We start from the raw sequence: 121,896 nt of genomic DNA, 5'->3' as shown, positions 1-121,896 counted from the left end.
CCTTACATCACTAAGACTAATCCAGAAATGAAATGACCTAAAAGGAAGTCATGTATTTATATATTCTAAACATTATAGTGACCATGAAACTAATTCTTGATTAAAACAAACAAGCAGTCTTTTGAGCATTGAGCTTTTTACAATATAATAAGTTTGTGACAGAAAGGTAATCACTTTCGTCATGATAAGTACTCGCTTACGTTCGTACTTAATCAGGAAGAAAGGAATTAACATATACTAAAATGGTGTCAACAGAACACGTACAATATTCAGCAGCAATCATAAAAAATCAACATAAAAAGCTTTCTTTAAAGTCGGTACATATATAAGCTAAGCAGAGCTCTTTAAACCGATATAGACAATTTTCATAATTTATAAGACATAGCATGCGCAATAAAGAAAAACCTTATACATTTTACAACATATATATGTCAATAGATACATGTCATAATCAAGTCTGTTCATGCATTTCAAAGAGATATGCTATACAATTAGGCATACCCACAAAGTGTGGAATTAAATGGTCAATTTTCATGTTGGCACAGAGGCTTTCAAAAGTGTTGAAAATTATACACATACATGTATAGGAATAGATAGAGACTCTCGTGAATTAGAGGCAACTATAGGACCATTGTTGGAAATGGTCTAAGAACTGTGAGACAGACTTCTTATGCCTTTATAGGCACAGGTTTACATGGTCTAAATGGACTTGATCCAGGGGTTTAATGTAAACTATGGTCAAAATATGTGGTTCCACGGCTGCTATTTGGTCCTGAAACCGTTGATTTAAATTCTAAAGACATTTTTCATCTGGAAATGTTTTGCAATAACTTTTTAAAGCAAATTCAGAACTTTCCTACTAGAGCATCAAATGCTGGAACATATCATCTTCTTGGTCAGTTGCCAATTACAGCTCTTTTACATGACAAAATGTTCTTGGATACGTACATTTTACAATATCACAGTACAAAATTTTCAAATGGACAAAATACTTCAGATTGTCCACTAAGTGGAAAAGGAATCGAGAATTTAGAACATTTTCTTGTAGTGTGCACCGCTATCTCAAGTTTAAGAGACTTTTTTTGTATAGCAAACTTTATGGAATTGTGGTACGAAGAATTAGCACGGTTGCCTTGTCTTATATATATGTTTAGCTTTAAAATGTAGCAATTTATTTCGGACTGCAATCACTTTGAATGGTATTCATGGTAACAGGAAGCAGAAATTTGTTCAGTATACTCTATAACCAGAAGCTTGTGTTATTCTCTACAAGAGAAGCTAAACACTCTGCTAGATACATCCTAGGCTTTAATGGTTACCAAACTCATGGTTTAAAACTACTTCGGAAAAAAAAACTGTAAATTTGTTAATTTTAACTAACTAATTTTAACTAATTGAACGAAATTTAATAGTGGTTTTGAGGTGAAGAAAAGAAACAGACTTGTTATAGTGTACTATAGTGTACGTAACATAGATTTATACAACTGGGAAAATTCCAGGCATGCATGCGCAGTGAGGAAACTGTCTCACGAAATATTTGACAATAAAAAAATAAAGAGAGAAAATGTACAATGTGTATAATCTTGGTATAGAGTGAAAATAATCCCAAACATTTGACTTCTCTACCTTTACGTTCGTATTCCTCATTATAACATTAAACCTAGTAAACCCAACTTTGTATCATAAAAATGACCTAGTTACAGAGTTAGATGCAAAAGTATCTTAATTGTCTGACATCGGACTCGGACTTCTCTTAAACTGAGTTTTACTGTGCGTACTGTTGTACGTTTGTTTTTTCTACATTGGCTAGAGGTATAGGGGGAGGGTTGAGATCTCAATAAACATGTTTAACCCCGCCGCATTTTTGCGCCTGTCCCAAGTCAGGAGCCTCTGGCCTTTGTTAGTCTTGTATCATTTTTAATTTTACTTTCTTGTGTATAATTTGGAGTTTAGTATGACGTCCATTTTCACTGAACTAGTATACATATTTGTTTAGGGGCCAGCTGAAGGACGCCTCCGGGTGCGGGAGTTTCTCGCTGCATTGGAGACACATTGGTGGCCTTCGGCTGTTGTCTGCTCTATGGTCAGATTGTTGTCTCTTTGACACATTCCCCATTTCCATTCTCAATTTTATTCCATCGAACTTTTCGCTGATAAATAATTTAAAAATAAAATCTAGGTGAATACAATCGTTTATCCAAGGATTTATATAATCATACTATACAAATTCTTGGTTTATCCTGGGACGTAATATAGTATAATAGCAGGGGCGGATCCAGCCATTTTTAAAAGGGGGTTCCCAACCCAGGATAAAAAAGGGAGGGGGGGGGTTCCAACTATATGTCCCCATTCAAATGCATTGATCGTAAAAAAGGGGGGTTCCAACTCCCTGGAATCCCTGGATCCGCCACTGAATAGTCCCAGGTTTATCATTCTTAAAAAATATTCCTTAGTTGTTATGGCCCGAGTAATCGAGGCGTAATTTTGACGTGTGTTTGTTTTTGAATTTATTAATGATTATTCAGTTTTGGATTTTAAGTGAAAAATATTTGACGTTGACCATTATGATAGTCAGAATTTATCTGAGATTTGTTAGTTCACTCTGGGACATGATATTACAAAATAGGGTTCCAGGTTCACTGCACTAAACATCAGATGACATTAAATGTCGGGGGCGAGTTGTCGTCTTTTCTAATCTGGTTTCTGATGGTCGGTATACAGGCTGATTATTACCTAGATGGCGGGAAAGGTTGACAAGCAGATCGTTTTATAACTTATTGTAAAAACTTGAACAACTGCTGATCGCTAGAATTTTAACAAGTTTTAAACGCACACAAATACACACAATACATCAAAAGTTTTTCTTGGAGACATAGCTCAGGATATGATTTGATTTTAGGCTGAGATTTAGCGTGGTAAGCTTGTTATGTAACCCCCTGCCCCTGGATATCTATACACGTTACACCCGCCGGGGCGCCCTGTTGGCCACATCAGAATATCGCTCTGGATTCAATTAGTCTCAAATTGATATTTCTGGTCGGGCCTAGAGTAGTCAATATTATTCACACAAACCAGTACCCAGCAAACAATATTACGGTGCAGTCCGGTGTATCCGCGCACCTAAGACTTGTCTTATGACTTCACTTCATTCAACTGATAAAATCAATAATTGAATAATAGTGTGTGATCACATTCATAACATACTTTTATTTCAAAAAATCTTCTGTTTGTATGGTTTCACCCTCAATATTTTGTGTAATGTGTGTCCAAAATTATTATTTTGGACACACATTACACAAAATTTAGGGAAACCCCTGTTCTAAGGGTTCCTCCGATGTCCGGTGATTTCACGCATGCTTTCCAAAAATAGCTTATTTTGAATACAGGAAAGATTTGACACTACGAAATATAGCTGAATTCGAACCAAACACAATGCCAGAGCTCCAGATAAGCTGCGTATTTGCGTGATCACGCAATACAAATGATTAAAAACCCAATGCAATTGCCCATTGCAGGGTCCAATAACCCAATTAATTCAAAGGAAAACCCAATTATATGCCAAAACCATGAGTTCTTAACGCTTTTATTCGCTATCGTTTGCGTTATTTACCCTTATCTAATTACAATCGTCGCGTAAATCTATTTTTATAATATTTATAATTGGAAATTTCCTTTCGTTCTAAAAATAGAGCCCTGCATCAAGTAGCTGAAATAGGTTCCTGTTGGAATTTTCCGTTGCTCAAAAGGTACACGTGTTTATGAAAACAATTCGATCTTCTCGGTGTTTATCCAATTAGCGTTTGTCATGTTTTCTTATTTTTTTCGAATTGCTCGGGACTTATCGTAACATACAGTGAATTAAAACGAAAATAAATGTCCGGTAAAAATATTGAATAGAAGCATGTTTTCAGCTTCTTTTTGATAGCTGAGGACAAGTTATGATGATAACAAGACTCAGATAGTGTTTTATGAAGCGTCCGTCGAACGCACGGGCGTGTTTGCGTACCTTAACGAGAACATTGCTAGAACGATAAACACGGGGTTTCTTCAAGAACGAAATCAGTTGGAAAAAGTGAAAGGCCAAATTAATTATGACATGTTATGTAGTCGGAAAGCATCGGAAACCAAAAGTTCTAATAAGGGACAACTTAACCCAGATTTATGTTAATTAAATTAAACAAAAACATTCAGGTATAATTTTAGTTTATATATTATTTTTTCATTTTCAGTTGATGAGTGAATACACATATCCGTTTTTTTACGTCAATGCAGCTTGACACTTTGTTTATTTTGGTCTAATTGTTCTGTATGCTTAAGATAGCTGTCTTATTGGCAAGTGTTATTTATTTATTTGATGTTGCAGAATTATTTGTAAATTGAAGTTGAATGTGGTGTCCGTAATTAAACCACCCTTTAAACCTGGTCAAGGTTTTGGGGTATATCTTAAATCTGGGAACTACTTATTATTTTTATTAAAAAGTAGATCTGGCAAATAGGTGAAAGGACTGGCAAAACTTTCTTACAGCACCTAAATTTCACATATATTACATAAAAATCTTAACACTAAGCCACACCTACCCCAAATAAACTGTAGGATATCATATGGGATCTAGAAAGGTAATTAGTTACTGTCCAACTAGTGATACCAGCTGCAGTTTATATAAGTTGCGAGAAAATACAAAACTGGCATGACTGGCAGAACGTTTAAAACGGGACACAAATCAAACGTACAATTGCTCGTCAGTGAATAAACCAAACAAAACAGCTAGCACATATACAAAGAAAGAAACATATTAAAGATGGAAAAACATCTTGGGTTGATATAATCTGATTATAACATGCCTAAATATTCAATATTGTGTTGATGAAAAAACCCAATACATTAAGGAGCTTGGTGGTGAAAAACCCAATTTGATATTTGCTTGAGGGGTGAATCGGAATTGATAATGCAATTAAAAACTCTATCACCCAATTACATAAAAAAATGATGGGTAAAAACCCCAATTTGTGAATTCTTATCTGGAGCTCTGCAATGCCAAGGATGCACAGCAAAAATAATTTCCGTCTGATATAAATACTTCTGAAATAAAACAAATTTTATCTGATGATGAAATTTTTTAATGGAAATTGGCCATATATTGTAAATCACGGGATTGCAGTTATTAATTAACTCTTGAACTTATCAGTTTTATTCTTTTTTATCCCTTTCGGAAGGTTGAAACAATAACTAGAACGATTTTATTTGTGTTACTGTGTTGATATTAGGAAATCACCTAATGCGCAATATCACCTGCCGCGCGAACACCGGGGACTCCACTGTACGTCATAATTACGTCGTGACAATGTCATAATTATGTCGTGACAATGTAATTTTTTCGTCGCATTGACGTCAGGTTATTACGCTGTATTTACGTAAAAGTGTATGGTTTTCTTGACCTTGTCACAACGTCATACATCAACGTTGTGGTGACGTAAAATTACGTTTCTATAACGTTATTCCTGACATTACAACAACATTAATATCACTTTATATCGACGTAATATACTTGCACTTTTTTAGAAAATGACGCAGACCAGACTTCCAACCCGCATTCCGAACTCGGTTCCGTATTTTACATACTTAAACAGGTTAAAGTGAATGTTAGTATGCTCATACATTGGTAAAAGAAAGACAACTCCAGCGTTGCAAATGTACATTTTAAAATAACAGATGGTGTTGTCTCCCTTCAATTTGTCTTGTTGTGTTCAAAATGGCGGTCATTAACATTCGTGCCCGTCGAACAATTTTCAATCATATTGTTGGAAATACAACTGGAACAGAATTAAATTTGTAATTTTCATTCTTTAATTTCTTAACCTGTCATACCTGCCAACTTGCACGATTCAGGCGTGAAATACTCGATTTTGACCACTTGTCACGATTGCACGATTGTGATCATGTAATAACCTCTAAACCACGATTTTGTTAAATTCTACTGTTCCCAATTTCGAACTTTCCTCAAACTTTTCCCAAGGGAGACAACTGTGATCAGCCAATCAAAATCGTTGTTTCTCCTGATCTTTGGTTATTGTAAACTGCAAATGTGCTAAATTTTGAATTTGTTAGGAACTTAGAATATTGTAGAAATGGTGATCATGGCAGACCAATTTTCAATTACAAGAAGGTTCTTACACAGCTTAAGAAGTAAATCATGACTGATTGACAAAGTTCAAAGATACAGTTCAACCATAAACATAATAAACAGTAGCTAATGGACAAATTTTACACTTGTGGTAACAGATTTTACATGTTGTCATTCTTGAAATTAAATTACCAAATCAATTAAAATACAATGTTCTATATTTTAATTTTCACAAGGAATCAGATATATTTCCTTCTTTGTGCAAATTTTTATATTTGAAAAGTCAACAATCACTTTAATATTCCTGTGACCAATAATCTGATAATCCACCTTTAAGGTTCTTCTAATATACACCAACAACAATGGCTGTGTTTACACCATGAAATTTTCTCTGAATGCAGACAAAACTGTGTAATTCTAATAGTTTTAAATCCTGGCAGCACCTGGCCACAACTCCTCTTTATCCTGTGGTACCTGAAAACAATAAACCGGTTTGGTACATTGTTGAGGCCTGAAAGTGACTTATAACTGCCAACAGCCACATTATTTGGACTCTGGTAGATAGTACATCAGACTGTTATCTCATTGGCAATCACACCCCATTTCCTTATTTTATTACGGGTCAATTATTTGAAATAAATGACTAAGGTACTAAACATTAAATCATTTGAAAAAAAATAATTTTGCAATAATTTATGTTGTCATTTTAAGATTTCAGTGTAAGCTTGCTTACTACAGGCTCTTCACAATGAAATTAAGTTGTATAAATGGTGTCACTTTGTTTGTAATTGTGAAACTAGTATAACAATACTATTGTCTAAACCTACAGAAATTGATCATGTTTAGGTAACTGAAATAACAATGTGATTATGTCACTAGGTCACCTGTAACTTATCTCTTGAATAAGGACTATGTTGGGTATAAGATCTGGAGCTTTCTTACTACAGGCTCTTCATAATCATTTTGTTGAATAATTCTACAAATAAGGGAAACAGATTCACATATTACTTTGAATATTGTAGATTGTTCAGGTAGTCTTGAGCTATTTCTTTGTACAGCAGAACAACTACTGAACTAGTAGTTATTTTCACTTCACACACATATAAATATATCTTGACAAACAAATAAAAACGCTATAGATTGTGGAAACAATTCATATCTATTCTATCAGTCACCCTACCTACCATAAACTGAAAAGTCGCCTAAGATTCAGTAGGTAAATTAAGTAAAAATCAAGACTTGCATAAAAAATATCCCAATATGAGAGACAATGGCGTCATTTTGACTTAGAGCTTTCAGCTCTTTGATTATATTATAATATATAATTGGCCCAAAAATGATCATCTATATACATACATAGTATCAACTGTGTTTGTGACCATGAGGTGACCTCTGCAGGATGATACATGTTGGTGTCAATAAATGTATTTACACTTTTGGTATTTAGCTATATTTTGCCTCCGAATGACCTTAGATCTACTCCGAATCACCTTTTGACGTCAGGCAACAATCACTTTTTAATTGTGACGTCAAATGTTTTGAATTATGATGTCAAAGTTTACGGGAACCTGTGTGATTTTATGTAATGGCGGACAAATTTGCATACAAGTGTAAATACGTCTATTCTCAAAAGGAATTTGTATATCCGGCATTATCATCTGTTTTTGTCGAGCCTTCAACTTTAGTCGAAAAAGCGAGACATAGCGATCCTACATTCAGTCATCGTTGTCGTCGGAGGCGTCCACAAATATTCACTCTGTGGTTAAAGTTTTTGAAATTTTAATAACTTTCTTAAACTATCCTGAATTTCTACCAAACTTGGACAGAAGCTTGTTTATGATCTTAAGATAGTATCCAGAAGTAAATTTTGTAAAAATAAAATTCCATTTTTTCCGTATTTTACTTATAAATGGACTTAGTTTTTCTGTCAGGAAACAACACATTCACTCTGTGGTTAAAGTTTTTAAAATTTTAATAACTTTCTTAAACTATCCTGGGTTTCTACCAAACTTGGACAGAAGCTTGTTTATGATCATAAGATAGTATCCAGAAGTAAACTTTGTAAAAAAAAAATCCATTTTTTCCTTATTTTACTTTTAAATGGACTTAGATTTTCTGTCAGGAAACAACACATTCACTCTGTGGTTAAAGTTTTTAAAATTTTAATAACTTTCTTATACTATTTTGGATTTGTACCAATCTTGGACAGAAGCTTGTTTATGATCAAAAGCTAGTATCTAGAAGGAAATTTTGTAAAAAAATAAATCCATTTTTTCCGTATTTTACTTTTAAATGGACTTAGATTTTCTGCCAGGAAACAACACATTCACTCTGTGGTTAAAGTTTTTAAAATTTTAATAACTTTCTTATACTATTTTGGATTTGTACCAAACTTGGACAGAAGCTTGTTTATAATCAAATGCTAGTATCTAGAAGGAAATTTTGTTTTCTTCCAGTTAACATTACATTCAGTCTGCAGTTAAAGATTTTAAACATTTATTAGATTCATAAACTATCCTGGATTTTTACCAAACTTGGACAGAAGCTTCTTACAATCAAAAGATAGTATCAAAAGGAATATTTTTATTGATTTACTTCCTCATTTTTGTTGAGCCTGCGATTAACAGAAAAAGTAGGCGAGACACTGGGTTCTGCGGAACCCTTACGAATTTTTATTATATTATAAGCAAAACAATTTTTTTGTGTAGCTTTAATGGGATTACTGTTTCAGTAATTTGGATATTACAGAAAGGAATTGTATTGTGTTTTGGGGCCATCCATAGCTGACTGTCTGTTTTTATGCAGTTCTTGGTAGTTCCTGCTTGTAAAAATTATATGCATTTGTCATATATGTTACTCTATAAATAGGATGTTCCCCCTGTCCCCCTAAACCCGCCTTTGATAAGTAACAATTTCTCATTTAGCATGTTCATGTTCTGAATATGTATCTGACTAGCTAAACACCCACCCATGAAAGTTTTATAAAAAAATAAAAATAGAAAATAAAAGATGCATGTACAAGTATATCAAAAAGTGAAGAATTGATTGTTAACTTTGTTTATTCTAAACTACTGAACGTTGCTTCTGGGTCCCTGGCATGTCCGGCACTGCTTCTTGTACCCTCTTAGCAATTGGTTCCTGCAATGACAATAAAACACTTATTTGTACAAAAACTGAAATTGTAATTATTCTATAGGTCTAGTAACATTATTGCAAATAAATACTAGATGTAGCTGTGTGTAGGATTGGCTTCCCAAATCTCTTTGAAGAACACATAAACCACATAATTATATATTCAGTTTAATGTTACCCTTTATTGTTTAAAAAGAGCATCTTGATCTTCACAATACTAGTTACAAATACATATTTATAATAACAATTTCGTACTGAATTCAAAAATAACCAACTGTAATTTTCAACATAGAATACAAACAATAATAATTTTGTTTAATAATCCCAAATTGAAGGTCGCACTATATGGGGTAAATGAGGGCATTCTTACCTTATAGCGTGTTCCGCCTGGTTTCCCCAATCAATTCCTGGACATCTGATGCTCTTGCTGACGGGTAGTTCTTCATGTAAGCCTCTACAAAAATTGACATTGATAAAATTTGCATAATGATATTTAACATAATTTAAAAAAAAAACAACCTTATCAATTATAATAACAAAATATATTTATTTATTGGTAGTATAAGTAAATACTTTTAATAAAATAAACAGCAGCTATTCTTATATACATTTAGGACCGTCAATCTGGTACTGTTATACCAATAGTCCCAGGGTCAATGTGATATATCAGATATACTATAAAATATATAAACTTTACAAAAAACTGGCAAAATAACAAATTCACAATATTGCCGGCGCCGGAGAAATAGCAATTGCTATTGAATTATGCTATTTATAGCTCACTTTTAATAAAAAAAAATATTATAATCAAATCATAATTAATGCTTCGCCGGCAAAATAGCCACTGCCAAAATATAAAAATTTAAATATAATTGAAAATTAAGATCAATAAATGTACGTTTTACATTTACAAATTTGCCATATGATAATAAGAGGAGCAGCGGTAATAATTTTTTGTAAATTATATTGTCCCTTCAAAATATAATGTTGATTTTAGTAAAAAAAAAAGTCAGGTTGCTATTATCAGTCAAGGGTCTAACTTAAATAAATTATTAGAGAAAAATAACATACATGTGTTATTACAGATACTTTCATGAGTTGTCTGCTCTTTATTTCTTAATCTGTAGTAACATATGTTTGTTATAAGTTAATATATCAAAATATATTTTTATTTTTAGTGGGCTCTTGGGATTTCTTGAAACTTTGCGCAGAAACTTAATGCATAACTTTGATAATTAATTTTCCAATTCATTTAATACATTTTTGATCAACCATGGTAAATCAATGAGACAAGGCTTTTAAGGGATACACTAAGCTGTAATAACAAGGTTTAGTTTTTACAGGCATGTAACTTATAAAATGAGACACTTGGGAATTACTGGGAAGCTTGCTCAGAACCTCATTACATGCTCTGATCATTATTTCTTAAAATGAATTAAAATACAATGTGATATATGTCTGAGAAATGGCTTTGAAGAGATGTAGAAAAGCTGTGATAACACCCGTTAGATATTACAGGCATATATTATCTGTAATAACATAGGTGTACTATACATGATTGGCAAATTATAAACTGTTATATCTGTCCGTCCGTCTGTCTATCTGTCGGACATTAACTCAAAAATGCTTTAACCAATATGCATGAAACTTTGGTGAATTGTTTATATCTATTGATGTAAGCTCCCTTTAGAATTTTATAAATTTTAGATTTTACATTTCCAAGTTATGGGGTTTTATTCATTAAAATAGGGGGGATTTTCCAGTTTTTGAACAATAACTCAAAAACAATTTCACCAATTTGCAAGAAACTTTGGTGAATTGTTTATTTCTATCGACATGAGCTCCCTTTTGATTTTTTTAAATTTTAGACTATACGTTTCCAATTTATGGGGTTTTATTCATTACAATAAGGGGGATTTTCCAGTTTTCGGACAATAACTAAAAAATTTTTTATGAAACTTTGGTAAATTGTTTATATCTATTGTTGTAAGCTCCCTTTTGATTTTTATAAATTTAAGATTTTACGTTTCCGAGTTATAAGATTTATTCATAAAAAAAGGGTTGATTTTCAAGTTTTTGGACAATATCCTTAAAGTGCTTAGAGCAGTTTTCATTTAACTTTGATGACTGATTTATACCTATTAAGATAACCTTCCTTTAGTTTTTTTTATAAATTTCTGATATAACTGAGTGATTGAGAAGTTATTGTTTGTTTATAGTCTGACAACAGATTTACTAAGTATTGCACAACAGCACAGTGTATTGCACAACAGCAAGAAATCTTTAATTGAATATAAATTCAATTCATGTAACCAATTTCAAGTTCTTTGACTACATTTATTCAGAAACCTATAATATGTCAAATATTTAATTACAATCCAAATTCAGACCTGTATCAAGCTTGAATATTATGTCCATTTTTGCCCCAACTGTTCAGGGTTGGACCTCAGCGGGCATATCCAGCTGCGCTAGGCGAAGCAGTTTATTTGATATTTTAGTCCACAATACACTGCAATAACGACATGTATGTTATTTTTCTCTAATAACTTATTTAAGTTAGACCCTTGACTGATTATCAGTTTCATAAAGTCTCTGAAGGGAACATTTATGTTTTGTATTCCTTCATTCTAAATTGTTATCAGTTCTTTAAGAGTTCAATATGCATAAGACAAACTATCTTGTAAATACACTGTGTCTGTTTATACATGTTATAAAGGATCTGGCAAATAAATAACACTGTGATAGCTTGCTATCCTGACCTCAATTAGAATCAAATTAGCTGCACGTGTGTAAGGTTTCTGCAGACGAAATTTACAAAAGTTAATGAATACATGTTGAGTGTTACACTAATAAAATTATAATATAAAGCAAGATATATATATGTAAAACACAATTAAATTCCTATTTTCTAAAACGGTTTTAGATATTACATCATGCACGTGTAAAACCAGAACAGTGGTGCGATATATATATATATATATATATATGTAGGTCAGATACATTTAAGATTGGTTCAGTTTTGAATTGTTTATTGTTCATTTATATACGATAGTAGATAAATGTTTATCGTGTAGTATATATATTATTCTGTTCCTATATAATAGAAACTTTCTAAAAAGTGAGAAAAAAAACAACAGTGAAACAATACAAAGATAAATTTAATTACATTGAATCTGAGTGCAGTTCGAAAGAGACGTGGCTTGCTGAATGGCGCTAAAATTTCATACACAATCGCGACACAGTCCGACCCATTATCTGGGTCAAAATTCAAAACAGATGCACTTATATATATATATATATAGATTTAAAACTAATCAATATTGTTCAATAGTTCAATAAAAGAACACAAAAAAAGTGAAATTTAAATTGAGTACAACAAAAGAAAAAAAAAACAGAAGAAATTTTGCTATTGTAAATTTTAGGAATGTGGATAATTACGTTGCAACAACGTTTTAATTACATAATTTATTTGATCAGATACAGTACATATTGCAGTTATTTATTTCTTATTTTTTTATTATTGCAATGTAATATTGACGACAAAAACATAGTTCCTCTTTTATAACAGCGTAAAAATCAACTTAATATTTTATCGACCAAAAATATGACGACGTTGCTATAACGTTACAGATACGTGACAGATGCGTCGCAATATGACATTGCAACAACGTAAGATGGACATTATTAAAAACAATAACAACGTTCTCTTCTACGTCGCATTTGACGTGACATAAAATTACATTATCACAACGTTGCAACAACGTCGTACTAATGTAATGTCAGTCATGACCTTCCAGCGACCAATACATAACGTCGCAAGGACGTCGTGTGTTTCCTGGGTATTGTAGAATAGATCCCTGATCATATATCATATATCAGGTACCTTCGATGTAACGATACAGATATACATATACGGTGCATTCTGGTGTATCCACGCACCCACATGACCCAAGAATTTTGGCTTCACTTTGGTAATCTCATAAAACCAATAATCGGATAATATTGTTTGAACAAATTCATGACATACTTTTATTTCATGAAATCTTCTTTATGTATGGTTTCACCCTTAAGATTTCATGTGATGTGTGTCAAAATAAGGGAAACTCCTACAGGCACTTGTCTCAGAAAAAAATTTCCTATATACCTCAGTGATATTGTTTCAATGTTTGCCTCAGATTACAGCCGAAATTCGGCTTGTTCCCCTAGAGAAAATTCCCAATTACTAAAAAAATAGCTTAAAATTCCTCCCAAAAAGTTTTACATGTTCCCCAAACAGTGATGGCATTGGTAGTAATGTTTGTAAATATCTAAACCGAATAATTCAGTCGCTATATTCCACTGCTCTACGATGGCTACATTAACGAGTGGGAGAGTCGATCACGGGGAGGGACTGAATTATTCGGGTTAGTAAATATCGTATTCATGTTATTATTTTGATATTAGAAAGCACTTTTGAGATCCGGTTTTCTGATCAGAATCATTATGGTGTTTGTAACACATGTGGTTTTCAATGCATTAAGTACCATCATTGCTTCTGTTTCTTTCCCCTCTTTGAAAAGTACCTTTCAGGTTGAAAATGTCTGACAACCAAAATATACATGAAAACAACAGTGCAAAAAAGACAGCAAAGGTCAGCAAAAAATCGGAGATGTGTTTAGAATAAAATATACAAATTTCCCAATTTCAATAAAAAAATATGCATTTTTCCCAATAAAAAACGGTAGAAGTAGTTTTGTACCTTAATATAACACAAGGTACTTAACTCGCATTTTTTCACCCGGTCACAAAATTCCATTATTTGCCGATTTCTCGGTTGTCAACCCCACTAAAACTTGTTATGCCGTAAATCTAAATTGATTTATCTACACAATGGTGTAGAACACGCCTACCTTTGTTGTAGGAATCATCCGTAGCAGGCTTACCCAAGTATGTCAACCGTAATTATTTCGTCTACCTACACTCGATTGGTCCTCCATATTAATAAATTTGGAATGCATGAAATATGGTATGAGATTTGTTTAAACTAGATATTTTGAACTCTGTCATTTTTGATATGACAATTAATGATTTTCTCTTTCAATTGCTATTTATAACGTTATTCACCATAGCAACATTGTGACGTTTTAATTTTTTCAACCCAATTTTGTACATCAGCATGATTTTATGTATTGTTTTCTATCCTGATGATGGTGGCCTAGCCACCGAAACATGTCGATCTCAATAAATTACTGGAGCATTCCTTAAAGTGTTGTTGTTATAGGACCTTCTACATTTTATGTTTTTATCGTAACAACCCTGCATACCTGAGGTATCCAATTTATGGAATCTACTGACAGAAGATTTACCAGGCATTGGTTCACTTGTGTTTAATTTTTTTAATTTTTATTGTGAACCCCTGCATCCTTCGAGGAACCACCGTTGCAATCTGCGCTAATCATGTTAGCCATCCGCACGCAGTAAAACAAACAATTATATCATTGAGGCACCAACAGGGACCGGCCTTCCTTAAATGCTATCAGGCATTCAACAGGTGCAAAGAAAGTAAATTATGATGAACCATCTCAAACATAAACGAGTCCAAAGGAGGAAAAGAACTGTGATAAGATTATTTTTCTCTTACAGAATTTATTTGCAATTATAAGCACCAGACTTCTTATTATGAAATTCACTTTGAAGTTCCAGAAACTATGTTAATCAAACATACTACCAACTTTACCAGATTACCAGCCACTTCGGATAGTTTAATGAAGGAACATAGCATTTACCTTCAGCATAGACTAGTGATATTTTATTTAATTTTCCCTATACCTGCGGCGGACAAACACTTTACAGCATTCCCGACACGATTGTAAGCAGTACCTCTGGCCAAGGGAAGCCAGTCGAAATGGTACGGAATTGCTAGTAAAATGTCGTCTATATTTGGAAATAAAGAAGTTAATTGAACACAAAGTTTACACAGAACACAACTGACAATAATTTATTGTATAATTCGTTCCACTGTGCAAGAGTGCTAACACATGATGGCAGAATAATTTTAACAACAAAAACATTGTATTTTTATTTTATTTTATTTTATTTTATTTTATTTTATTTTATTTTATTTTATTTTATTTTATTTTATTTTATTTTATTTTATTTTATTTTATTTTATTTTATTTTATTTTATTTTAATAGTTTACTTCCATACATTGTACATACTTACTTTCACTTTCTCTTTCAATTGCTATTTATAACGTTACTCACCATAGCAACATTGTGACGTTTTAAAATTTTTCAACATGATTTTGTACATCAACATGATTTTATGTATTGTTTTTTCTATCCTGATGACGATGGCCTAGCCACCGAAACATGTCGATCTCAATAAATTACTGGAACATTCCTTAAAGTGTTGTTGTTATAGGACCTTCTACAATTAATGATTGTGTAGTCAAGATATATATTTTTTGGTCCATCATAATAATAACACAATAAGGGATCCAAAACATTCACAAATAAAATCAATACATAAATGATTACAAAGGTCAGTCATTATAAATTATGGAATCGCTCGCGGAATGAAACAAGTCCTGAAAGCTCACTGATGATGGTCATCACACTAAATTTCCACTTGGAAGATCAACAAAGGTGTTAAATGACCGGTCACCATAAACATGTCATTTTAATTGTTATACAAACAAGTGTTACACTTATAAAAATAATTAGGGTACAGAGAAAAACATCCGATTTGAATTTCTTTGGAACTTCAAGACATCTGGGTTGATTTACATTGATTACTTAACTGAGAATTTGAATCAACCAAGTTGGACTCATCAGAGGTTAGAATGCATTGATTAAACAGGAATTTTCCCGGGACCAAGCAATTAATGAGACTCGATCTGAGTTTTTGACACAACAGAGTTCAATACTAAGAGGTTCCACTGTAAAATATAGTTCTTTGAAAACACCCACCCTGTTTTGATTGGAACCAACCATGGTTTGCGTTGTGAAGAGTCTTTATGGTATGATGACATGCGAGTTGGGGAATATTATTAGGATTCCCTTGAGATACTAAGCCTTTGGTAATTGGTTAATTTAGAAAAGTACTTCTTAAGGTCGAACACTGACTTTGAGCACAAAGGGTCCAGTTCAATTCCTGAAGGTGGTGAATGCAATGTGTAACTTTCCAATTAAAATCCTACTCGCCTATTATATATGTATAACATTGATTCTAACAGCACAGTCCCCTACAGCAGTTACATTTGTATATACATGTAAATCATATGTTAGTCAAATATGTTCAAGTATGTTGTTATGCCCCCGCAACAAAGTGTCGGGGGGCATATTAATTTACCCCTGTCCATCCGTCTTTCAGTCCGTTCGCCCGTCCGTCCGGATTAGGATACATTGTTTGTCAGGCTATCTCCTCCTACAGTTTTGGAGGTACAACTTGAATATTTTGTAGAATGTTCATACACATAATGAAGATGTGCATGGCCATAGGATTTTGATTTTTTCAAATATTCTTAAAATGACAGGTAGTTGGACTTACTCATTTTTTTTGTACTAGCTGCATAAAGAGATCATGGTTTGTCTGGCTATCTCCGCCTACAGTTACATCATCATACATAGTGTTAAATTTATAATTTCCTATGGTCAGGTGGGGGCATCATTTGTGTCGTACAGACAGCATAACAATTTCAAGTTGTATGCCAACATCACTGTTTGTCAAATCTAAAATATGTGGAAATATACTCATGCATATGGCAGAGCAGAAAAGGGGGGGCATTGTCCATATCTAGTTTATTATTTATATCAAATATTTACAAGTATGTTGTTTATTCTAGATCAAAAAGAGAGATCAAGTATGGATGTAAGTAGACATGTTTATATTCCTTTTCACAAGATTTGAAGAGTATTTATGTTGTTTTATTCTAGTCTTTGTGATTAAGCAAAACAAATTAGCATAGGGTGGACACAATCAAGGTCAGCAACCTACAAGTTTATCACACTGCCCACTACCTCTGTCATAATGGAGCAGATAAACACAACAGATAATGAGAAAGAAATGTAACTTATTTATATATACAAATTAAATGTAAACTATCTAATCTAAGATACAAAATCATCACAGTACTATTCGGTAGCTATAGGGTCACAGGGAATTAAGGACAGATTTCTTGCTAATGCTATTCTTTAAATAAAAATTGACAAGTAAAAAACAGCTGACAAATAATTTTGTTGAAATTTCATGTACAATGTATGAGGCTAGTCTAAAAAAACACAGGCAGGTATGTAATAGCAAGGTGTCATACATGTAGGTAAAAAAATGAAATGGCCTTACAAGACCATAATTATTTGGACTAGTACTATACATGGTCAGCTGGGAATCAGCAACTTTTTTCGTTTCCACGACCAATACATTTTAAAATAGAGATCTTTTACAGAAAAAAACCTCTTTGTTGGTAAATCAATATATGATTCAAAGATACTTCATTAATTGGCCTACTATCATTTACCAGAATCTCAAGTTTCAAGCTAGGAGACAAATGTCCTAGACATTTAATATATCTTACCAAATTATGGAAATTACTGTTTAGTACATACATGATATATGTGAATACCTCATCATCATGTTTCCACGATAAACTCGTAACTACAAAAATGTGTATGTGTAATGACATATCAAAAGTTTGAAAAAATTGAAAATATTGGATGAGCTTTAAGATAAGACTAGTACTGCTTTCACCAAAAGAAAACCCTAAAATGATTTTTTGTTCTTGAAAAATTGAATATGTTGGACATCACCTTTGTACATGTTGTACAAATGTAGAGGCTTTAACATGCAATCATATTTATGATATTTAAGGCTACTTTATCACTGAACTAGTATATATATTTGTTTAGGGGCCAGCTGAAGGACGCCTCCGGGTGCGGGAATTTCTCGCTGCATTGAAGACCTGTTGGTGACCTTCTGCTGTTGTCTGTTCTATGGTCGGGTTGTTGTCTCTTTGACACATTCCCCATTTCCATTCTCAATTTTACTCTTTTTTTTTCGGAAAACGACTTAGGGCTCTTTAAAACTAGACATACATGACATATATTTGACAGGAACCAGATGGGGATCTTGTGAAACAGGAAGTTATTACTACCAAAGAGATCAGAGATAAAGAATTAGAAAAAGATGGAGGAAGGAAAGAAGAAAAATTAGGACAAGAACTTAACCAGGTAAAATTTGTGAAAGTTTTATCTATTGGTGTCAGCCCAAAATAGGTGGTTAGTCTGCCCTTCAACATCAGTTTCGGAGTTGCAATATTTAAAAAAAAAAGCAGATACTGTGGATTTTTATACGCCCGTTTACGGGACGTATTATGGTATACCGTTGACCGTCTGTCCGTCCGTTGTCAACATGTCGGACATTAACTCAAAAAAGCTTTAACCAATATGCATGAAACTTTGGTGAATTGTTTATATCTATTGATGTGAGCTCCCTTTCGTTTTTTATAAATTTCAGATTTACTGTTTCTGAGTTTTGGGGTTTTATTTATTAAAAAAGGGGGGATTTTCCAGTTTTCCGACAATAACTCAAGAATGCTTTCACCAACTTGCAAGAAATTTTGGTGAATTGTTTATATCTATTGACATGAGCTCCCTTTTAATTTTTATAAATTTTAGATTTTATGTTTCTGAGTTACAGGACTTTTATTCATAAAAAAAGGGTGATTTCCCAGTTTTCGGACAATAACAAAAATGCTTTCAGCAGTTCTCATGAAACTTTGGTGAATTCTTTATATCTAATGATGTAAGGTCCCTTTAGAATTTTATAAATTTTAGATTTTACATTTCTGAGTTATGGGGATTTATTCATTAAAAAAGGGGTGATTTTCCAGTTTTGGGACAATAACTCAAAAATGCTTTCAGCAGTTCTCATGAAACTTTGATGAATTATTTATAGCTATTGATGTAATCTCCCTATTGATTTTCATAAATTTCAAATATGACATTGAGAAGAAATTGAACTTTATTTGTTTATAGTCTGACAACAGATTTACTAAGTATTTCGCAACAGCACAGTGTATTGCACAACAGCAAGAAATCTTTTAATTGAATATAAATTCAATTCATATAATCAATTTCAAGTTCTTTGACTACATTTATTCAGAAACCAATAATATGTCAAATATTTAATTACAATCCAAATTCAGACCTGTATCAAGCTTGAATATTGTGTCCATTTTTGCCCCAACTGTTCAGGGTTGGACCTCTGCGGGTGTATCCAGCTGCGCTCAGCGAAGCAGTTTATTCAAACATAGGATTTACATTAAGAAACACTGGTTTAAACATGAAAATATGGTTATTTTGTTTGTCCGAAACAAGAGAAAATTTTTCATGCAAAAGCATGGATGAACTTTGCTTATTGACAATTCCTTGTTTCTCAATCCATTCTGACATGTCTTTGACATTAATGGAACATTTTGGAAGCGTCACATTACCATTTTATCAGAGTAGTCATACTGATTCTAGAGTCTCTGTCTATTTCTGTCATGTTAATAGTTTTGCAAATGTTGTCTGTATAAAATAACACAGTCTCAGGTACTCTAGAATTGAATGTTTGTACAACAGTACATGTGTAAAAGAATAATAAAGGATACATTGTAATTAAAAAAAATTGAATCATCACATCACAGCATTTTGAAGTGGCAAATATATTACTTTGAAAATCAAAATCCATTGATGACAGCATGGGTTGGAGAGATATGCTTGAATATAATTATATAACTATTATATTTTGGCAGATTGCTTACATGTCCTTTATTCGTAGACTTAAATTATAAAAACAGGAAAATACTGTGAAGAGTTGTCTCATTGGCAATCATACAATATCTTCTTTTTTTTATTCTAAGGCAAATTAAAATTAATTGATAGATTTTCATCCCCGCCTGCCCCTCTGAAATCGTTCCTCCCAATTTTTATACGACCGCAAAAAAATTTTGTGGTCGTATATTGGTATGACGTTGGCGTCGTCGTCGTCGTCGTCGTCCGGCGTCGTCGTCCGAATACATATTGGTTTTCGCACTCTAACTTTAGTTTAAGTGAATGGATCTTTTTGAAATTTGACCATAAGGTTAAATACCACAAAAGGAAGGTTGGGATTGATTTTGGGGGTTATGGTACCAACAGTTAAGGAATTAGGGGCCAAAAAGGGGCCAAAAATGAGCATTTTCTAGTTTCCAGACAATAACTGTGGAACGGTGTATGGATCTCTCTGAAATTATACTACAAGTTTCCATACCACAAAGGGATGGTTAGGATTTGCTTTGGGGGGTTATGGCTCAAACCGTTTAGGAATTAGGGGCAAAAAAGGGGGGAAAACAAGGTTGTCCTGGTTAATGGACAAATACTTTAGTACAAAACATAATTTAAAGCAGTGTAAGGGAGATAAATCAAATACATCATTGAAATTATCTCCCTTACACTGCTTTTAAATTATGTATAAAGTAATGGTTAATGAACAATAAAGATAATCTAAAACAGTGTAAGGGAGGTAATCCAAATACAACGTTTTGGTTACTTCCCTTACACTGCTTTTAAATTATGTTTAAAGAAATGCATATTTATAAAGGAAGACCAGTAAAAATATCTGCAAATGTTTTCATCTTTTTTTTTTACAAAAAAATCCATATGAAAGATTTGACACTATATTTTTATTAATTCTATTATAAAATAGATTAAGTTAGCACTATGGTAAATTTAAATGGGTAATTATGGTTGCCAACTCCATTGGAAATTTGAATTGAGATTATGACCATATCTTGAGGGAAAGAATTTTTTTGGGGGGAAAAGGGGGGGGGGGGGGGATAAAAAGAAATTGTTGGGGGCCAATTTTTTCTCATTTCAGATTTCAGAAATTAAAAAGAATTATTCTTAAAATATTATTTTTTTTTCAAATTTCAAATATTGAAAAATTTCAAGAAGTAATCTTTAATTGCACAGTATGGCGCATTAGATTTGTAAAATCTTTGATCACATTTATTTATTTGTTATGCCGAATCTAACAGTGTATTTAGATTTTTAATTTTGGGTCCAGTTTTCAAATTGGTCTACATTAATGTCCAAAGGGTCCAAAATTAAACTTTGTTTGATTTTAGCAAAAATTGAATATATGAGGTTCTTTGATATGCTGAATCTAAACATGTATTTAGATTTTTGATTTTTGGCCCAGTTTTCAAGTTGGTCCAAATTGGGGTCCAAAATTAAACTTTGTTTGATTTCAACAAAAATTGAATATATGGGGTTCTTTGATATGCTGAATCTAACCATGTATTTAGATTTTTTATTTGTGGACCCCGTTATCTAATTGGTTCATATTGAGGTCAAAAGGGTCCAAAATTAAACTTTGTTTGATTTCATCTAAAATTGAATTATTGGGGTTCTTTGATATTCCAAATCTAACCGTGTATTTAGGTTTTTAATTTTGGGTCCTGTTTTTTAAATTGGTCTACATTGAGGTCCAAAGGATCCAAAATTAAACTTAGTTTGATTTTGACAAAAATTGAATTCTTGGGGTTCTTTGATTTGCTGAATCTAAACATGTGTTTAGATTTTTGATTATGGGCCCAGTTTTCAAGTTGGTCCAAGATAGGGTCCAGTATTTAAACTTTGTTTGATTTCAACAAAAATTGAATATATGGGGTTCTTTGATATGCTGAATCTAAACATGTATTTAGATTTTTGATTATGGGCCCAGTTTTCAAGTTGGTTCAAATTGGGGTCCAAAATTAAACTTTGTTTGATTTCAACAAAAATTGAATATATGAGGTTCTTTGATATGCTGAATCTAACCATGTATTTAGATTTTTTATTTGTAGGCCCCGCTATCAAATTGGTTCATATTGAGGTCAAAAGGGTCCAAAATTAAACTTTGTTTGATTTCATCAAAAATTGAATTATTGGGGTTCTTTGATATGCCAAATCTAACCGTGTTTTTAGATTTTTAATTTGGGTCCCGTTTTTTAAATTGGTCTTCATTGAGGTCCAAAGGGTCCAAAATTAAACTTAGTTTGATTTTAACAAAAATTGAATTCTTGGGGTTCTTTGATATGCTGAATCTAAACATGTGTTTAGATTTTTGATTATGGGCCCAGTTTTCAAGTTGGTCCAAGTTGGGGTCCAAAATTAAACTTTTTTTGATTTCAACAAAAATTGAATATATGGGGTTCTTTGATATGCTGAATCTAACCATGAATTTAGATTTTTTATTTGTGGGCCCCACTATCAAATTGGTTCATATTGAGGTCAAAAGGGTCCAAAATTAAACTTTGTTTGATTTCATCAAAAATTGAATTATTGGGGTTCTTTGATATTCCAAATCTAACCGTGTATTTAGATTTTTAATTTTAAGTCCCGTTTTTTAAATTGGTCTACATTAAGGTCCAAAGGGTCCAAAATTAAACTTAGTTTGATTTTAGCAAAAATTGAATTCTTGGGTTTTCTTTGATATGCTGAATCTAAACATGTGTTTAGATTTTTGATTATGGGCCCAGTTTTCAAGTTTGTCCAAGTTGGGGTCCAAAATTAAACTTTGTTTGATTTTAACAAAAATTGAATATATGGGGTTCTTTGATATGCTGAATCTAACCATGTATTTTGATTTTGGACATTGGACCATAATAGGTAAATTAAAAAAATTCAAGTTCTTAGACCACATTCTTTCTGTGTCAGAAACCTATGCTGTGTCAAATATTTAATAACAATCCAAATTCAGAGCTGTATCAAGCTTGAATGTTGTGTCCATACTTGCCCCAACTGTTCAGGGTTCGACCTCTGCGGTCGTATCAAGCTGCGCCCCAGCGAAGCATTTTATTTTTATTTTTGAAAATTTACGATTTCTTGATTTTGTTCATTTCCGTTACCGGTAACCCCCCATAATTTCGTTTCATTCAAAACTTCCTGTTTCAAATTTCGGTTTTAGTATTTCTTGGGAGTATTATAACCAAAATGATTAAGTCGACATATTCTGCTACTCTATGATGACAACATTATCTTCCGAGAATAGACATTGATTACGAGAAGGGCATAAAATATTCGGGTTGTGTCAGGAAATTTGGACTGTGAATGATATCAAAAGCCCAAGAATCGTGAAACACATTGGTACAAAAACATGACTGGAATAAAGTAATTGACACAAGAACGAACTTGTGTGATTTATGACCGTATATTGAGTACAAAAAGTCGACCAATGTACAAAATGTATTAAAGCAAGCCCTAGATTTACCCAAGACTGTCATTTTTATGTTGACAAACAGCAAACACCCTCTGTCACCAGCCCCTCAATAGAGTCATTAAACAACTTCTTCTTTTTTGGTCAAGTTCATGTTTTACATTGTAATTATATTTGCACCTTGCATAAGAATCTTAAAAGCATCAACCCTAGTATTTTCTACACAGTTTCAGTTTTCATTTCACTCTGTACTCATAATACTTGTGTTGCATACCAATGCATATGCTTCATTTTATGGGCGCTACAAACCATAGCTTAGAACATGTAGAAAGCAAAATAAATTTGATGTTGGTGGTCTAAAAGAGCATTTCTCCACTTTTTTTATATGTACTAAGAATAGATTTCTAAAGCTGCAATTACATGTAAAACAGTGGTTGCCAATCAGAAATATTTATTTAAGAATTTGAAAAAAAGTAGAATTCCTTATATATACATTATTTTAGCCTATGTTTATCCTTGCATATGAACAATACGTCACAAAAGGGTTTAGGAGGAAATAAAAACTAAAAAATAAAATCCTCACACCCGTCCCATTTTAAAAAAAAATCTGTATGAAAATCTAATTAATTTTAGTTGGCCTTACCATAGTTTCAAGAAAATTACATGAATAGGTCATGGTGCATGAATCTAATCAATGAACAAACTACAATTATAGACAAAGAAAGATATCTCTGATTCATAGTATTATCTTCCAATACCTAATAGAATGCAATGTTTCATTTTTAGTTCCCACTGCAATATGAGTGCTGTCTTTACCATACAGTGCTCAAAAGCACTTTGATTTTGGACAAATATTTTTTCATTGATATGGTGGAGGGAGGGGGAACTTGATCATTTACAGAAGAATATAAGTTTGATTAACTTGTGTCTTTTGCATATTGAAGCAAATAAAATATGCTTAAACTAAAAGCATTTTTATGCCCCCGTCTTAGTGGAGGGGGTATTAAGTTTTACCCTTGTCCGTCTATACGTACGTCCCAAAGTTGGTTTCTGTTCTCTAACTTTAGTTTGCCTCAACCAAATGTTATGAAATTTATACACAATGCTTATTACCACAAAACACAGATCAGGTTTGAATTTTGGTGGCGTCACTGTAACCGTTTTAGAGTTATGCCCCTTAACAAATGGAAAAATTGCTGAATTATTCGTTTCTGTTCTCTAACTTTAGTTTGCCTTAACCAAATGTTATGAAACTTGTACACAATGCTTATTACCACAAAATACAGATCAAGTTTGAATTTTGGTAGTGTCATTATAAACTTTCTAGAGTTATGCCCCTTAACAAATGGAAAAATTGCTGAATTTTTTGTTTCCGTTCTCTAACTTAAGTTTGCCTCAACCAAATGTTATGAAACTTATACACAATGCTTATTACCACAAAATACAGATCAAGTTTGAATTTTGGTGGTGTCACTTTAACCGTTCTAGAGTTATGCCTGTTTACAAAAGGAAAATTTGGTGAATTTTTCATTTGTGATCTCTAACTTAAGTTAGCCTCAACCAAATGTTATGAGACTTATACACAATACTAATTACCACAAAACATAGATCAAGTACAAATTTGGGTAGCGTCACTTTTACCATGCATTCTTCAGTTATGTCCCTTTATAATTTTTTAAAAATTTGATAACAATGTACTTGACAGGAACCAGATGGAAATCCTGCAAAACAGGAAGTTGTTATTACCAAGGAGATGGTACAAGAAGAGGAAGAATTAGAAAAAGAGGGAGAAAAGGAAGAAGAAAAATTACGTCAAGAACATGACAAGGTTGGTATGTGAAAGGTCATTTGTTGGTGTGGTATAGGTACCCCAGACTAGTAAACATTGGTTATTATAATATATTTTCATCTGTCTGTCTATGAGAGCAATTTCACTGTCTCAATACATGGTTGTAATAGTTGATTTTTATGCCCCCGCCGTAGCGGAGGGGGCATTAAGTTTTACCCTTGTCCGTCTGTACGTCCGTCCGTCCGTACGTACGTGCCAAAGTTGGTTTCTATTTTCTAACTTTAGTTTGCCTCAACCAAATGTTATGAAACTTATACACAATGCTTATTACCACTAAATACAGATCAAGTTTGTATTTTGGGGGCGTCACTTTTACCGTTCTAGAGTTATGCTCCTTTACAAATGGAAAAATCAAGCTTGAATTTTTGCCGTCACTTTTACTGTTCTAGAGTTATGCCCTTTACAAATGGAAAAATTGTTAAATTTTTCTTTTTTTTTTTCTAAATATCAAGTCATTTTTAAAATTAGAGTTATCTTCCTTTGTCCATGATTATAGTTGAATCAACTACAATCAATGCTTTATACAATGCAATGTTTAATTTTGTGGAAGACCTGGATGCTTCATACTTTGTATATGGATGCCTCATGTTACGAAGTTTCCGTCAGTCCCATGTCCAATGTCGTTGACCTCATTTTCATGGTTCAGTGACTACTTGAAAAAAAAGTTAAGATTTTTTGTAATGTTAAATTCTCTCTTATTGTAAGTAATAGGATAACTATATTTGGTATGTGTGTACCTTGCAAGGTCCTCATGCCCGTCAGACAGTTTTCACTTGACCTCGACCTCATTTCATGGATCAGTGAACAAGGTTAAGTTTTGGTGGTCAAGTCCATATCTCAGATACTATAAGCAAAAGGTCTAGTATATTCAGTGTATGGAAGGACTGTAAGGTGTACATGTCCAACTGGCAGGTGTCATCTGACCTTGACCTCATTTTCATGGTTCAGTGGTTATAGTTAAGTTTTTGTGTTTTGGTCTGTTTTTCTTATACTGTATGCAATAGGTCTACTATATTTGGTGTATGGAATGATTGTAAGGTGTACATGTCTAGCTGGCAGGTGTCATCTGACCTTGACCTCATTTTCATGGTTCAGTGGTCAAAGTTAAGTTTTTGAGTTTTGGTCTTTTTTTCTTATACTATATGCAATAGTTCAACTATATTTGGTGTATGGAAATATTTTATGATCTATATGTCAGTCACGCAGGTTTTATTTGACCTTGACCTCATTTTCAAGGTTCATTGATCAGTGTTAAGTTTTGTGTTTTGGTCTGTTTTTCGTAAACTATAAGCAATAGGTCAACTATATTTGTTGTATGGAAGAATTGTTAGCTGTACATGCCTGCCTAGCATGGTTCATCTGACCTTGACCTCATTTTCATGGTTCATTGGTCAATGTTTAGTTTACTTGGTTAATGTTAAGTTTATGTGACAGTTGTAATAAAGCTTTATATTTAGGACTATCAACATAATATCAATGATTAGTAAAGAAGGCGAGACATTTCAGCGTGTGCACTCTTGTTACCCTTTATTTCTAAAAATATTTTAAAGTCTTCTTTGAAAATTGGAGTTATCTTTCTTTGTGCATAATGGTAGTTGAATCAACTACAACCAATGCTTTATACAATGCAATATTCAATTTTACTTCCTACTGATAAATTAAAGCAATCTTTACCATTCAGTGCTTACAAGCACTTTGATTACCGTTCTAGGGTTATGCCCCTTTAAAAATGAAAAAATTGCTGAATTTTTCGATTCTGTTCTCTAACTTGACTTTGTCTCAACTAAATGTAATTTCTAAAAATACCAATGTCATTATTCAAGTAATTTAAAGTAGTTTAAATACATAACCTATTACATAAAAGTTAAAATAAATTTTATCAAATATATTTCTTAGGTGAGTGATTCAAACTCTTATTTTCAATAAATTTACTCTTACAATATTTTAAAATTAATAAGTTTTAAGAGAAAGTAAAATGAAGGAGAGGACATTTGTAATGATACTTTAATGTTTTTTACAGACTTGGCAGGACTTGAATGCTGAGGACCGAGAACAAAGATATAAAAGATTACAGTTTCTACTGAGTAAGAGTAATATGTACACACAGTATTTACTCTCAAGGATGGAAAAGCAGAGGGAAGAACAAACCAGAAAGACAGAAAGAATCAAGAAAAAACAAAATGAAGATTTACAGAAAAAACAGGTTTGAATATCTAAAGATAAATATTGGCTCAGCCTCATATTGATTTGTTGTCTTTCTTCTATGGAAAGGGGATACATTGTTTATTTTTTTTTCTGTTTGTGGATTACAAAGAATTTCCAATAGTATATTTCAGTGTGTAACGAAAATAAAAATGAGGAGATGTGTTATGATTGCCAAGGAGACAATTATCCAAAGTTCAAATGAAGTGGATGTAAGCAATTATAAGTAACAGTACGGCCTTCAACAATGGGAAAAACCCATACCGTATAGACGACTATAAAATGCCCACCCATGTTTTTTTTAATAGTGCTTAGTTTTTACTTAAATTTAGGTGTGAATCTTTTCTCTTTACCAGAATTACATTTGAATATCTGTATTTCAGAGTTAAAAATAACATATTTAATTGTTCAAGTGTGGTATACAGCACTATAGTTCATTGCTTTTAAATTTGTTCAAAGAATGTTATGAAATCATGTGATTCTCTTGTCAAAATGTAAAAACCCTGTTTTTGGGGTAAAGATTGTATGAACAATCAAAACCCTTCTGTGGCTGGCTTGATAGTTATCAATTTTCCAAACTTTTTCACTTCTTTTGAGATACACAAAATATAGTGCATTCATCATTACATTCTATACATCCTATATTGATGAACATTTCCAGAAATTTGTCAATGAAATATATGCTCAGATATTCAAGTTACAAAATGTTGTAATACTTGTCAGGGGTGTGGAAATGCTATGTCTGACTTGTACATTTGAACACCAGGGCAAGTAATTTTTTTTGTCTCGGTTGCCTGTGGACAAGTAAAAAATTAGACTTGACAAAATTCAATTTAATAAGAAATATAGAATTATTTTCGCAACTTATTAAGATTTATTAGTTTATATAAAAGAAATCAATGTTCAACACATGAAATGTATATAAGTCAAAACATCAATGTTCATGGCGAGAATTTTTAATTAAAACAGAAAATAGATTTATAGCCAGAATAAGAAAAAAAAGTATGCGAACCTTGGTCTCATAAACATTATGTTATCTTTGTCCATTAACCCGGGATCGCCAATTAGGTTCCATCCGCCATCTAATAGAAGTGTCATTTTAATTTTTCTTGAATGAGTTCTATCAAGATCGATAAATATCTGATAAAAAAACCTACACTGGGTAATCAAGACAAAAAAAAAAGAATGACAATAATTATTATGAGTCAAGATAAATCGAAAAAATGGAGGCGAAGAAAGGAAGGGAATATGAAAAAAAAAAAAACGAAAACAAGAATTCCTGAAGTCATGCCTAACAGATTTCCCCTGGCTCTCCAGTGAAGAAACTTCTGAAAATAATTTAAATTTGTGCACAATTTGTCATGTTTGTAGGAGACACCCACATCTTGATGATTAAAAGTCTTAACTTATTTGTTGGCAAATTAATATTAGAAGGGACACTTAATGATCTATTTAGTTTTCGTTTCTCTACTGGTTTCAAAACTTAGTACACATGTACCTACTGGCTAGCATTTTAAAAAACATTGCTAAATGGTTGTTTTTCTGTAGGGTTTCTGTCTCATTAACTCCATACCTCCTTTTATTCATATGCATAAACAAATATCACAAACATCATTTACATTGTGATACAAAACAGTTTTAAGAATCATACAAGCTTACAGTAAAATACTTCAATATTAATGGGAAATTCAGGGCAAGTAACTTTTTTCCAGACAAGTAAAATTTTCCTTGCCCATGGACATGTGCTCACAAAAATATTTCCACACCCCTGCTTGTCAAGAAAATTACATAATTTGTGCAAGGTGCAGGAATCTGTTCTAAAAATATCAATGATGTCATAATATTGTTAAAGTAATCTTTAAAATTTATGTTATCTTCCTTTGTCCATAACTGTAGTTGAATCAACTACAACCAATGCTTTATACAATGCAATGTTTAATTTAATTACTTCCCACTGATAGATTGAAGTTAAGCAATCTTTAACCTTCAGGGCTTACAAACACGTTGATTAAAATTTGACTCCAATCTTTCCATTCAGATTTTAATTTCACAGTTTCAAACATACTATTAAAGAAATATAGGTTTCAATAGATTGTAGTTTGTTTGTTTTTATGTTTTCCCAAAGGTGAATGGCCAGAGAAATCTGAAGAAAGTTTAAGGTGATAACATAATAAGAATACATTATTTACTATTGCTTTTTGAAAATCTCATGTAGACAGGTGCTTAAGATTGTGCTCCTCTGTTTCTGCATTTTGAATGTCTAGACACATATCCACCTCTGTGTTTGACACCAACCCACATATAATTAGCACCTTACAGATTTTAATTAATGACCATCAAGGCCATACCAACAAAATAATTGTTTTTTTTTCAGATGAAAATAGGTTGGAGGCGAGCACAATAAAATAATTGGAGGCAAGCACAATATTTTTTTTTTATCTTTTCAATGAATCTAAAAAAAAATTTTTATCTTTTCAATGAATCTGATGGAGGCAATTTTTTGTGTGTGTCTGAAATTGAAATTAAAATTTATAGCAATGGGCTACACCTTTGATTTTAAAATAGTCCTCATGCTATATAGAATACCTTCAATATTAAGATACCATCATAATCACTTCCAGTTTTTGTGGTTTGAGCCAATGATTTAAAAGGGAAGGAATCAAATTTGTGCAAAAAATCTGGCATGGAGATTATTTTCCTTCGAGGGCGTAATAAAAAAAAAAAAATTAATAGCCTTTCAAGACGTCGTAATTATTTGGAATACCTTTGAAGTACATGGCATTGTAACTTAAATGAAGGTAAAAAATCCATTGAACATGTTCAACAAAGAACAACATATTTTAATGAATAATTAAATAATTACTCCATAAGCCAAAAAACGACGCTGTTTCCCCACTTCCCGTTTGACACTGGACATTGAACCTCATTGAACTGTCAACAATGTCTCGTTTTCTCTGAATTTTTTACAAACAACACACCAATTGTATCTGTTATTTGCTTACAAATTATAGAGTTTAGTCTCAGCACTTTTAAATTTTGCCAAATAAAATCAACATTGTCAATATAACTCAATATTTTGAATCCTGTTTCTACGCAGTCATTTTCAAAATCTCAATTCTATTTGCACCAGAAATATTCTTGTGAAACTAACATCCTGAAACATGCCCGTCAAAAATATTTCAGGGTGAAAAAAAAAGTTGGAAAATTTGGAGTGGCAATTCCAACGAACAAGACATTAATGTGGTCAGGTGTGGCCTTAAGACTTGATTTACAATTAATCTTTTAAAGCAGATGCCATCATACACATCATGCACTTGGAAATTAAACATCCTAGTCAGAATTTGATTTTTTTCCCCAGGGCTCACCCTACCAGGCGACTAGGGCGAAGAAATCGCTTTCCCGTCCGTCACTTCGCTTTGCCCGACCCTCAAAAGCGAAAACAAGTCGCCCTGTGGTTTACGATACTCGCTTTCAGTCGCTTTCGTCATCGGCAATATTCAATTTTTACCAAGACGATGAAACAGCAATTTTTCATTTAAAAGTAAAGAAATTCAAGGCATAAACGATTTATTTTCTTCAGAAAAGAGGTTATAGCATTGATTTCAAAGTTGGTGGGATGTTATTTCATAAAAACAATTTTTTATCACTTCCGGTACAGGTTACTCAATTCGTACATCAAATCATTCTAACTGTATATAGATATAAGAAGATGTGGTATGAGTGCCAATGAGACAACTCTCCATCCAAGTCAAAATTTATAAAAGTAAACCATTATAGGTCACAGTACGGTCTTCAACACGGAGCCTTGGCTCACATCGAACAGTAAGCTATAAAGGGCCCTCAAAAAATTACTAGTGTAAAACCATTCAAACGGGAAAACCAACGGTCTAATCTATATAAAAAACGAGAAACAAGAAACATAGGCATTGTTTCAATTTATAAGTTAAAGTTGCTCAACTCTGGGACTATTACACTAATATAATTATATTGTGTCCAAGCTTAACTGTTAAATTTATATAACTTTTTAGTGAGAAATACTCAGTTTCATGAACATGATAACAGAGTAGTTTTTTAATTGATATAACAACTTTCTTTTCCTTTTTGATATAAAAAAAATCTTTTTTATTAGTGCCAGATATTTAATTGTTTTTTTCTGAAAAGAGGACTCATATGATTGTGCAACTAGATATGATAAAATTAAACAACTTTAAATTTGAACAGTTACTTTAATTGTATACCCAGGTACAAATTGAACGATATAAAAAAAATAAGATATATCTGGCCCTTAATGTATTATAGTAAAAACCAAACATTGTAGGGCTGTGAGCGAACAAGCACTTCTCTTTCAAATCTCACCACTTCTCCCTCTCAATTTCAAAAAGAGAAGTCACTTCTCCCTATGATTTTGAAGTAGTGTGAGCCCTGTTTGCCTACTTTTTATAAGTAAATTTTCTGTTTGTTTATTTTTGATCAACATTCGTTTGACATTAAAATTCCATACAGAGCTAAGTATTATAAACTATGAGTAATCTAGCTTTAACCTAAAGAAATAAAAAAGTTAACTGGACTGCCTTACCTTAACCTTAGTTTCATGACTAAAGGATCAGCATTAAATTCCACTTATTATTTCATCAGTTAAGAGAAATTGTTATATTTTGATGTATTCTTAACCCAATAATTTATGTCTTTTATTCATTCATTAAGATGAATATTATAGACTTTTTTTTTATATATTTAGATGGTTAAAAGTGATACTAATGGAACTAACAATAACAATTCTTCCAAGCCTGAAGATTTGTCAACCCACCTGTCGCCAGTGTCTTCATGTTCAGAAAACACAGATAAAGCTGAAATAAATGAAACTACTGATGGTTCTGTTTCATCACCAGGTCCAAGGAGAAGTACTAGAGGCAGTAAACCTAAAAACTTTGAGGATAGTCCAAGTAGTCAAGGTAACACTTGTTAAAACTTTTACCAATAAGATACTTAAGTTGTAAAAAAATATCTTACTAGGTAATTCTTGATTTTGGTTTGTCGGTTTTAGGGGAAAAGATTGTCAATGTTACCCTTTATGATTATGATGCTAACAGTGTTTCTAGCATACAGTTTTATTTAAGGTCATAAAAGAGGAAGAAAAAGGAAAGCAGATTCTACAGCAAACTCACCAAAAATATCAGAAGTTTTCAAGGTATATGATTTTAAAAACTATGTTCTGTTATCACAAGCAACAAATACATATACTATAATTTAGGTAATTTACCTGTGGGGATATTTATCAGTGGCTTTGAAATATAAATTAGAGGTCAAATAAACAATAATTTCAACATCCAAACTTTTAAGTTCTTGATTTGGGGCTGGGTTTGGGCCAGCATTTTTTTTAGGACCGTTATACTCACATTTTTTGTGAGACCGGACTTTCTTTTGATTTTTTAAGTGAGCTATTATCATCACTTGGCATCCATCGCCCCTCGTTGTCGTTCATGGTTAACTTTTAAAAAAATTTCTCTGAAACTACTTGGCCAATTAGAACAAACTAAGCCACAATCATAATTGGGGTATCTAGCATCTATTGGTAGTACCAACTTTACCCTTTGTTTTGTATTTATGATATCTGATTATCTTAAACAAATTATAAATTTCTAGTTCATTTATGCATTACGTAATTATGAGTTCAATTTCAAAATCCCAGGATGCTCTTGCTGGAATAAGTGAGCAACAAGCTCATGCCAGGCCTATTATCATGATTGTTATTAATTTTATGCATTACAATATATAAAGTTTATGTTTTTATCAATGAATTGATTTTTTTTATAGAAACAAAAAACAGAAGAGAACAAGACAGAAGCGGATGAGTCCATTACTCAGGAAGAGCAAAAAGATAAAGAAAACTGTGGGGAAAGCTCAATTCAAGTATCCAAGGATATTTGCAGTGATGATAGAATAACTCAAAAAAGTGATTTTGTAGATTCTCATATAGAGAAAGATGGATCAGTATGTATCAATGTCAAATTTGAAGCTTTTAACAGAGATCACAAATTCATACTCCAGACACCTGTTTGTCTTATATGGCAAATGTCATATTTTGTGAAGGAAACTCCAAAAATCAATTCCAAGAAAAAATGTTTCATTTAAAATTCATCTCCTGGTTTAAAAGAAGTTACAGATACAACTAAGGATCCAGTATTATTCACACAATTTTAATTGTTGAGAACCTGAAAGTTAAACTTTCAAATTCATAAAGGACATTACGACATACACAAATCTATATCAACAGTTCCCTGCCGGCACAGCCAAAGGGGACTTTAGGTTTGCACTCAGTCTGTCGGTCTGTCCGTCCATCCGTCAGTCTGGAAAATCAGTTTTCCACACTTTTTTCTTGGTGCTTGAAGATATTATTGCTATTTGGTATATAGTTTTATCATGACAAGTTACAGATCAAGTTCGAGTTTTGTTCAGTTAGGTTTATTTTTTTTGCAGAGTTATGATCCTCAGACTTTGAAAATTCAACCAAATGATCAGTTTTCCCCGTACTTTTGTTTGTTATGCATTAAGATATTGATTTGATATTTGTTATATTGTTTAACCATGTTAAGTTACAGATCAATTTTCGAATTTTGTTCGGTTTGGAAGATCTTTTTTGCAGAGTTATGGGCCTCTGACTGAAATTCATGCAAATAATCAGTTTTTCATACTTTTTTTTGTCATGGTTGAGGATATTTTTTAATTTGATATTTGTAATATAGTTTAACCATGACCAGTTTTCAGATCATGCTATTGTTCTCCACATCCAGAACCAATTGCCCCTATAGAAAATTCTCTGTTGTAATGTTTGCATATTATACCTTTTAAAACAATAGAAATCAAAATGTCTGTCGATCTGTGTATTAATCTTGTTGATACAACTCCTTGAGTGAAACTTTATTCACAAGAAAAACTTTTCATATATTTTAGTATAAACAGATTTAGTGTTCAATATTTGCAAATTCTTAAGGAATCAACCATGCTACTTTTTATTTTGAAGAAAAAAAATAAGCCAGAAGTTTCAAGTTGACTATAATTTACATGATTTAGGAATCAATTTAGAATTTACTTTAGGCGTTTATCTTCTGGCTATCAAATGGCAGAATTTTTGTTTTTTTGAGAATCATACTTGCAAATATGAATGATAATCAATTTATTCTAAATTAATTCGGCATGAAATGAATGGACAATTTAAGATATCATGATATACAGTCAGAGCTCTGACATAAACAAGTCAGAATAAAATGACTTCTTCAAGTCAGAAAGTGTTATGAAATTCTGACCTGTACGCGTCAATTTTTGTTTTGCGTAGTTTTCACTCGAGTCCGTCAAACCAGAAGTTATTTTGAATTTGCCGCCGATCTACGACACATACGATCACGTGGTTTTTTGCAAGAGATCACGTGTTTGAGAGTCGTTGTTTTGGAAGTGTCTCGAACGAGAAGTCATTGAATATTATATTGATTATTTACGATTTTTAGTGAAAATCTAGGTCATTGTGGGCATTTTTAGAAAGGTAATTCATATTACCTCCGTATTTTCATGGGCATTTTTATATTTTTTGCCTATAAAGAAGTTCCTTGCAAGTGATTTTTTTGCTGTTTCATGAAGGCGCGCGACCTGTAAATACAGACGCGTGGTCTTTTAGATGACCTGGTGTTTGACAGTTCTGACTTGTTCAGGTCAGAAAATGTTGTTATGATAATGAATTGTTATTTTCGGGAGATAAATCGTGTTGTCTTAAACAATATTAACATTATTAACCAGTCAGTGCAATTTAAAAAGTAAAATTATTGCTTCGAGCTGAACATCGTCACATGCTTTTTTCTATTTTTAAACTCGATCACGAACTGATTTTTTAACCTTTCTGATTCGTTTCTCCCTATGAGAAAAACAATCATTGTGAATATTGATATGATGATAATGAAACGAAAATGGGAAAAATTTTAATAAAAGATAAAGGAAGGGAGGGGTTTAACTGAAGAACCCAAGGGTTTTTTATTTTATTTTTAAAGTTATAACTTGAGAACAATAAGTGATGCACACACCTGGTCTTCATTTATGATCATGGGACATGATAAAACAAATCAAATGAAATGTAGGGTAAGTCTCCAGGGATCACCCCTATCCCTGTCATTTCTCTATTCCTCTTTATAATGTCAAATTGATTTGAATGAAATATACCGGGCTAGTCTCCAGGTTTACCCCCACCCCCTGCCATTTGCAAATGTTCTTATATTTTGTAAACGGTAGAGATCCCCACCCCTAAACCATATATATTCTTGTATGGGACAATTTAACAAATCAAATGATATGTTGGGGAGGTCCCTGGGGATCACCCCTACCCCTCCTGTTTGAAAACTTGTAAACGGTCGAGATCCCCACCCCTAAACCATATATTTTCTTGAATAGGACAATAAAACAAATCAAATGAAGTATAGGGGAAGTCCCTTGGGGTCACCCCCACCCCCTCATGTTTGAAAACTTGTAAACGGTCGAGATCCCCACCCCTACACCATATACATTCTTGCACAGGACAATAAAACAAATCAAATGAAATATAGGGGAAGTCCATTGGGGTCATCCCCATCCCCCTTTTTGAAATGTTCTGGATCACCACCCCTAAAGGTAAACCATATGATATTCCTGTTCGTCATTTCAAGAAGATTTGAATGACATGCAGGGTCAAACCCTAGGCGTCACTTATGCATATCACTTTACTAGACAAAACCAATTTGTAGTGGAACTTGCCCAATGTCAGGCAACCATGGGAATGACGAATTATGGGAGCTTAAATTTGTTTGGGAGACTTCGTAACAGCATCCTGTTACAATTATTTCTTGTTTATTTTAATCTGCTGAGAGACCACCTTTACATATTATATTTATCAGTGTTTGTGCAAACAGAATTGTCTATTCAGTATTATTTTCCTCTCACACGCATCACATCTTATTAATTACATGGATATAGGAAGATGTGGTATGAGTGCCAATGAGACAACTCTCCATCCAAGTTACAATTTATAAAAGTAAACCATTATAGGTCAAGGTACGGCCTTCAACACGGAGCATTGGCTCACACCGAACAGCAAGCTATAAAGGGCCTCAAAAAATTACTAGTGTAAAACCATTCAAACGGAAAAACCAACGGTCTAATCTATATGAAAAAAAATAATTTTTTGGCATATTTGTTTTCCTCTGAAATTACACATCTATAATTCTTACCCCAGATGCTTAGCCACATGAAACATTTACCTCTTATTTGAGACATAGATAGTCTTTGTTTCTACAGAAGTGAGAAGAACATTGGAAGTCAGAATGTTCTGACTTATAAAAGTCTGAATGTTCAAACTTATAAAAGTCTGAATGTTCTGACTTAATAAGGTCAGAAAGACTCAGAATGATCTGAAAATACTGACTTTTTTTAATGTTTAGAGTATTTTAGAATATGAATGCACTTGTCATGCTAGTACCATAAGAAACCCTGACAAGATTTTGTTCCCAAACAACAATTTTTAAAGATATTAAGAATAACAAGTGTACAATGGAACATAAATTACAAAGTTATAAGTGTTGTGAAAAAAGCTATTTAAAAAAAAATCAATAGATAGTTATCTTTCAACTTTTACATGTATTTAAAAAACAGTGAAAATATTATGGATTATATGTACGGCTTCTTGAAGGACAACAAAGTCACCATATTTGGTCTGAATTTGTATGTTTTTTCTCCTCAAATTTTTTTTAACATTATTAATGTCGGCTTTTTTCTTAACTAATTTTAAACATTCTTCATTATAATTAAATTTCCCCAACATTTTGCTTACAAACTCTTTAATTTCTAAAGTCAAATTGAAAGTTGTCTTTTGATGGTGTCCCTTAGAATGTGCTGACTTTGTACATGTTGTAGTGATAGTTATGGCACCCATACAACATATAGGAATCAGTCAAAAGGAGAGAAAAATTCCCGAAATTTGTCACATAGTGACATTTGTGAGTCGGAATAACAAAATATAGACTCATTAATCTCTCCATCTTTTCAAAATTTTATGCATATCCATTTAGTTTTTGACAGACTCTTTTAAGTCAGAACATGATTTGACCTGTTTGAGTCAATTTGCAGGACAAAATTTCCAATCAAAGCTATGTGTTCTTCCTCTTAGCCCCCTTCTGAATCTGCCACTGTTGAGTTTATTAATTGATTTTTCCATACATTATCATTAATATCAAATGGCAATGCCTGACTTAATAATTTCAATAAATTTAGTTTTTGACTGATTTTTTAAAGTCAGAACATGACTTGACCTGTTTAAGTCAATTTGCAGAACAAAATTTCCAATCAAAGCTAGGTGTACTTCCTTTAAGCCCTGCAATGCCCGGCTTAAATATTTCAATAAATTTATTTTAGTTTTGGACTGACTCTTTTAAGTCAGAACATGATTTGACCTGTTTAAAACAAAATACATTTAATATTGAATATACCAAATAAACTTTTTTATTGTCCTCATTATTGTGACTTATGGGGACTTTATTTTCTCTGTCTTTTATCTGGCTCACCCATACATTTTTAAATCAATATGACAATACTATACTTAAAAGTTGTAATAAGTTTAGTTTTGTTCGACTCTTTGAAGTCAGAACATGATTTGACCTGTTAAAGTCAGTTTACAGAACAAAATTTCCAATCAAAGCTAGGTGTACTTCCTTTAAGCCCTGCTTCTGAATCTGCCATTTTTCGAGTTTATTATTTGATAAGTTTTTAGAAACAATTAAGTCAAATGGTTATTTATTTTAGGGGATCTTACATATATTTCCTGTGTCTTTTATCTGACGTTCCCATACATTCATTAAATAACATATGGCAATGCCCAGCTTATATATTTCAATAAATTTATTTTAGTTTTGGACTGACTCTTTTAAGTCAGAACATGATTTGACCTGTTTAAAACAAAATACATTTAATATTGAATATACCAAGTAAACTTTTTTATAGTCCTCATTATTGTGACTTATGGCTACCTTATTTCCTCTGTCTTTTATCTGGCTCACCTATATATTTTTAAATCAATATGACAATACTAGACTTAAAAGTTGTAATAAGTTAAGTTTTGTTTGACTCTTTCAAGTCAGAACATGATTTGACCTGTTAAAGTCAGTTTACAGAACAAAATTTCCAATCAAAACTGGTCTTTTCCTCTAAGCCCCCCCCCCCCCTAATTTGAATCTGCTACTGTTGAGTTAATTAATTGATAAGTTTGTTTAGAAACAATTCAGTCAAATGGTTTTAAAATAATATTTTTTATAACCAAAAGTTCCATATGTTAACTTAACAGAAAAAAAAGTCATAAAAATGCAGAAATAGAATAAAATTTTAAGATAATTTGATGAAATTTGTAAACAAAATACATTTGAATATTAAATATACCAAATAAACTTTTTTATAGTCCTCATTATTGTGACTTTATTATTGGGTGTCTTTTATCTGATTTTCCCATACATTCTTAAATGCATATGACAATTCCAGACTTAAAAGTTGCAATAATTAGTAAAAGTATAGTTTTTGACTGACTCTTTGAAGTCAGAACATAATGTGACTTGTTCAAGTCAGTTTGCACAACAGGATTTACCTCAATGAAATATTAAGATATCAAATATATACCAAATTAACTTTTATATAGTTCTAAAAATTGTGACTTAATATTTGTGATCTTTTTTCCTACTTGTATCCATACATTCTAACAATCACATCACAATCATGACAATGCCCGACTGTTACAGTTGCAATCCATTTAGTGTTTGACAGACTCTTATAAGTCAGAACATGATTTGACCTGCTTGAGTCAGTTTACAGTACACAATTTCCAATCAAAGCTATGTGTTCTTCCTCTTAGTCCCCTTCTGAATCTGCCACTGTTGAGTTTATTAATTGATAAGTTTTAAGAAACAATTAAGTCAAATGGTTATTTATCTTAGAGGATCTTGCATGTATTTCGTGTGTATTTTATCTGACTTTTCCATACATATCATTAATATCATATGGCAATGCCTGACTTAAAAATTTCAATAAATTTAGTTTTTGACTGATATTTTTAAGTCAGAACATGATTTGACCTGTTTAAGTCAATTTGTCAGAACATAATTTGACCTGTTCAAGTCAGTTTGCAGAACAAAATTTCCAATTAAAGCTAGGTGTACTTCCTTTAAGCCCTGCTTCTGAATCTGCCATTTTTGAGTTTATTATTTGATAAATTTTTAGAAACAATTAAGTCAAATGGTTATTTATTTTAGGGGATCTTACATATATTTCCTATGTCTTTTATCTGACGTTCTCATACATTCATTAATATCATATGGAAGTGTCCAACTTTAAAATTTCAATAAACTTAGTTTTGGACTGACTGTTTTAAGTCAGAACATGATTTGACCTGTTTAAAACAAAATACATTTAATATTGAATATACCAAATAAACTTTTTTATAGTCCTCATTATTGTGACTTTAGGGGACCTTATTTCCTCTGTCTTTTATCTGGCTTTCCCATACATTTTTAAATCAATACGACAATACTAGACTTAAAAGTTGTATTAATAAGTTTAGTTTTGACTGACTCTTTGAAAGCAGAACATGATTTGACCTGTTAAAGTCAGTTTACAGAACAAAATTTCCAATCAAAGCTAGGTGTTCTTCCTCTAAGCCCCCCCCCCCCCCCCCCCCCCTTAATATGAATCTGCTACTGTTGAGTTAATTAATTGATAAGTTTTTTTAGAAACAATTCAGCCAAATGGTTATTAAAATTTTATTTTTTTTGGCAACCACAAGTTCTATGTGTAAACTTAACAGAAAAGAAAAGTCATGAAAATACAGAAATAAAATAAAATTTTAAGATAATTTGATGAAAATCTTTAAAAACAAAATGCATTTGATATTGAATATACCAAATAAACTTTTTTATAGTCCTCATTATTGTGACGTAAGGGGACCTTATTTCATCTGGCTTTTATCTGGCTTTCCCATACATTTTAAAATCAATATGAAAATCCTAGACTTAAAAGTTGAAATAAGTTTAGTTTTGTTTGACTCTTTGAAGTCAGAACATGATTTGACCTGTTAAAGTCAGTTTACAGAACAAAATTTCCAATCAAAACTAGGTCTTCTTCCTCTAAGCCCCCCCCCCCCCCCTTTTTTCCCTTTATCTAGATCTGCTACTGTTGAGTTAATTAATCATGTTAATTGATAAGTTTTTTTAGAAACAATTCAGTCAAAATGGTCTTTAAAATAATATTTTTTACAACCAAAAGTTCTATGTGTTAACTTAACAGAAAAGAAAAAGTCATGAAAATACAGAAATAGAATAAAATTTTAAGATTATTTGATGAAAATTGTAAACAAAATACATTTGAATATTACATATACCAAACAACCTTTTTTTTAGTCCTCATTATTGTGACTTTATTATTGGGTGTCTTTTATCTGTTTTTTCCCATACATTCTTAAATGTATATGACAATGCCAGACTTAGAAGTTGCAATAATTAGTTAAAGTATAGTTTTTGACTGACTCTTTGAAGTCAGAACATAATTTGACCTGTTTAAAACAAAATACATTTAAATATTGAATATACCAAATAAACTTTTTTATATAATCCTCATTATTGTGACTTTAGGGGACCTTATTTTTAAATCAATATGACAATACTAGACTTAAACATGTTAAAAGTTGTAATAAGTTTAGTTTTGACTGACTCTTTGAGGTCAGAACATGATTTGACCTGTTAAAGTCAGTTTACAGAACAAAATTTCCAATCAAAGCTAGGTGTACTTCCTTTAATCCAAGAAAGTCCTTGCTTTCAGACTGCTTCTGAGTCTGCCATTTTCGAGTTTATTATTTGATAAATTTTTAGAAACAATTAAGTCAAATGGTTATTTATTTTAGGGGATCTTAACATATATTTCCTGTGTCTTTTATCTGACGTTCCCATACATTCATTTAATATCATATGGCAATGCCCGGCTTAAATATTTCAATAAATTTATTTTAGTTTTGGACTGACTCTTTTAAGTCAGAACATGATTTGACCTGTTTAAAACAAAATACATTTAATATTGAATATACCAAATAAACTTTTTTATAGTCCTCATTATTGTGACTTATGGGGACCTAATTTCCTCAGTCTTTTATCTGGCTTACCTATACATTTTTGAATCAATATGACAATACTAGACTTAAAAGTTGTAGTACGTTTAGTAAGTCAGAACATAATGTGACTTGTTTGAGTCAGTTTGCACAACAGTATTTACCTCAATGAAATATTAAAATAATAAATGTTTTGCTCTTAATACATTTAGCTTAAAGTGGATGAGAATATATCTTTTATTAACATAGTCTTATCATGAATAAGTGTCTTGTTTTTCCTTGGAAGATTTGAAGTATTGTCATGTAATGTATCCAATATTGTATTTTGTAAATCTTTTGATATTCAGAAATTTGTATGATCCATTTTTTCTCACCTGGTTTTTCTTTGTATTTTGAAATAATTGAAAGTGATGAGATAAATATATTATGTTTAGATTCTGGAAAGGAGAAGGTATGATGTCAGATGAGCCCCACTTTTTAAAACTCTTTAATTCGAAACTAGTAATCACCATATTTTTATGGAGATTGATAACAAAGTGGTAGTAATGACTGCTTCAAATCAGAACAAAAATGACCTCTCGAAGTCAAAATGCATTAAAAAGGGGCATAAATCTTATTAGAATATGAAGATATTAAGTCACAATATTTTGTGCAAAATCTGACCTGTGGAAGTCATTTTATGATAAATTAAAGTCTGACATAAACTGACCTGTACAAGTCATATTCTGTTGAGTGCAAGAAGGGAGACAACACTTACATCAAATTATATCTGACCTATGGAAGTCATTTTATTCTGACTTGTTTATGTCAGAGCTCTGACTGATATAGGGTCTTATCTTGTGCTTGTTTAAAAGATTTTGTATTGATATCAAAGGTTTTTCAGTAGTGTCCTAGATTGAATACAATTGAGAAGAATCCTCGGTATTAAAAACTTATGTGTTGATCATTTTCAATAGTGAACATTGTTAGGTATTTTCATCAAGAACAAAATCTTCAATTGTTTCCACCTTCTAACCTTCATCAATACATTTAATTGAAATAAGAAATTTTTCAGGGATTGGAAGATGAAGATTCAGGAATACCTAAATTGTTTACAGGTGGAGAATTGCGTGATTACCAGTCACAAGGTTACAACTGGCTGAAGGTTGGTTTGTTTTAGGGTAATTTTGAAAATACATGTTTTTATAATAATCAATTCTGAAAGATGATAACTGAAATAAAATGAATAAATTGAAAGGTTAAAAAACTTTAGATGAATGAGCAGGGTTGACATTAAAGGTGGGCATTGAACTTCTTTTTTTGGTATTCATTATTCAAAGTGGAGGCGTATTGAAAAAATTCCACAAAATGTTGAAATTATGTAGTTGCATTGTTAAAAGGGCATTAGCTACGAGATATAAAAAATATTAGTTCAATCATTAATGAAAGTGAAACAGTGAAATAATAATTCGCTTTTAGCAGCCAGTTTGGTTCAATTTTGTCAATATAAACTAAGAAACATTGCTGATGAATTATTCACTTGCAAGTGAATAATTCGACCTCATTGAATCTGTATTCATGTGACCTTCAATTTAACCCTTTAGCTAGAGATGGGTTACGCATGAATTATGCGTGTTCAGTTATTAAAAGGAAAAGAATATCAACATTGAAAGTGATCCACAAAAACTCATTCTTATACAGGTAAAAGAGATGATTAACATATATTTTTAGCCTTTAATATGAAATCAAACAGACCTAGAAAAATCCAATTGCACGAGTTTGCTATCTATTTATATCTATATTTATGTTTAAATTGGGTTATATGACCATCAGCAGTCTTCGGAGGTCACCTCGATTGTTAATTAGATGGTGTCTACACTAAAATACACTCGAAATGCGGATACATATTATCGGGCTCATGCATTGTAAATTGTTTATTTTAGACTTTTTATAATTTGGATATACGTTTTAGTATGACTGTTATAAATCAAATATGAGAATTTGAGTCCAATCAGTGAACTTGAATTTGACAGCTAATGCCCCTTTAAGCCATAAAATATTGCTTGTAAGTACCAGATTGGTTAATACATCAAAAAAGAAGTTGGTGACCATATTACTATGTTATATCAATCAAACAGAATATGAAGTAACGATTTTTTTAAAAACTGCCTCAGGGGTCTTGTGAGTAGTGTGCTGGCTTTGGGTGCAAGAGGTCCTTGGTTATATTTGTCCAAATCAAAATACTTCTGCTTCAAAGATAAGCATGCAACAGTAGGTGCAATTGTAAAGCCTGTTTAACTGGGAGTCCGAATAATGTGTCCAAAAAGGGTGACATGCTTGTGGACTGTTGTCTGGTGAACTAACACCTTGAAAATCCAGCAGTACAAAGATGGATACATATTCATATCACCTTAACATGTTCTTTTCCTGAATTTGCATTTTATCTGATACTAGATGTTAAAACTTCCAACAATTTTTAAGAAAAAATCTATGGATTGTTTTTGAGATTTGATGATTTTAAAATAATTTCAAGAAAATTTTTCACATATTTTAAGTGTTTTCTATACAAATCTATATGTTCTTGAAAGAATTCATTCAGTGATATTTCAGAGAATATGAGGATTGTTTGATTTGTTTTTAATTTTTGTCAAACCTGCGACTTTTGTTGCAGAAAGCTTGACATAGGGATAGTAATCCGACGGCAGCGGTGCCGTCAACTAACTACTTAAAAGCTTTATATTTTAGAAGGTGGAAGACCTTGATGCTTCATACTTTGTATAAACATGCCATATGTTACGAAGTTTCCGTCTGTCATATGTCCATCCTTGACCTTATTTTCATGGTTCAGTAAAGACTTGAAAAAAAATTAATTTTTTTTGTAATGTAAGTTTCTCTCTTATTATGAGTAATAGGATAACTATATTTGGTATGTGCCTACCTTGCAAGATCCTGATGCCTGACAGACAGTTTTCACTTGACCTCTACCTCATTTCATGGATCAGTGAACAAGGTTAAGTTTTCTTGGTCAAGTCCATATCTTAGATACTATAAGCATTAGGTCTATTATATTTGGTGTATGGAATAATCATGATAATTGTAAGGTGTACATGTCCAATTGGCAGGTGTCATCTGACCTTGACCTCATTTTCATGGTTCAGTTGTTAAAGTAAATGTTTGTGTTTTGGTCTGTTTTTCTAATACTGTAAGGACAGTCAGGGGTATTACTTGTACAAGTAATCTTTATTTACTTGAAGAAGTAAAAAAAATATACTTATATACATGTAAGTTAATTATAATGTTTGAATAATCTCCCCTAAATTTTCTCAAAATTCACTTGTATAAGAAAACTTTTTTTACAATCCCACAAAAATTCTCAAGTTTTGAGATGTAAAAACATGCCTTGAATGACTTTTCCCAGGTTAGCTCATAATTTTTGATCAGAGTTCAATGTTTCATCTCATTAATTCAACAAAGAAACTGATTGCGCAAAGATATTAAGTATTTGGGCAAGGCCTTCAAAAATTGCTCCTTGGGGGCTTGTAAATGAGCAGTGTTCTGAAGATAACAGACAAATGAGATTTTCATTGTCCCTGAAATTACAATTAAATGATTAGTTAAGACATCTGCAAAGTACAGACAATTTAAAATTCTATTAGAGCAAAGAAGTCCTAAGAATTCAAGAAAAGAAGATAGGATGACTTTTTCACTTATATAAGTAAAAAAATCTGAATGTCGAAGGGACATAACTAAGCCAATTTTTTTTTTACCTGTACAAGTAAATAAAATACACTTGTATAAGTATCCTACAAATTTACTTATATAAGTATATATATATTACTTCTTCAAGTAAATAAAAATTACTTGTACAAGTAGTACCCCTGACTGAAGAAATAGTTAACTATATTTGGTGAATGGAAATATTTTATGATGTACATGTCAGTCTGGTAGGTTTTATTTGACCTTGACCATATTTTCATGGTTCATTGCTCAGTGGTAAGTTTTTATGTTTTGGTCTGTTTTTCTTAAACTATAAGCAATAGGTGTATGGAATGATTGTAAGGTTTATATGTCTCTCTGGCAGGTATCATCTGAACTTGGCCTCATTTTCATGGTTTATTGGTCAATGTTAAGTTTTTATGGTTAAATTTGTTTCTTAGATACTGTTATCAATATGTCAACTTTTTTTAATGCATAGATTGATTGTAAGGTGTACATGTCTGTCTCACATGATATGGTTCATCTGACCTTGACCTCATTTTCATGGTTCATTGGTCAATGTTAAGTTTTCCTGGTTAAGTTCGTTTCTAAGAAACTATAAGCAATAGGTCAACTATATTTGGTGCATGGAATGATTGTAAGGTGTACATGTATTTCCGGTTTGGTTTATCTGACCTTGACCTCATTTTCTTGGATCATGTTAAGTTTATGATACTTGTAGTAAAGCTTTATATTTAGGACTATCAACATAAAATCAATGGTCAGTAAAGCAGGTGAGACATTTCAGTCTGTGTACTCTTGTTAGTTCAAGTATATTATACCACAGTTGCATGCATAATCTTTATAAAATCTGTGACTTGACCAATGTACTGTTATTTTATGAAAGTTTTTATTTTTTTTATTTTTTACAGTGTTTGTATGAGAATGGTGTTAATGGAATTTTAGCTGATGAAATGGGTCTGGGTAAAACTGTACAGTGTATAGCAATGATGGCTCATTTAGTAAATATGGGAGTACCTGGTCCATTTTTAGTTGTAACACCTTTGTCTACACTACCAAACTGGCAGTCAGAGTTTCAAAGATTTGCTCCAAAGGTAACTTAACATGTTTCAGCTTTTTTAATCTGATGATTTAAGAAAGACTTATTTTGACCGGAAAGAAAATTTATACATTAGTGATTCCATATTAGAATTGTAGTAGAAAATCTATGCATCCATCAAATAAAGACAGCACTGTCTGTTTGAAAAGTTGCACCAAACAGACATGATTAAGAAAATGGCCAAATCACCAAGTAAAAGCATACTCCTGGAGAGGTGAAAGAATATGTTAACAAAAGATAGGCGATATTTAGTGATTAAAACAGCTGGAAGGTTAAAAAAAAAAAAAAAACAATAAAAAAATCAATATCCTGATGGCAACACAAGAATGAACAAAAAAATGAAGGTATACATTGACTGTTATTTTACCTAATTGTTTAAGCTATTAAATTAGTCCAAGTAGTCTAATGACCCTGAAAAACACTAGAAAATTAGTCTAATGATTCTAGTCAATCAATATAGCTATAGATCTTACATTGATTTGCATAATTGCCATATTGAAAGAAAAAAAACTGTGGTTTATACTGTCTTTTTGACATTCTTGACTGTTCTGCCAATTGCCAAATGCATGGAAATACATTTTTTATGCCCCCGCAACTGAAATTTGGGGGCATATTGTTTTATCCCTGTCCGTCCGTCCCATTATGGGTATATAGCTATTCCAATTAACTCTTCCTACAGTTTGAATGCTAGGAAGTTTTCACTTTGCTGGCTGTTTGTACGTATATTGAAGGTGTGCATGTGGTCAGGGTTTTGATTTTTATTAATATTTGCTCTTTTTGGAGATAGTTGAACTTTGTCATTTTTGGAGTATATACTTGCATAAGAAGTGCATAGCGTTTCCGGATAACTCCGCCTACAGTGAACCATAGACCTATGTGCTCCCATGCTCACTTTGTGTATTTTAAAGTAACACTTTGCATCTGCGTGGGCATCATTTGTGTCTCCCAGACACAATAATACCTCAGAGAAAGTCCTTCATTGACTTTGTTATAATACAGTTACTTCAGAGTGGAGTGCAGGGGCATCTGTTTGTCTAGTTTGTACTTTAATTTTCTGCCTAAATTGTTATTTTTGCTCTCCTTTATATTGCCATGCATGAATGGTTAATTTTGAAAAAGGCTAAAAATAAATTTGAGGGACTTCCGAAATAGACATCTTCGCTAGCCAAGGGTTACAATCCACTTCCCTCCTCTCCACCCTTGGCAGATTGAGATAGAATTTCGGAGACACAAGGTAATGATTTTCATTGGTTGCAGTCGAAACTCGCTAAATCCAATCAAAAAGCGCCTATAACATGATCAGATGTAAATGTAGAAAGTGTATGTAAACAATTGCCACGTGCTTATTGTGCAACAAGTCTTTACATCCCTAAACATACGACCATATTTAGTGACAATTTGAAAGTTTTTAATTAACTTATAGAAGTTCCTGTGTATGTTTCTTGCACAAATGCATGAATGTCAACGTATATTTTCGTTTTCTGCTTTACCAAGTGTGTAGAGTGTAGAATCTAGACGCTACCCCCCTGTTTTTACCTCCAAATAGAAGAGTTCAAGTGCTACCATTGGTCAAGAATAATGTATTCGGAATGGGCCTGACTTTAATCTACCGACAGATGGCTCAACATTGTTATTACAAATGTTGGCTTAATCTGCCAAGGGTGGAGAGGAGGGAAGTGGATCGTAACCCTTGGCTAGCGAAGATGCGGAATAGATGGCTCAAAACTTTTTTCTTAACTATAGTTATCAAATGCCATATGGAAATTATTATACAAAAGCTAAGCTGTCACTTTATGATCTCTAGGTAGTTTGCAGTTAATGTTTTGCTGATCAAATTAAGATGAGCAATTTAGACATCTTTTTTAAGCCTTCATTGTTTTGTGAAAGATCCATATTATCATCAAATTTGTGCAAGTTATAATATTTTCACCATTTTTAATGGTTTGTAGGTACCAACAGTACTTTACCATGGAAACCAAAATGTTCGACATGGATTAAGAAGGAAGATATCTAAACGTTATACAATCAGACAAGGTATTGAAGTTAGACCAGTTGTCCTTACTTCTTATGAAATGACAATAAGAGACAGACAGTTGCTACAGAACTATGAGTGGAAGTATCTGATAGTTGACGAAGGACATAGAATAAAGAATACTAATTGCAGGTTGATTAGGTAAGTTGGTATGAATAACATACTGAAATTCATTAATTGCTGAGTAAGCAGTTTGTGGACTTAATTCCTCCTACATGTTATATCAGATATTCATAAAAACTTGCAACATTTGAACTGTGCATCCTGGACCTTTAAAAAATCCCAGAGTTATTCCTCTTTGAACTGAGTATATTTTTTCTACTCTTCAGTATGTATTTTTGTACACAACTCCTACATTCCTCATCAAATTTTCAAAAAAGTTTGTACATTATAATAAAAGATCCTAAAACGAACATATGAAAACTAGTCCATTGTCGAAATCAAGAGTAATGCCACATTTTTGATACTACGGTAAATTCAGAAATTATTGCGATGTTTTTATTATTGCGAAAAATGCGACAGGGTTATAATCGCAATAATTTAAACTCGCATTTTGAAATTTTTTATATGAATTAAGATTTTTCTCAATATCGCAAAAATTTAAAATCGCATTTTAGTCTAAAATGACAAAATCGCAATAATAAATGCACGCAATAATTTCTGAATTTACAGTAATCAGAATTAGAAATAGATTAGAATAGAATTCAACAGTATCAGCTTTATATTGGTTGTTTCTCATCATTTATTGTAATAATCTTTGTCCTGATCTCCATTGTGCTCCATGCTCCAGTCTACAGGATTAGTATGATTAAAGGAAGGTATGGAGGTACACCAATGAGACAGCAACCACACATCATAGTCAAGCTAAATAAAACCTACAGTCTTCAATGAAATATGCAAGTTTTCTATACCATGTAAACTCTTAGGGATCATAGATTTATTCTAACGAGGAAGCTCCGAGCATGCTCGGAGGATGCTCAGAGCTTTTTCAGTAGGCTCTTCTCTGCAGTTTATGTGAAAATAATTATCATGATCCATTAAGATGTCAATCAAATCTACACCACTTCTATAATAAGGAAAGTAGAGAATTATAGAGGAAGCTCAATTAACACCTGTGTAAACATCTAATCTATTCAAATGTACTGTGTAATGCTTGGAAAGAAATCTCATGTCTCCACAAAAAGTGAAAGTCATTTAACAAAAAAAAATACAATTATTATATTTTTAAAATAATCATTTCTTTTTTTATAATAAAAAAAAATCTCAAATTTTATAATTAGATGATATGATTTAAATATAGTTTATATTATATAATATGCTACATAAAAGTTATCAAGACACAAACAACAGTCAGTGGGCGATACTGAACGAGTAATTTTTTTTAGTTACTTATATTAATAGGTATTTTTTGTTTTTTTAAATTATTTGATATAATCTCAATTGTTATTTTAAATGTCAAAAGTGGACTAAATGTAGTTTTTAAGAATTTTTATATCATTTCATTAAGTAAAATTAAGTATTTATCCAACTTGAGATGAGTATAGAGAGATTACTTTAAAAATAATGACAAAAATATTACTTTTATAAATTATTTTATACATCTTCGAAAAACTAAGCATACTTACAATTATTTAAGGAACATATGTAATTGTTTTTGATAAAGATTTCAAATTATAAATAACTTCAAGTCTTAATTAAATCACAAGGTTCCATCCATTTATATTTGTTCATCTCTAAGATTTTGAAGGAAAATGTTATTTTAATAGCCCCAAGAGACCAATCTATGACCAAGAAGTGTGGCATCAGAAAGGCAATTAGTGTTTCAGGAGGATTTAAATAGTTTTATACTGCATGGGGAAAATAACCAGAAGTGAAAATTTGTTAAAGCTTGTAAAACCTGTATGAACACCTATAGAAATAATATTAACAGAAGTTACTTATTCATGATATATAAGTAATATTTGAAACAACCTTGTTTTCAATATAACTTGTATAGGTTATTTTGAAAATTACTAGTTTAAGTAATGCCCTTAACTAAACAATGGTATTTTTTTTATAAAATAGCAAAGTTAGTTTTTTATATAAAATATTTTTGCAATTTTAGGGGACATGACTACTAAAGCTTGTAAACAGAGAAAAAAAGAGGGGGATAGAATTTGGTTGGTTAATTCTGGTGATGTCTTCTTTCTTATATGCACTGAAAAATTATGTTGTTTTATTACTATAGTACAGGACAAGAAAAAACTTTACTCATGTCAAGTATTTCTTTATTTAAAACATAGATAAATTCTGCACATATTTTTGGAAAAATACCAATTAAACAAAGACTGATAGGGGGAAACAATTTTATATTAGATTTTCATTCAAGTACAGGTCAGGATAAAACTTCACTTATATAATTATGCTAAGTATTTCTTTATTTAAAATAAAACCAAATCTGCACAATTATAAAAAAAATGACAATTAAAGTGAGACGTACTAGAGGGAAAACAATGGTGGTATTACCTCCTCAACTTTTCTTAGAGTAGCCATAATTTTTTTTATAAAAAACTAACTTTGCTATTTTATAAAAAAAAAAAATATCATTGTTTTAATAGTTAGGGGCATTACTTAAACAAGTAATTTTCAAAATTACTTATACAAGTTACATTGAAAACAAGGTTGTTTCAAATATTACTTATATATCATGAATAAGTAACTTCTGTTAATATTATTTCTATAGGTCTCCATTCATACAGGTTTTACAAGCTTTACCAAATTTTCACATCTGGTTATTTTCCCCATACAGTATAAAACTATTTAAATCCTCCTGAAACACTAATTGCCTTTCTGATGCCACACTTCTTGGTCATAGATTGGTCTCTTGGGGCTATTAAAATAACATTTTCCTTTAAAATCTTAGAGATGAACAAATATAAATGGATGGAACTTTGTGATTTAATTAAGACTTGAAGTTATTTATAATTTGAAATCTTTATCAAAAACAATTACATATGTTCCTTAAATAATTGTAAGTATGCTTAGTTTTTCGAAGATGTATAAAATAATTTATAAAAGTAATATTTTTGTCATTATTTTTAAAGTAATCTCTCTATACTCATCTCAAGTTGGATAAATACTTAATTTTACTTAATGAAATGATGACAAAATTCTTAAAAACTACATTTAGTCCACTTTTGACATTTAAAATAACTATTGAGTTTATATCAAATAATTAAAAAAAAACAAAAAATACCTATTAATATATATTAAGTAACTAAAAAAAATAACTTGTTTAGTATCGCCCCCTGACTGTTGTTTGTGTCTTGATAACTTTTATGTAGCATATTATATAATATAAACTATATTTAAATCATATCATCTAATTATAAGATTTGAGAATTTTTTTTATTATAAAAAAAGAAATGATTAATAAATATAATAATTGTATATTTTTTGTTAAATGACTTTCACTTTTTTGTGGAGACGAGAGATTTCTTTCCAAGCATTACACAGTACTGTTGAAGAATTTCTTATCTTTTCTATAATTTGTAAAATGTCATGCAAAATGTATTTGAATAGATCAGTTGTTTACACAGGTGTTAATTGAGCTTCCTCTATAATGCTCAACTTTCCTTATTATAGAAGTGGTGTAGATTTGATTGACATCTTAATGGATCATGATAATTATTTTCACATAAACTGCAGAGAAGAGCCTACTGAAAAAGCTCTGAGCATCCTCCGAGCATGCTCGGAGCTTCCTCGTAAGAATAAATCTATGATCCCTTAAAAGTCTTATTCTAGATATTTGTGAATAAATCTGCTCTTTAATAACTATACATTGGCAATATATAATTTTTCTTTCAGAGAACTTCGTTTGTACAAAAATACACACAGACTTCTTTTAACGGGAACTCCACTTCAGAACAATTTAGCAGAGTTATGGTCACTGCTTAACTTCCTGTTACCTGAAATATTTGATGACCTTGGAAGGTATGCTATTAAAGTATATTTCAGTATTTTGTACATTGAGTATGGGAGAGAGTCTAAAATACCATGGCTAAGAAAAAGTGTTGTAAACAAATTTCCAACATGTTTTTCATTTTAAATACTTATTGAAGCATTGAACCTTGATGCTATACTCTAAACACTTTGATAATTTGAAATTTAAAATTTTAGAGGTGGGGGCAAATTTACATGGAAGGGGGTCTAAATACCATTGATAAGAAAACTTCTTGGGCCGCAATTAAAAATATCTTTGTTTCCCCTTACCCTACCCACCATTTTGAAAGTGGGTAGGTAGGTAGGCTTTTTTTTTTTTTTTTTTTATAGAAAATCCCTGAAATATATCTAACACACAGGAAAACACAGAAAAACAACAAATTGAACTTTATTGATACTAAAACAACATACTGTATAACGTATTATGCATGACTAGAAGACCTTACAATTTCTAGACTAGAAAATGTTAATAAATATCAATGTCTTTGTGACTTAGAGTAGACCACATATAAATTGAGACACGGTTCTATATTTTTCTTATAGTTTTATTAATTCAATTGAAAATATAAAACCCCAAAGAGACTGCTACCTAGTAACATTCGATGCAAAAAATATGTACACTTGTTTTTCATTTAAGGAAATACTAGAAGCCACAAACCCTGATCCAAGCGAGTATGACTAAGCCTATTAAGGCTTATTCTAGAAAACTACGAATTTATTTTTAACAATAAACTTTACCATGAACCCTTGGGCGTGCCTATGTGCGGATCAGCATTCGCTGAGTTAGCAGACCTTACAATGTTTGCTAATTTTTGAACACATTTTACAACGCTTTCAACACAGAGAAACAAAATGATAATGATAGTTGAAGTTCACCTACGAATTTTCCTGTAATGAAACAATATTCTTATACACTGTCATAATTATACAAAGGAGAAAGATTCTTTAACGAAGGCATAGTATGATACAAGACATTAAAACCAATATCAAACCAACTGAAACATATCAATATCTGCACAGACACAGCTCACACCCAAAAAGTGTTTTCATTGAAAGGATTTATCAAGGGTGAAGTATTGAGGTATCTCAGAAACACAAGCAGCAAAACTGATCTTAAAAAAACGCTCAAACAAGGATATCAAATATCTGAAATCAACGATTTTTTTTATCAAACACAAAATACAGAAAGGGAAAACTTGCTAACACATCGCCCAGCGAAACGGTATGTAATGTAGTAATGTTAACAAAATTCAACCCATCTATACAGAAACTAAAAATATAATAATGAAACACTGGCATCTTATTTCACAAAACCCTGAATGTGTGACCATATTTAATCATCAGCCCATTAAAGGCATTATAGCTTATAAAAGACATAAGAACTTACAAGAACTTTTTATCAAAGCATTAGCTGGTATAGTCATCTCGACTTTTCACAACACAATATGATACTGAGCTCGAAAAAAATCAACTACTATTTTATCCAAAGACAACTGGTGTATGGTCCAATATCACATACGAAATGAAACAAAATAGCATAAATAGCGATCCAATATACAACTTATTGAGTCAACCACTGATGAAGGCGAACTCAGGGATTTACCACAAACACGGCAGAAACACCGGGCCTAACATTTAAGCTCAAGGGTGAGCTCGGATGCGCAATCGTAACTACTCGGCCATTCTCGCTACGCATTTTGTTATTGGAGGCGTAGCTAGAATGGAAGAGTAGTTACGATTGCTCGTATGCATTTATTTAAAACATTATTCCATTCCAATTTCAGTATCCTTGCCTACGTTGTTTACCCTTTGCTGCAAACACACGGGTGACAATGATTTCGTGGAATGATGAAAATACGGACCATTCAAGGAAATGAAATTAAAAAACGAACTTTTGAGCGAAAAGACAAAAAAAAAAACAACGACGTGATTTTCGAAAAAAATTATTTCAGTCGGCGGATTTTTAGAGGGTCGGTCGGGTAAGGGGAAACAAACTTAATTTTAATTTTGGCCTTGTGTTGTCTTTTCCAACATATGTTTTTATATGCTTTGAAAGAAATGTTTAAGTAAGTTGTTTAGTTTGAACAGATATCTTTTTATTATATTTTGTGAAAATGGATTAATCAAGGGATAAAAAATTGAGTTTGCCAGCAGGTAACTATATTTTATTAACACAATAGCTTCATTGTTTGCATTAATATTCCTGTGTAAATCTGAAGTGTATGCAAAATAAGTTCATAAAGAAATCATACAGCTGAAAATAAAACTGAAATAAAGATAAAACCCATTGAACAATCATTTTAAAAAAGTAATTTAGAAATGTTCACTTACACTCCAGAATCTAATAAATTAAATAAAAAAAACCCATCTATAAATGCACTCCAGCTCCCTGTCTGTCTGTATGTCCTTCTGTCTGTCCCATGAAATTTTTCTCTGGTACTACAAATCAGCATCCTGAAATTTGTTATATGGTATATGGCTTCATGTCAGCATGCATGCTATGTTGTGTGACAGATTCAGATTCATTTCTCATCAACTTCCTGTTTATCAAATACTTAATACCGTTAAATTCGTTAAATAAGCCGCAGGTTTTTTTCTCTGTCATTGTCCCTGCGTGTTATACTCAGGTGCGCTTTATGTATGTATTTTTTTTCAGTTTCAGGGCAAGCGTGAAAAAAATATATATCTGGATTTTTTTTTATGGAGACCGTCAGATTGTCAAGTGCTTGCAGTGACTTGATAAATTGTTCATGTGGCATATTTTGTTATGAATAAAAACATATATACTTTATCATTTGTTCTTTATTTCATTGTTGGCTTACGAAGTTGATAACCATGTGTTTATTACATAAACAAAGAAAGATAACCGTGTTTGAAAGAGGTACCATACAGGATATTAATTGTGTATTTACAATAAATATGTAACTGTTTGTTGTTGTAATGTGTTTTTAAATAAAATCTCCTTTAGAAATAATAAAGGAAGTGATTGTGTTTCTTTCCAATATTTCAAGTCTCTTTTAATGACGATGGTGATAACCATGTGCTGAAATGAACCCTTTAAAGTGTTTCATAAACAAAGAAAGATAAGCGTGTTTGAAAAGAGGTACCATACAGGATATACTATTGAGGAGTAACTGCTTGTTGTTTTATTGTATCAAAATGAAATATCTTTATGAAATATTGTAGCCACATATTGGTGTAAGAAATAAAAAAAATGAATATTAATTTTCATAATTCAATATGCTAAGACATTTATAAATCGCCGTCTTATTTGAATTCCCCTTTCCGTGGCCCATCTCACTTTCAGTTAAAAATAGACAATGACTTGCAGAAACTGAATGGTTTTGTTCTTAGTTTTCAACCAAGTTTAAATTGAAAAATGTTTGTTACTTATAAAACTTAAACTTATAAAACTTAAACTTTTATTTTCTATAAACAACAATAAAATTCTTTAGGTTTAATTTAATAATTTTTTTTCCTGACTTATGGGTGAACAGTTTTCACACGTGGGTACAGGTAAGTAGGTCATAATCAAGGTAAACAATGGCAGTTTTATGGCTTGGGTAACCTTTAATGAATACCTTTTCAAGATTAATTAAAATCCTTGATTCCAATTCAAACAATAAATGAGCAATCAACACCGAACTAATTTTAATCAAAACAACAAGGTTCAATGGACACCCAAGCTGTCAACACATGGCCATTGTTGACAAAAAACAACTAATGAATCTGGCATGATTAAAACAATAAGAAAATAATAATAATTTTATTAACATTTATTTATTTTAATATGAAACAAATAAATATATACAAAATGTCTTTCAACTTTCTCAACAATCTGAAAATAAAAATGAAACATGTTACGGAGTGAGTTACAAGAAGGAGTGAACATTCATTACGCTAAGGTCAGTAGAATGCATGTACGTTTTCATCAGGGTGCGCTTTATATTCAGGTGCGTTTTATGTGGGGACAAAAACACTTCTTCCCCTAAAAAACGGCCCTGCGCCTTATTTAGGGGTGCGTTTTATTTTCCGTCAAGTACGGTATATATTCTAAACATAGTAGGCATGTTTGAAGTTTTCGTCGTATTTTTCTCAAAAACTACAAATCAGAGGTTCCTGAAATTTTTTATATGACTGAATGTCAGCATGCTATACTGTTTTACATTTACAGGTGAATAATAATGCTGCTAGTTTGAATAAAACAAGTTCAGGACAATCTCTAAAATTACTCTAATGTTAACTTTGTTTACAGTTTTGAAGATTGGTTTGATGTAGGAAGAATGTGTGGAGAAGATGCTGACAAAATGATAGTTAAAGAGGAACAACAGAAGAATATTCTATCAATGCTGCATCAAGTAAGGAGCTACAAATCACATATAGCTCAATCAATATGTTTTAAGGATCAAATAATCAGGATAGTTAAAATATAAAATTCAAACTTTGAAAAGAAAAGCAATAACTATGATAAACATGCAAAGAAGATAAGAAAGCAGAGGATACTATTTTATTGGATTCTAATTAGGGATCATAGATTTATTCTTACGAGGAAGCTCCGAGCATGCTCGGAGGATGCTCAGAGCTTTTTCAGTAGGCTCTTCTCTGCAGTTTATGTGAAAATAATTATCATGATCCATTAAGATGTCAATCAAATCTACACCACTTCTATAATAAGGAAAGTAGAGCATTATAGAGGAAGCTCAATTAACACCTGTGTAAACATCTAATCTATTCAAATACATTTTGCCTGAAATTTTACAAAACTATAGAATAGATTAGAAATTCTTCAACAGTACTGTGTAATGCTTGGAAAGAAATCTCAAGTCTCCACAAAAAGTGAAAGTCATTTAACAAAAAATATACAATTATTATATTTTTAAAATAATCATTTCTTTTTTTATAATAAAAAAAATTCTCAAATTTTATAATTAGATGATATGATTTAAATAGGGTTTATATTATATAATATGCTACATAAAAGTTATCAAGACACAAACAACAGTCAGGCGTGATACTAAACGAGTTATTTTTTTTAGTTACTTATATTAATAGGTATTTTTTTTTTTTTAAAATTATTTGATATAATCTCAATTGTTATTTTAAATGTCAAAAGTGGACTAAATGTAGTTTTTAAGAATTTTTTCATCATTTCATTAAGTAAAATTAAGTATTTATCCAACTTGAGATGAGTATAGAGAGATTACTTTCAAAATAATGACAAAAATATTACTTTTATTTATTATCTTATACATCTTCGAAAAACTAAGCATACTTACAATTATTTAAGGAACATATGTAATTGTTTTTGATAAATATTTCAAATTATAAATAACTTCAAGTCTTAATTAAATCACAAGGTTCCATCCATTTATATTTGTTCATCTCTAAGATTTTGAAGGAAAATTTTATTTTAATAGCCCCAAGAGACCAATCTATGACCAAGAAGTGTGGCATCAGAAAGGCAATTAGTGTTTCAGGAGGATTTAAATAGTTTTATACTGCATGGGGAAAATAACCAGATTTGAAAATTTGTTAAAGCTTGTAAAACCTGTATGAATGGACACCTATAGAAATAATATTAACAGAAGTTACTTATTCATGATATATAAGTAATATTTGAAACAACCTTGTTTTCAATATAACTTGTATAGGTAATTTTGAAAATTACTAGTTTAAGTAATGCCCTTAACTAAACAATGGTATTTTTTTTTTTATAAAATAGCAAAGTTTTTTATATAAAATATTTTTGCAATTTTAGGGGACATGGCTACTAAAGCTTGTAAACAGAGAAAAAAAAAGGGGGATAGAATTTGGCTGGTTAATTCTGGTGATGTCTTCTTTCTTATATGCACTGAAAAATTATGTTGTTTTATTACTATAGTACAGGACAAGAAAAAACTTTACTCATGTCAAGTATTTCTTTATTTAAAACATAGATAAATTCTGCACATATTTTTTGAAAAATACCAATTAAACAAAGACTGATAGGGGGAAACAATTTTCTATTAGATTTTCATTCAAGTACAGGTCAGGATAAAACTTCACTTATATAATTATGCCAAGTATTTCTTTATTTAAATAAAACCAAATCCGCATAATTATAAAAAAAATGACAATTAAAGTGAGACGTACTAGAGGGAAAACAATGGTGGTATTACCTCCTCAACTTTTCTTAGAGTAGCCATAATTTTTTTTATAAAAAACTAACTTTGCTATTTTATAAAAAAAAAAAAATTATCATTGTTTTAATAGTTAGGGGCATTACTTAAACAAGTAATTTTCAAAATTACTTATACAAGTTATATTGAAAACAAGGTTGTTTCAAATATTACTTATATATCATGAATAAGTAACTTCTGTTAATATTATTTCTATAGGTGTCCATTCATACAGGTTTTACAAGCTTTACCAAATTTTCACATCTGGTTATTTTCCCCATGCAGTATAAAACTATTTAAATCCTCCTGAAACACTAATTGTCTTTCTGATGCCACACTTCTTGGTCATAGATTGGTCTCTTGGGGCTATTAAAATAACATTTTCCTTTAAAATCTTAGAGATGAACAAATATAAATGGATGGAACTTTGTGATTTAATTAAGACTTGAAGTTATTTATAATTTGAAATCTTTATCAAAAACAATTACATATGTTCCTTAAATAATTGTAAGTATGCTTAGTTTTTCGAAGATGTATAAAATAATTTATAAAAGTAATATTTTTTCATTATTTTTAAAGTAATCTCTCTATACTCATCTCAAGTTGGATAAATACTGAATTTTACTTAATGAAATGATGAAAAAATTCTTAAAAACTACATTTAGTCCACTTTTGACATTTAAAATAACTACTGAGTTTATATCAAATAATTTAAAAAAACAAAAAATACCTATTAGTATATATTAAGTAACTAAAAAAAATAACTTGTTTAGTATCGCCCCCTGACTGTTGTTTGTGTCTTGATAACTTTTATGTAGCATATTATATAATATAAACTATATTTAAATCATATCATCTAATTATAAGATTTGAGAATCTTTTTTATTATAAAAAAAGAAATGATTAATAAATATAATAATTGTATATTTTTTGTTAAATGACTTTCACTTTTTGTGGAGACTTGAGATTTCTTTCCAAGCATTACACAGTACTGTTGAAGAATTTCTAATCTATTCTATAGTTTTGTAAAATTTCAGGCAAAATGTATTTGAATAGATCAGTTGTTTACACAGGTGTTAATTGAGCTTCCTCTATAATGCTCAACTTTCCTTATTATAGAAGTGGTGTAGATTTGATTGACATCTTAATGGATCATGATAATTATTTTCACATAAACTGCAGAGAAGAGCCTACTGAAAAAGCTCTGAGCATCCTCCGAGCATGCTCTGAGCTTCCTCGTAAGAATGAATCTATGATCCCTTATATAAATTATGTTGGAAAAAATGTTATAACAAAATTACTGAACTGCAAGGAAAAGGAAGTTAAAAGCGATTCATGTCAGGACTCGTCATAGTTTTCAAAATTTTACATTACCACAAGTCAATAATAGGTAAAGAAACCAGATGAGATACATGCTCTTTGGAGACTACAATTTCATATTTTTTCCTTTCCTAGATTTTAACACCATTTATGTTAAGAAGACTTAAGCAGGATGTAGATTTGAAAATTCCACCAAAGAAAGAAATTTTAGTGTATGCTCCTTTGTCAGCAGTCCAGTCAGAGTTTTATGAGGCGACTGTTAATAGAACTGTCCTGAAAATGATTGAAGAAAAGAATGTATGTATTTTATTTAGACTATAATAGAAAAATAAATTGTTTCTTATCAGATTTTTGTATGCCAATTAAAAGAGTGACATTGGCTCAGATTAGCTAAAATTATCTCAGATTACCTGGTCATCCTGTATTCTGAATACTTCTAGCTGGAATATCAATAGTATATCTTGTTGTCTTGTGATATATACTTGTTATTTTTTTTTTAAAATCCTCTCCGAAACGACCTACTGTTGGTTGTGTTACAGTCTCATTATACAGATAAAAAGATATTATCACACATTTTGTACTAATATGTACGTTTTTGCATGGTCAATAATAGCCGGAAGTCAAGGTTGGTTATTTGCCCTCGGGGCCAATATCGATATCAGCCTTTGAAAACCCATATCGTGCCCCTGAATTTGACTTCTGGTAACCTGTCAATCAAAAACTATTTATAAGGTTGGCTATTTGCCATCGGGGCCAATATCGATATCAGTCCTCGAAAACCTGTATCATGCCCCCGAATTTGACTTCCGGTAACCTGTCAATCAAAAACATTTTTAAAATTTTTTTTCTTCAAATGGTTTTTTGAATTTTTGTTGAAAATATTAAACATAATTTGATATATGCTTTCTTTTTTCTACAGCTTGAAAATATGTGATAAATAGATTATTAAATGTCATAATCTATATTGGCCCTGGTATCAGCCCTCCACCCATATCAAGCCCTCTGGCTTGATATGGGAGTCTAGGGCTGATACCAGGGCCAATATGGAAAATGCCATGTAATAATCTATAAACAAACACTTTTCATAAACAAAAAGCTTCCCTTTTTAGGGCACCATTTAAGTCCATAATTTAATTTGTTTATGCAAAGGTTTTCTCTTTGACTTGACATGGCTCATGTATTAATTGTCAAAACACACAACTGCAAATTTAGTGAAACAAGGACTGTTTTAAAATTAAAAAAAATATATAAACAAAGACACACGTCTTTTCTTTGCCCTTAATGAACCAGAATCCATGCAAGGGAAGATATAAGTCATGGTTATATTGTTCATTCAAGTTGAACTTAAGAATCATGTCGTATTTATTTAGACAATACAATTCCAATGCCTTTGCAAATATCTGTCGTACACTTCTATCAAAACACATTTATCGCCCGAAAATCATATTGAAATCTTTATCGCCAGATACCCTTCACTAAATTTATTATTTCATGTTTAAATATATTCCTGTATACAGCAAGGCTGAAAAAAAATAGCTAACTTTTTAATATGACAGGTTTATTTGCCATTTTTCAGACACCTGTAGTAAAACCTGAAGTAAATGAAAATGGACGTTTGGTGAGGAAATCTAAGAAGAAAGTTCAGTATGATTTAATGATGGCTTCAGAAAAAGATTTAGATGAAACACCAAAGAAAAAGAAGAAAAATATAGAAAAAGATGAAGAGGAGTTGGAAAGTTGGGTTCAGGCTATCATTGATTCTCAGGAGTCTGTTGCAGCAAAGTAGGAATCATTATGTGAAACAATCTTAAGAAAAAGTTTTAGTATGATTTGCTGATAGGTTACTATGGGTTACCATTTTAAAACAAATAGATATTTATTTTTCTGTTTTTGCTGACTTTTTACAGTTTTACAAAGTTAATTTGTTCATATTTTAGTTTTAGATATGAAATTTATTGAGATCACAAGATGAATAAAACCTGGGATACCTTAATTTGGTCCCAAAATATGTTATGTGAAAATCCATCAAAGATATATGATCCCGAAAAATATCACATAATTTTTACGGAAATATGGCTTATGACCCAAACTTTCATAAAAACTGGTCATCACCATGTTATACTAAAAATGTAAAATTAGAAGAATTAAAAGCAATTTAGTGAATAAAATCTGAAAAATTGTGTAAATGGCTAATTGTTACCAAGTTTGGGCTGAATGATACATTTGCAGTGCCCTTTCAGAATTATGATTGAGGTTACATGTTGCCATCACACATGCTTGCCGCCATCCTTTAAAATAGAAACTTGTACAAAAAATAACCTAAAAGACAATCAGATATGGCCGCCACAGTTACAGCTCAATTTAGTCAGCTGGAAAAATTCTTATTCGCGTACAAGTGTACTGTGTTGAGGTCTGTTTCATAGTGACCTTATTGATTAGTGCTTAAAGTGTACTGAACTATATTTAGACAGTCACTGAACTATAATTGGATATTGTAATTGATTCTGTATAGATGCATGACTAACCCAGTGTCTTTGACAGTGTAGATTAAGATGAATCAGTTAATTAAAGCATGATGAACTGCTAGCCTGTGTTACCTTTCAAGACATGAATATCCAAAATTACTACACACATTTTTCACGTTAACTCTGAAATTTTATAATTTTAGTGCAACTAATTAAAAAAAGAGGCGGAAGATATAAAGCGGACAATTAAAACTCATAAGCCCAGTGAAACTGACAGACGCCATGGCGAAAAAACAATAGACAACGTAAGCAAAGCAAGTTCACAAAAAGTACATAGAAAACTAAAGATTTAGCAACGCTAACCCCAGCAAAAGATTGGGATGATCTCGGGTGCGTTGGAAGGGTAAGCAGATCGTGCTCCACCTCTTGATTATGTATTTAGATACCTATTTCTTAATGATTGTTTGATTGTTGATGTTTAACTCCACTTTCAGCACTATTGTGCTTTTTTATTTTTATTTTTATTGATGGAGGAAGCCAAAGTGCTTGGAGAGAACCACCAACCTTTGGTTATTTGCTTAATGAACACCTAACAGTTACAAACCTAGCCTTCAAGTTTCTAGAATATTGCTGTCTTGCATACCTGTGACTCTTTAAGTCAACTTGCTCATGTTGCTGCAAGTATATGATGATATGCACATTGGAACTTTTTAAAGTGATTTTGATAAGTATATGAGAAACTTTTTTTTTTGCAGAAACACAATTACAACACCCAAAACATCTCAGGTGACAGTACGTTTGCAGAACATCATGATGCAGTTGAGAAAGTGTTGCAATCATCCATACCTCCTTGAGTATCCTTTAACGGCAGATGAACAATTTAAAATTGATGAAGACCTTGTGTCTTCCTGTGGAAAAATGGTGTTATTAGATAGAATGCTTAACCACTTAAAAAAAGCCGGACATAAAGTAAGATATTCTTTTACATTACAGGCAATTATGCATATGAAATTTCTAATCCAGTTTGATTTTGTTGGCGTTATGGTCAGTATTGATGATCTAAAACTGACCTTATTTAACAGCTGGGTTGGTCCTTCTTAGGTTGAAATTTTATATTTTAGTGGTTTTGCCAAAGTCTGTGCATGCAAGCCATTAGCAAATTTATACTTCATTGAACATTTTAATTCATGGATTACTTATAATTGTGCCCATGAAATCCACGAAAGTTAGTATTCCATGTATAAAAAAGAATCCGCGGTAGGTTGATTTTTGTGATTTTGATTATGGATTATGTATGGCAGCACGATGTAACTGCATTATGTTGACAAGAGAAATTAGAAAGAGTGTATAGTCCCTTCTGGTTACAACAGAATTGCAAGAAAGCACTTATAATTTCAGAGAACAATGGACTCAAAAAAGGGCAGAAATTCCAAATATTGAAATTGTATTTGATGACTTTTCTTTATGTTCAGTATAAGGTTCCCTACCTAAAACTTTCAATAAGAATTTGTTCACTCTCTTGGTCTCCAAGATAAATGGTTACTGTATAGCTTTCAACCAAGATCAGAAGCTTATACTGTTAGGGAATCTATTTGGCCCTCAAAAAGTAAAATGTGAAATAATTCATAAGTGACATGTGACAGCAGTTAATGTCAATACCACTTTTCAAACACTCCCTGACTTAAGGATGTTTGCTCCTCTTGTTTTTGAATTTTTGTCAGATATTTGGAATCTTCTGGTTTTATCCATGAAGTGCCATTACAAATTTTTGCCCACTAACCCCTTCTTTTCTTTTCATAATTTGATACCATATAGTTTAAATACCATCTTTGAAAATCTTATGAAATTCTTGTTGTTTTTTCATACTTTTTGACAGAAAAAAGGTGCCAATGTTAAATGTATGAAAAATCTAGAGAGAATCATTTCCCGCCAAAATTTCATTGGCTTATATCTCGAAAACAAGTACACGGACCCTTCATTTTTATCTGCTTTTTTAGTTCCTTTATTTATATACTATCAATTTATAACAGTCTTTTAAAAAGGTTATTATTTTGAAACAGAGTAGCGAACATCCTAAAGGTTCCAAACAAGAGAGCTTTTATCTATGTATTTTTGATTTCAGGTACTTATATTTTCCCAGATGACTAAGATGTTAGATATCCTAACTGATTATTGTTATCTGAGGAAATACTCTTACTGTCGTTTGGATGGAGGATACTCTCTGGATGAAAGAAAAGAACAGGTATTCTATTTTAATATTAATATCATTTTCTATGCTATCAATATTTAGGACTTGAGATCAGTGTCCATCAGTCAGTCTTTCCATTATCTGTCCAAGGGCAATAACTAAAAAAAATAAAATTCTTTCATTTATTTTTTCATTTATTTTTTTTTTTATAAATATCTTGATATGATAATTGGGACCTAGAAATACTGGTCGTCTGTCTGTCTGGTCTTGTAAGCGCTCACACATGTACAATTCCTGCCAAATGGTACCAGTTTTGTGTAATCAACTCGTTAAGTTTTAAACCCAGATATCAGAAATTTTACTAAAATATTGTACTCTTGTTGAAGTTGTGCACCTGTTTTTATGAAATTGTTTAAAGAGTTTTTTTCCAGACCTGGGAACTTTCAGCAAAATTAACTTGCCGGTAAAATGGTATTCATTTTGAGTTATCAACTCCTCCTACAGTTGAATTACCAATTTTATAACTCTTGATCTTCGGATTTTCATAGAAAGTTTACTAAATAACCTATTGAGGTGCAGCACCTTCCATAATGGACTTTTCCATATTTTCCATTATTTAGGAAACATTCTTCGCAACCGGTCTATTTGAGTTTTGAGTTGAAAACATTTTGACCATTCTTAGAGTAAGGATTACCCTGATTTACCTTCATTGTCTAAATGTTTTAGATGGATGCATTTAGTTCAGACAAAGAGATGTTTATATTCCTTTTGAGTACTAGAGCAGGAGGGCTTGGAATTAATCTGACGGCAGCTGATACAGTTATCCTCTATGACAGTGATTGGGTAAGACATTATAACTAATAGATTCTAAAAGAAATTTCTGCTAATTTGTACTACATAAACATGATAATCAAATGAAATATGCTGTATTAATAAATTGATAAACAATTTTTGATTATTAAGATCAAGTGTTGTATGAGTAACAGCTAAAGAAGGGGTCACTATAGATCAGAATTTTAGGTACCATTGACTTGTACCTGGCAGCCAAACAGGAAGAAGACCTAATAGGGAAATTACAGGGGAAATGATGCTTTTCATGCGATAAGTTGCCAGCATTTTACCTTATTATTATACCCCATGTTACCAGAAGCTCAATTGAATACATTTTATCAGATTTCAACTTAACTTAAGAGATATGGTCTCATATAATGAGAGAAAAAGATCTCTATGGGTGTTGAGGTGACCGTCAAATTTTACATGTAACTGAAGATAAGTGGATTGCAACCCTAATTGGATGTTTTTTTTTCACTTAAAAAGAGAGTAAGATTAATTTTTAGGTTACTATGTCTAAGGTCAAGGTAACATTTACTAAAATTGATATGTGCAAGACAATATTACTGTCTTAAATCATAACAGAAAAGAAACATACCTTAAAGTAAACAGAAAAAAATATGGCATCATGTTACTATAAGCTTTTACCCTTTATATTGGGGATTTTTGGTAAGTGAGCATGCTCACTTAAGGTTATTTAATTATTTTTTGGAGCTTTCTTTATAACAAATGATAAGATTTTATTTCTTTTCCTCATCATGCTTGTGGTCTGAATGAATTGGATAATGGAGTTAAATAGTAATGCATTGAATTTAGCTTAATAGGTTTATATAATCAGTGTCTCAGACAATGTCGAAATTATTGCTAATCAATTATTTTTACAGGAATTATGTTCCTTGGAAATGTAAATTCTATGGAAAATTGCATTGCAAGCTCTATCATGGCTACGTTTATTGTAATAATTTTATGAAATTTCTATCGAAGTTTTATTTCAGCAAGATCTGGGATCAGATAATCCAGGCTGATCAAGTATTATTGCAGGAGTGATGACTTTAACACATTTTTTTTTTAAATGAAAAACTGCATCGAAGCAAACTCACACCTATTTTCTTGTACATGTAGGATATTTATGAATAAGTTTAAAAGAATAAAACAAATATATATTGGAGTTATTGCTCTTGGACCCATAATATATTTGCATCAACTAAGATCTGAAAATACTTGGATAGTAACTTTGAAAGATTTGTTTTGCTGTATTTAATGGCAAAAATTATGAAAATTGTTACACCAGTCTGCACCAATAGCCACTAGTCCGATTCCCCAGACTAGTAAAACTTTATTCTGACTAGTAAGTATTTGCAAAACTTTGTTTAGACACATAAGAAAAATGTCTGAATATTGGTCTTCGGACTAGTAGTTGGAAAAGATTTTGGTTCAGACTGTTACACATAGTTAGCTTTCAAACCTAACAGGAAATCACATTTTAACATTTATTCCTGAATTTTTATATGCCTGTTTACGGGACGTATTATGGTATACCTTTGTCCGTCAGTGGTCAACATGTCGGACAATAACTCAAAGTGCTTCAACCAGTTTGCATGAAACTTTGGTGAATTGTTTATATCTATTGACGTGAGCTCCCTTTCGATTTTTGTCTCACCTTGACGGAGTCAAAAAGCGAGACATAGGTATGCTGTTTCCTGCGGCATCAACAATGTTAGTTTGTGATAAGGTCTAGTTTATCGTGAACCACTAGTGGTAGGTCAATGATATTTGGTATGCAGTTGTATTAGCATTGGCACATCTCATTACCATGGAGATTATTTGGCCTCACCCTCTCAGTCATGGTTTATTGACTTTGAAACCTTGCATAGTTTACATACATGTATTAGTTTGTGATTAGGTCAGTTGATGGGGAACCACTAGTGGTAGGTCAAGGATATTTGGTATGCAGTTGTATAAGCATTGGAATATCTCATTTCCATGGAGATTATTTGGCCCTGCCCCTTCAGTCATGGTCTATTAACTTTGAAACTTTTGCTTAGTTTTCATGTATTAGTTTGTGATTAGGTCAGTTTAAGTGGAACTGTTTGTTGAAGGTTAATGATAATTTGTATGCAGTTGTAAAAGCATTGGCATATCTCATTTCCATGGAGAATATTTGGTCCTTACCCCTCAGTCATGGTCTATTGACTTTGAAACTTTTGCTTAGTTTACATGTATTAGTTTGTGATTAGGTCAGTTTAAGATGAACCACTAATGTTATTTGCTTAGTTTACATGTATTAGTTTGTGATTATGTTAGTTTAAGATGAACCACTAATGTTAAGTTTCATTTCCATGGAGATTATATAACCCAACCCCCTCATAGTGGTTCTTTGACTTTTATTGCGAACCAAATGAAAGTCTTCCACAGAGTCGTCTGCTCTTGACCAGGGTATTTAAACTTTTGTCTATTCTCTTGTCCTATTGAATAAATACAATTGCTATTGTTCTCTGTGTAGTTTTTCACTGGAACCTTTAAATTTCTTCTAGGAGAAATCTATCACTCATTGATTAATTTACCTGACCAAAAAATTATCTTCTTTTTTTGGGGAAATAGTTGTATAAACTCGCATAAACTGCATGCAATATTGTATTTAATCAATATCAATAATATATTTTCAATCTGTTCAATATAAACACTGATTTAATTATAAAAAGTTTATTTCTAACAAAATTTTTAGTATTGTTCCAATGAATTTGCATGTTTTTGTTGTTGTTCAGTTAATAGAATACATTTATCAAGACCTTAATTTAAACACAATAATTTTCAAGTTTTTATTTGTCAAACACACAAAAAGAAAGCAAATTTTAATAGGGAAAATATAAAAAAATTGTTTCAGTGTTTATATTGAAACTATTAAAAATGAATTATTGATATTGAATAAATACAACACCACAAGCATTTTTTTTTAGTCCTTATTTAGTATTTGTACATGAATATTCATTTTTGACAGTTCAATTTTTTGTTCAGGTAAATTAATCAGTGAGTGATAGATTTCTCTTGGAAGAAATTTAAAGGTCCCATCAAATAAACTACACAGAGAACAATAGCTATTGTATTTATTAGATGGGACAAAAGAACTTACAAAAGTTTAAATCGACAGGTAACTTGCAGGTGAATCTGTGGAAAAGTATCATTGGATTCGCAATAAACTTTTACATAGTTTACAAGTTTAGGTTTGTTTAAAGGGAACGACTTATGAAAAGTCAATGGTATTTGGTATGCAGTTGTATTAGCATTGGCACATCTCATTTCCATGGAGATTGTTTAGCCCTGTACCTTTAATCATGGTTCATTGACTTTGAATATTTGCTTAACTTATATGTAAAAGTATTGCTATTTTGATTTCAACATTTGCATTATCAAAATAACAAATAGGCGAGACATATCTCTGTGTTAACAGTTTATTATAAATTTTAGATTTTACGTTTCCGAGTTGTGCGGTTTTATTCATTAAAAATGGGGGATTTTCCAGTTTTCAGACAACAACTCAAAAACAATTTCACCAATTTACAAGAAACTTTGGTGAATTGTTTATATCTATTGATGTGAGCTCCCTTTATATTTTTAAAAATTTTAGATTTTACGTTTCCTAGTTATGGGGTTTTATTCATTAAAAAAGGGGGATTTTCCAGTTTTCTAACAATAACTCAAAAATGCTTCAAGCTGTTTTCATGAAACTTTGGTGAATTGTTGATATCTATTGACGTAAGCTCTATTTGGATTTTAAAATTTTTAGATTTTACGTTTCTGAGTTATGGGATTTTATTCATAAAAAAGGGGTGATTTTTCAATTTTTGGACAATAACTCAAAACTGTTTTGAGTAGTTTTCATAAAACATGAATAACCTCCCTTTAGTTTTTTATAAATTTCTGATATGACATTGAGGAGTTGTGGAACTTTATTCTTTGAAAAAGCGACGGGCTTATCATGTGCTCATGGCGCAGCTCTTTATTAAATTTGTCAGAATTATATAACAATCGCATTCATTTTTTGATGAACTTTCAATAAAATTCTAATCTTGATGTTTATTAAGATCATGCTGAAGCTGTCATATAGATTTAACACAATTTTTGTATTTCTAGAATCCACAGTGTGATCTTCAGGCCCAGGACAGATGTCACAGAATAGGACAAACTGAACCTGTTGTTGTGTATAGATTTGTTACTGCTAACACTATTGATCAGAGAATTGTGGAAAGAGCTGCGGCTAAAAGGAAGTTAGAAAAGATGGTTATTCACAAAGGTTTGTTAAAAACAAAATCAGTTGATTTCTACATGAACAACACTGATAATTGATACAATCAGAGTTTGACACTTGTAAAAGATCTGTTTCTTAAGGTTAATAGAAATAGAAACCTTAACCAACATAATTTCTGTCAGTGTTGAACCCTGGTATCTTACATGATTGTCATATTTCAGTTATTTGTCAAATATTTTGTGTGGAACTCTGTGTTTTTTTTTGGCTGAAAGAGACTGGATTTAAGGAATGAAATAATTTTGAGTAAAAAGGACCAGATTTCAATAATTTTGTCATGCCTGCACTAAATGTCATTGAATGTGAGACAAAGTTATGCTTATTAGGCAGATTATTGTAATTATTTACAGACGGTCATCCTCATCCCATCTTATTCAAGAATGTTCAGATATCTTGTAATTAGTTGAGATCCCAACCCTAAACCATATATTTTCTTGTTTTGTCATGTAATCATGATTTGAATGATATACTTTGTGAGTCCCCACCCTCTGCCATTTTAGAATGTTCATATGAATTGAATTAAATATAGGGCAAGTGCCCAGCTGTTATCCACACCCCCTGCATTTTTGAATGTGTAAATATATAGTATATAGATTGAGTCCCCAACGGCCATCCCAAACCCCTGCCATTTGATAATGCTAAAATATCTTTAAAATGGTTAAGATTGAGGGAGGGGTGTAATCATTGATGTGACAGGAAATGAAGGCAATTTCATTACCTCAGAAACATCTTTCATCCAAGATGAAGTTGATATAAAGTTCAACTGGTCTTTTTTTGACAAATTTCAGGAAAGTTCAAGACTGGTATAAAAGATTTTAGTACTGAGTTCCGACCTCTTACTCCACATGAATTACAGGATTTGCTGAAGAGTCGAGATCATCAGATGGAAATGAAAGGGAAAGATGAGAGATCTGGTATCAGTGATAATGATTTGAGGATTATGTTGGACAGATCAGATTTGATAGAAAAGTGGACTCATCAGAATGCAGACAGTATTGATAAAGGTTGGTTCAATAATGTGAGAATATTGACGATTGTTCATTTTATGTTTATTAGCTAGCTATAATCTGAAGTCCAGAGATTCATTGCAGGGGTAGACATTTTCTGACCAGCCTTCTTATTCCCACCTTTCTGTCATTAAACTTAACTCAGTTCTCTTGAGTACACAATTTGTGCTCGAAACACATAATCCAGTGTTTTAATTGGTTGAATTCTGACTATATCGAAATTTTTATGAAAGCAAGGCCTAGAGTCTGGACTAACGCTGATATATAGCTATAGCCCAATAAGTTCTATCCTAACTTCGTCTGGTATTATCCTTGTATGTCATTTTCAACATAACCAGTCCGGGGAATTACTGAAATAAGAGATTAAAAAATCACTGATTTAAGTAGCAAATTCGAAATTTTGTCACAAATTGTGATTTTGTAGTTATACCAATATTTTAAACATATGGGTTTTGATTATATCTTATTATAAGTGAAATTGGAAAAAATGAACCTTTTTCTTCTTTTAAATAGCAAGGTTTATGCCTTTGATGCAATCATTTAGCTGTAAATTCTATATTTGTTGAAAAAATGCTATAATGAAGGCTTTACATAATGAACTGATACTTTCTCAACAGATTTTGGGAGTAATTTTCCTTTAAAATTCAAGATTTTATCTTACAGATTATGTAATAAAATTTTACTGTTCTCGATCAAAATTTCACTGTTCGGGGGTGTTGAAATTAGTGGGGGTAATTAAGATAATAATACTTGAAGAGATTTTTTGGAAGAAAAGAGAGGTATGATACTTAAACAAGTGATTTCATGTCATTATCCCAGATAAAGTACAAGGTCCTCACCTGACATGACCGGTCATTCTATCAACACAGATGTTGGTTTTGATAATTTGAACAACAAGTTTAGTCCCTGGATCATTAGTATTGTATATTTAAAGCTACAATAAAATTAAATCACTTAGTCTAGTGATTTATTTGTACTACTTAAATAGGTGTTTATTAAAGAAAGGCAACTCTTATTTCCAACATTTGTGGACAAAATGTTACTTGTATCAGTGATTTAAAAATCACTCATTTAAATAAGTCCCCTGACTGATAACCATTCACATCTTATATAATTGATAAGGCTGTTATTAATAACTCTCTTCATGAAGCTTTATGAGATGATAGTTTTTTCAAGGAGTGAGAATTGGGTTTTTGTTGAGAAAGATCTCATACATAGTAGGATTGTTTTCTCCACCATGTGGAGTTGACCATATTGTTCAGCCATTCTTTATACAACCATTTTTACAGGAGTTATTGGACTTTTTACAATTTTTAGGTCACCTGGCCCAAATGGCCAAGTGAGCTATTTTCATCACTTGGCATCCATTCGCCATCGTCCGTTAGACTAGAATATACTGTAAACTTTGAAATTATTCTTGCATTTATTATTTCGATTTTTGTCGAGCCTTCGACTTTTGTCGAAAAAGCGAGACATAGCGATCCTACATTCCGTCGTCGTCGGCGGCGTCCACAAATATTCACTCTGTGGTTAAAGTTTTTGAAATTTTAATAACTTTCTTAAACTATCCTGGATTTCTACCAAACTTGGACAGAAGCTTGTTTATGATCATAAGATAATATTCAAAAGTAAATTTTGTAAAAAAAAAATTCCAATTTTTCCGTATTTTACTTATAAATGGACTTAGTTTTTCTGCCAAGAAACATAACATTCACTCTGTGGTTAAAGTTTTTGAAATTTTAATAACTTTCTTAAACTATCCTGGATTTCTACCAAACTTGGACAGAAGCTTGTTTATGATCATAAGATAATATTCAAAAGTAAATTTTGTAAAAAAAAAATTCCAATTTTTCCGTATTTTACTTATAAATGGACTTAGTTTTTCTGCCAAGAAACATAACATTCACTCTGTGGTTAAAGTTTTTGAAATTTTAATAACTTTCTTAAACTATCCTGGATTTCTACCAAACTTGGACAGAAGCTTGTTTATGATCATAAGATAATATTCAAAAGTAAATTTTGTAAAAAAAAAAATTCCATTTTTTCCGTATTTTACTTATAAATGGACTTAGTTTTTCTGCCAAGAAACATTACATTCACTCTGTGGTTAAAGTTTTTGAAATTTTAATAACTTTCTTAAACTATCCTGGATTTCTACCAAACTTGGAAAGAAGCTTGTTTATGATCAAAAGATAGTATCCAGAAGTAAATTTTGTAAAAAAAAAAATCCATTTTTTCTGTATTTTACTTATAAATGGACTTAGTTTTTATGCCATGAAACATTACATTCACTCTGTGGTTAAAGTTTTTGAAATTTTAATAACTTTCTTAAACTATCCTGGATTTCTACCAAACTTGGAAAGAACCTTGTTTATGATCAAAAGATAGTATCCAGAAGTAAATTTTGTAAAAAAGTAAAAAATAAATTCCATTTTTTCCGTATTTTACTTGTAAATGGACTTAGTTTTTCTTCCAGTTAACATTACATACAGTCTGCACTTTAAGTTTTTAAAACATTTATTAGATTGATAAACTATCCTGGATTTTTACCAAACTTGGACAGAAGCTACTTACAATCAAAAGATAGTATAGAGAGGAATATTTTTATTAATTTTTTTCCTCATTTTTGTTGAGCCTGCGATTAACAGCAAAAGTAGGCGAGACACTGGGTTCCGCGGAACCCTTACGAATTTTTGAAGAATTGACTATAATGTAAGATAAATAATTGTGATTTTAGGAAAATATGCATACAGTTTTATGTATCAGATATCAGAATGCGAGTTCTTATTATTGCGATACTAATCAAGTCGCATTATTAGCATTGAAAAAAACCTCGCAATAATTTCTGAATTTACAGTATTTCTCGGCTTAAATCTCTTTTTGGTTAGTAGGGTTCTGCCGATCATTTTAATTGATATTGTTGATTCACATGACCAAAACTGACAATTGACTGTTCATTGGAGTTATTGCTCTATAATAATGATTTGTATGAACATCTGATGTTTTTGGATATTCTCTTGAACTTGGTAGAGGGAAACATTGATCAGTAAATTTTATAATAAAAAAAATTGAGATCTACAGATTATTTCATAGGATTTGATATTGTGATAACCACCTAGTAGAGGTACATTTAATTTATGGAGGTGTAAGTAGATGTGAATGTTTTTGTGAGAGAAAGGAAATTGTGATCTTGGATAGAAATCATTATTAAAGAGCAATAACTCCAAAAAATCAATTGTCATTTTTGGTCATTTGACTTAATTATATCTGTTAAAATGATCTGCAGAACACAACCAACCAAAAAGATATTTAATCCATGAATTATATTCTAGTCTACAATATTGCTGAGTGACCAATATTGAAGATGCACAATTCAAGGTGAGAGTCACAGCCTCTTTAAGAGCCTCTAGTTTGTAACATTGTGTGCAATATATTTTATACCTGAAGATTATTTAATTTGTTTTATATTTCTTTATTGAAGGTAAGTTGCACACAAAGAAGACATCAACATCATCACAAAAAGAAGTTCAAGGACTGTTTAAAGTGATAGACAATGACATTAACCAGGAATCTGTTTCCGAAGAAGAAGTAAAAGAACTTTCAGATATTGCTGGCTTATCTTAAAAGGAGACAGAAGAGAAAAAAAAGAACACTTAGTTGATATGAAATAAGATCTTGTTTTTGAGAAAATAATGTAGCATTCCCTATGTTAGTGATTAGAAGATACATCATGTAAAGCTTAAACATCTTAAAAGGCCAATTTTACTCAAAATATTGCATCTTTGTCATCCTACCTGTTAATTCTTTAAAAACTATTGTGATAACAAGTACTTGTTTTTAAAAGTGAATATCTTTGATGCAATTACTTCAATGGTGTTTATAATATTTTTAGTGTACAGCATTAACCTAACTGTATATATTTTAATGCCTGAAAGCTGATGTGAGCTATTGCAATAAGGCCCCAAAAAATGTTTCCTGCAATAAAGAATAGTGAGTTGGTCTAGATTTCTTTTTTGTTTCAAAATTGCAGAATGTGAGACAGAAGAATTACAATCCAACATCTGCATAAACTATTTGTATAAAACTTGATATTTCAAAGGGTTTGAGACCTGGATGCTTCATACTTTATATTCAGATGCCTGATGTTACAAAGTCTGTCATATTTTCATAGTCCTTGACCTCATTTTCATGGTTTAGTGTCTGCTTTAAAAAAATCGTTTTTTTTTTATCATGTGAATTTATTATGAGTAATATGATAACTATATTTGGTATATTAGTTCCGTTCAAGGTCTACATGTTGACAGAGTTCATCTGACCTCGACCTCATTTCATGGATAAGAGATCCAGACTTGTTTACCACTACGATTTTAATGTAGTTTCTACGATTTTTGGCACTTAAATTACGCTCTATGCCTAAATAGGTAATTTCTATTGGGTCAGAGAACGTAAATTTTTCGATATTTGGACCAAAGACAGACTGTGGTTGTATCTTTGAATTTACAAGAGAATGCATTAATAAAATTTATGAAGAAAACATATATTACTAATCCTATTGTAATCCTATCAAATTTATATATTTGGTATCTTCAAAACATGACTCTCAAAGCTCTCAGAATGCAAGGTTTTGCATCAAATTTTTCAAAAATGTTCGGGGGGGGGGGGGGGGGGGGGGTCATGCCCCCAGACCCTCCTAGCAAGTATGTGCCGCATTGCGCAGCTCATCGGTGATAGTAATTTGTGGGGACTTGTAAAAGCTTATCAAACACAAGTCCCCCCCTGGCATGTAGATTTAAAAGTTTATTGTGAAGACTGAATTCATACAGCAATACCGCCTTCTATAAAACTAAACCAAAATATTGAAAACCACACTTTCTAAATGTATGAACTACATTACTAGCTTAAATGGGGTAAACAGGTCTGGTGATCAATGTTAAAATAACTTGATTGTCAACTGCATGTAGGATATGCAATGATTGTAAGTTGTACATGTCAGTACAGCAGGTTTCATCCGGCAGTGACCTCATTTTTATACGACCGCAAAAAAATTTTTGTGGTCGTATATTGGTATGACGTTGGCGTCGTCGTCGTCGTCGACGTCATCTGGTGTCGTCCGGCGTCGTCCGAAGACACATTGGTTTTTCGCACTCTAACTTTAGTTTAAGTGAATGGATCTCTATGAAATTTTACCACATGGTTCAATACCACAAAAGGAAGGTTGGGATTGATTTTGGGGGTTATGGTACCAACAGTAAAGGAATTAGGGGCCAAAAATAAGCATTTTTGTAACTTCCAGACATAACTTGTGTGTTAGTGTATGGATCTCTCTGACATTGTACCACAAGGTTCCATATCACAAAAGGAATGCTGGGATTGATTTTGGGGGTAATTGCCTCTAAATTTTAGGAATTAGGGGCCACAAAAGGGGCAAAAAACAAGCATTTTTCTAGTTTCATGGCAATAACTTGTGTGTAAGTGTATGGATCTTTCTGAAATTGTACTACAAGGTTCCATATCACAAAGGGAAAGCTGGAATTGAGTTTGGGGGTAATTGCCGAAACGTTTAGGAATTGGGGGCCAATAAGGGGCCCAAAATAAGCATTTTTCTAGTTTCCAGACAATAACTTGTGTTCAAGTGTATGGATCTCTCTGAAATTGTACTGCAAGGTACCATACCACAAAGGGAAGGCTGGGATTGATGATGGGGGTAATTGCCTCAATATTTTAGGAATTAGGGGCCAAAAAGGGGCCAAAAACAAGCATTTTTCTAGTTTCAGGACAATAACTTGTGTGTAAGTGTATGGATCTTTCTGAAATTGTACTACAAGGCTCCATATCACAAAGGGAAAGCTGGGTTTGAGTTTGGGGGTAATTGCCCTAAACGTTTAGGAATTTGGGGCCAAAAAGGGGCCAAAAAACACATTTTTCTAGTTTCCAATCAATAACTTGTGTTCAAGTGTATGGATCTCTCTGAAATTGTACTGCAAGGTACCATACCACAAAGGGAAGGCTGGGATTGCGTTTGGGGGTGATGAATCATAAGGGGGTTCAAAAAATTTGGGGGGGGGGATTTTTTTTTTTCCTTTTTTTTCTTTTTTTCCTTTTTTTTTTCTTTTAAAAATTTCCATTTTAAGTTGGTTATTTCTGATTTATATTTAAAAGCAAATAATAATGATATGGTAGGAGATACACACCAAGCAGGATGTGTAAATTATTATATAATAAGTATTGTGCAATAGCAAGAAATTTTCAATTGCACAGTATTGCACAATAGCAAGAAATCTTCAATTGCACAGTATTGCGCAATAGCAAGAAATCTTCAATTGCACAGTATTGCGCAATAGCAAGAAATACCCAATAACGACGACGTCGTCGTCTGGCGTCGTCCGAACACACATTGGTTTTCGCACTCTAACTTTAGTTTAAGTGAATGGATCTCTATGAAATTTTACCACATGGTTCAATACCACAAAAGGAAGGTTGGGATTGATTTTGGGGGTTATGGTACCAACAGTAAAGGAATTAGGGGCCAAAAATAAGCATTTTTGTAACTTCCAGACATAACTTGTGTGTTAGTGTATGGATCTCTCCGACATTGTACCACAAGGTTCCATATCACAAAAGGAATGCTGGGATTGATTTTGGGGGTAATTGCCTCCAAATTTTAGGAATTAGGGGCCACAAAAGGGGAAAAAACAAGCATTTTTCTAGTTTCATGGCAATAACTTGTGTGTAAGTGTATGGATCTTTCTGAAATTGTACTACAAGGTTCCATATCACAAAGGGAAAGCTGGAATTGAGTTTGGGGGTAATTGCCGAAACGTTTAGGAATTGGGGGCCAAAAAGGGGCCCAAAATAAGCATTTTTCTAGTTTCCAGACAATAACTTGTGTTCAAGTGTATGGATCTCTCTGAAATTGTACTGCAAGGTACCATACCACAAAGGGAAGGCTGGGATTGATGATGGGGGTAATTGCCTCAATATTTTAGGAATTAGGGGCCAAAAACAAGCATTTTTCTAGTTTCAGGACAATAACTTGTGTGTAAGTGTATGGATCTTTCTGAAATTGTACTACAAGGCTCCATATCACAAAGGGAAAGCTGGGTTTGAGGTTGGGGGTAATTGCCCTAAACGTTTAGGAATTTGGGGCCAAAAAGGGGCCAAAAAACACATTTTTCTAGTTTCCAATCAATAACTTGTGTTCAAGTGTATGGATCTCTCTGAAATTGTACTGCAAGGTACCATACCACAAAGGGAAGGCTGGGATTGAGTTTGGGGGTGATGAATCATAAGGGGGTTCAAAAAATTTGGGGGGGGGGGGATTTTTTTTTTTTCCTTTTTTTTTTCTTTTAAAATTTTCCATTTTAAGTTGGTTATTTCTGATTTATATTTAAAAGCAAATAATAATGATATGGTAGGAGATACACACCAAGTAGGATGTGTAAATTATTATATAATAAGTATTGTGCAATAGCAAGAAATTTTCAATTGCACAGTATTGCACAATAGCAAGAAATCTTCAATTGCACAGTATTGCGCAATAGCAAGAAATCTTCAATTGCACAGTATTGCGCAATAGCAAGAAATACCCAATAGCACAATATTGCGCAATAGCAAGAAATAGTCAATTGTACAATATTGCGCAATAGCAAGAAATATTTAATTGCACAGTATTGTGCAAAAGAAGATACTTCATATAAATTGCTTATTTCTTGACCAATTTCAATGGGGTTCTTTAATATGCTGAATCTAACCGTGTATTTAGTTTTTGGATTTTGGGCCCCGTTTTTAAATTTGTCCACATTGAGGTCCAAAGGGTCCAAAATTAAACTTTGTTTGATTTCATCAAAAATTGAATTATTGGGGTTCTTTGATATGCCGAATCTAACCGTGTATTTAGATTCTTGATTTTTGGTTCCGTTTTCAAATTGGTCTACATTAAGGTCCAAAGGGTCCAAAATTAAACTTTGTTTGATTTCATCAAAAATTGAATTATTGGGGTTCTTTGATATGCCGAATCTAACCGTGTATTTAGATTCTTGATTTTTGGTTCCGTTTTCAAATTGGTCTACATTAAGGTCCAAAGGTCCAAAATTAAACTTAGTTTGATTTTAACAAAAATTGAATTCTTAGGGTTCTTTGATATGCTGAATCTAAACATGTATTTAGATTTTTGATTATGGGCCCAGTTTTCAAGTTGGTCCAAATTGGGGTCCAAAATTAAACTTTGTTTGATTTCAACAAAAATTGAATATATGGGGTTCTTTGATATGCTGAATCTAACCATGTATTTAGATTTTTGATTTTTGGGCCCCATTATCAACTTTGTCCACATTGAGGTCAAAAGGGTCCAAAATTAAACTTTGTTTGATTTCATCAAAAATTGAATTCTTGGGGTTCTTTGATATGCTGAATCTAACTATGTATTTAGATTTTGGATATTGGACCATAATAGGTGAATGTCCAATTTAAAATTTTTAAGTTCTTAGACCACATTCATTCTGTGTCAGAAACCTATGCTGTGTCAAATATTTAATCACAATCCAAATGCAAAGCTGTATCAAGCTTGAATGTTGTGTCCATACTTGCCCCAACTGTTCAGGGTTCGACCTCTGCGGTCGTATCAAGCTGCGCCCTGCGGAGCATTTTATTATGGTTTATTGGGCAATGTTAAGTTTTTGTGTGTTTTCGTTTGTTTTTCAAATACTTTAATACGTAGGTCAACTTTATTTGGTGTAAGGAATGATTTTAAGGTGTAATTGTCTGTCTGACAGGTATCATCTGTCCTTTACTTCTTTTTCATGGTTCATTAGTTAATGTTTTGTTTTCCTGTTTAAGTCTGTTTCTGAGATACTATAAGCAATAGGTCAACTACATTTGGTGCACAGAATCATTGCAAAGGTGTACATTTATCATCTGACATTGACCTCATTTATATGGTTTATTGGTCAATGTTCAGTTTTCCTGGTTAATTTTAATTCTTAGATACTATAAGCAATAGGTCAACTACATTTGGTGCACATAATGATTGTAAGGTGTACATGTCTGTTTGGCATGTATCATCTGACCTTGACCTCTTTTTTATGGTTCATTGGTCAATGTTATGGTTTCATTGTGTGGTTTGTTTCTTTGAAGCAATAGGTCAACTATATTTGTTGTATGAAATTATTGTAAGGTGTACATGTCTCACTCTGTCCGACAGGTATGCTGTTTCCGGTGTCGGTGACGGCGAAAACAATGTATTAGTTTGTGATTAGGTCTAGTTCATGGTGAACCACTAGTGGTAGGTCAATGATATTTGGTAGGCAGTTGTATTAGCATTGGCACATCTCATTACCATGGAGATTATTTGGCCTTGCCCCCTCAGTCAAGGTCTATTGACTTTGAAACTTTTCATAGTTTACATTTATTAGTTTGTGATTAGGTCAATTTATGGGGAACCACTAGTGGTAGGTCAATGATATTTGGTATGCAGTTGTATAAGCATTGGCATATCTCATTTCCATGGAGATTATTTGGCTACGTCCCCTTAGTCATGGTCTAGAGACTTTGAAAATTTTGCTAAGTTAACATGTATTAGTTTGTGATTAGGTCAGTTCAAGGGGAACCATTAGTGGTAGGCCAATGTTAATTGGTGTTCAGTTGTATAAGCATTAGCACATCATCTTATTTCCATGAAGAATATTTGACCACGCCCCCTCAGTCATGGTTTATTTACTTTGAAACTTTTGCTTAGTTTACATGTATTAGTTTGTGATTAGATCAGTTTAAGATGAACTGCTAATGTTAAGTCAATGATATTTGGTATGCAAATTTATTGGCATTTGCATGCAAATATCGTTTCCATGGAGATTATATAACCCCACCCCTGATCATGGTTCATTGACTTCGAAACTTTTACATAGTTTACAAGTTAATGTTTGTGTTAAAGTTTGTATAAAGGGAACTACTTATAATAAGTCAATGGTATTTGGTATGAAATTGTATTAGCATTGGCACATCTCATTCCATGGAGATTGTTTAGCCATGTACCTTCAGTCATGGTTCATTGACTTTGAATATTTGCATAACTTACATGTTAAAGTATTGCTATTTTAATTTCAACATTTACATTATCAAAATTACAAAAAGGCGAGACATATCTCTGTGATAACTGTTTATTGTTATTGATCATTTATGATGTTAAGTTTATGTGATACTTTCAGTCAAACATATATCTTTAAGACCTTCAACGTTAAATCAATCATGGTCAGTAAAGCAGGTGAGACATTTTAGCGTGTGCACTCGTGTTAATATTTTTTATGTGTTAAAAAAATCCTGAAAAATTATGTGTTGTCCAATCCCAATTGACACAAATATCCAGAAATTTGTGCATACAAAATGGTCCAGTTGTTATTTCCAATGTTCTGTCAACATTTTACTTGTTTTTGGTCAATCTTGTTTCAAATTTGACTGAATAATCCAGCAGAAATAGGATTCCTACTCAGCTCAATTTTTAACCACACTGGACAGGAATGATGTAAAATTGTTAAAATTAGCCATGTGGAAGCTATGTGGTTAAATTCTAAGAAAAGAAGGCGAAAATGTAAACTTAAATGGATGACAGTTGCCAAGTAAGGCAGTAAAAGATATACTGCTTCCTGGTCTCAATCGAACTTAGTTTGATTATAAACCTAAAAGATTGCGTTTCCAAAAAAATGTTGGAGGAATTAGTTAAACCACATAGCCAATTTTAACCATGCTTGACAGGAATGATGTATGAAAGGCCCTCTACAAATGGTTCTATTGGTTCCAAGACAAAAATAATTAAACAAATATTAAAATAAGTGCTTGTGGTTCAATTAAATTTGTGCACAATGATTGAAAGATTATAGAGAAGAGGTGTTTTTGTATGTATATGTAAACTAGGAGGTGGGTTAATACTATTATTATAATGAGACAACTATCCATAAAGACCAAAAGGACAAAGATTTAAACAATTAAAGGTCACCATAAGGCCTTTAAAAATTAACAAAAACCTTACCCTATTTGTAATCTTTAAAAGGCCATAAAATCAATCGCATTTTTATACTACATAGGCGACATCTAATTGATTACAAATACTAGTATGTGAATTTGTCCTTTATACAAGGGAACAATGAAATTGGGAAATGTGCATTTAAAAATCACAACTTATAACAGATAAACCAGATATTAAGAACACAGGATAAAAGGATAAAAGGGTTTTCAAGTTGTATTTTAATATATGAGATACATTAAAATTCTTAGACATCAATAACACAATGTACCGTGACACAAATTTTATTGTTACGTCCGTAATTAATATGTTCCCAACCCGACCTTCAATCTCGGCTATTAATCTTAAATGTATCAATAAGTTTTCGTTGTTACGACGTTTTCAAAGTAATTTTAGCCTGTACCTATTTTCATTGATCTAATCTATGATTCAGTAACACAGTTAGCATTATTATGAGATTTTTATTGCAGTTCCTAGCTTCAAGTTTTTACTTTACATATATATTTTGTGTTGATACACATTTTTATCTTGTGATTGTTTTTCTTTTGTCTTCTGAATACATTTTTTTCAAAGTTTAATAATATTCCATTTCATTTGGATCGATGGCATCCTCACTTTTCTTCCATGAAACGTTAAACATGTGTTTCTGTTTACCACTGTTTTCTCTCTTTCCAAATCTTCCTCCTCCAATGCTGTAATCTTGATCGGAAAAACGTCTTTTCTGTCTGTTCCATTCTATATCATCTTTGTTTTCAATAAGTTTGTGATGACCATCCTTCTGTATAATGTTGCCCAGTGACAATTCCAGTAAAAGAATGGCCACAATGAAGTTAATACTCATTTTAAAATCTACAAATGTGTTGAAAAAAGATTGAAAGGCATTTCTGTGGAATGTGTTAATATCTGATATATTTGGTTTCAAAAGTAAAATTTTCACGCATTTGTTTGAAGTAATTCTTTTAGAATTAAATATTTTTTTCGTACCGAATGCTTTATATGCTACGCTATGATTAAGATGAATATGCTAAACATTCAACTGCAACGTTGCAGAATTGAGCTTTAATTAATTACATCAATTAACATACAATGAAATAAAACGGATTATTGTCAAAATCCTCGGGGCAAAGATTTATTTTTATACTTAGTGACTTTTTTTTATTCTTGTTCCGATATGATTTTTTTTTACTCTTTTGCTTCCAATATTTAGCTCTGAATATTGCTTATTAAAGTGTACTGTGAAAACAATACAAAAGTAACAAAAGCAGCATTCAAGTTTGCTTTACCTTTAACTATTATTGATTGATTGGTTGAAGTCTAATTAATGTTCAAAAACAAATATTTTTGGCATATTCAGGACGAGAACAGATTGACAATAAATCTGATAAGTAAGCTCTGCAAATGGGTTAAGGGGTACAATCGGAATTGTGGGTTTAAATTTGGATTCAACTTGAAAATAACCCAAGTCAAAAAACCAAGAACGTCCAAAAGACAAAGTCTACAAAACACAACATAGAAAACTAAAGACTGAGCAACAACTTATGTAAGAATGGGGAATTCAACATATGGTCTTAAGAACGGACAAATGACCAAACAACCTTTCAATTTCTGAAAAATTCATAGTCTATCCTGTTGTTACATTGATTTAATACGCTGCCAAAGATTTATTGTCATAACCCCCCCCAAAAAAAAAAACAGAAAAAAAAATAACCAGGCACACATGCTAAGAAATAATTTAAGTAAACCACACACACCTTTTTGTCAGACTTCAATTGTTTCCTTGTCCCCAATAACTTATCTTAGCTTTTCGTTGAAATATATATCTGCTATTGTTAATCAAATGTTGAACATATCTTACAAGTAATCACATAATCTCAAAGTTTTTGCCAATGTAATCACATAATCATTAATAATGTTTTGAAACAAGATAATCAAATAATCAAAAACACAGTCCTAGATTATCAAATAATCATGAAATATTTGGTCTGGTAATCAAATAATCACTATAAAAACGGCCAAGTAATCACATAATCAAAAATCCCATGAGGAGGCTCACTAGTGTAAAACCATTCAAAACCAACAGTCCTAATCTATATGAAAAACGAGAAACGAGAAACGCTTATGAACCACATCAACAAACGACAACCACTGAACATCCGGTTTCTGACTTAGGACAGGTGCAAACAAATACAGCTGGTTTAAACGGTTTAACCATGTCAACACTGAGATTGTGAGTTGAATCCAGCACGTGCAGGTGCATTCGACTCCAATCTTAATTGACTAGGATTGTGTTGAAAGTGGCGTTAAACACCAACCAATCATTAATCAATCTAAAGTTTCAGAATATTTGATGAATATTCTTGATAAATTTTTGGCTTACCTGTAGTTGCTTTCCCGCGAATTAATAAATTCTAGTGTTTTGACTTTTAGTTTTCGAATATCAAAGACATACGGTATCTACTAATAAAAACGGTACATATGAAAGATGCAAACCTGTAGATAGCTAGGATTCGCGCTAAACCGATCAAAAAAATAAAAGAAAAAAAGTTAAAATATAATTAAAAATCATAATATCGTTTGCATACATATACTTACTTTTTACTGATCTTGTTCTGTATAAACCAAGTAATATACCATGTCTTATTAAGAGAAGGTATTTATTTATATATTGATATCTATGACGTATTTATTACAGGTGTAGCATATTTTTTTAAATATTTTTTAACGATAAAGGAAATAATAACTTTTGAAATCATTGTTCAATCTTGATTTTTGAAATATTCATCACCTGCTACTTTCAGTTTTTAAATCAAGATTTTTAAGATTGTCAATCAAATTAACTTTCCTAGAAACAACCTCAAACTAGACAGTACTAGAATACATTAATGAGATTGTACAAATATACCGGCGATGAGTTTTTCTTAATAACTAAATTTCCAACTTTTTCAATTTGTGATCACATAGCTTAAAGGACCCATGTGAGCTGTTCCGGTTTTTGGATGTCCGTCATTCGTCTTGAATTTTTCATATATGAATATTATTATGTATGTAAAAGAGAGGCGAAAGATATGAAAGAGACATTCAAACTCATAAGTCAAAAATAAACTGACAACGCTATGGCTAAAAAAGAAAAAGAGAAACAGATAAACAACAGTACACAAAACACAACATAGAAAACTATAGAGCAACACGAAACCAACCAAAATATGGGGGTGATCTCAGGTGCTTCGGAAGGGTAAACAGATCCTGCTCCACATGTGGCACCCGTCGTGTTGCTCATGTTAGTACTAAGCCGGAAACTTATATTCTGATTATAAAGGGCTTAAGGGGACAACAATTTGATTTTTTGGAAAGTGGATTGGGAGCATGAGGATTTTGGAAATGAATATTCTGGCCTAGTGATAACTGAATATTTGTTTTCCGTAGACATTATGTGAGATAAAACTTCTGTATCATAAAAACATCTGAAATCATGTCATTAATAAGTGAAAATAAATTTTCGCTCACTAAGGATGAAAATGAATAATCGGTCCTTGCGAAAAATCCCCATTCAGAGACATTCAGATTAAATATTTATTCTTAACACGCGGTCTGTAGAAAAATCCTAGGTTTATTTCGATTGATGTATAAACTTTTTGTGTCCTTTCTGACGTATTTCCTATTCTAACGTTACAAATTTATGTTGTGTGATCCGATTCCTCTAATTAATATTCAAAATTTGTTTGATTCGTATGTTAAGTACTATGTTTTTCAATTGAAAAAATGAATGTTATTAGCCATCATCAATCAATCAACAAATGATTTTTAACGTTTCAGACTTCTTTATTGGATACAAGATCACTGGGAAATTTTAAAGGTTTATAGCGCATTATGTTACACCTTTATCATAGAATTTACCTTTATCCCGTTACCCTTAACCCTGAAATTCAAATATTCTTTATATAATTTCAACGAGCAAAGTATTTAATTATTGGTCTTTTGATACAGTTTAAAATGATAAATATAAAATATTTTGGTTAATGTAATATTAATTGAAACAAAGCACAAATGGGGAAACATATTTCTGTCTCGCCTGTGACGGAAGGCGAGACATATGTGTTGCTTTTCCGGCGTCGTCGTTGGCGGCGTTAACAATTGTTAAGTTTTCTGCAAAAGTCAGTTTGATAGAATCTGCTTGTTATAGACCAATGATATTTTCTACAGAGTTGCATTACTATCAGTACATCTCAGTTTGTCAACCGTTTTGAAGCCCTGTCCCTAATTCATGGTCTAGTGACTTTGAATTGATTAGAAATTTTTAATGTTAAGTTTTCTGTTTAATTCGGTTTGATAGGAACTACTTGTGATAGATCAATGTTATTTTCTATAAAGTTAACATTACTATCAGTCTGTCTACAATTTCGAGGCCCTGCCCCTAGTTGATGGTCCCGCAACTGAATTAATTAGCAATGTTTCTGTTCATCGTATTTTCTGAATTTTTTGCCGACAGACCATGTCACGTTTCAAGATGCCATGATACTATACAAAAATTACAGAGAAGATGTATTCTTGAAGTTCCTCTTATAAAAAAACAATTCAGACCGAATCGTTTAATGGCGTGTGATTAAAACAGTTTTCCTCTTTTCCTCGAATGTAATTTCACCGACTTTGAAATTACATGAGTAAAACGACGGGCGTCACGTGTGGAACAGTAGCTGCTTACCCTTCCAGAGCACCTGATCACACCCCGACTTTTGATGGTGTTCATGTTGCTTAGTCTATAGTTGTCTAGTCATGTATTGTAGACTTGTTTGTATTTTGGTTGTTTTCCTGTCTTTTTTTGACCTAGGCGTTGTCAGTTTGTCATCGACTTATGAGTGTGAATACCCTTTGGTATCATCTGCCTCGCTTTTACAAAGATTTTGCAAAAAATATTTTATTTGTTTTGTCGTTATTTCATTATTTTTATGCCCCGCCGTAGGCTACGGGGGCATTAGGTGTTAATCTTGACGGTCAGTCCTTCCGTCCTTCTGTCGTCCGTCCGTCACATTTTTATTGCAAAGCTTGATCGGGGGGCATTCGTGGCTTCAGACACATTGTTTTTTTAATTTTTATTTATGTTATATTATTACCTTGAAAAAGCTTAAATACTAAAACCAATTAATAAACTGTGTTAAGAGACTTCAGGAGAGAAAAAAACATATCAAAACTTGGAACAATGCATCGAGAGTATTTGAAGATGAGTCAGATGTTGCCTTGCAAGATTTTTCGTGTGTTTAATAACATTTAACATGTTTGAAATAAAGTATTAAATAAACTATTGTTATTTGAAGCATAGAAAAGTTATATAACATGTGCCTATTGACTTTAAAGCATCTGCTAACAGTTGTTAAAAGTATGTTCGCTTACTTATATAAAAAACTTCGCTTTGAAATCTTGCTTTTAATATTAAACAAAGAAAACTGACATACATGTTAGATTTCAAATAATAATCACGTTGAGCACACCTGTTAATTTTCCTGGGGAACAGTGCACTGAAACTTCATAATTCAAACATTATACATAAGAACGATTACAACAGTAATTTAGAATATTATCAACTTTGTTGTATGTTAATCAATGAGAGAGTCCACAATCTGTGAAAATTATTTCATATCTATATTATTCACCAATGGTTGTTAACCCGCTGGAAAAGACAAGGGAAAGAGTAGATAAGACATAACATTCCTAAAAGATGTCGCCTTCAACAAACGATTGGTTATAACTAATAACCAAGCCTTTTTTAAAACTTGAGTAAACCAACAGCTGTGGAAACTTGAGCTGGCTTTATGTAGTAGCGAGGATATATTTTGAACATGTTTTTACCATCATGTGCTGTTTTTTATTCCTGGTTCAAGTTTGTTGTTATCCGGTTGGTAGCTGTACTGTAATTACATTTATGGTACCCATTTTACTGCACCAAATGAGTATTTTAACAGTTAATGTCTCTTTAGAAATGGTCGAGACCAAAATATTTGAAATCCAAAACTTTAATATTAAAGAATTGATGATCTGATAAAATCAATTTTTCAATTATATGTTCTACGCTAACAACATTTGGATTAGATAGGAAAAGGGGGAGTCTGTATACACTAAAAATCTATTTAGCATTTTGTGCCTGTACAGAATCAGGCTTTTTTGGACCAAGTGTTGCGGAGTTGGCGGTCGGTAATTTGTTGGGTCTGTTTTACTGTCTAATATCTTTGGTAATTCCTGTTATTCGTTTTTATGTATTGTTGAATAAAGTCAGTAAGTCTGTATCAAAATCAATAACGAGGGAAATACGTTTCTATATGGTCCAAATATAGCATATAATTCATTTTTCATTTTACATACATTGATGCTAAACAGATGAGAAATATGCGATCTTTGCTTCTTTTAACAAAAACGTTATGTAAACGCATTTTTGGATAAAGTGAAAAAAAAAGATCCATATGATTATGACATTATGATAATTAGAAAGAGGCTTGATATGATTAAGGTATATCTTAAGTGAAAGTTAACACTATGTTTCTTCTTTTGTACAGGTTTTGGTGGTGATCTGGTTTTAGTTTTATTAATTAACAACATTTTGTAGAATAATTTTAACCCAACAAGCTCTGTAAAATGTTTATCTCATAGAATATAAGTACGATTTCTACATTTCAAAATCAATCAATCATGTTCTAGACAAACAACTAGCATAGAACAAGGCAAAAGTTGTAGTTACCGATGTTCTAATCTTGTAAAACCATTAATGATAAGACACAATTGTTATGCTACCAAGTTGAATTTGACCACGTGCGATAAAGCAACTTAAACTTAATTTAATCTGTCTCCGAACATTCCAGAATTACAACCTATGATTACAAAATAAATAGACTACATTCACTGTTCTATACTACATGTATATAAATTCGTAAATATCGTGTTTGTCAGAAATGAAATGGAATGTTCAAAATGACAGTCATTTCATGGGCAAACAATAGCATATTTATAAACATGTATGCATTAATTGAGACAAGGGTCGATAGCATGTGTTTTCCCTTTTTTATTGATGTATCATAATTATGCAATCCAAATGTTTTTGAATAGTAAAATATTTTTTACTTAGTAATCAAGAAATATGTTGAACCTATTATCACAACGATTGACTTCTCTAGCAGCCATATCCCAAGTGGTAAAATTCAACTTGGTAGCAGAACAATTTGTCCATAGTAAAGAGCTACTGTCTGTGAGATAATCTTAGAAAAACTGTTAGTTTATAGAAATATTTATTTCTTATCATATACAACTGCCATTGTTGTCAATACCATATGACTAAGGACAATATTTATGTAGATCATTTTATATATATAATTACTAATAAGAACATTTAACTGAACATACGCCTAATGGATTTTTATTTCCAATCAGTTGCATATCCTTCAAATTTTGAGGATACTGTTAATAATGTGAGCAATGCCTATTTGAAAAATATTTCAACCTTGTATAAGACCAGATTTCTACCTTAGAGAGTTTGTGTGACAAAATTTGTTTTACAAAAACACTTCAAAAAGCCTCGAATCATAGCTAGAATTGATGGTACTGCAGTTATACATGTGTACCTTAGTTTCTGGGAACATTGTATCTTATTTCGGAATACTCAATTAATTGTAAATGCTTAGAGATGAAAACATGCATTTTATCACAAAAACCAATATCATGGAAGCTCCTAACCAAAATAAACAGTCTAGAAGAAAATTTATACATTATATTGCAGATGCATATTAATATACATGTATTTAATTCTAATCCTTCAACGCAATTGAAACATTTTAACTTTAACATGGTTTTACTACCAGAAAAGGGAGATGTATGATAAAAGTAATTAGTGGTATAATTTAGTAAATAAATGTTAGCTGTTAAGTCACAGTTACGTAATTAACATATGTGACCTTAAGTTGCTATTTTTAAGATATTTTGGCAAAATTGAATATGAATCCAAGCCTCTCTTTAAAGATATTTTATCAACATTCGAACCTTTATATAAGTCATTTTTTCAGCAAAGTATATTACTGTCTAAAGCACTGGCGCATTTTACGTAAAAATAACAAGCTCTCTAAATAAGGCTAAATTAGCAGTTTTTGCAGTTCTGCATTAAAGGTGTGTATTGTTTCACTCAAATGTGTTTCTTTGCATATTATCAAAAATATTGGCAAACAAGTCAATGGTGGTATATCATTATAAAATAATAATTCGTGGGTTTATTTGTGCATTGCTATTGTTTTAATATTTTAGAATTTTCTTGCTCTTAAAAATATTTGCCACAAACCGGAATCGAACCTTAAATTTTAAATTTTTGTTTTCCATAAGACTTAATTAAATGCGTTTGAGGGACTATTAAAAAAAACCTTCAACCAAGACTTCGGAATGACTGGAAAATGAAAACATTGAGCAAAGAGAAACAACAGAAGAAATGAGCGAGGTAAAAAATTTCTGAACAAAAGCAAGTTGATGGTAAGCTTTCTAAATCATCATGCAGTCAATGAACTACGATGCCATCGCCAATTATCCACTCACTTAAGGTGTTTGCTAACGGTTCGATGTTCTCTTGTGAACACGATAAGCAAGTAGTTCTATTCTGGGCTCGATTAAAAGCTCAATTTTATAAAAAAAATGTAATATTTCAAAGAAAAACGACATCTAACAAGCAAAGAAATCACTAACAACAAGTGGTTTAACCATGTTTTTACTGGAAACAAGCTTGGTAAATCCACTCATCCATAGATATTGCTATCGTAAAACAGTTTTGTTGGACATTTCTACAGAAGAACATTCATGATAATAATATAACCGAACATACATTTTTTGGTAGTTTCCAATGTAAAATGTGGCTGATGCACATCGGTCTTTAGAACCAATTTAGTATGGAAGCTTTTGCTGTGTAAACTATAACAGAAAATGTGTGGAAACCTCAATAAACCGAAATTATTTTATTCGATTTCAAATATTATTTGACCCCAAAAAGCCTCTACGAAGCATGATCTTTGTGTTAATAAAAAGACATATAGGTAGTAAATGTAATTTCTTTTTCAGCGGAATATTCAATTTTTTCGAGATATCTGTATTTTTCGGTAGTTACGAAAGACTGAACATGTTGCATAAACATCCATATCAATAAAATAACCGTTTCATTATCTTATTGAAGTAATTTAAAAAAAAGTACCTGTTATTTTTTGTGTGTTAAATTATCGAATATATAAAAGACGTCATTTAACGTTACTAAACGTATTGACATATGAACAGTATTTCAAAAGACGAATATACCAGACGGGCGGAAGTAACGAACTGGTTGTCTTTGACATTGATTGATCAATTAAATCACCCTTTTTTACACAGCATCATTGTATTGATCAAACAATCTCGACTGTCACTCCTAGTACTTTTTAGTACTCTTTGTATTTCCTGATAAAATGTCTCTCTAGCAGAATCACCTGAAACTGAAGCTTTATATTGTGTGCATTGGACATGTTTTAAATTTTTGTATGTAACTATGCAGTGTCTGGAAGATAAACTTATTTCCTGCTTTATTTGCCATTTAAAAAATAAACATCCTAACTTTTCCTGCTATTTTGTGCTGGTAAAAATTTGAACATTACTTGGGCAAATTCATTATGATTTTTGGCAACAATTAAATCTTGATTGAGGTTCCATGTGTCTATTTTAATGGATTCTGACCTTCTCTATTCTTTGCCTCTATATGAATCACCATGTCCTCTTGTCATTCTTCTACTCATTCTGGGGCCCCATTTCGAATGTACGATTCTCGTCATTGTACTTGAGCCTTGATTGGCTTGGGATTGCTAAATATTTCCCGAATTTGGATAATTGGCCCATAATAAAAAAATTCGTTTCTTAATCTCTTTGATTCCCTTTTGTCTGCTTTCCGATACAATTCATCAATCATTTTGCTTATAACTCGACATACATACTCGTCTATCTGTTTGCAAATTTGTAAATGCACATATTATCGTGTGTATTTGTTAGTGTTGGGATGGGGGGTAGCATGTTCTAAAATGTTCTTTTAATTAAACCGTCTTTTATAAAAGTAGACACTGGAATTCTCAAAATTTATAAAAATAGAATTGGGATGCCATTGCGCAAAATTCGTGGTCTATGCAATCTTAAATTTTTGCGTTGATTACATTCGAAAACATAGAGATCATTCGGCTCAAATGCTACTCGATGATTCTATAAAAAAATCTCACAAACACCTAAAGTGGACAACTCGAACAATCTTTGGAAAGACCGTCATAATCAAAATTTTTGATCGATTGTGTAGTTGTCGAAAATTTTATAGAGAACCATGATTTGTACCTTCAAGAACAATCAGAATTAATTTCCCCTGAAGAAATGGCGGCATTGATAACTTGCTGCATGTATCTTCATCAATTTAGTGTTCTTATTTCTGAAATATTCATTATCATAACCACACAAACGATTGGAGTTATAAGAAATCTGAAAATTGTCATACTTTAAGGGGTGTTACCAAATGATGTTGAATTAAGAATTTTTCAGATTGATCAGATGTAAACATTGTTGAAAAGCTGACCGTTTTTGCTTTTTTTTTTTTTTTTAGCTTTCATTGACAAAAAAATACTTTATTTTATTGTGGATATCGGAAGTTTTGCCTTGATTTCCAGTTTACAAGTAAATAAAACGGCGCCTTAAATAACTTGCTTTATATTTACTGTTTGCAAAAGTATGAAATATTCGAAATACTAAGGATTTTCTTATCCTAGGCATAGATTACCTTGGCCGTATTTGGCACAACTTTTTGGAATTTTGGTCCTCAATGCTCTTCAACTTTATACTTGTTTGGCTTTCTAACTATTTGATCTGAGCGTCATTGATGAGTCTTATGTAAACGAAACGCGCGTCTGGCGTATCAAATTATAAGCCTGGTACCTTTGATAACTATTTAAGTCTTTTTTTTTTATTCCAATGTAAATAAATATTTGTAGAAGCGGAATTTCAGTAGTCTTAGGAAACCAGCTATTTCTTTATGAGATTCGGAGTCCAGACACAGTCCCTTATAAAAAAAAAAAAACCCACCTTAAATTATTTATTTCAGTTTCTGTCACAATATCTTGTGCCATGTTATATTGTAATTTAAATTGTCCTTTTAATGATCTTCTTTCTTCTACAGAGCTATTAAGCTCTTTGAAAAAGTAGTATTCCAATAAAAAACTAATGTATATGCATGTGTATAGTATGGATTACATAATAACTTCCGGATGTACAATAAATCAAGAAAATGACTTAGTCTAACTAGGATAATTTTTCAGGTAAGTAACACCTGAGTCCAGTTACTTATATTTTTGTTTGATGATGTTTTTTCTTATTGATTTTTTCTTGTTTCTTTTTGTGTGTTTAAAAAAATAAATTAGAACTAAGTAAGCCATGACTGACTTTTTCTTTTAAGATGTCTATACAACAAAAGGCATTTCCAAAGATATACTTCCAAATAGCACGTCGTTCTATGCCTCTGTAACTCAAAAGTGTTTCTTCGCGTATTATCAAAAGTATTGGCAAATAAGTCATTATGAAATAAGTATTCAAGTCTTTAACTAAAATGTGTGCATTTAATTTTGTTTTAATATTGCGAATTGTTCTTTCTCTGGAAAATATTTGCCAAAACCATTAATCGCGCTATAAAATAACTTCTATTAGGTTACAGGTAATATGTTTTGAAAACAATTAGGTTAACCTAGGCATTTTTTACTGTCTTGTTTAATAATTGTTTTAAAAGACTGAATTAAGTGCGTTCGAGTGACTATTTAAAAAAAAACCTACAACCACGAGTTTGGAACGACCGAAAAATTAAAACATTAAGCAAAGAGCAATGAAAGAAGAAATAGGCGTGGTAATGAAGTTCTTAACACAAACTAGTTAATGATAAGCTTTATAATCATCATGCAGTCAATTAACTACGATGCCATCGTTAATTTATTTTGTAATTTTGACGAATGAGAAAATTTCGAAACAAATTATAAACAAGCTATGATGCAGAATTGCAATTGTATCACAAAAATATTTATGTACGTTACAAGTTTTTACTTAGTTGAACCGATCTATTTTTCAATTGAATTTGTTAAGGAGATTTTTCGTTGAAATTTATAATTTTCTCATATAATGTTGGATATAATTTTATACCTTACTTACACGTTTACGTAATTGGTATAACACCTGTTAAAACAAACAAAAAACTAGAACATGTTACAGGTATTGATGGTAAAGTACGGTCGCTAAACATTCGTTTACAAGTATATTTTGTTTCTAGGAATATGCAGAAGGTTTGTGTCTTGTTTAGCTTCACTAACATATAGACTTTAAAATAAAACAACAATTTAACCTGCTTCATTTATTAATTATTAAATTTCTGTGTTCAATTTCATCACAAAAATATTTTCTGAAGATGTGATATTCAAATCCAAGTTGCTATGTATTTAACCGTCGACATCTTCTGCGCGTGCCGGATCAACATGATCAACATCACGACCAACACGGAAGTTTGGTAATTTGTAGTATGAAGTGGAATCTCGTTTTTCCAATGCCTGCTCGAGATTGAAATCGTTCATTCCCATTATATTTCTGATGTTTCGTCCTGTATCAAGATCCATAATTCTCCCATCAACAAAACGATTCCACAAGAGGAATCTCTCCGGAGGCATGTCCTTATCAGCCGACAGTTTATGCTCTACCAAATCGTATTTTCCTACCGGTATTCGTTCTAGCCTCGGATATAACTTTGGAAAACCATAGCATAGTGTAAGCTGGATAATCAGGAGAAAACAAGCTGGTGCAAACCCCATTTCTACCAGTTCTTTAATTATAAAAAGTAAGTGGTAACATAATAATGTAAAGAATTATTTCCAAATTGTTAGATGCATATGATTTGCTAGTCATTGTACAACGATTAATGTACAGAAAATTGTAATTGACACAGTCTTATGAAAATTTGATTTATTTGTAAAACATCAACATGAGATTAAATTTAATTCAAGCAACACAGCATGAACAAAACATAAGAATAATTTCATACTCTGTCTAGTACAGCAAAACAGCTATGATCCAAAGCTCAGCAAAGGTTCGAATTACTTTAGTAGGTAAAACATTAAAATGTTTTGTAGATTTACAAATGATTTTTGCAAACACATTTTGAACCCTTAATCGAAGTTAACAACGAATTACCTTAATAAGGTGCAATACCACTAAATCATAGTACGTCACATCCGGTTGCAAACGAAAAAGGGTTGAAAAAAATATTCCCTTGAATTTGACAGTTGTAGGGTATTAATCTTACATTTCATTGCAAAATTCTGAATCATTAACATATATCCTGGATGTTTCAAAGCTCAAGTCTTTTTTTACTTGGTGTTTCTATAGAATATTTTGGAAACTTGAGGTTACATGGTTACTGAAGCTTGTACACAGGGAAAATAGGGATGAACATTTGATTGGTTAACTTCCAGTGATGGTTATTATCTTATATGAAATGAAATGTTATGTGAAATTTTGTCTGTAGTACTGGACAGGATAAAACTTTACTCATGCCAAGTATTTCTTTATTTGAAACAAAGATAAATTCTGCACATTTTTTTGAAAAGTGCCAATTTAGCAAAGACTAATAGGGGAAACACAATGGTGGTATTACTCCTATAAAGTTGATTCTTTAACTTCTCGATAGAAATGATATTAACTCTTTCAACAAGTTCAAGACAATAGAATTTTTGCTGAAGATTTGTCAATACTTTTTTAATCCCTGCCCTGTTGGTTTCTGTTGACTACAACATATTATATGTAAGAGAATGATTAATTTTCATGTAAATGATTTGAATATTGAAATACTACCTGTGAATGTATGACTGCTTTTGTTTTAGTGATCCGCAAACGTGTCTTTACTCAAATCATTATTAATTTCTCTTTTGATGTATTTCGTTTGAAATTCGCATTTTTTGTTTCTCCTCTGACGAAATTATTGATTAGTTTCATACATTGTATATAGATGCCTTTTGTTACGAAGGTTCTGTATGTTATACGGTATGTTCAATGTCTTTGACCTAACATTTATGTTTCAGCGACTGTGCTTTAAACAATGTATATTTTTTATGTGAATTTCTTACTTATTATGAGTACAAGTATAACTATATTTGGTATATGGATCACTTGCAACGACTACGTGTCTTTCAGACAGGGTTCACCTGACCTTAGTCTAATTTTAAGGATCAGTGATCAAGGTTGAAGTTACGTGACTAGCTATATATAGGTCCATTTTTCAGAAACTGTAACCAGTATGTCAACTATATGTGGCTTATGGGATGATTGTTAGGTGTTACCATCAGTTTGGCAGGTTTCATCTGACTTTGACCTCAATTTCAAGGTACATTGGTCATTGTTCAGTTTTTGTGTTTTGGTCTATTTTTCAAATGTTATAAACAATAGGTGCACTATAATTGACGTATGGAATCATTGTAAAGTGAACATGTCTGTCTGGAAGGTATCATCTGTCCTTGATCGTATTTTCATGAATCATTGGTCAATGTTATGTTTCCATAATTTGATCCTCATTGCAGATACTGTAGGTCAACTATACTTTAAGCAGTTAGTCAACTGTATTTGTTGTATTGAATGATTGTATGGTGTACATAGGTATAAGAAGATGTGGTATGAATGCCAATGAGACAACTCTCCATCCAAGTCACAATTTGTAAAAGTAAACCATGATATGTCAAAGTACGGCCTTCAACACGAAGCCTTGGTTTACACCGAACAGCAAGCTATAAAGGGCCCCAAAAATGACTAGTGTAAACACATTCAAACAGGAAAACCAACGGTCTAATCTATATAAAAAACGAGAAACGAGAAACACTTATGAACCACATCAACAAACGACAACCACTGAACATCAGGTACCTGAATTAGGACAGGTGCAAACAAATGCAGCGGGTTTAAACGTTTTAATAGGCGCCAATGTCTGTATGGCAGGGTTATTTGACCTTGGCCTAAATTTCACGTTCATTGATAATATTAAGTCTGTTTATTAAATACTAGTAGCATAAGGTCAAATATGTTTGATGCATATGATGATTGCAAGGTGTACATATCTGTCTGGCATGTATCATCTGACCTTAACCTCATTTTCATGGTTTATTTGTTAGTGTTAAGATTTTATAAATTTATCTGTGATACTATAAACAATGAGTCAACTGTATATGGGGTATTGAATGATTATAAGGTGTATATGTCTGTCTAGCTGGGTTTATCTGACCTTGATCTCATTATCATCAACAATTGACAATTTTGAATTGTGTGAGACTTACGTTGCAGTCTTGTTTTTGATTTATTACAATATATTTTCTTATGTTGGAAAAAAGCTCAATTAATTCAAACTGCAGCAAATGTGCTGGTTTTGAACGACCTCATTTGAACTGAGCTTATATCCTATCAATGCAACTGCTTATATTTCACAACCTAGTTTGTATTGTTTATTTTGTTTTGTTTTGGATGTTGATTTATTTTACATTAGTTCAAAATCAACAATTCGTCATAATTTTGGTTCTTATTAATGCAACCTTCAATTAGACCCTTAGTTGAAATGGTTTGTTCAAGTTGTTTAGTTATTTGAAAGTAAGGAAAACTTTAAATATGAAACAAGGAGCCAACAGGAGACCCATTGTTGACTGATTTGGCCCCAAAAATATCATTCTCATACACATATTTTTTTTTAATCTATGACATGCAATCAAACAGACCTAGAATAATCTTTATTGTACTATTTCACGTGCTTGTGTATTTTTGATGTTAATATCGGGTCACATGACCATAGGCTGTCTTCAGAGGTCATCTCCATGGTGGCTTAGATGGCATCTAGTATTTATATTACACATAATGCTGATATTTCATTACATTTCATACATAGTTTTTTGTTTTCAATTGACTTTTTGTAATTCTGGCATATATTTTAGCATCTATTAAGAATTTTCTATTAGTTGAACGTTGTTTGGATTTGAAGACAATAGCTACACTTGTAGATACAATACAATTAAGTTTATAGTATCCTGATTTTACTTGACATGAAATAGGTATGGTAAACAGGTTTTGTGTAGAGCTTTTTGGCATTAAAAAGTGACAATTCGACAATAAGAGAATTGACCACTGTGCAAAAACTCATGAAATTGATACAATTTTTATACTAAGGGTAAAAAAACAATATATGGGCTTAATAACTGATTTTGATTAAAACTTTGAGATGCTGAAAATCGAGGAAAAAAAAAGCCAATTTAACTGTTTTATTTTTTTAAATGTTATTAAACTAAAATCTCTAAAGGTTTAATATTTGTACACAATACACAAAGTGTCTGTGGAAAACGTTCTCAAATTTATCTTGAAAAAGGAGGTCAGAAGGGATTGGCTTGGATAAAAACGAAATTTGAAAATATGAAAATAAACTAGATTACTAAAAAGACTTTGAAGAATGTGATGGTTGGGGAATTTCAAAGAAGATATATCCGAACTACAAATTGATTCATTTGTTGCTTAAAGTCTACATATTTTATTTGAGCTTATAACTTGATATAGGCGATTAATAAATGAAAAAAAAAACAAAAAAAAACAATAGGATGTTATTTGATATATGATTTCTACATCTATAGTGATAGACTTTTTAATTCTATCTTGAATGACACATGAAAGCTAGGGATTTGACAACAATAGCAACACAGTAACAAATTTCAACTTCATGACGTCAATGAATTTTATTGATTGACAGCTTATCAATCATTCATATTGTCAACCCAACGTTTTATAGTTGTCTCATTGGCAATCATATCAATCTCCTTATTCCAATTATAATGAAAAGAAATCAACATAACCTTAAATGGTAATGCGAAACAAATTACCAAGCATAGTCAATTCAAAGACGAAGTAAACTCCAAGGTAATTTCAAAGTATGATAGTCAAGTCAGTGGAAAGACACAAATCTTATCAACTGATAGAACAATTACAGTGGTAAACACGCTGAAATACTAAACTTATGAAATTGTTTGACCAGGTCTTCTGAAGGATAGATATATCTTCATAATATAGCTCGTCAACTGTTTTGGTTCTTATACATCTTTGGCTTTCAAATATTCGGCTTTGAGCGTTCCTGGTGACGGTAAAACAAGATAACCGCTTCGGACGCAAGGAATTTATGAAGTGTTGTTTTTATTTTTAAATGGTTGGTTGTAGTTTGAAGAAATTTATAGTTCTCAAATGAGTTATGACACTCAACTTTAATATATGTGAATTCTTTATAAAACATGCATGAATTTTTTCGAATAAATTGTATAAATGTCAACATCGCAACAGTTAGATATATTTTCGTTGAAGAAAGTATCTAGTTTATAAGGAGTTGATTTCAGTCTCAGTCAATAGGTTAATAGGTATAAACATTGTAAACGAAACTAAAAGCCGAGTATCAGATTTCGTCACTTAAAATGATCACTCCAGAAATTAGATTATATAAGAACCTCCGTTTTACAATTTGTGCTTTTGATTTTTGTTCGATTTTGTATTATATCTAACATGTTATTTTTCTTGCTCCGTTTTACATTTAAACTGTATACAATAGATACAAAACCAATAGTGAGGTCAATGCGAAGCAAATATATACTAGTGACTAGTCCAACAGCATATTAAAATGAATAGTATTTGTTAAATAAATACGAATTAATTATTAATACAAAATTTCAAATTAATTAGATATGAAATCTTGTCTAACTACTTCAGTATTTAATGTCACCTTTGGTATTTTTTTGGGTCATTTTCCTTACTACTCTTCGAATCTTATTCTGGAAAGAAACAAAAAGAAGAGGTCCAACGAAAAGGATTGCACAAAGTTAGCGTAGTATATAAAGTTGTTTGAAAGCAACCGAGAATTGATCAAATAACTGGAGTTTTTAAAAGGAGTAAATAACTCAAAAGACAGAAATGAAAGTACTTAGAAAAAAAGGAGTGATAAGTATGTAAACAAACAAGACAATCAATGAGAATACATTTTAGCAAAATGAGTACAGAAACACTAGTTTAATTAACAATAATTTTTGTGGATACATGGGACAGAAAGAATCACATGTGAAGTTGTCGTGTCAATTACCGCAAAAACAACGATACGCACAGAAAAGATAATATTGAATTAACGTTTCAAGTGCTAATTAAAATAAAATTTGAAATTCATAAATATTTAGCTTTATATCAGATACATTTGTAAGTAGAATAATACAACTATAAGTATATAATTTGATATATTTTCGACATTTCTAATGACTGTTTATGGATCAATCGCTGTTAACTGAAATCAATAGAACAAATATCCCCTCTTTTGTATACTAATGAAAATAGTCTTCACTTTTACGCAGTTCAAAATAAATGAACGACTGTGAAACAGCAACATATTGTCTAAAACCTACCTTAACGTATCTATCTTCCTTAATTGTAAGTAAATTGGAGTAAAGTGTTGTTTATATACACACAGCTTATTGTTAGATCTCAGGAGGGTCTGATTACAAAGCTTTGACAAGATACTGTGACAAGGGAAAACATTAAACGTTTTCTATCCTGATCAGTTTTATTTTTACCAGTAAATCATGTCCTTTAGAACTATATTAGTTTCAATTTGATATGAAGTTTAAATTTGAGCTGATAGTGAAGACAAAGCGGAACATCCAATTGATTTACGATTAACACGATCCATCGGAGGAAGACCTTTACAAATATTTAATGTCACTGGCACAACACTTAGAATGGGCATTTGTTTAATGATTTTCGCAAAGAATCGCACGATAATTGAGTTCAGAAAATATCGAATATATTCTAGATGGATGATAAGTAAAATGAGTATAATACCTTAATATTACGACAACATGGTGGCTAATGATGATGGTTAAAGCAATATATCGACATTAATGATACCCAATGAGTCAGTACTGCCGTCACTTTAATTATTTTAACTTCACTAACACCGCGGTTGCATCTTTCACACATGAATTGATGTTAAACACATTGGTACCTTTGTTAAGAATATTTCGAATGTGAGGCTCTAAAATATGTTCTTATTTAACCAGAAACATGATCTAAGGACAAGATAGCAGTGTATATAATGTGCAAATCCTGAAATACCATTTTCACTGTATCCGCTATGAATTTCTAATGTAGAATGATAAATAAACAGACGACAAATTCATGATTTTTGAATGAAATAAGAAATAAAATATAATATGTTCTGTTTTATAAATTCATGATATAGGTGATAGATGCGAACGGGTTTGCATCGCTCCTACAGCCATCCTGGTGTAATTTTGATACACAAATAGATAAATATTAAGAAAAGTTCACGATCAGAGCTTGCAAGAGATTTAAAAGCAACAGTTAAGTTTCATTTGTAGAAAAATGTACCTATTAACATAATTATTAATGTTGTATAATTAAAACAGGTTTTGTCGTTCTGCTTGTTGATATTGAATTAAACTCCACTATGCTATTTTCGTTATGCGATTCATGTTAACTGTCGAATAATGATACTTGACTTTCATTTTCACTGTAGGGCGATTCATTTCTATTGTATATGCGATGCATTTCCACAAAAGGAAATTATTTAATTTTCATCATTTAAAGTCTTAAATCAGCTGACCGTTTAACAATATGTATGAAATCAGAAGGACTGATTATATATGCATACTTTGTGAGTGAAAGTCTGAGGTAATATATCAATAAGTTCCGTAAAAATAGCATTATTGCTAATATAGTCAATTCTATTTTGTCAAATAATTTGTCCAGATCTATATGTAGGATAAATTTAATCCTTTCCTGTGACACGCCATCATTGAATACACATATCTTGGACAGTAAAGCCAATCCACGTCACCAAAAAAGCAAAGTTTTCGGTTTCGGTCTAAATCTACATCACAAACTTATAAAACTTATTAAAGTTATTTTCCTAATGCTTGTAGTTAAAAGGTTTGGTTGGCTTGCTTGTTTTGTTTGTTTACATGATTGCTTAAATATTGTAATTAAGTTTGAGCAAACATTTATACAAACAAAGCAAGCAAGCCAACCAAACCTTTAAACTACAAGCATTAGGAAAATAGCTCTAATGGATAACAAAGAGCGTTCAAAATACGATCTTCATTTCATTATTGAGTGAGTGGTTACGTTTTCATCTAGCGCAAATAATTGCGTTACATTTGACGCTTGGATGATGACTGGATATTTGAAATTTCACATGCCATTGTGTATACATCTTATACAGTAAAGAAATTTCGAGCAACAATCGAGTCACCTTAATTTATGTTTGAATTTCTTACACATTGGTGTTACAAATAAGCAAATTTGTAATTGTAAGAATACAAGGCCATATTCAATACATTTTATTATTACATATTTAAATAGTTCTATGACATGGGGTATATAACCGCCGTACAGTTGATTCCGGACGTTAATCGCTGCATCGCGAAGCGAGGTTGGTAGATAGACCGTCCTAATATTTTCACCAAAGACTAATTGACGTACTGTTCAGTTAAGTATTCAATGTTTATGAAAACAAAGTTTTTGCTCCTGACCGCATTGTATATTTTTTGTATTACATGAACACCCTGTGACTATTTTAAATAGACAGGTCTGTGAATTACTCGTAAACAGCGCGAAACAAACATTCTATGTAACTCAAACATGATTAAACTACAAATAAAGCATAATTGATTGGCTCTTACAGTAAAACCGACCGTGTATTTTGTGATTTGTTGTTGTTTAAAATACATAATGCGAATGAGAAACCCGTTGTTTTCTTTTATTTGCAGACATTTAATTGAAAAACTGTCCACAAAATTTCGGCATTGTACGATTCATTCTCTTTGAAGTTTGTTTGCTTTCTTTAGTATCGTTCGTTGTAAATTTTTGGTTTTTTTCGTTGTGCGAAAGCCTAACAATATGATAGAAATGTGTATGAAATGGTGTGACAAATTTTCAAAGTTTTTTCAAGCGCGAGTACTAAAACTTTTCAAGGAAAATTCGCCATAAAAATAAGTTATATTGATGGATGTTCTACTCCAGTATATTTTCGGATCCATGACACACTAATAGCAAACTCACCAAAAACATTTCGATATGCATGATATGAACGTATTACCTTAAGACGATGTGACACATATCACCCCGACCTTCGTGTGAGCTTGACCTTCGACCTCAGGTTCAAAACACTTGATTTTTTAGAAACTTGATTGCAATAGGCGCGATGAGTGGGATTCTCTTCGTTTAGTAAGTTCTGTTTCATGTCAAACAAATACAAAATTCATGTTGTTTGAATCTTCAATAGAAAACGTTAGAAATGTCAAATAGATTCGGTAGTTGCAATTACTTGCTAACAAAAAATAACAGATTATGAGATAGGTATTTCAATAGAAATAGCAAATTATGTTCTCGATATTTAACTAAGGAACGGTACAGAACCATACCGAAAACAGGCACCGAACGTACAGAAAAAAAATCGACGAACGGTACACAACGCACGACGTCCGGAATCAACCATACGTTGGTTATACCCGTGTATATTCAAGAAAGCATCTACGACTAGCTTGTATTTCAAATTTTAAAAATCATCAATATTAAAGTCATCAAAAGACTGTTTTCAGTTGTTCGATGTCGAATTATCATATAAAACAACAATGAAAATTCTTCGCAATTTCAAAAATTCAAAATCAGAAATGATCGCACTTACATCGCATTTATAGTTAAAATGAATCGCATTCAGTAATCAATATGATGGATTCAGCTGCTTTAATTACACTTTTTTGGACTTAAATCCTGTTATTATACATTAAAAAGTTATATTCTAATGAAATTGTGTTAAAACATACATTGAAATCACTTATTTTGTATTTTTAAAAAGTAAACAAACGCATTGTTCCCCATCATCCTTTATTCTACACTAGACTCGCATATAACAGTGAAAATGAACTAACTGGATTAGCACTTAATATACACTGGGATAGGCGAAATATACCAAAGGGACATTTAAACTCGTATGTCGAAAACAAACTGACAATGTCATGGCAAAAAAACGACAAAAAAGACAAACAACAGTATACAAAACACAACATTGAAAATTAAAGACGAGCACAAGTACAAAACATTTGCATTTGATGTTGAATGTTTATTTGTTTACAATTATCCCTTATACCAATAGAAATGATGAAAGTAGACTATTCAGCACATTTTTTTTCTGGATATTATTGATATTTAAACTTAGCGATCAATTCACAAACTAAACAATTGTCCGTCAGCGGCACGACTCATGTATTTAATCAATATAATTCTTCGCTCAAGCATTTGCAATGTTTAATTAACATCTTTTTACATTGATAATAATTTACTCAAACCAAGTTTACATGTCGTAACTGAGAAGTTAGCCGGCATATTGACTTGCTGAAATCCATAAATATTCCATCAATGCAACAAAATTGAAAGTGAAACACCTACCTCAAAAACTCCATTTTAACGAGGACCATTTAGCTCAATAAAATGAGAATAACAGTTTTCTCAATAAATGCTAAGATATAAAAAATAAGAAGATGTGGTATGATTGCCAATGAGTCAACTCTCCCCCAGAGACCAAATGACATAGAAGTTTACAACTATATGTCACCATACGGCCTTCAACAATGATTGAAACCCATATCGCATAGTCAGCTATCAAAGGCACCGAAATGACAAATGTAAAACAATTCAAACGAGAAAACTAACGGTCTGATTTATGTAAAAAACGTTGAACGACAAAAATATGACATACAGTAATAAACGACAACTACTGATTTACAGGCTCTTGACTTGGGACAGGCGCATACAGAATGTGCCGGGGTAAAACATGTTTGTTGGCGCCCAACCCTCCCCTAACCTGGGACAGTGGTGTAACAGCACAACATATGAACAAACTATAAAAATCAGAAAAAACAAGTAACAAAAACACAGACCGGACGTGTCAGGGTATTTATACATTCCCACAGCAAAAAAACACTTAGTATAGATCTTAGAGTTACTGACAGCTAGTTCAAAGCCAATACCAACTAATAAAAAAGTTATGTATCTAAGACTAAAATATCAATCAGAACACACATCCAACATCTAAAGGATTTAGATCACTCGGGTATTCCTCCCCTGCTTAAGGATGATAATTTGACATTAAATGATATTGCTAAAGCAAACGAATTTAATAACTTTTTTGCCATGCAGACAAACATAGATGACACCGAAGCCATTATTCCTGACTTAACCGTTCCAGACTGTACACTAAGTGACATTACACTTAGAGATAGTGAGGTCGAAGATGTTCTAAAGATTTTAAATCCTAATAAGGCCTCAGGTCCAGAATTGATAAACCCAATATTTTTAAAAGAGGCTGCTTCACAGCTAAAATTATCACTTTGTAAACTATTTAATTTATCTTTATCTGAAGCTATATTTCCTGCAGATTGGAAAAAAGCAAATGTAACTCCAGTTTTTAAGAGTAACAACTGTACAAAATTACAGACCAATCTCGTTGCTAAGTATCTTATCAAAGTGCATGAACGATGTGTCTATAAACATGTACACAACTTTCTAATTGAAAATAGGACCATCACCTCTAATCAATCAGGTTTTACCATAGGCGATTCTGCCATAAATCAACTAATTGATATTTCTAACAACTTCGGTAGAGCTTTAGATAACGGAAAAGAAATTAGGGTTTTTTTTTGTGACATCAGCAAAGCTTTTGATCGGGTTTGGCATAAAGGACTTTTATCCAAACTTAAACAATATGGAATTTCTGGAAATTTACTAAATTGGTTTTGTGATTATCTATCTGAAAGGAGTCAACGGGTGGTCTTAAATGGGAGCAATTCAACATGGAGACAGATAAATGCAGGTGTCCCGCAGGGCTCAATTTTAGGTCTGCTACTTTTTCTAATCTTTATTAACGACATAGTAACTTATATTAAAGCTACTATCAAATTATTTGCAGACGACACAAGTATTTATTTGACAGTAGACACCCCTGAGAATACTGCTGAAATTCTTAATAGAGATCTTAATAAAATTCATATGTGGTCTTCTGAGTGGCTTGTAAACTTAAATTCACAAAAAACAGAAACTATGATTATTTCAAGAGAATCAATAAAACCTAGTCATCCGATCTTAAAAATGAATGACATTGATCTTCAAGAGGTTGCTACTCATAAACACTGAGGTATTATTTTTTCAAATAATGGGTTATGGAATAATCATATTGAATATGTAGTTAAACGTGCATACAATGGAATAAATATCCTTAGGAAGATGCGTTTTATACTCAATAGGTATTTTTCATATTTTCGACCAATATTAGCGTACTGGGATGTCATTTGGGATAACCAAACACAATACTTGATTAATAAAGTGGAAAATGTTCAAATTGAAGCTATGAGAATTGTAACGGGTGGGAATAAATTAACTTCGATACAGATGCTTTATGAGGAAACAGGTTGGGAGCACTTTAAGAAAGAAGGGAAAAACACAAGCTCACTATGTTTTATAAAATGGTAAATAAGGAAACTCCAGATTATTTACAAAACTTGGTACCAAATCAAATAGTTTAATTACATAACCATTTCACTCGTCAGACTCAAAATACTCAATTCGGAAATACGTACAAGAACTAATCTCTACTCCGATTATTTCCTTCCTTCGTCTATTAAATTGTGGAATAAGTTACTAGATCAAACGAGAAATTCTACGTCTTTAAGTATTTTTAAAAGTCGTATAAAAAACCCAAATAATAAATGCCCAAATTTTTACTACACTGGTACAAGAATGGGTCAAGTATTACATGCTAGGTTAAGGATGAATAGTAGTTCTTTAAATGAACATTTGTTCAAACGAAATCTAGTAGATTCTTCAAACTGCTCGTGTGGTGTAATAGAGTCTACAGTTCAGTTCATTTTTTATTGCATTTTTTTCTCAATTAATTATCCAGTCACACTAAACACAAATTTACTTTTATTTGGATCACAAGCTCTAACTTTAGACCAAAAAAAAGATATTTTTGAAAAAGTACAAAAATTCTTACTAAAGTGCAAGAGATTTACCAGTTAAATTATTATTCACTATTTTTGACAAAGTTGCTTTTCATCTGGACATGTGTGTAGTATTTAAGTGTATTTTATTTTTTTATTTTTTCTTATTTTTTTATATATTTTTTTATTCTATTTTTCTTTTTTTGTTGTAATTTCATTATTTTCAAATTATAATTTTTCCCCCTTTCTGTTTTTTGTTATACTTATTTATTCTTGTTCCATATCATTGTAACATTACATGCTATATTTATGTAATCGTTAATTGGAGTTGGTATTTCAAGGAAACGGATTAATATAAGCTATGTACAGCTTGTTTCCGAATCCTATTATAATTATGTATTTTGTATGATGATATATTTGTAATGATGACGAATAAATATGTTTAAACTTAAGGATTAGTGTAAAGACTTCATTAACATTCTGAGAAAAACATGATCTTGTGCAATGCAAAATACAGGTATCGACAGATTGTAGAACCGTGAAAGAGGGACGAAAGATACCAGACGGACAGTCAAACTCATAGATCGAAAACAAACTGACAAAGCCATGGCAAAAAACAAAAAGTCAAACAAATCGTTTTTTATATAGATTAGACCGTTGGGTTTCCCGTTTGAATGGTTTTACACTAGTATTTTTTTGGGGCCCTTTATAGCTTACTGTTCGGTGTGAGCCAAGGCTCCGTGTTGAAGACCGTACTTTGACCTATAATGGTTTACTTTTATAAATTTTGACTTGGATGGAGAGTTGTCTCATTGGCACTCATACCACATCTTCTTATATCTATAAACAGACAAATAATAGTACAGATAACACACAATAGAAAACTAACGACTAAGCAACACGAACCCCACCAAAAACTGGGGTGATCTCAGGTGCTCCGGAAGGGTAAGCAGATCCTGCTCCACATGTGGCACCCGTCGTGTTGCTTATGTTATTATAAATCCGGTAAATAGTCTAATTCGGTAGGTCACATTCGCGAAAAGGGAAGGGTATTGTAGTTACGACATAAGGAACATATCCGATATCATCTGTGAAACGGTTATTCCATAACGGTCAACCAACTCGTGATGGCGTCCGTAAAATTTACGAAGGGATGATTTCAACTTCACCATTTGGAACTCTTGGTTTAATAGCTTCCTTGTGAGCAGCAATCCTCTATCAAGGAAATCATGATAGGAAATACAAGCCCGGGAATATCGTATCAATTGGGAGATATATACTCCGTATGCAGGCGCTGCTGGAATGTTGCTACATAGAAATGGAAAGTTCACAATTGGGAAGCTGAAATAATCTCTTTTGTCGTAAAGTTTTGTTTTCAACCGACCCTCATTGTCAATTTCTAGATGTAAGTCAAGATGTGAGGCAGACTTAACTGTATCTGTAGTATCCTTTATCTCTAGTTCGATGGGATAGATTCGTTCAACATAGTCACCAAATTTTGTATTATTTAGTGAGAGAACATCATCTATATAGTGGAACGTAGAGGTAAAGGATATTGCTAACTTCTTATCTCTCTTCCTAAGAAGTTCCTGTATGAAGTCAGCCTCATAATAATAAAGAAACAAGTCGGCAAGAAGAGGGGCACAATTGGTTCCCATTGGAATTCCGACAGTCTGTCGAAAAACACGTCCTCCAAACATAACAAATATGTTGTCAATCAAGAATCAAGCATCTTGATAATGTTCATATGTATATGTATATAACAATAATATAAGTTTGGTTTTAATTTACAAATAACAAAATCAATATTCATACCAATATAAACAGTATTCAAAGATCTAATTACAGTGTTGGATTAGTAACCTTTTAGAATAAGTTTATTTAAAGGATCGATAAGTCTACCCGGATCGTATCTAAATTTCCGGGGTCGGTTAGCAACATCTCCGTAAAAAATAAGATGTGCTACAGCCAAACTTGCAAATCAAATCTTTGTATCTATGGAAAATTTAGTAAAGGTTGTAAGTAATATGTGGTAACAAAATCAGTAATACATAGCTAGATTACGTTCTTTGAAATAAAAAACGTCACTAGAGACACGGGCATAGTGAACGAGTTGTGATATATAAATACAGTAAGATGGTGCAAAAGGAACATCACCATCCAAAAGAAAAAGAAGAAAAATAACGATAGGGAAAGAAAAATCGTCCCTTTTGTCGTAGATTTTTGTGTAGAGTTTTCCGTGTAGAACTGAACTATTTAAATCTAGGAAAAGACCGTTATTATCGTTTATATTTGATTTATTTAAAGTAAGTTCTTTGGTTAAATTACGGCAGAATATTTAGAAAATTCTATATACTTTATTGCCGAAACGTACACAAATGTTGTCAAGGAGAAAATTAACAGCTTCAATCATCTCATCATACCTCCAGTATGTATATCTAGCAGATTTACCTGTCTCATTAGAGAAGAAGGCTTTAAATGAGTTGCAGCAATTAGATTTGTCAAACGACCATTTAGTTAAACAAGAAAACTTTTGTTTGATAAGATTGTGTGGAAGTGTAGTGTAAGGAGTTGAAAAGTCAAATTTGTCAGCAGAATAAATAGGACCATCAAAAGCACGTAATTTATCGAAAACATCCAAAGAATTTTTTACACTCCAGAAATAATTAATTCACCTATTTTCATGTTTTATTACAACAGTTAATAACAAGTTCTTCGATAGAAGTTAAAGGACTAGTTAAAATCAATGAAAGATTAGATGTAGAACACTTACTAAAGGCCGAGATGAAACGATATTTTACGGGTTTTTTGTGTAATTTAGGTAACCAATACATAATTGGGAAATTAAAATTTCAGAAGAGGCCTTAAGATGTGGTGTGCTTACGATATGATTGTTTAATATATGACTCTCTGTTGAGCGCACTGATCTGAATGTAGAAGAATTTATGATTTCATTCTTAAGAACTTCCGTGTAGTATTTACGTATTAACACCCATCACATTGTTGGCTGCTTTGTCGGCCGGTACAAACACAAACCGCTTTGCGAGTATTCAAAGTTTGTTTCTGATTCTAAAAAAAGGCGTATTATGTTCTGTTTTATTTATTTCTAAATTATTTTCCAAATGTGGTATTCGAATATCCACAACATTCATACATTTATCTAAATAAGAATCAAGAGATTTTTTATCAGATTTTCCCGTGTACACCAATTTTTACAATACGACGTCTTTTATGACCTGGCGACACTGTTTCCAATCTATTTTAGATGGAGGACGACATTTTTATCATGTTTTCAATAAGTTTTAAACCTCTCGGTCTTGAACGATATGGAGGTTCCCCGTATTACTACAGCCACAGAGATTATATCTAAAATTCGACGATTCACAGAACCAAGTTAGAGAAGTATTATTTTCGCGGCACTGACGACTGATGTTACTGACGTATGAATAAAAATTAAACTTCAGCTGGTTTTGTTGTATGTATACGAAACAATAGGTGGTTCTTTGTTATCAAAATAGGGAAGTATAAAGTTTTGAATTGAAGAGTCATGAGATACGTAGGACTCAAATCTATGGTGGGTTCCAGATCTATGGCAAATTCCTGAAAATTCCTAATCTATGGTAAATATGATGTCACAAACGCCAAACAAATCACAAATCTATGGCAGTTTTTTGTTTTCTTAAATAACGTCATGTAACGTCGAAGCTGTCGCTGACAACGACGGTTTTGTTATACAGAAGGAAAAGAAAAAGATAGAAAAGCAAGTTTGCAAGGATCCTAATCAATAAATAAAGTGTGTTTGTTTCTACCCTTGTTTTCTTATTCTCGCGTTGCTGGTGTTGCCCTCACCCTTAATTGTACGAGCTTTTATTGTGCATTTTGGTTTGCTTTTTGCTGTTTGTTATTTTTTGTATCCCTATGATCTCTGTAATTTTCTGCTAGAAGTAACAAAACGTAAAGTATTTTGCCAGCTATATAACAGTGATTACCTGTACTATTGTAGCAGATAATCTTTCTTGAGATTTGGCAATAATGATTATGTCATATATTTCTAATCGATATTAATATTATTTTCCGCTATAAATATGTCGAATAACTGTACTGTTGGAGAAAAAAGGATTTCTTTTTAGAAAGTCACGTGTTTGTTCATTACAGGACTTAAATCGTCATCAGTCAAAACAGATTTACATTATTTAGCGCTCAAATCGACATTAGTTAAAAATTCAAACTGCTTTTTGTATTGTTAAGGGACTTGGTTAAATGAAGGGTCAAACAGATACCATGCACAGAGTTGGAAATAATTATTCTTCCGGGGCACATGATTTCAACCCTAAAGTATGTGTTCAGTTTACAAACAGTTATGGATATGCTTCCTAGTAATAATCCTAATCCGTTTTTCTCATACTGGTTTTTAATTAAAAGCAGCTCTGTCACTACCTTTGGACATTTCGACATCGAAATCATTGGTCAGATATGTACTGACTAGTCCGACCTTTGCAGAAAATTTGTCATAGATTTGAAAACTAGAAACGCGCCATAGATTAGGAAACTAACAAAGTTGCCATAGATTAAGATTCTAAAATATCTGCCATAGTTTGGGGATGGCATGACGTCATATTTACCATAGATTAGGAATCTGCAATAGATCTGGAACCCACCATAGATTTGAGTCCTACAGATATACTAGATAAGTTAATAAAATCAATACCTCTGTTTATATGTTCAATTTTCAGAAAATGCCGTTTATGATCTTCAGGTTAATCGATCTGTGGGGAACAACATATTGTGACAAAAAACTGTAGTTATACGCGTACATTCATAGAGTGTTCTGAAAAACGAGATTGTGTCACACTCCTTGAAAATATCACGAAATTTACTAATTGGTATTTGATCATGTTTATATATTTATATACGTATCAAGCCAATAACACAATACAAATGTATTGATACGTCTTTTGGAGTGTCGATTATTATTCGATAATGATTGAGATCTTTAAAGGATGGCACATGCTGATGATAGTAAATCTGATATTATTATCATAAATATTAGTGAGATTTTCGAGCCCAATTCATGATGTAGTAAAATTACGATTGGAAATGGGGAATGTGTAAAACAACTTCAAGTACAAACTTCTTGTCTTAAGTCACTTTCATTTCAATTTTTCTTTTATGAATACCAACCAGTTGTTGTTGTTGATTTTTTTTTATTTCTTAGAGATTTTCCAAGATAACGTCTTCAATACCACTGAACGCATGTTTTTTTTATATCTTATCCTCTTGTTTCTAATACCCCCATCACACTAGGACCACGATCCTGCTACGACCTTAGAACTTATGAAAAATATTGGAAGTCGTAGTAAGATCGTGGTCTTTGTGATCGTGAAGGTCCACGACCAACTTTGAACATTCTCAAAACATTCGTAGTGCTAACTTAAAGTGTAGCTTGATCAGCCAAATCGATACCGTGCAGCCGAATTAAAGATTGCAGAAGTGAGTTTAGCTCATGTGTGTCCATGTTTGAACTACAGATAGAAGTTATTGCATCCGTTTTTTATATCAACTGAACGATGTCGTGTAATTATCGTGGCTAGGACGTAGTAGTATCGTAGTTAGGTCGTACTAAGGACGACAAGCGCGTAGTAGCAGCGTACTATTGTCTTCCTCGTCGTAGTATAATCATATCAATATCGTAGTAGAAGCGTAATAAAGACGTAGTGAAATCGGGAAAGTCGCAGTTCGTTACAGCAATAGAACCAAAAGATCTTTTATATAACTAATTGAAAATGGAGGAATTTTGATGAATAAGTGAAGTCTTTTCTGAAACTAAATAAACTGTTTTCCTTTTCTGCGCGAAAAGTAGTTTTTTGTTATTAACAGTATCTGAAATAGTCAGAGCCAATAGTCTGAAAAGCTAAAAAAAATTAAATACATCTTCATGATTGTGTTTCTGATTATTTGTACAAATGCATTGTCTAAAAGTCTTTCTGTTGATGTGTACTTCTTTTCAACTTGTTTTTTTTCATAATTTATCTGTATGCTTTATTATAACTGTTTAATTGCAAGTCTCTTTGTATTGCCCTTTTCCCATCATGTTGATATCTTCTTTTTTTTCTTTTTTGTACAATACTTTCTGAAAAATGTAGAGAAATTTATTCTATGACTTTGTTATTTGAAACATACGTCTTTTAACAACAATTTGCCAGACTGTAATGTTTTACGCGTAGACAAATTATATTGAATACATTTAATCAGTGTGCATATATTTTCCTGCTATTGCGAATAACTTACGATACTTTTCTATTAAAGATGTTGGAAATTCAGTTTATCGATATACCAATATGTTATTAAATGCAATTGGATATCCTGCATTTATCAAGTTTGTCCTTAACATAAGATTACATTGATGAAAGACTTCTCCTAAATTATTGAAATCTGTCGTTTGCATCAAATATAATATCAGGGTAAAAATACGACACAACCAATCGGGCTTACGCCATCATTCATGGGTGTATCTAATGAAATGACCTTGTGTGACTCCGTTTACAGCTTAAATTATCCCTGCTATTTTAACTCTCATATGTATCATGTGTATCTGTCTGTATCTAGACTTACAAAATAATAATGGTAGTATTACATAAATAGTTAAAGATTATGGGTAGAATTAAATCACGATATTGCATTTACATCATGAACATAACATGCTTAATCATCATACATCAAAGTTACATAAGTGTACCGACAAATAATGTTATATTCCATGCAATCTCTTTCCATATTATTAACATTATTTTCATCAAAAATCAAAACCAAGCATCTGGTGTACAAAATTATAAGCCTGGTATCTTTGATGCTTTTGTTTAAAAACAATAATAGCCAAAGAAGATTTAGATATCTGGTTTAAGAATGGAACCAATCATTCTATGTAAAAACTAGCAGATCACGGTTTGACCCCATAAGTCTATCAGAATAAATTAAGTCACATAACCTATACAAATGAGTAAAACGTAGAAAAAACGGAGTGTCTATTTGTCCGGCTAGCCGGAAGAATAGTTAAAAATCTCTATTTGCCCGGCCATCCGTTTGAGCATACGTAAATAGTCAACAGCGTCATGTGATGCGGAAATTGACCCGGATGAGGTGTCGGATTGCAAACGCGCGTATGCAATGGACGTTTTAAGAATATGATGATCGGCATATATCATAGTATATCTTATGATGTCCTAAAGAAAGTTAGAGAGAATGTGATTGCTTTAGAAACAAACTTCTATATGGCAGACTCCAGAACAATAGCGTGTGCACGTAAACTGAGAGGAATATAGCGTGAAATCAAACATATTTTCTGAAATTGCTGGTTTACTTCCGTCAGTACCTTTACCTGTATCAATGGAGGCAATACGAATAAAAACAATTCACAGGAAAACGACTAAATACTTGGATGCATTATTTCTAAGTTCTACTACAACGGAGATATATGAACATTCTACGATATGCCTGGACTGGGAATAGTATACCTGGGTTTGGGTTTAATCCCCCTTTTTATTCATTATGTTTTATTTCTTTTCTCAATAAACATTTTTTACTATCATAAACATCAAAAACTTTCTTTTGGGACAATTTAACATGTGCCTACCCCTTTCTCTTATTTCTTCAAACTTCAAGGAAAATGATATATTCAGGATCTTCTCTAGGAATCATACATGCCAATTGAAATCATAAATCAGTGGACTCCTAACCTTGCAGGAAATTCATTAGTAGAATATTAAAAGAGGAGAGGCATTGTTGCCCCCTTTTCCCCTTAAAATGAGGCCCCCCATGGGGGTGTCCAAGTAATCACATAATCACAAATGATTTGCCAATATAATCACATAATCATTAATTATTTTTTCAAACAAGATGATCAAATAATCAAATAATCATGAAATACTTGGTCTGGTAATCAAATAATCAATATTAAAACGGCCAAGTAATCACATAATCAAAAACCCCACGAGGAGGCTCTAAAATGAAAAATAAATCGCTATGAAGAAAATGTATTTGCATTTTTCTTTGTTTTAGTGAATGGAAACTTTTTTGTACAATTAATAGTAAAGTGACTTTAATTCAGAAGTGTATTTGTTGCATATCAATCGATGTTGATATTCTTCTTTTGGTCTCGGCATTTGACAAGCTTTTTATCTTAACGGGGAATCAGCGTGTTTATTGAACAGTCAGTAGAAAAATCAATCAAAGTTGGTCCTTGAGGAGTTTATTCCCATGATAATTCTTTTATTATTTTTTTTTCATTATTACTATTTTCCATAATGTTTAACTTGAGTTTATAATCAGTAACGTGCGCGCGGAGAATGTGCAACAAATGCATTATAGTTCCAACGTTTGCATTGAAGGACATTGTTTGCCACCTTATTCTCCATTGGATGCTACAATAATCACTTGCCCAACGCATATTCATTATTCCAAGTCATGAATGGCCGGAATAATAGCATAATAGCAGAGATAAGCTATTCTTCCGGATGGCCGACATAGACATTATTTTCTATTCTTCCGGCTAGCTGGACGAATAGCCACTGCCTAGAAAAAAACACATCGTTTTTTATTTCATTCATATTCTGTCGTCAGAATAAAAACTTAATTCTCGACATAATAATGAGTACAGTATGTCTTTTTCAATCGTGCAAACTTACACATCAACTATTAGTGCTTTTTGTGTAAATTCTATCATCAAACCTGAAGTTTTCCATCTTTTGCGACTATAATGTTAGGCCTTATGATAGGTCAGATAAATATGTTAAAAGACTAACAGTAATAAACAGATAAAATTAAGAAATGTCTCTTAGAAAACTAGTTGACTTGATAAATTCTTATTGCCATTTTTATGGGATATATAGGATCACTCTGGGTAGACCGGGTAGAATATTTTATTACTTTTAATGCAAAAAGCATAATGTGAACAATTCTAATCCTTCTGTAATACTTTTGATCATTAAATTTTGAATTCTAAACAGTTTGATTCAGAGTCCCTTTAGTGACTTAGCATAATAAAAGTCCTAAACCTTCTGTTTCTCAGTGGAACAGTTAAGTAGTGATGTGCTGAAAAGTATTCGTCAAAATAGATCAGTTTTTCTTATTTTCAAATATTTAGGCCTCGAATATCACTGAAGAGAATTTTATTGTAAAAATGCGTATTTTGTGTAGTAAAATTTCTACCGCTGTTGTTATTGCAAAAAAAAAAAGTAAAAGAATAACCTATGTAAGTCATTCAAACATAGAAATTCCGTATAAAAAAGTATTTTTAAGTGACAGTTTTGTCAGACTATTCATGATAATTTTCCATTCTAACAAAACAAATCCTAATTAAAAAAAAATGCTTGTTCAGAACAATGCTTGAAAAAAAACCTGCGAATTTCTGACGGTTAATGGTACTAGACCAGTTGTCTTCGCTTCTGAGTACATTTTATAGCCATATCAATTGAAAATATTTATTTCTGAAATACGATAAAATAAATCTATTGAGTAGTAAAGTTGATCTATACATGTTAAAACATTGATTTAATATAAAGCAGTAATCTCATATTCAAAGGGAATTAACTGTTATTACTCTAAATTGGCTATAACACATTCTTTTTCGTATGCTCATTTAACTTCCTCCATGGAAAAGCTTCAAATTTGGGTTGCAACTGATTTTAAAATACATTTTGATATATTCTATGCACTCTTAAATATTATGTATTGCAAAATTGTTTACTTTAGTTTCCAGTTTTGACGATGACTTAAGATGTTCCAAGTCAATATAAGCAACCAACATTCAATCAATCAGTACAAGACTATACAAACTACAGCCATAAAAGAAAGGGATTTTGCCGATTCAAAAAAAACAAAAACTGTCGGGTATGTGAAAAAAACTTATATTATTTGTTTTCGTATATATTTTGATATTCATTTGAATAGTTCATTGAGTTTTAACCTGTGTTAAGCAATATTTGCAAAATATCTATTTCTTACGAATCCATGTAAGCTACTGACACAATACACATAATCTTTTTAATGTTACCTACATGATTCTCATTAAAATTATGCATCAAAAATATCCTTAAATGTAACTTATTTACCGTTTATGTATTGTATTCCTAAACAGCACTTCGTCAATGACCTCTCTCATAACCTAACACAAATCATATATAGGTCAGGAAAATGAGCATGTTAATTATCTCTCTTTATTTTCACCTAGCGGTAATTGGCATCTCTACATTCTATGGATTATAAAAAATAAGTTTTCATTGAAAACTTTTTGAAAAATCCATAGTTTTGAGACTGCTTCTCTTGAAGCTGTTATAGTGGTTTAGGTATGAATAAAGTAGTATACTTTTATCTTAAATAATCGGTTATTATCCATAGCAATAGCAACATTTTGACAGAACCGCTGGTGTGAGAAATTTTGAATTATCCAAACTATGCAAAAATAGACAAGAATTTCCCATGTGAATAAATTCATTTTTGTATTTAAACATCTTTATGAATTATTTTTCTTGTTTCATTTAAAAAGCAAGTTTTTTTTACTTATATTACTGCAGCTTGTTTATTACAAGGAAAACCTCAATAAGCAAGGATTTTCATTTATAAGTTTACTTAACTGTCCTTCATTTCTTTTTAAAATATATTTTGCTGAATTTGCAGTGCAAGGCATTGAATTTAGTTTCTGTTGCCATTTCTTATGTTTGAAATGTATAATTTAAATGTTCTAAGATGTATAGTTTCAAACGAAAATAAACATGATCCTTGTTGTCTAGCAGTGACGAAGTCGAAAAAGCGAGACTTCAGTTTCATGGCGATTAGTTGGCCATGCATTTTCTATCATGGTTCATTGGCTTTGATTTTTTTGTATAGTATTCATGTTTTAATTTTAATATTTGTATTATACTATCATAATAATTACATAAAGGCGAGACATATCTCTGTGTCAACAGTTTATATTACTTTACCAATGTATAAATTCTCACTTTCCTTGTACTTTATGATCCTGACATATCTTGTCGACTTTTCTTATGTGATAAACAAATAGAACGAAAAATAGCTAGTATTAGCCTTTTACTTTCAAATATTTATATAAAGAGCGTGTCCTCTCACAATAATCTCATTGTGACTTTCAATTTCTATTAAGCAACATTCCATCAGCACCTTAAGCTGATGAGATATTCCACATCTTACGTTTCCTATCTATATATATTTGATAGATCGTTGCTGCTTACAAGAAAGCTATTGAACCTTGGATATCTCAACTCATTTCTGATATTTCAAAACGCGTTCATTTACTCTGCATGTCTATTTATTACCATCTATCATTGCTACTAGATTAATCATGAATCTGATTTTGACACTTGCTATCAGTTTTTACTGGAATCGTGCGACATATGAAACACTAATAGATAGAGATGCTAACCCAGTATAATCCCTTGATCTCCTTTAGATAGTGGCTCATGTGATTCATTTTTTCCTTGCATTCCTTACATATTCTAATTTGTGAAAGACTTATGAGATACTAACTGGACATCGGCTGTATATGTAAAAGGTATATATTTTTTTATTTGACATTTCAATACTGTAACAGTATTGATAAGCATAATTTATTCTAGTATATTTTCCATTCACGAAAAATTACCTGTCCGTACAACTTCCTGATTATTTCATCTCTGTCATTACAAAAAAGTAAAATAACCAAAAAAAAAAAAAAAAAAAACCAACTCAAAGGAAAATTCTAAACGGAAAATCCTTTATCAAATGGCAATATTAAATATATTAAATACTCAAACACACCAAACACATCAAACGAATGGAAAACAACTGTCATATTTTTGACATTTCAAAACACTATTTCCTAAAGGCGAATGTATGATACATTTTTTTTCTATCAATGGTACCATACATATACCTTAGGTAGCCAGTAATTTGTCAAACATGTCTAATAATCTCATCATAGATACAAGGCTGAAATATTTGTACGCCAGACTGCTTCTTGTCTGCGAAAACTCATCAATGACACACGAAAAGGCCACCAAAAAAGAGTACAAAGTCGAAGTACATTGAGGACCAATTATTCATAAAGTAAGTTTTTACAAAATACAAGTAAAGTATTCTATTCTAGTGTAGAAAATCCTTAGCATTCCGAAACAAGTTTTGTAAATAGTTAATTTATAATTATGACCATATCAATGATAGTTCAAGTCAATACAGAAGAGCTGACTTTTGAACTAGTGATATACCCTCAGGGAGGAAACTTCCACCAGCAGTAGCATCGTAATAGTGGTTGCAAATAAACTCATCATAGAACCAGCCTTAAAAGTTTGTACGCCAGACTCGCATTTCGTCTACTTTTCTTTAAACATTTATTTTTGCATTGATGCACTTATATTATACGAAACGTGCGTCTGTCATACAAAACTATAAGCCTGATATCTTTTGATAAGTTTTTACAACCACTGATGTTATTGCAAAAAAAAAAAAAAAAAGAACAATTAACCTATGTAAGTCATTCAAACATAGAAATTCCGTATAAAAAAGTATTTTTAAGTGACAGTTTTTTCAGACTATTCATGATAATTTTCCATTCTAACAAAATAAATCATAATTAAAAAAAATGCTTGTTCCGTACAATACTTGAAAAAAAAACCTGCGAATTTCTGACGGTTAATGGGACTAGACCAGTTGTCTTTGCTTCTGAGTACATTTTATAGCCATATCTATTGAAAATATTTATTTCTGAAATACGATAAAATAAATCTATTGAGTAGTAAAGTTGATCTATACATGTTAAAACATTGATTTAATATAAAGCAGTAATCTCATATTCAAAGGGAATTAACTGTTATTACTCTAAATTGGCTATAACACATTCTTTTTCGTATGCTCATTTAATTTCCTCCATGGAAAAGCTTCAAATTTGGGTTGCAACTGATTTTACAATACATTTTGATATATTCTATGTACTCTTAAATATTATATATTGCAAAATTGTTTACTTTAGTTTCCAGTTTTGACGATGACTTAAGATGTTCCAATTCAATATAAGCAACCAACATTCAATCAATCAATACAAGACAATACAAACTACAGCCATAAAAGAAAGGGATTTTGCCGATTCAAAAAAAAAACTGTCGGGTCCGGTTGTGTTATGTGAAAAAAACTTATATTATTTGTTTTCGTATATATTTTGATATTCATTTGAATGGTTCATTGAGTTTTAACCTGTGTTAAGCAATATTTGCAAAATATCAATTATTTACGAACCCATGTAAGCTACTGACACACTACACATAATCTTTTTAATGTTACCTACATGATTCTCATTAAAATTCTGCATAAAAAATATCCTTAAATGTAACTTATTTACCGTTTATGTATTGTATTCCTAAACAGCACTTCGTCAATGACCTCTCGCATAACCTAACACAAATCATATATAGGTCAGGAATATGAGCATGTTAATTATCTCTCTTTATTTTCACCTAGCGGTAATTGGCATCTCTACATTCTATGAATTTTAAAAAAATAAATTTTCATTGAAAACTTTTTGAAAAATCCATAGTTTTGAGACTGCTTCTCTTGAAGTTGTTTGTTATAGTGGTTTAGGTATGAATAAAGTAGTATACTTTTATCTTAAATAATCGGTTATAATCCATAGCAATAGCAACATTTTGACAGAACCGCTGGTGTGAGAAATCTTGAATTATCCAAACTATGCAAAAATAGACAAGAATTTCCCATGTGAATAAATTCATTTTTGTATTTAAACATCTTTATGAATTATTTTTCTTTTTTCATTTAAAAAGATTTCTTTTTTTTACTTATATTACTGCAGCTCATTTATTACAAGGAAAACATCAATAAGCAAGGATTTTCATTTATAAGTTTACTTAACTGTCCTTCATTTCTTTTTAAAATATGTTTTGCTGAATTTGCAGTGCAAGGCATTGAATTTAGTTTCTGTTGCCATTTCTTATGTTTGAAATGTATAATTTAAATGTTCTAAGATGTATAGTTTCAAACGAAAATAAACATGATCCTTGTTGTCTAGCAGTGACGAAGTCGAAAAAGCGAGACTTCATTTTCATGGCGATTAGTTGGCCATGCACTTTCTATCATGGTTCATTGGCTTTGATTTTTTTGTATAGTATTCATGTTTTAATTTTAATATTTGCATTATACTATCATAATAATTACATAAAGGCGAGATATATCTCTGTGTCAACAGTTTATATTACTTTACCAATGTATAAATTCTCACTTTCCTTGTACTTTATGATCCTGACATATCTTGTCGACTTTTCTTATGTGATAAACAAATAGAACGAAAAATAGCTAGTATTAGCCTTTTACTTTCAAATATTTATATAAAGAGCGTGTCCTCTCACAATAATCTCATTGTGACTTTCAATTTCTATTAAGCAACATTCCATCAGCACCTTAAGCTGATGAGATATTCCACATCTTACGTTTCCTATCTATATATATTTGATAGATCGTTGCTGCTTACAAGAAAGCTATTGAACCTTGGATATCTCAACTCATTTCTGATATTTCAAAACGCGTTCATTTACTCTGCATGTCTATTTATTACCATCTATCATTGCTACTAGATTAATCATGAATCTGATTTTGACACTTGCTATCAGTTTTTACTGGAATCGTGCGACATATGAAACACTAATAGATAGAGATGCTAACCCAGTATAATCCCTTGATCTCCTTTAGATAGTGGCTCATGTGATTCATTTTTTCCTTGCATTCCTTACATATTCTAATTTGTGAAAGACTTATGAGATACTAACTGGACATCGGCTGTATATGTAAAAGGTATATATTTTTTTATTTGACATTTCAATACTGTAACAGTATTGATAAGCATAATTTATTCTAGTATATTTTCCATTCACGAAAAATTACCTGTCCGTACAACTTCCTGATTATTTCATCTCTGTCATTACAAAAAAGTAAAATAACCAAAAAAAAAAAAAAAAAACCAACTCAAAGGAAAATTCTAAACGGAAAATCCTTTAT

General features: G+C 31.7%; 1 protein-coding gene and 1 long non-coding RNA gene across 2 annotated transcripts; one reads left to right on the top strand and one right to left on the bottom strand.

Moving 5' to 3' along the window:
- Positions 1–2,710: 2,710 nt before the first annotated feature.
- On the top strand, positions 2,711–74,733 carry LOC127718793 (lymphocyte-specific helicase-like). Its single transcript, XM_052224854.1, has 21 exons — positions 2,711–2,915; positions 17,081–17,106; positions 18,345–18,461; positions 25,160–25,282; positions 27,324–27,506; positions 32,244–32,457; positions 32,623–32,693; positions 33,320–33,496; positions 42,709–42,798; positions 46,262–46,444; positions 48,399–48,622; positions 52,328–52,453; positions 56,718–56,820; positions 60,076–60,237; positions 61,517–61,722; positions 63,161–63,374; positions 64,528–64,647; positions 65,320–65,436; positions 69,556–69,715; positions 70,516–70,731; positions 74,216–74,733. Exons 2-21 carry the CDS (start codon positions 17,101–17,103, stop codon positions 74,356–74,358), a joined length of 2,955 nt encoding a protein of 984 aa, XP_052080814.1. The 5' UTR covers positions 2,711–2,915; positions 17,081–17,100; the 3' UTR covers positions 74,359–74,733.
- LOC127718842 (uncharacterized) lies at positions 9,046–12,526 on the bottom strand. Its single transcript, XR_007989969.1, has 3 exons — positions 12,421–12,526; positions 9,625–9,708; positions 9,046–9,260 (listed from the first exon to the last, which is right to left on the bottom strand). It is a non-coding gene; the product is annotated as an uncharacterized LOC127718842 (long non-coding RNA).
- Positions 74,734–121,896: the final 47,163 nt, after the last annotated feature.

The sequence above is a fragment of the Mytilus californianus genome, unplaced genomic scaffold (assembly GCF_021869535.1).
Source record: "Mytilus californianus isolate M0D057914Y unplaced genomic scaffold, xbMytCali1.0.p SCAF_10, whole genome shotgun sequence".
Lineage (NCBI taxonomy): Eukaryota > Metazoa > Mollusca > Bivalvia > Mytilida > Mytilidae > Mytilus > Mytilus californianus.
This window is presented reverse-complemented; position numbering and strand designations above follow the sequence as displayed.

Coding starts and splice junctions, on each gene's coding strand:
- LOC127718793 (XM_052224854.1), top strand. Junction 42,799..46,261: donor AAGGTTACAACTGGCTGAAG/GTTGGTTTGTTT, acceptor TATTTTTTACAG/TGTTTGTATGAGAATGGTGT. Junction 48,623..52,327: donor ACTAATTGCAGGTTGATTAG/GTAAGTTGGTAT, acceptor TTTTTCTTTCAG/AGAACTTCGTTTGTACAAAA.